We start from the raw sequence: 100,959 nt of genomic DNA on the forward strand, positions 1-100,959 counted from the left end.
ACCCACGTACGAAGGCAGAAAAATCAAAAACATTACTAATCGGAACCACCACCTCCCCCCCCCAGGGACTCAACCTACTTCTGTTGACCCTCCATTTCGTCATGCCGTAAAAAAACAGATTACTACTGGTGATTTAACTTTTTTTTTTTTTAACTGACCTTCAGTAAGAAATGCTTCAGCAAGTTCCGAGTTAAACTGTACCAAGAAGTCATGCAATTATTGCCCAGCAATCTTTTTATGGCCCTCCGTCGCTTTCCTGCTCAATTTCACAGAAATTGCACCTCTATAATCACCTTAGACTAAAACGTCTTGTCCTTAGTTAAAGAATAGTTTTCCTACTGAACACCAGCTTGACGGTGTTCTTTCAGGAGGAAGTGTCAGACCCCCAAGAAGACACATCATCCAGGAAGGATGCAAACAAATCCGCACACGCACACACACGCACACACACGCACACACACGCACTCACACACGCACACACACGCACACACACGCACACACCACTTAAGACGTTTTACCTTTCAACTTTCAGCTAACCGAAGAAAAACAATGTTTATATTTAGAGTGATGAGGTCACACGGCTTGGTGCCTGTAGAAATGAGTGCATTTGTTGTGCGGGCCCCTCAGGTTGTGTCTCCGTCTCTGTCCTTTTTGTCTCTCGGGAGCAGCTCGCTGATTCAGCTTGCCGTTCTCGGATTCCTGCCATATTTTTGGACGGCCACCAAACAAACAGAGGTGAACCCGATCTGTGCTGTGACTGTGGCTCTGGGGTAATGTTTCTCTCTCTCTCTCTCTCACGCTCTCACACACACAGAAACACACAACTTCCTCCTTGATGCCCCCAAAAAAGACACGAGAAGGCCGTGCGTGAGCCGTGCAGGAACTGATTCAACATGCCGGCGTGTATTCTGAACTGTGGCCCCTTATCTTGAGTGAGTGTCAGCGCTCCCGCTGACGTGCATCACATAGTTGTCTATACGTATAAATACACATTTTCAAAGAGAGAATTGAGTGGAACCTGTTGAGGACACGGCAGCCTGTTGCTTTATCAATCGTGGTGGTAAAAGGCCGCTCTACATGTTGAGAGTGGCATCCTGCTGTCTGCAAGAGATGGACGTATGCACGCGTGTTGGACTGTTCCTTTTAATATGTGGCCTACATTCCTGCACTGCGTGTTGGTAGAAGAGCACAATAGGAGGACGGCGCGTCTGAGTCGGCTGCTCCGGAATGGCGTCCGTTATAAAAGGGGAACTTTACTACCACTTGGTGACAACATCGATGACATCACCAGGTGCCACAGTGTCTCAGTTGTGTGTTTGACACTCCCACACACACCCGCACACACACACACACACACTCTCTCTATTTCAGGACAGACAGCACTGTCCTCCACCTGTCTCCAGCGTTACCTGCCCCAGTCATTACCGGGGTCCCAGATCCCCACTGTAAGTGCACATGTCAACAGTGAAATTACAGGGCACGCACACACACACACACACGTTTATTTTGCTTTCAAAAGGGTAATATCCGTCTGCACGCAAGCGATGCGTTCATTTTACCCTCCTCCTTTTCTTTTTTCTTTTTTTGTGACAAACCCAGAAAACAGAGCCGGTTTAGGTTCAAAGGCCCAACAGAGGGGACATAAAGAGAGACGATGGACACACGTATGCGGCGTTTGCGTAATGACAAGGGGGGAAACTCAGGTTGTTCCGCTTTGTTCTCCCACTAAGTTCGCTCTGGCCTAACTAATTAAGACCAGAAAGTCTCTTCGGATGTCTGAGGGGGGGACGGGCGGCAGATATGTGTCTGTGAGTCGCAGACACATTTTAGCGAGACGCGAGGTGCGATTGTTGTGGTGACGGGATGTTGTGCCCGTACGACAGGACCCGACACGGGCGCAAATCGCACCGAGAGATCTATTTTCAGACAACGATGTCAGCATTTTGTTTTCACAGTATACGCCCAGGCCCTGTCGCACGCACACATCAATCAAAGACACCACGCCGTGCACATGAACGCTTTTTGGAAGAAAAAAAAAAAACGGTCCTTTTATCCTCACTTCTTTCAGCGACTTGGCTTCGGGAAACCTGAGTGCTCTCTTTCCCTTTTCAACATGATCACTGCACACGATGACAACCGCCCCTTCTTCTGCTCCGGATCGGCCTTATTGTCGCTCCCGTCATGTGTTCTTTGCTGAAAGAACTCGTGACTGTACGTCTGAACAGAGGCTGACAGAACCGTATTAAATGTGACGTCCCGAAACAGGCAGAGATGACGTCCCCGCAGGACGACGTCGAAGTTCTTTGGAAAGTTCAAATCAAAAGTCACGCTTGTTTGTAACGCTTGTTAGTCAGTGCATCTGCCTTCATATCCGGGGCATCGGAGTCACTGGCGCGGCCCCTTGAACGTGAATCATCTTTACCTCGGTGGGGCCGACGTGCCCCGTGTGTGCGCGTCGGCCCCACCGTCCGGCACCTCCTTTCAACTTGCACTCCAATCACATCGGCCCGGGCTGTAATTTCCCCCGACGGGATCCTCGCAGCATCCTGTTGTCGTCTGACGACATCTGAGGGCCCGCGAGTTTGAGTGACCCTCCACCACATGACACACAGGACAGAGCAGAGACTGTTATCCCGGCCCCGGCTAATGACAGCCGAGAGGAGGCACGGGGGGGCAGGAAGCCGTCCCCTGTGATCTCTGTATTTAAAAGAGTCCCTGTTATTGTGCTCGTGTATTGTTCTGTCGCCTTGAGATCCCTTTGGACCACTGTTATTAAAATGACGGGCCGTAGATTTTAGCTGTTTTTTTTTTTTTTAATAAATAAACATGGACGTCCTTTCTGGCTGATTATGGCGTTTGTAATGAAAAATGAAAGCAATACGACCCACCGCGTTTTATTTCACATTTAACTATATTAGGCCGAATCAGTCCACATTATACGCAAATCAGTGTCGCTTTTGCTGTGAACAGCAGAACAATCCTTCAAACATTTCAGCAATAAAAAGACATTGGAAGGTGTAATAGATGCTCTTCGCTAGTCTGTGGAAGAAAGCCCACAAATACGTCTCTTTAACATTTCTAAAATATCTGTCCTTAGTAATTAGTAGCGGCTTTGCAGTAGGAAGGAAGTGGCAGTAATATACAAAAACATGGGTTTAAGTAAATATGCAGCTTAACAAGTTGAACTGCACTGTCTGTTGCATTTGAAGTGGACTCTTACAGACTTGATAATGAGGAAATAAGTAATAATCAAAAGTTGATCATTTATTCAACTTGAGAATCACCCGAAGGGTCCCGTGAGTGTTAAGAACACCTCACAAGAAGGTATTAAGAGCGTTGCCAAGAGTCTGATCTCTATCAGAAAACGTTTCCAACGTGTTTTTCCTCCAAATATGATCCTGCAAGGTGAGCGTGTGCTGGTTTACGAGAAGAGAATGTACCCGCGCACGCAGGAGCCGGTTAAACCGGCTCATCCAATCTCGCAATCTTGGAATCGTATCGCAACGTCAACTCGGCCTTTTTGATTGATTTGATTTATGATCGACGGTTTCCTTTCTTTTGAAACCTTTAACCGCAGGTTCATCAGGAGCCACTCCGAAGGTTTATGAACGGCTTGACCTTGTGTCGACCCCCCCCCCCCCCTGCGCGGTGCAAAGCACAACAGGTGGTCATCCTCCTTTGTCCGCAGCAACAGAGACAGGTGCTTCCGACTATGAGGGACGCATCGCTGTTGACTCGGGACTCGCCAATGGAGGAAGACAGTGGAGCAAGAAGGACTAATTCATGCATGGCCGCCTTCCAGCCCGGACCCGCTCTTTGTTGAACACACACACACATGCATAAACCCAACCCACTCTAAGAAAATAAGAAAGGCAATATTTCAATGGAAGCACAACCGCGCTCATTCAAACTGTCACTGTTATTCTCTCCCCAGTTTGTTGAGGGAAACAGAGGCGTCAGAGGACAATAGTTCCGTGACCCGTATCGGAGCCCGATGTAGGCAAACAGGAAGAGATGCTGAACTCCAGCTTAAGGAAAGGAAGAAGAAAAGAGTGTGTGTGTGTGTGTGTGTGTGTGTGTGTGTGTGTGTGTGTGTGTGTGTGTGTGTGTGTGTGTGTGTGTGTGTGTGTGTGTGTGTGTGTGTGTGTGTGTGTGTGTGGAGGGGGGAGGGGAGGGGGGTCAGAGAACATCCTCACGCCAAAAAAACTCCACGTTTCAGATACTCACGGGTCCCTCAGACGAGGCATCAGGTCTCATTATGACTCACATGCGACAAAAACCTAGAATTTCTTTGGAAAGAGAAGCAGTCTACCCGCATTCAACTCCCCCCCCCCCCCCCCCCCCCCTCTATCTCTCTATCTCTCTCTCTCTCTCTCTCTCTCTCTCTCTTCACTTTCGCTGTGCACTCAACCACGAGAGGATGGTTAAGATCCTCCCCATCTTCCTCCTAAATCCGCCGTGGTGGCGTGACAGTTTCGACACGCTTGGAGCTGAATACGAAAGAAACAACACTGTGGAATCTCCTGGAGACGTTTAACCGTATGATCGGCCGTGGTATCCGAACAATGTGTTTCCTTTTCAACTGTGTAATTAAATCTGTTTCAAGGCTCTTATCTGCCGAATGACTAAGAGTCACATTGTGGCAGGAGATGTCAAAGAGGATTAACACGACATATTCGAGACGTGAGTCTTTGTTTGTTACCACGGAAAGATGCAGACGGCAGTCAAAACACGCGCTTTAGCATATTTAAACACAAGATAAACTAAACGGAACTAAAAGGTGCCTGATATTTTTATTTTGGGGGGGAAAACCCACCCCATGAAATGAATTCTACCGTTGGATCCACACATTTCCTCCTGCTGCTGCCTCTGCGTGCCTTATCTCAACCCATCAGTCACTGCTGAGTATATACGGTGATAATGATGGTCGAATCGGGATTGATTGATCAAGGAGAGGAAGGAAGAGAGGGGAAGAGGACGAGCAGAAAGAAAGAAGAGTGAAGGGTTGACCCCCGTCCTTTTCTGCCGTGTAGATAAGGCCGCTGATGGAGATTGCCGGTGGACTTGTAAACTTTAACCAAAGTTCCAGCTTCACACTATCACATTGCTATTTAAATAGGGTCATAAGGGTCATTGCTGTTCTGTAAATACTTTTGCTTTGGTTTCTACTTTTCTATTTAACTCTTTAGCACTTTTAAACGGTTTAGTTTCACAACGTTGACAGTGAGGCGGAAAACAACTGATCTCTTGAGTGAATCTTTATTTTCTGGTCTGAGAGTGAGGGAAAAAACAGTGTCGAGAAGAAAGACAAAAGAAAGGTGTCATTCCGAGCTTGTGGGTTACTTATTCACAATTTGTTTAATAAAAACTAATCAACAATTGAAAAGTAACTTGCTAAAAATAAATCATTAAAATGTTTCAACAGAACTATTACGGCTAATCAGAGGTGAGGTTGATGTTGGCTCATTAATAAAATTAAATTTAAAAATGTGTCCACATTTTTAAAAAGTGCATTTTGTAATATTCAATTTTGAGTACCACATATGTATCGTATGAACAACACCATGTAAGACCGCGGGCTCAATTATCCAGAGACGCTTTCATTTGTTCATGAATGTACCAATGGTTAAATTACATTTCTGCCTTGATACAACGAGCATATTGTATACTAACAGAGAAACACTCAATACCTTGAATAGTTACTGCCATTGCTCCACTTATTTCACCTCCATCACAGACAACGCAGATACTCGATGTTGAGTCTTGACTTTTAGTGGAACTAGTTTAAACGCGCTGCGGTCGTCGTGGTCCGAGGTGCGTTCTCACTTCTCGCCGGCAGAGGGCGCTACAGCGTCCGGCCGCGACGCCGCAGCGACGGGCGGCGCCCTCTTTGGAGCCCTCGTTGGCTGTTTGTAAGCAGGCTTGACTGCCGAAAAAATAAAGGGGGGCTCCAGCGCTCTAAGTCGATGTTTAATAGTATCCAACGGGTCATTTCAAAAACGACATTACACTCGCTGAGGCAGCTCGTTTTGTGTCGCTACTCCCGAAAATTGTCCTCCAAAATGGCCTTTCCGTACCCGCAGGCGTACCGTGACGATGCAGTTGTGAGTGAACTCCGCTAGCTAGCTAGCTAGCCTAGCATGCTAATACGCCGGGATGCTTCGTCGTCACGCTCGGTTCATTCATTGGGAGTCGGCGTACGCTTTGTTAGTATGCTAGTTAGCTTAGCCCCCCGTAACATCCCACACTGACTTTGTTGACGACCCGGACAGCTGTTCCCCACCAGCCGTAGCAAGCTAACGCTCCGCTTGCATGTTACGATGGCTGATGTTTTATTCGGGTTGTCGTTGGTGGTCGTCCAGGACGCGCCAGCTTTATTCAGTCTTTTTATTAAAAATGTATTTCGCCACACGTTAACTTGTGCTAGCTAACGTTAGCTATGCCTTCTCGCTGTTTCAGGTGGATGGGTATCATGGCTGCAAAGTGCCAGATCCGTACAGCTGGCTGGAGGACCCGGACAGTGAAAAGACACAGGTAACCGTACTTTTAACCATCAGTACTTTAAAGACCAACTACACACGCGATTTACTGTAAGAATTTCTTTACTCATATTTTCTATTTTCTCTCGTGTGCGAATTAATTGATCGGAGTCCCTCTTACCATTCTGCTTACGAAAATAAACACTTGGTTATTAGGGGCTTATTACATATTCTAATATATAATAAGGCACTAATAATCCGCCGGTGTTCAGATGTGTTGATGTTTCCAAGTTGCCTCCGCAGAGAAGCCTGTCATCTGGATGAATTAGTTTGAATCAAACCTGTAACCTGCATGATGGACAATCACCTGTTCTGTGATCAGACGAATCCTCCCTTCTGCTTTTGCTGAACTGAGTGCAGACGTTGTGGTACCTTTTTGATCTCCATGTGTTCCTCCACCAGGCGTTTGTCACCGCTCAGAACCAGCTGACCTTGCCCTACCTGGAGCGCTGTGAGGTGCGAGACCTGTTCAAGGAGCGGATGACCGAGCTGTACGACTACCCCAAGTACAGCTGTCCCTTCAAAAGGGGCAACCGGTGAGGCGCGGCACAATCTGGTTTTGCGCTCTTCTGGCGGAGCGCATATCCGTGAAACTACTTTCTGACAAATGTGATTCCTTCCCTCGTTTCCAGGTACTTTCACTTCTACAACACAGGCCTCCAAAACCAGAGTGTGATGTACGTGCAGGAGAGCCTGGAGGCTGAGCCCAAAGTCTTCTTGGACCCAAACACGTTTTCTGACGATGGAACCGTTGCCCTGCGAGGTATCAAACAAAGCGATGTATTCTATTACAGCTCTCCTTTTATTACTAAGTTGCTTTATTCTTTTAACCGTTCTTCAAATTTCCAGAAATGTATGTTTAAAAAACGTTTGGGCTCCACGCCACATTATATATTACAGTTGCGTTAGATTGTAATTGCATTTTATTGTGAAGTCATTGCCCAGATTGGCAGAATAGTAACCGGAAATGCTAAAATGTAATTTCCAGAAATAGCCGTCTATTTATGGCATCCACATTGACGGCTAAATAAAGAATGTCAGCCTCAGCCTCCCGAGCACCAACAGATCTCCCTGCTAATGCACTGTGATTTTTGCTGCTGGAAGGATACGCGTTCTCCGAGGACGGCGAGTACCTGGCTTATGGCACCAGCGCCAGCGGTTCAGACTGGGTGGAGATCCGCTTCCTGCAGGTGGAAGACGCCAAGCCTCTGGAGGACCGGCTGGAGCAGGTCAAGTTTAGCTGCATGTCCTGGACTCACGATGGGAAGGGACTTTTCTACAACTCGTACCCAAAGCAGGAGGGCAAGAGCGACGGTGAGGCCAACGGTGCTGTAGCTGCTACAACCACCCAGCTGATTTAAAATGTGTGTGTACATTTGGAATCTGATGTATTTGTAGCATCTTTTTGTTATCACAACTCTGATGTAGTTGTGTTGTTTGTGAAATCCACACCCACTTCACAGCCCCCCTACCCCCCTTTCAGGTTTTTTTTGCTACCACTAGGAGGCGATGCTGAGAGTTTGATGTTTTGTCTCTTAGGCACTGAGACCTCCACCAACCTGCATCAGAAGCTGTACTTCCATGTTTTGGGGACTCCGCAGTCCGAGGACGTGCTTTGTGCAGAATTCCCTGACCATCCCAAATGGATGGCCGGAGCCGAGGTATTCCACGACTTTGCTTTCCCCGCAATGTCAGCCAACGGCAGACGGTGTGTTGCTTGGTATTCAGGTTCGGTACAGTGATGGTCTGTATGTTGCAGGTATCAGACGATGGACGGTACCTGCTGCTGTCTATCCGGGAAGGTTGTGATCCGGTTAACAGACTGTGGTATTGTGACCTTAAAACCACTCCGCAGGGTATTACAGGTGTGTTACTTTGTATTATCTTGTTGAGCTGTGTGCCCTCTGCATGGCCAATGCTCTCATCACGGGACTCCTCCCACGTTTAGGACTCTTGCCGTGGGTGAAGCTAATCGATAACTTTGACGCCGAGTACGAGTATGTGACCAATGAGGGCACGTTGTTCACGTTCAAGACCAACCTGGACGCCCCGCGTTACCGCCTCATCAACATTGACTTTGCCTCGCCGGCTCAGAGCAGCTGGAAGGAGCTCATCCCTCAACACGAGAAGGACGTTATCGGTGAGCCGCCGCAGCACTCGAGGACCTCTTGCTATGGACACATTAGGAATCTGTGTAGAAATGTGCCTTTAAACTTCTTCTGTGATGTCTTCCTTTGGCCACGTGTCGCCCGCAGTGTTCGCCACCTGTACGTACTCCAGCTACCTGTTTGTGTGTTTCCTCCACGACGTGAAGAACGTGTTGAAGATGTACCGTCTGAGCTCGGGGGAGGAGCTGAGGACCTTCCCTCTGGATGTCGGCTCCGTTGTGGGTTTCACAGGCAGGAAGAGGGACTCTGAGATCTTTTACTACTTCACCTCCTTCCTCTCCCCAGGTACGAGATCTCTAAATGCACGTTGTGCCTTAAATGGCTGTTTGTGCAGCATTTGCAGATGCTGTGTCGTTTTACAATTTTTTTTTTGTACAAAAATTACATGTAAACTTTTCACGGGATAAGAACGAAAGAAATGTGCAGCAATGGCAAAACATTTCCCACGTGTCATCAAATGAATTGTAAAGATTATAGAGTCCAATGAAAGTTTTTGTTCTCCGGCATCCAGCCATCATTTACCACTGCGACCTGACTCAGGAGCCGCTGCAGCCCCACATCTTCAGAGAGGTCACGGTCAAAGGCTTCAGCCCCTCGGACTACCAGACCACCCAGGTAAGTAACCCAAGTAATTCTGTGTAGCTGTATTACGTTTTCTTTACATTTATTTGTGCCTGAATGCCAGTTGGAGTAGTGACTCATTAAATAAGAGCTATCAATCAAGTTGCAAACAGTCTCGTGTGGTGTGTGCTGGAGCAGAACAAATTCCCCACTCTGTTAAATATTACATTTTTCAATATGATATTTAAGTAGTCTGTTTTTTAAAGGCAATTGATCTTTAGAAATTTCAGATTTATTGTTATATTTCTACCACCATTGTAAAGGTGAAAATGGGAAATGTACCCAATGCTCCCAATGCATGTGGCCCCTCCCCCCGCCCCCCTTAACGTCCCAGCTCTATTTCCAGTCCTATCTGGGATCCTGATGATCTCTGCGTTTGTGCCAGGTCTTCTATTCCTCCAAGGACGGCACTCAGATCCCCATGTTCATCGTTCACAAGAAGGGCATCAAACTGGACGGCTCCCACCCCGGTTTCCTGTACGGCTACGGCGGTTTTAACATCTCCATCACGCCGAGCTACAGCGTCTCCCGACTCATTTTCGTTCGACATCTAGGAGGAGTCCTGGCCGTCGCCAACATTCGAGGAGGAGGCGAGTACGGGGAGACCTGGCACAAAGGTGAGCGCAGTTGTGCGCATCCATCTCGCTGGTTGACACCACCTGAAACTCCCCCCTCTGACGTACTTTGTTATCCCCTCCTTTAAGCTGGCATGCTGGCCAACAAGCAGAACTGCTTCACAGACTTCCAGTGTGCGGCTGAATATCTCGTCAAAGAGGGCTACACGTCTCCTTCCAAGCTGACCATAAACGGCGGCTCTAACGGGGGCCTGCTCGTAGGTATGTAGACCTGCCACGACTCCCTGGCGTGCGTGCGTGTAATCCCCCTCTGACCGTGTGCTCCCTCTCCCAGCGGCCTGCGTCAACCAGCGGCCAGAGCTGTTCGGCTGCGCCGTCGCTCAGGTCGGCGTCATGGACATGCTGAAGTTCCACAAGTTCACCATCGGCCACGCCTGGACCACCGACTTCGGCTGCGCCGACGACCAAGATCAGTTCGAGTGTCTCATGAAGTAAGTTGCTCGCCGGCGTACGTTTGCTCAGTGACGTGTTTGTTTTTACTTGTGCGGATCATTAAATGCTCGATGTTGGCTTTCATTAAGCATCGAGTCGACTGTCCCTGTGGTCCGGATTCACCGGTAGTTTATATATCCCTGGACGTGTGCGAACGTCTGACCTCCGTGCCTCCTCCGCTGCTCTCCTTTGCCAGATACTCGCCGCTCCACAACATCCGCGTCCCAGAAGGCAACGGGGTCCAGTACCCGGCGGTGCTCCTGCTGACGGGGGACCACGACGACCGCGTGGTGCCCCTCCACTCGCTCAAGTACATCGCCACCCTGCAGCACGTCGTGGGCCGCGACCCCAAGCAGACGAACCCGCTGTTCATCCTCGTGGACACTAAGTCGGGCCACGGCGCCGGCAAGCCCACCAGCAAGGTCATCCAGGAGGTGGCGGACACCTACGCCTTCATCGCCCGCTGCCTCAACATCTCCTGGGTCAAATAACTTGTGCCGACTTCTGCTCTGTTCGAATCCGCTCGGGAATAACTGCTCGCACCAGCTGTTCACGCTTTCCCTTTAACGTCACACTAACGCGACACCGGATCTTTCAGCTCCCTTCAGAGAGGAGGAGGGGGGGGGGGGGGGGGGGTTACCTTCACCGTTGCAGTACATCAGCCAACCGGCAGTGAGCCGTCATGAGGTTATTTGTAGGTTGTTTCAACACAAATCACACGTATTATTTATTTTGCGTTTGTGTACAGAATGTTGAGTGACTTCAGCGTGTACAAGTATAGAGCGAGGCGATTACGCCGCAAAAGGGTATTGCTGTGGATGAGCAACTTGTAACAACAACAACAACAACAACAACAAAAAACATGCGTGAAAGAGTGTGTGTGTTTAAATGTCGGTCCCCGTATTTCTTTCAGACTGATGATTTCTACCTCTGGTCATTTGCCTTTTTAAAGGGAATAAAAAACAATGCTACATTACAATAAACAACTTTTCAAACGGATTTGTGGTGCCCATTTGTTATGTCATTAATACATTTATTGGGGCAAAGTGCCACGTGAATAAAATGACACTTTTTAAACATTCGTATTTACATTTGAATTTTGTATTGTTATCCATGCTATCTTGCTCTGGTGCTTATCTGTTGTGTTATTTCTCGGTGAGTTTGCATCGAAACACTTCTCTTGGAATCATCTTTTTAAATGTTCAACTGAGGACAAAAATCTGACGGTGAAAATGTGCAGCGCACGGAGCGCAGCCTTTTGTGTTCCAGTCTCTTTGTCCTCTGCTTCCATCTAAATTTGCACGGGTGGAAATGTAAGAATATATTCATTGCTAAATCCTCATCAGCAGCAGGACAATCTGATCGAAGTCCCTTCCATGTTAATGCCTTATTCACTGCTCCCGTACGTGTCTCACGTGTCCCCCGTAGCATCGTGTCCATCTCCAGTCCTCCCGCCAGGGGGCGCTCACTCTGAAGACTGCCGATACGTGCAGCAGGGGCAGATCGGTGGTCTGACAGAGGGCCCAATAGAGGGCCCCGTGTGGCTGGCTGGAAGAACCCTCCTGTGTCCCGTGCTCATGTTTGTGTGGTGCAGTTACTGTTGAAAGATTACACCAACGACACTTCCTCAACCTGAGATTTTTAAATTGAATCCAACAAAAAAGAAAAGGCCAATGTTTTTTTTTAATATATTTTTTATTTTTCTGATGTATAACCACCTGTTCAGCTTTTTGGAGCATTAAAGAAATATTACATTTAAAGTGAAGATTTAAAAATGATTTACAAAACAAAAAGTAATTGGAAGACGGTTTGAGATTATCATTTTATTGTTAAGTCAAATTTTTTTCAAATCTTTTTTGTTGTCTGGTTTAAATAATTGTTACAGTATTTGTTTTTCGTTAAGTGGAAACATCTTTATTTAATCAGGTCATAAGAGTGGGTTTTAAGAATTTGTTGAAAATAGAAAGATTTCTTAATTTCCACACAATTAAAAGAAAAACATTCCAGTAAATATAATCGCATCGCAATAAGCACACTTAAATCTTCAACTTAAACTAAAAATTGTTTACTTAAAATGCCTGAATACTCAAACAAGGATCAGGAAATTATATTACTTGCATGTTTTAACTTTTTAAAATCCATTTCGTACCCACTTAAATCTTATCTTTAACTTTTCAGCTCTAGAAATTGTACTATTACACTTGTACTATTATATGATGGAATAAAAGGTACGTTAACAAAATAATGTATAAAAATAGAATTCATACATTTTCAACATCAAGGCCAACAAAATTGTCACATGTTAGCGACGTGGAATTTGATATTAATACAATATTCCCAATGACAAAAAACTGAAATAATTCTAGCAAATAAGCAGAAGGCGGAGTTTGAGAAAAAGAATTATAAGAACATGTGACAAACTCAAAAGTAATCACTTTACTTGATCATTGACTGGATAAGTAAGCATAATTAAAAACAGCATAATAATAATGACCAATAAAAGCCCACTCCCCCTTTAATCATCGTACCACACATTAGCAATGCATACGTGCGGGATTGCAGGAGAGCACGATGACCCACCAGGGGGCGCTCGGCCACCCGGTAAAATCGGTATTAAATCCTTTAAAGCCTTATTTTTATTTTTATATGTGTGTGTGTGTGTGTGTGTGTGTGTGTGTGTGTGTGTGTGTGTGTGTGTGTAAGTTTATATAGACCTTGAGTCTGAAATAGTTGATAGACCTTTTCTGTCTAAAAAAGTATTTTGAAACAGGTGATTTGTTATTGGCTGACACGTTTGAAGACTTTCTCAAGCAACCAATGAGCGCGCGCGCGCGCACACACAAGCACACACACACACACACACACACACACACACACGCACACACCTGTGACCCCACGGAAATATCAATGCGCTAACCGGAAATGAAAGCTCGATGATTCCTGAGGAACTATATAGCTCAGCGGAAAAGTATTAATGAACTAACTCCCGCCCACTTGCCAATGTTATCGTTTCAACGTTTGTACATGTATAATTTTATACGTTTTCTGTAGTTGAAACTATTCGTTAAAACGTAAAACTTCCCGCGAGGTGTCAAATATTGAACAGCATCACACTTTTCGACTTTTTTCCAACATGGCGAACCCGTCAACCGGATGAGCGGATTCCCACCTCCCCATTATAGTTCAAACAAACTCATTGTGATTCGTAAATATAAGTTCGTATTACTTAAATACCTCGCTTTTCATTTCCTTTATGAACTCATAATAGTTATTAAATATGTATGAAATAATAAGCATCAGTTTTCAAACCGCGTTTGGTGAGCAGCACCGTGCAGGTGATTGTCCGCAGCGAGCCGACGGGTGTCGCTATTCACGGCAAGTCCCCCCAGTCACTGGTCTGGGAACAGTTTTACTTGTAGCCTACACGGCGCTGTTAGGACACACGGCCGATAGGCAGTGAATAACCGACGTCAGATCAGTTGGGTGGCTTTGAGGTTCCTCACTTACAGTATTACATTAGTGTGTGTTTTTTAAATGCTTGATGGTTTTTAATAGTTGGAACTTGTGACAAGAGCGAAAGAGGTGTGTGTGGGGGGGTCTGAGAGTATGATGGGGGTCTGGGCCAAGAATGCCACATGGTTTGAGGAGCCACGGTAATGGCTGCAGGACGTGCAGGGGGGGAGTTGGGTTCGGATCCACCAATGAGATCTCGACTATTGGACAACGTTATAACCAAAAAACGCTTTTCTGATTCGTGCGGCGAAAGCATCAAATTGACGCAGCATTTTGTGGAAGATGAAAATGAACAACGGTGCCTCAACTATTCGGACCCGCCTGTTGATGATTCTCCATGGCACATTTAAAAAAAAAAAACGCAGCCAGCCTGTCCTTCACGCTGCCGCTTCTTACGTTACCGTATATAAAATATTCATCCGCGGAAAAAACAACAACAAAACAAATCTCTTTGATTCATGCGGCCGGTTTAAAAGTCGGCCCAAACATGCATCCCAACCTGAAGCGTCGGCAGCCTCCACGTCCAGCCGACGGAATCTCTTCTTTCCCCCACGTTTGCTCCATGGGGGGGGACGTTCGGTCCGCCCTGTGCCATCTCATTCATTCACGTGACGGGGGGGGGGGGGAATGTCTTCACCCGCTCCTGCAGGTGAGTCACTTTCAAACCTGGACGGTGGCCAATATTTATTAATTTGTTTAACTAAAGTTCGTGCAGAAAGTCACTGGCTGCAGTGTTTGGATGCTGGGAGCTGCCCCCCCCCCCCCCCCTAGAAGCTGCTTCTCACTGACCTGAAATGACCGGATTTGAACAACTTGGCAGCGAGAGATGGATCGGCTCATTTAGCGAAACCATTCATCGAAGTTAAGGAGTTTCAGATGCCCAAACACACCCGGATTAGCGGGTTTAGTAACAAATGGCGCATTTGGTATCAAACTGAACTGTGAATTCCTTGTGAGAAAACATCTGAAAAATAAGAAGGGGTTTAAAAACTACCCATCTTAGGTTCATTCAAACAACATTACGGTCATATTGGAATGATCTTACGTTTAGGAAATAAACCAATGCGAAGATCATAAACATTTTCATGAAGATGATCAACAAATGCTGGCAAACTTTTGAAAAGCTCCAAGAACCCAAAAGAAGCGAAATAAAGTGAATCTTACCCCCTGAATCCAAGCAGAAACTTGAGATAATAAAAACAAAAGTGGCTATTTGTCTCATTGTGCGCAGTTTTCGGCTGCGGAGGCGCTTCTTTTGCAAACCTCCCCCCTCTATGACGTCACCGATATTTCATTCACACATTTCCACCCTGTTTACTCCTGTTGGAAGAGAGTTTCTCGAATTAAAAAATGACTAATAACACGTGATTTACCTCCCCCGCATGTTTCTTTTCATTTTTCTTTTCTCATTGTTTCCCACCTAAAGGATAATTCACCCTGCTGAATTCAGGAGCTGGTACATTCTTGGCTCCCTTTCATGAATGTGTCTTAAAACGTGTGATTTAAAGTCTTAATTTAGATTTATTGAGCCACTCAAATATGAAATCACATGTTTAATGAAGGTCTCGATATTCATTTTGTTAAAAGAAGGTGAGGGAATAATTCAAATGTCCCACAAGTTGTTGGTTAAGTGTTGAGCACGTGGTATATGTTCACCTTTTGTGGGACTTGTGCACATTTTTCGTTGATTCAAATTAATTGTAAACGAAATCTATAAAAATAGCAATTGAAGAACGCATTTCAATGCAATAAAAAACGTAATTGTTTCCTCTTCTTGTTACAGAGACAGGCAGAAATCTCAAAGAACGTGATCAAGCTAACTAAGCAAATCCGCCCGTTTTGAGACTTTTACATAGATGAAATAATTAAGAGAATATTACCTTTTTCATGAAAAACCTTTCGCATGTTCATACTCCCAAGTCCATGTAAAATTAGATGGCCTGCTTTGCCAACACTGTTTACACTTCCTTGCAAAGGATATAAAATGTGAAGGATTGGTGGCTGGAATGCATGAAGTAAATGGCAAAAAAAATAACCCCTTCACTAAAAATGAAAGGAGAAAAGGGAGAGAGGAGCTCAATGAACCCTTTGAACTGCATTGACGCCAGCAGAGTAAAGGCAAATTTCCTCTGGGAGCCTTCAGGGTGAGGAGTGGGGGTTGGGTGGGGTTAGCTGGGGTGATGAAGTCCAAAGTCTGCTCAGAAATTTGGTTTTCAAACCGCTCAGGAATCTGCTCCTGGTCATGAGATTGAATCCTTTATCATTTTCTGTTTTGAACAAAATAACTAACTTTCACGACTGATTTCAGTTGGCTTTTTTTGTTTAAGAAAGAAATTCTGGTTAGTTGAACGAAGGTAAAAAAAATCAATCTTTTGTAACTTCACATAAAAAATAAAGTTGAACATGATATATGGCCTTTAGTCAACTTTAGTTGGAGCAAACCACATTAGGTGGTGGCTTCCTGACTCTTTTCTAGTCTGTGTGGAAATGCAACACATTGCCGTGGAAATAGTAGGATAATGAAAATAGGCCTGAGACGTGATGTATTCTTTAAATATCTTCGATTGTTTTGTAAAACTAAACCATTAAATGCATGCTGTCTTGATGCCTAAACTAAATGGCGTGCAATTCTAACCAAATACCTTGGAAGTTCTTTGTTATGATACACAAAAAGTAATGCAAATTGATTTGCTAACATAATATTGTTCAATTATTTTACATTCAATTTAACATGAAAGGTACATTTTTTGTGAACTCTGCCAAAACTGCTTCTTCTTGACCAACTACGCAGGTGATTATTATTCGTGAACCCTTTCTTGATAACATTTTGATAACTGGATTGTAAAAACAGACCATTTTCATGGAATTCCTTAACTTTTTGCAGGAAAGGATTAATCCAAACTCAAACATGTTTTAAAACTATATGTAGCATGAAAGGTAAATAAATGGCAGCTAAAGTATTACTTTTCGTTTAGATTATAAGATAGAGCCGATAAATGAACTGAATTCCCTAACTTAACGTCGTTTTTCTCCATGAAACAAAGCAATGTTTGAGCACAATCTCATCCTGCAGCGTGAAGGCAAGTAATTAAAATAGGGGGACATGTTTAGGTTGGTTGGTTATCAGATGTAATGTTTGTATTTTCAGTTAAATGAAAAAGAAAAAAAAGCCAAATCATGTTAAGGTCCTTAACTTCTCACAAAACCTCACATGACAGTTTAAACCCAAATATACACAAAACAAGTGGTGTTCGCTCAAAACACATCATATTTTTCTTAAAGGATTTTGTTTTAATCCAGCATTAATTTGAAAAACATAGCAATGTTGATCCCGGACTTTTTTGTTTAACTTTAACTTTCTAAAATAAAGTTAATGTGCAGTAGTGCACAGATATCTTGCATTCTGAAGGGGGAAAAAAAGCAATGTCTACTGGTTGATTCAATTGAAAACAAAAGTAAACAGCAGTAAATAAAGTTTCAAGAAGTCTCCCCTTAAAACACTCTGAACGCATCCATCCGTCATCAGTTTGAAACATATAACAACAAAAGTAAATGTCCTCAGTCACGTAAAGGTATTTAAAATTAGTTAAATATTTTTTTTTCTTTTGGTGTTTCAGTTGCTTCCTCCGACCAACAGGCTCACCAAAGCCACCCATGCCTGAATCGTTCATGGCCATTAGCTTTGCACAAGTCATCGAGCGGCACTGCGGGGATTTCCACAGACTTGTCCGAATCAGAAAGGTCCTGTCAGGATATGAGTGAGTGGGTAACATCTGACGCTGGTTTCCAACCCTGTGACCCAGACAGTAATTCTGTGGCCACGGCAGAGGCCTCCTCTGCGAGCATCTTCAAAAACAGGCCTTTGCACTGGGGGGCTGGGATGGATGGATTGGGGGCAGGGAGAAAACTTGTGAATTCCAGAGGGTGGGCTCTTCGGCTGCGGTGGGTGGAGATGGGCCTGTTGTTGTTTCATTCCTCCGACGTGTTTTTCCCCTCTTTGCTCGTACCCGGGAATAACCCCAACCATCCCACCAGGGGAAGGTGTGAGATAGGAAGGAGAGTTTCTCAATGGACGTAGTATTTTTCAGGCTTGTTGTTATCAAGCTGCTGTGTGGCCTTGACTAACCACAGCACTTGGTTGAACATTTCTCTCTGGAGAGTGTTTGTCTCGTGCTGGTGGACATAAAGTGTAACTGGAATAAGCAGTGAGAGAAGAATAGAGGTTTAAACTCTTGATTTTATCCAATTAAAAAAATGTCTTTTGACAGTTTTTTCTTAAATTACTTGTATGGTTAAAATTATATAGATTAAATAAATACTTAATATATATGTTTATAAAGGGGTAAGAGGTCTTATGTTAAAATAAAAAGTTTGAACTTTAAAGAACTTAAGTCTTTTTTTTTGCTTCTTTAATGTCTAAAAGTTAATGTCTCCGTTCTCAAAGCTAAGCAAAATTTCCTTTTCAAACTTTTATTGTTTTTAACATTATTCTTTCGCCCTGCAAAAGAAAAGCCAGTGCCTTTCTCCATAACACGTATAGCCACTATTTCCATCACCTCTGTGCATAACTAAAAGTATCCAGAAGCTTCTGCTGTGTGCCGTCGGCCTCCGGGTCGACTTACTGACAACTGAACACATCAGTTTTCAGGTTTGTTTTTCTGGGTTTTCCAGTCACATTCCAAAGCTGTGAGTTCAGCTCTCCTCTGGTGCCCACTATGATGCTGGGAGGTAACTGGTTGTGAAGGAACATGAGCTCAAAAACATGTCCATGCATAGAAAGCATGGAAAATGAACATCACATGTCCATTCTGTATTGTGATTATGTTATTTTAGTATGTTCGCCTCTTCATCGCTTATGGAGTTAGAGTTTATTTAACTGAAATATGCTAGATCCCGTTTTATTAATCACAAATTGACACATTGTTCTATCCGTGCATGGTAATTGAAAAAATCATTTTTTATCATAACAAACTCGCTTTTGTTCTTTTCTTTCCAATATTGTTCACCCCCCCCCCGTGTTTTATTCACTCCCGCTGCTCTGACCACCCAATCACACCCAGAGGATTCATTCAAATTTAATTGAATCCCAGCTAATCTAATCTCCGAGCATAATAGCTTTAGGCTATGTAGCTACCCATCCCGAGCTGTTACCGCCGACCGAACACGGCGCGCGCACACAAACACACACGCGCGCGCCCCCCCCCCTTGTTTGTTCGAGGCTCTTGTTCGCTCGGGGCGGCTTTTCTATCCCTGGCAGAACTACTACTACTACTACAGGGCTGCAACTCCGCTCTCCCCCCTTTTCTCCCCCCTCTCCTCCCTGGAACCGCAGGGCAGGAAAAAAAAAACCAGCAGCAGGAAAAGCGTGTAATTGTCAAAGTCACGTGCTCTCACTACGGGAACGGGCACAGCCAGCTCGAGAGCGAATGAGAGCGAGGGAGGGAGAGAGAGAGGGAGAGAGGGAGGGAGAGAGAGAGAGAGAGAGCTGAGCAGAGGTGGTGGTGGTGGTGAGTGAGGAAGGGATCGCGAAGGGGGGAAGAAACAGAGACATGACACAAATATCAAAAGGCAGAGAGCGCGCAGTACCATGCGAGCTAAATTGGTGAGCGACGGGCTCGAGGATATCGGATTAATGGTGACTGCCGCGGCCCGTCTTCGCAGAGGAAGCTTCTCTATCGCAACTTGGGCGCAGAGGGTCCGCGGGGAAACATGGCCGAAGGTTATTCTGCAATTATTTTCTATTTTCTGCTCTTATAACCCGCCCACCCACCTACTGCTTGCGCGAGGGTGCGGTGTGTATGTGTGTATGTGTATGTGTGTGTGTGTGTGTGTGTGTGTGTGTGTGTGTCTGTGTGTGTGTGGGGGGGCTGCAACGTGGTAGTTTGTTCGAAAACCATCTCTCCGGGTCCCGGAGAATGAAGAATGAGCGCGTTTTGTGCCGCTCCGCGCGTGTGGTACACCTGCCCGTCGGAATCACGCACGCAGCCGAGAGGACGGTGCGCGGCGGCGCGGGGTCCGCGGCCGGGCGGGTCGGTCGGGCGGGTCCGCCGGGGAGTGACAGGCAACTTTTATTTATTGTTCTGCGGGGATGTTCGCGTTACCGCACACGTACAAGCGGTGCGGGACATTACTGCCGACCGTGAACTTCACAGAGCCGGCGGAGCCCCCCCCCCCCCCTCTCCCTCTCTCCCCCACACACACGCTTTTTAAACTTTTTTTATAATACGCAAAAAGTTCGCATTCAACGTAATGTCCCTATTTGTGTGTGTGTGTGTGTGCGTGTGTGTTTTCCCCGAGCCTCGCGCTAACTCTCGCCTCTCGCGTGTTTCAGGAGGGCCCCGTAAAGGTGGCGGAGAAGAACCCGCCAAGTGCACCGAGCCGGAGGACCGGACTCGACCTCACAACCTGTCGGGATCGGGCTTCTGCAAGTGGTTCAACGTCCGGATGGGCTTTGGATTCATCTCAATGACCAGCAGCGAGGGTCGCCCCGTCGACCCCCCTCTGGATGTTTTCGTCCACCAAGTAAGTTGACGCCAACAAACAAACAAACAAAAACAAACAAAAACAAGAGAATAAATCCTGCACAGATAAACGTGCGCACGGCGTTGTCACGTGACGGTCATTGGCCTCATCCGGATCCGCGGAGAGTGACTAGTGAATAGTTTTTATTTCCTTCCCCAGCCATTCCAATACAAATCCCACCGTGCCCCCCCTCCCCCTCCCTCCCCCCCCCGGTGTACTTCTCCCCGGGGCAGCGGGCTACATTGTATCACCCGGATGTCTTGCATTGCCACACGTGTTACTGTGTAATCACACGTTGTCCACCGGCTTGAACCCCCCCCCCCCCTGTGAAGGGGAAGGGAAGACGTGTCGTGGGGCTATGTGACACGGTTAGTTTCACACTTGGGACTAATGGTGAGCAGAGGCTTGAGAGGCCGTAAACATGTCGGAAAGGAAGGTATAAAAACAACAACAACTAGAAAGTCAAACTGCACTGTGATCTGCGAGGCGTTGGCCTCCCCTGATGTTGTTTCGCCGGCGCATTCTGAACGTGCCTTTTTTTTACGCGTGTCCAGTTTTCCACCACATGTGGCGTTGCTGTTGATTTATTGTGCACGCAGCTCATTTCTCCGGCTTGGTTTTCCACTTATTCTTGCAGGACACGGAGGGCCTCTCTTCACCCAGCTCCTATTCCCACACGGTTTAATCAGCAGGTTTTTTTTTTTTTTTTTTTGCGGTCCAATAAAGTGGCTTTAAAATTCTCAGGGAGGAAGGATAGAGGATGAGAAGAGGCATTTTCACATTTCATCTGACCTTCTCCCCCTGTAGAGTTGTGTTTTTTTATGGACTCAGGGGATGTTGTGCTGTACTTGTGGGTGGAGGAAGTATATTAGGGGTCAGATGTTTGCACTGAAAGGTCCACTGATCATTCTAAGGCGAACAAGGCGTATTGAGACATGTCAATGGTTTCATAATGGCTCCTGATGGGTTTATTTATCATCATACATACTGTACATAAGTTGTATCCGGTCTGAAAATGGGTGCACTTCTGGGTTTGACACTGATTGCTAAATATTTTCTGAACCTTTTTGCTGAGGATCATCGGGAGAGTTTGCGGTGATGAAATTAGTTCTTTAATGCATGTTTAATATTTCTCCGGAATTTAAAATATTTATTTTTTAGCTCAAGAACATCTTATTGGGATTAACTTGTCATCTGACAAATATAAATGTTCTAGTCATTTTTATAAAGTTAGGTGTTTTTAGTTTTAGCCTTCTGATATAATGTAATTTAAACTCCACAGGTCCAATGTTTTAATGCATATTTGAAAAGGATTGACTTCATATTGGTGCTACTTCCACTGAATGTGCATTCTTCGATATACACATGGCTCCAGATCTCCCTGCAGGTTTAAAAAGTGGATCAGAAACAGGGAGGTGCGCTCTGGGAATATGGTGAAATATCGTCTGTTCATCTTGTTCTATTGTGATAGAATGATTTACGTGTTTTTCCCCAATTATTTACAGGAACGTATTGTTACAATGATGCAGCTGTCATTCAACACAAAGAGCTGACAATATGCATTCATACGTGCGTTGTCCTTCTGTATGCAAAACACTCTGTTTGCATGTAAAAGCAAAAGTCTGTGGATTTCTCCGACTGTTCCTCCCTGTGTGCGTCTCCGCTGTCAATGCAATGCAGTTTTCAGGTGTTTTGGAAACAACGTCCATGTCAAATGCTGCTACAGTGTCTTGAGTTCTTAGCTTCTTTATAAGTACAGATAATATTGCTGCATTTCCGATGCAAATATTTGAAATGCCCATATTTGAAAAGTGACGCGCACGAAGAGCAGACGATTCTCATAAAAGCTGTTCATGTCGGGACTTGAAGGTCATGCACTGCTGCCTGTATTTATGGTAGAAGGTCACCTGTCTTTTACTATCAAAACAGCAGAAAGATCGCAAACATGCACGCAGGACAAGAAAGGTGGGGAGGCAAAGAGGGAGAGTGAGGACACAGACGAAGAGGGGGGATGGAGGAGGAGTTTTCCCATAGGGGAGGGATGTGGGGGAAAAAAAAAAAAGTGTTAGTGGTGGAGTGTGGGGAGGGGGGGTTGTAGTCGAGGAGGAAAACATGGAAAAACGAGTTGGTGAAAGAGCAGGAAGATAAGCGAGGGCGGGTGAGAGCGTGCACGTGAGTCACTGAGAGGGACCACGAGTTCTCTTCCTGGGAGGCCTCTTCATCAGGACTCCTATCTGATCACTTCCTCTTTGCACGGACGGGGGCTGAGCGAGAGAGAGGGAGAGAGGGAGAGAGAGAGAGAGAGTAATTAAGCTTCTTCACCCACTTTACCCCCCTGCTTAGCGAATCCGCACACAAAGCCATTTCATTATCTCTGTTTGTCAACCCCTTCTCTACCTGGACTCTCTCTCTCTCTCTGTATGTGTGTGTGTGTGTGTGTGTGTGTGTGTGTGTGTGTGAGTTCCTGCTGGGACTCGGGGGTTGCTCTCTCCTCTGGCATTCTTTTTAAAAAGAGGAATTTCTTTAAAGACAAAAAGGCAGGAGGGTTGGGTGGAGGGGGGGTGGCGGAGAGGTGGGGGCCTGCTTCCCCTTTGTCGGTAATCAGTTTGAAATGTTGAACAGTTTGCTGCTTCTGTTATTCGCCCCAAAAGCTCCAGAGTGTGTGTTCAATTTATGGAGTGTGTGTGTGTGTGTGTGTGGTTCTTACTTTCTGCTCTGTTGATGTACATGGGAACCGTTGTAAGTTTCAGGTTTTGAGTGTGTGTTTGCATGCGCATGGGTGATATTGTGTGTGTGTGTGTGTGTGTGTGTGTGTTTTGTGTAGCGAGGTTAAAGTGGGCCCCCAGTGAGATTAACCTCTGGTCCGTGTCACCGTTTGGCATGCAAGGCCCCACCCATCTCTGCCTCCAGATAGCCGGTATCGGGCTTTGTCTCTCCTGCAGCCCCCCTCCACCCATCCCCACCCTGTCCTCCACCTACTCACCCGTCTCCTCTGCACATCAAAAAAACGTATCGGAAGAAGGAGGCTGGTCATGTGACCGCGGACAGCGGAGATGATTGATAATTGGAAAAGGTGGCAATTTTCAATCTTTCTGCACTTTGATCTTATGTTTCATTTTCTTCAGCTGAATCAATTCTCAGACAAAGTAATATAGTTGCAATTAGTTTAGTAGTAATTAGTTTAAATTAAACTATTTCAATTACTTGTTAAAACTGACCAAAGGCAGAGATATTGAGTTTAATATTTTATTCGACAAAGTAAAGCATCAAATGCTCATATTTAAGAGACGTGGACTGGATAACATTTTGAATGTTTGCTTGAAAAATGGCAAAAACAATTGTTTATGAAAATGGTCGTTGTTTTCTGTGAATCAATAAATTGAATTGTTATTCATTTAAACAATCTAACAAAAAAAAGATCAGGAGCAATCAACATTATAAAAGAACATTTAGTTTTTTGAATGATTTAATTTGGTCCAAACAGTGTTTTAAAATTGAGATCACCTATGGACAAATTCTGTCAGAGATGAAGTAATTGTAACTCTGATGATTAGAAGGTGCTGTGTAATGAGGACGCTACACTTTGTAATGGATAGAACTACTTTGATCAAGCCTTTAATATCAATGTCATAAGCAATTATATCCAACATGCACAAAGCTCATGCATGTAGATTGAATTCAATTCCTAAATATACCGAAGAAAAAGCCGCTGCTTGTTTTTGTCTTCAGCAAATGAACTCGGCTGCAAAATCATTAAAATAATGCTTTCATTTGAAACAATGTTCAATGTTTATTTCTCCATTACAACTTAAAGTAAGACAAATACACTGTTTTTCTTTCAACTTTAAACTGCATGTTAATGCTGTACACTTTGGTGAAGGTTTAGTGCGCAACATTTTCAACTTTTTTTTTTTAATTTCTCAACCAGTTTTTATCCATACATTTTTTTTTATACATTCATGAATTCCTTTGAGTGTATTTTACTTCCTGAAATATTTAATATTGGATGTCTGAAAGAACGCAGCTTTGTTAGTGATCTTCTGCTCCGAATGACTCGGGTTATTAGCCGGCCGTGTGTTTTATCACCCGTCACCTCGGCGATGGTTCATTTCCCCTCTCGCGCTGATAAAAGCAGCAAGACGATCCTGTGCTTCCTCCCGCGGATCAAATATTGGCCCCGGTCATAATCAAGGGTGTTGGATGTTGTTAATTTGAGGCAGGGGAAACGTGGAGGCTCTTAAGTGTTTGATGGGGGGTTGGGCAGGGTTCAAGGGTCAGGGCCACTAATGACAACGTGTCGGGGAGTGCTGCGGTGTCAGCGGCACAAGCGCCGCTCTGTTGGTGGTTTCCATCCATTTGAGCGCAGGCTTTTTTTTTCTCCCCCTCCGCCTTCGTCCTGCTTTCTCACTCCTGCTTTTTTTTTCTTCTTCTGTCCCCTCTTTATTCTTTGGTTTATATGCGTCCTGTCGGGTTACGTCCATCTGCGCTGATCTGGCCCAGCTTTGTCCACTTAGCATTTCCTGTGTGTGTTAAAAAAGAAAAGAAAGAACAAGCTACTCAATGGCACCACGCCACATGGTGACCGCCATGCCTCCCTCGCGCTCGCCCTCCATCCTCCCTCACACCGGCGGCATCCCTGCGCGGGCCGCCTAGGATTTAAAGTGTCCTGGCCGGGCCGGTGGTCGCCGCGGGAAGGGGGGGGGCGGATGCTGAGGAGGGGAGGGGATCATCGAGCGCTTCCCCGTCCCCTCGCATTACAGCTTCCTGTATTGATTGCTGGGTCTGCGGATGACGAGGGCCTGTCTGATGAAAAGGAGGGTTATTTCTATCCAGGATGTTGGAGTCCGTATTGATCGCGGGCTCCTTCCTACACACACACACACACACACACACAGATCCATAGGAAGATATTTATTACATACGAGGAAGCCTGTAAGCACCATCAGGCCCTTTTCGGAGAGTGTCGGTATCCATTTTGTTGACTCGGTTCCGTCCGTTTTTTAGACTGTTTGCCGGCGGCTTTGAGATAGAAATCTGCCAGCCGGGTGCGGTCTGCCGGTCAAGCAGGGGGTGGTGCCAAGATGGTTATACCAATGACCCCCCCCCTCGGCCCCTGGTTTTCTGCTGCTGACCTGTGGGGCTCCTGATCAAATGAGGGTTTTGTTCCCCGGCCCCCCTCCCCAGGTCCAGCCACACTGATCAGGAGTTGCTCCTCCATTGGAGCTGAACAGAATGCGCTGGAGGCATTTCCATGAGCGCCCCCTTCTCCTCAACCACCCCCGCTCGAGGCCACTCCTCCATTTTGTGTGTCCCCCCCCCCCCCAGTCTTCTCTCTAACGTTCTCTCGTTCCCTCCCCCGGCCGTGCCCTTTCCCGACCTGCGTAAACTGAAACGGGTCAGGACACCCGCCAGGTCACTCGAGAGGAGGGAGACTCCGGTTACAGGTTCTGATTCGTGACGTCTCCTCCTACATCTTCACACGGACTCGCGAACACGCCAGCGTGGAGGCACGATGTGCACAATGTGCACGCATCCTCATGCTGCGCTCCTCGCGCAGGAGATCGAGATGCTGCAAAGTCGCGTGTCAAAAATAAAATCTGAGCCATGAGCGTGATGACGCGCCTTGTATGGAGGACACGTGTGTGTGTGTGCGTGTGTGCGCGCGTTTCCCGGCATTTCTGCAGAACAAAAGGGGTTGTGTGGTTTCCTCACTGGTGCATTGACCGGGTTGAAGAAGGGGGTGGGGGGGGATGCTGAGACAACCCACTCAACTTTGACCTGAAGAGACGAGCTGCTTGTGGACTGAAGACAGGAGAGGAAAAGGAAGGAGCTCCTGCGCCACTCGGTCTGGAGACGAGTCAATGATTAATCATCATTATTCAGAATCTGTTGGTTCTGTGGGGGGGGGGGCACGTTTTTATTTGCTTGTATTGATTTCTGCTGCAGGAGTGCCTTTCAGTCGTTTGGATTGTCTAATGATGGAAGTCATCAATCATTTTTCTTTCTTCTGACTGCTTGAGGTTACTTATTTCGTTTTTTTTGGGGGGGGGAATAGAAAGCCAGATTTTTTTTTTTTTACGTATAATTGTACGTTTTTGACTCCCCTCATCATCACCTTCTGTTTTCTGCACGTCTTACATTTGGTCTGTAAAATCGTTCCATTCCCTGATCCGCTTTTACGCAGATCTGAATCCAATACCTGGATCCCAAAAACGGATCAGTCGAGGAGAGAATCAGGACATCTGAGAGAGAAACAGCTTCCCTCCTTTCTCAGAAATGGTGGAAGTAAAAAAGTGTGTAAATAAGGACAATTTTCTTTGAAGTTTAATATTAAAGTATAAAGCAAAGTACATTTGTCTTATTTTAACCACTTATTATTATTCTCTCCTTCTTGCTTCATGCGTTTCAATTTACTCTGGTATTGTGTGGAGCGTTTGACACAATATTTAGCTGCTCCTTTTTTACTTAAGATTAATATTAAATGTGAGAAAAATAATCAATAATATGCACTTTCCTTTATCTGAATTAGATAGGGTGCATCACAGGAAGATGGATTCAAAAAGAAATCCTATTTGTGTATACTTCATATTGCACGGCCTATAATGAACATTTTTATTGGGGAAGTCTTTTTTCACATAGCAGTGAGAATACATTGTATTAAATTGTATTCATCTATTCTCTTTCTAATTTTAAAGTTTGTTGATCTAGTGTCAACAAAGAAAAACGGGAAAAAAAGATGGATTTGCAGGTATTAAAATAAACTTGTAAGATTGAATCCTTATCATGAGGAGAATCTTTTTGTGCGTGACGTGAAAGTCTCGTCCCTTTTTCACACTGGCACATTTTGCGAAGCGTTTAAAATAAACAAATGATGGTCATTGAGATTTATGTGCATTTTCTGCTGTACTTTACCTTCGCCACCTTTCACTCTCACGTATTCACACTTGTCATCTAATGGACCACCTGCAGCACCTTTACCTTCATGTCGCTGCAGTCGTCCATACAGCAACCAACTCTGCTGAGCATATCTTCTCTCCTCCCTCTTTCTCCTACACATCCTTGAATAGAAAGAAAGCCTGCGTGTTATTTATAGGCCAGCATGTATAGCAGCCGGCAGGTCTGCTCTGCACACCGTGTGGGTGTGCGCTAACCTCCCATTCACAAAGGTCACATCGAGTGCCCGTCATCATCATCTGCTCTGTGCGTCCGACGAGATTTGAATCGGTGTCCGGTGGCGTCGCCGTAACCAAATCCGCGCTGCCTGCAGACGCACGAGAGATCCCCCCCCCCCGGGGGAAAATGATCGCATGGGTGTGACGCAGTCGTCTTTTCTCCGTCTGCAGAAGGAAAAGGAAGTGGTGCCTCTGCGAAAAGTAGGGGGTGAAGCGAGGGCGCCGTGTGTGAGACGAGTGTCTCTTTGCAAAGACGGTCGTAGCAGTTGAAGTAACCACATACAGTCCATGTCTTTGTGTGCACAGCGTGTGCTACTGTGTGCAGCAGTGCGAACAACCTTCATTATTCAAGGATATATATATATATATAATATATATATATATATATATATATATATTATATATATATATATATATATATATATATATATCTATATAGCAATATGCAGACCTTTGTGTATAGCTGGCATTATCTTTCCTTTTCATTTCCTTCAAATAATTCAGCTTTAATTGAGCTTTAAGTGCCTGCCAGTTTCTAAATGGATAATTGCTTTTTTTAACTCCCCACAGAGCAAACTGGTGATGGAGGGCTTCCGCAGCTTAAAGGAGGGTGAGCAGGTGGAGTTCACCTATAAGAAATCCTCCAAGGGCCTGGAGTCCCTGCGGGTGACCGGACCCGGTGGGGGGTCGTGCGCAGGCAGCGAGAGGAGACCCAAAGGGAAGGTCCCGCTGCAGAAACGCAAACCAAAGGGAGACCGGTGAGTGTGGTGTAATTAGTAAAATAAATTAGAAAAGTGGCCTGTGTTTGCAGGAATGTAATGATTCATGTGCACCAGTCTCTGCTTTAAAGGCTGAAAATATGTGAGCGTTGGCAGCTGGCCTTTAAAAAAAAAAAAAGCAGAACTTTCTGTTGCAGAAGGAGACATATGTTGTCTGTACATCTTACTGCAGCGAGCTGTTGCTGAGTGGGCTGAGATTATAGATTAAATCTACTCAATCCGCCCGAGTACATGTCTGTTGCTATGGTTATCCTGCACAGTGGTGCACTTTGCCTGCCTATGCCACGATTTAAAATCAATTTGCCAGCTTGTACATTGGAGACGGCGTGAGCACAGCGATGGATCGGCTTTACATGCGTCTCAACGCGGCAGGAGCTCTATCAATGCTTTTTCACAGTCAATTCCCAAAGTGTTGCTTTGCTCGAGTCTGTCTTTGAAAACACCCGGTGGTCCAAGCAGGAGGTTTTGTTTGTCCTGCTGCCAACATGGATCCATCTTATAGGATGCATTATGGAATGGCATTATGGAGTCCAGCTCTGCCGCTTCCGTGTGACGCTGCAGCACAGCTGCCTCATTGGAACAACCGCGTGATGTCACGTCTTCCATTGTGTGAAAAGAAAAGCTTTTGTTAGAAAGGAGGAAACTCAATAAGGGATTAAAGGCTCCCTGATTGTTTGATGTGGTTGAAATATTCAGTATATTTGGGATTATTGAGCCAGTGTCTCTGCCTCCTACTAAGGTGGTGGAAAGACCGTGTTGGATTCAGAGATGGGAGGCAGGTTTCTGTGACATCATCGGGGTCTTTGTGAGCGCGCTCAGTGAAAGCGGCTCCTGTGGAAGCTACGAGGCTCCGGCTGCTGTTTAGTCCCTTCTTTACTTACACCGGTGCTCTGTGGTTCTCTTTAGCTGTTCGATGTAAGAATCGGATTGGATTATATTCAGCTTTTATTATTTTATTTTATTGAAATAATCAACACAAAATGCAATGTAAAAAAAGATTAAACGCACAACTTAAACTACTTAAACTACTTTTCTTCCAATTTCTTTCACCCATCATGTTTGTTAAGGTTGTATCAGAGGTGGTTTCCTCTCTCTGCATATGCAGTATTTTGATTAATGAATTAGGAACAATAAACTTATAAGTTCACTTTATATACATATTACTACTTGTGTCTCTATGAATGCAAGTTGTGAAATTCTTTAAAACTGATTCGTTTAAAATATATTCCCCAGATTTAACTACTATTAAGAGGCATCACAATAATGCAGGAAATAAGAAATCCACAGATGAATGTCTGAAAAACACTTCAAACCTCCTGTAAGCTTTTTGCAGACATGCTGTTTTATTGTCAAATGATTAATCAGAACAATTAAAACCTTGATGGCCATTATTTAATGATCACATGATTTAGTTTGACAACATCCTTGAACTAAGATCAGCAGCAATGCGTTTCACCGCTATGAAAGAAGGAAGCGACACAGCAAATATGTCTGCTGTTGTAGTTTCCAGAGAAGTACAAAACATTGCAAACCCCCCACCCCCAACACACACACCAAGCCCTATTCATTCAGCACCCAATTGCTTCTTGTCAAATTGAATAACATTGCAGTTTGTGTTGATCCGAGGTGATATCGTGTTGCACGCTGCCACCTAGTGCTCATTCCTAGTTGGAGCAGCTAATTCGCTCCACACTGTTGAGGTTTTCCCAATAGACGAATAATGGGATCATTTTTTTTTTCTTTCTTGTCCTCCCCCCCCCTCCCCCCTGCAGCTGTTATAACTGTGGAGGTCTGGACCACCACGCCAAGGAGTGTGGTCTGCCCCCCCAGCCAAAGAAATGCCACTACTGCCAGAGCATCACGCACATGGTGGCTCAGTGCCCCCACAAGGCGCCGGCGCCCGCCACGGGCTCTCAGGACCAACATGTGTCTACCTCGGCCTTGAGCCCCGGGGGGGGGCCTCTCCTCGGCCCGCCGGAGGAGGAGGGGGAGGAGCAGCGCTCCGGCTCGTCTCCCCTCGAGGGCTCCTCCTCCTCCCCCGAGGAGCCTCACACGCACCGCGGCCCCCGCACCCAGAGGTGGAGGAAATCGTGAATACGGGCCGGTGGAGGTGAAACCTTTCACCGCTACCCCTTCCTCCCCCCGACCGTTGTGTCTCCCCTCAATCAAGGATACCTGAACCCCCCCTCACACTTCATCTACCTCACACCTGCAAAAAACAACAACGGCACCTCTCGATTTCTTCACCTTTGCTTTCCTGACAGTGCAGCTCGGGCAGCGATCATCGGGGGGGACGTGACCGCGTGTGACCCACCTGCAGTCAGCTGGTGCGTCCATGGCAACCGCTGCTGGAATGGTGACCGCGGGGACGGACTGTTTTTCCTTCTTTCAATCAGTGCAGCTCAAGAGGGAAACAACGAGGTACAAATCCTCTTCTCCCCCTTTTTTTTGTTTTCTTTTCTTGGATCCACTTTTATTTTATTTCATTTTTTTAAAGCCTGTGGGTCCAATCATTCTGAGTGGCACACACGGTAGCTCGTCCTTAAAAAAAGGATTAGGAGAAGACTGCAAAGAGCTGGAGACACTCTCGGCCGTAGTGCAGACTCACAGGATTGTCTGCTCGGGCGTATGAAGATCATGAGGGAAACTTCATGGATTCCAGAGGGAATTGTTTTAAAAGACGAGTGAGCTGCTGCACATTCGCCACAAACCTCTTACACAACGCAGACCGGACCAGCTGATTGTCGCGGCGGGAGCATGTGTATTTGTGCACGCGCGTGCGAGACGCGGAGAGGAAACCGGAAGGTGTGTGTTTGCGTGCCCGCGTTGTGCGTCCCGATTGTCGTACCGGCCTCTTCTCTAGTTGTGACTCAACGCTGTTACCGTTTGGGTTTCCTATAATTAGACATAGATCAGCTTTGCTAACACGTCGTATAATCCCGCTAGATCAAAGTTCATCATTAGAATTTCCACTTTGGTTCTTGCCTAATTAAACGAAATTAACATTAGAGCTTATAAATCATAGTATAATTAATTAATATATGTATACCCCTGATATATAAAGAATTAGTTCTGACATAGCCTTGTATATTGCATTGCGTGGAAACTCGTAGCGCTCTCTCTATTTAACTGTTTTCATCTACCACGAATCAAATTGACCTTTTAAAAAAGAAGAAAAAACCCCTCTTACTCCACGCCTTCTTTAAATAGTCGGGTACCACGTGTGGCCCGGCACACCTTGTCTGGCGATGCGGTGCAGACCACCACGCTGTCGTCACAGCTGCCCTCTTCCTCACTCAACGCCTCACGAAAAATACTTTACTCTTGCAAACGAATGTCACGGGAAGGCTGAGCCGCCCGCCCCCCCCCGGCTGTGATGCAGTCGGATGCAAGCGCCCGTTCCTTCCCCCCCACCCGTGCCTACCAGATGTTAGTCAGCACCAGCCAGGCAACGCTCAGCCCCCCCTAACCCCCCCCCCAGCTTCTCTCCCCCAGGGAGAGATGCTTTTTAGAATAACTTGAATCACAAGCATGGCATGGCTTTGGTGGCACTTATTTGTGACCTAATAACTCTTCTCTGACCGTATTGAATGTGAAAAGCTCATCTGAAGCCGACCGCAGGCAAAGCTCACGCCGGGTCGCTTCAGAGTTATATCTTAATGTTCTGACAAATCACGTAACTTTGTATGATGAAATCAAACTATCTTGTGTGTTTTTTTTAAAAAGCTCAAAGTAGACAACCAACGTTTTTCGGTGTATTTCTATACCGAATAGTTTGGCTTTATTTTCTGAAGGTTTTTGAAGTTAAGAAGTGCTTGCTGTCGGAATAAGAGGTATTGCTGAAAGCGCTACACTGCGTTTCTTTTTTTGGGGGGGTTGATGTACAGCTTTTTGAATGTTTGCATGCGTTAAGAAAAGAAAAATTGAATTCCAGCAATGCAGCGGAAAACATTACAGTAAAAAGCAAACAGTGAATGACCAAACTACACAAAAAGCACAGCTCAAATACCTACGGAAACATCTTTTTCTACGGTGTATTTGTACATTTTTACACACAATTCCTCTCAGGATGATAAACTGTTCTCAGGGAATTTACCAAAAAAGTGTATTTTATTCTTTTGGGAATCATCCACTGACCGACTCCACAAACTCAACGGTGAAGAGACGTATTCATGTACTGATATTAGCAACTACCTCTGGTGTTATACATAGCTGTTCATTTCTCTTTGTTTTGTATATTTTTGATGGCGGGTGTCTCTATTGTACTGACGTGTTGTGTGAGAAGTTCCCTCGTGTCGCCACAGACTCACCGTTCTTCCTTCCCGTACTTTTAATTTTATTTTACTGCTAAGCCTTTTTTTTGTTTTTTGTTTACAGCAAAATCCTACCTCATAATGAGCCGTTCCTCCACAAACTCCTTACGCCGCCTCCTCCGTGCAGTCGTCTGGTCATTATATTGCCACCTGTGGCACAAGAGTCACACCGCATCTTAAACAGCCCTGAAATGGCTCCTCACTCCAAATATGTCTTACAGTCAAATCCGTTTTTTCGTTGTTTTCCTGAGCGCGCTCCTCTCAGACGTACAGGGTGACCTTTCCTGTTTGTGGCCTTCGACAGCCATTTTTACAGCCTTAGATAATCAGAGGTCGTGCGGTTTTGGAGCTGAACCCCCCCCTTTTTTTTTGCAAACTACTTTCGTAGTTTAGAGCGTCATTGGAGTCCACATGAAATCAGTAGATTTTGTACTAATGGGGACATAGACGTCATTCTAAAAAAAAAAAAAAAAATGTTTATGGAGTTGAATATTTCAAGTGCTTTTTTAAAAACTAAATCTCGTGAGATCAAACATTAATTTAGCACACGGCTGCAGTATTACGGTTCATGTTGCAGTGGCTTACATACGCTTCTATGCCAGTTATGAACTAAATACACGGCCGCGGTAAAATATAGTGATATCATTATTGTTAGTAGCTCTATATATATTTCTTCCAATCAATGTAACTACTGATTGAGCTCTTAATTGTCCTGTTCATTTCAAAGCCAAGACACCTTCTCATAAGGGAGAATATCCTCAACTGAAATGGTTATTGTAAAGTTTTGCCTAAAAATCAGATAAACATTTTCCAATTGCTCTTCATTTTTGAGTGATTGAAGAGCGTCTGATCCATGTGATCCTCAGAAGGGTTTTACTCTAAAAAGAGACTAAACGTGGACATTCCAGTCGTATCTCAGTGTGGTCACATCTTTTCTACTCAATTCAAATGGCTTCATCGTAGCCGCTTCACACTAATGCAGTTCTGCCCTTTGTTGTGTTACTGAAGAAAGATGAATATTAAGATTCATCAACAACTGTTTTGATATTTTTATTTCATTATTGGACAATTCAGGTAGTTTGGTCACGTGGTTTTTGGGGACTGAATCCCTGTCGGTCGTCGCTGTCCTGCAGGAGTTCGACATATGCGAGCTGGCTGTGACCCCTTGACTTACGCTTGACCTCCTTTTTGGGCTTAAATGACGACGACAATAATCATTTTTCCAAGAAACACCGTCCTTTTGTTAACAAATAAAGAGAGCCAGTCAATTTTGCCTGATATCGTTGCTCTACAATTATCTCTTTGTTTTAAATATGGGGGATCACTGTGTCGGGATTTACTGGGATTTATTTTCGGCAATTAAATACTGTCTTCAAAACCATTTCAGCGTTTTCAATCGTGTAAATGAACCCGAAACTTAAGAACCGTTGCGTTCATTAGTTTAGAATAAGCGGTTTATATCTACATTTGGAGCGAGTCCGCCATGTTCGTATCCCAGAGTGGATGTACCAATTCTCCGAACTAAAGCTTTCCCTGCGTACTAAATGGCGTGGCAGTGGGCTTTGGCGTGCACAGACGTGGCTTTGGAGATGTATTTCCCCTGAAGGAGTCGGTGGTTCTGTGACCTGCTTGTAAAGGAACCGTAACCTCCTTCACACGGCTCCTTTAATACCGAACAGGGAGGAAATGCTCCTACTTTCTATCAGAAAGATTTATATCAGTCTTACTTTGGTCCTTTTTGAAATACACGGCCAGCTTCAGCCTCAGCCCGTCTGACCGCAGAGGCAACATCTCACAAGCTTTTTAAAGGTTTTATTGTCTGTTTCTCACTCCCGACAGGAGCATATAAACACTCTGAACTTTGAGAATGTCAAACCTACTGGGTTTTTTAGCTTTTAAGGGAACATTCCGGGTCAAAAAAACAACCCAAAACCCCAAAAGAATTATAAGAAAATCATATTCAGGTCTTTTTTTTTTATGACAGAGAACAACTAAATAATCCTCCACGTTGTATCAGCAGCCGCTCACTGCTCCCTCATGTGGTTATTTAGGTGCACGGCCTTTGCTCTGCCTCCACGGTAGAAACGATGCATTCTATGGGAAGTTTTTTTTTTTACTGGACTGTGTCGTGTCAGGTTCAAGTTGTGTGCACGTACATGACATCGTGCTGACACATCAGGCTACAAAGGGCAGTTCAGAGTGCAGCTTGTGCGGAGGAATGACCTCACACCTTCGTGTTTGTTTATGTTTCTGCTCTCTGCGTTGCAGCCGGAGGGAGTCAAGCACTGATCGCTTTTGATTGGGGGGTGAAATGTTCTGTGTGCATATCACTCATTGTACATAAGCGTACTGCCTTTTTTTTTATTTCTGTGAATCTTGGATTGGATTTTAAAATGTCTTAAATGTTTTACTTGATTGGAAAATAAACCTCTTCTACTGGCATTAAAGTTCATACGAGCTTCATCTTTCTACACGTTTGGCTTTGGGAGTTTGTAATGGTATTTATGCAACAAGAAGTAATTATGTTACCACAGACGAACAAGTTTGTTACTTGTGCTACTTGAGCACAGTTAAGTAATTGATTTACCTGCATAAAGTGAGCATATTTTTCTACTGCCTGAAATCTTGCACTTATTCTTTGGTATTAATATTGTTATTAACCTTTTCACTCCCGTGGTGGATTCCTTTATGCTTTGTCTACACAAAAACAAACCGCAGGAAAGGCAAATTGAATAACTAATTTGGCTGTTTTACTGACATTATTGAATTAATAAGCCACATTGTTGATAACCCGCAAAAATCCCCTTAACTCAAGCGTTCCGCTGCTCGTTTTTCCCCTCGAGCTTTTAAAAAAAAAGCCAGTTCAATAACAGGAACCGTTAAACACATCAATCACAGCACCCGTCCCCGAAGCTGAGGGACGACGACGGCGAGTTTAAATGCAGTTCCCTCCCTCACCACCGGGGGGAGACCTGGAGCCACCGTGTCCTCGCTCCCCCTCAGGCCTGTGAAGGATGCAGCTCGTGCAGATTAGTCACTTCAACACATCTGACTCACCAAAGAAGCTGGTGTTTCTTCACGGGCCTTTCTCTTAAATGGCTTCTTATAACCAGCTAGCTTGTTCCACTAAGCACATCTTGAGGGAGTGTGAGGAGGGTAGGGGGGGAGATTAAATACACACCCTTGGTCTACAGTTTCCTTCTGTATACAGCTTCACTTTCTCATATGCAATCTCTGGGGATGCTCCCTTTCAAGGTCGGCTGTTTTTAATCGCATGTGATGGTGAAGGTGGCACGGGGAGGTGTTGACAGGGAGACGAGGGGGAGAAGATGGAGAGCCCTGTGGGTAATATCGCTCGGCCTTGGCTGCGAACGGTGCCCCCTGCGCTTACGTGATATCGGCGGCAACGCTCGGTCGGAAGAGAGCAGGAGAGTGCATTTCTTTTCTGTGCCTCTCTATCGTCCTATTCCTCATTCCTAAACTGCATGTTGACCTTTGTGGTACCGCCTCCAGGCTGTATGCTTTAACCTTTCCAGTGAGATAGAGAGAGGGGGGCGGGGGGGCTGCACTGGGAATACCACATAAATCACAACGGCTGTCTGTTAACACGACAGAGAGAAACACACACTGGCACGCGGGCATCCCGAAAAAAAAAACCTTTTGTACTTTCTCACAAAACCCTTCTTGTCCTCCAAAAACACGCACACGTTGCCCTGCGTCCATAAAGATGCACGTCATCAGTATCACTGGGCTGTGCACCATGAATTATTCATCCTTTATTAAAATGCACTATGAGTAATGATGGCCAGGAACATGTTTTGAGGTGCACTTTTTTCTGTAGCAACACACAGGGGTCTTTAGAAGTCATTTGTGGTCATTTTTGTATGATCAACCACACCGCAGAGTAAAATCCCATTTACTCTCTTTTTTTTTTTTTGCATTGGGAATTCCCGTTGCAAGAGATCAAAGGGGACGGACAAAGAAATGAGAGAATCGACATCTCCTCGTCTCCATTTGGCTCCCCGTGAGAAGAGGAAAATTACTCCAAAGCTGCTGCCTTGATGAAAAGAAAAGGGCGTTATGCCTGATGTATTCCTCCAGAGGGGGAATCAACAGTGTGAATGAGTCAAAGGCAGAGAGAGAGAGAGAGAGGGGGGGGGAGAGAGAGAGAACATAATGGGGGATCAGGGTGAGAAAAGAGAGTGCTTTTTGACAGCAGCGAACAACACAGTGACTCCCCCGTCAGGAGACGTGACTGGTTCAACGCTGTTATTTCCGGTGTGTGCATAAAAAGAACGCAGCAGATGTCATTAGAGCTCATTTGCGTTATCGGTCTGGGGATTTCTATCAGACCGAGCAGCATCCGAAGATGTCTCTCTCAAGAACACGATGCAGCGTCGTGTTCAGCCGCGACCTCGTATTTCACAGGACGAGTGCGGAAGATGTCATGGAAATGAAATAGCCCACAAACGTCCCATTGGTTCGCCTCCCCTAAGAAGAAAAAACAGCATTCTCATTCGTTTCTGACAGGGAGCCGTCGGAGCATCCAGCTTAGTTACACATAAAGCAAATAGCAATGAAAACATTGTCAGTGAAAAGGCTCAATGGGTAACGGAGACGCCGGGAGCAGGGTGAATCACTTAGCAAGCTGCGCTCCTCCATTTTGCAGCTGCCACCCACCACCACACATCTGCCACTGGGAAAAATACATCCAGATAGAAAGCCGCATCCAAACAAATTGCCGAGTGACAAAAAACGATGACTTTATCTAATTGATATTCATTTGCAGTGGAAACAGGGTTTCTCCCTCGTGGGCGCGGGTGTGGAAACAAACCCACACACAGGTGGCAGATGAGGGAGACTGTGCACACAAGAACACCTGCTCGCACCCAGATAATACACCTACGGTTATACGAGACTTTTAGAGTTTTTGATGTGGGGTCAATGGTACCTGTGATGCGCCCACCTGTGATATCTCTGGATAGGAACGAGTCCGGACTGTACCAAATCATCACCTTCTGGACCGACGACGCCTGGCCGGCTCGGGCAGATACTGCTGTTCCCCTTTTTATTGCATTTCCTCAGGAGTTCATGTTCTGCTGCAGGATGGACAGCAGGACAGAGCGCAGGACGCCGTTGGATTCTGTGTCCACATCTTGATGCAAAGTTAAAACACATTTTTTAATATTTTAAAATTGATTTATGTTTAATGTTTAAATATGTTTCACGCAAAGATGGCCGCAATATGTATGTTAATATGTTTCATGTATTTTTTTTTCTGCATCTCCATTCCATGGTCATTGCATTATTATTTTTTGCACACTATATAATATCTCTTTTCGGGACATTTAAAAATCCTAGTAATCCTAGTATTTTTTTTTTTATGTGATAAAAAGTAATTTTAATTAATTTCGACTTTTTTTAATCATTTTAATTTCGAATGAATTGTTTACTTTCTTTACATAATATTCCATGACGTTTTTAGTGGCAGTGTTGTGTGGATGTACGGTGCTGTGAATCAATATGAACATAAATGTTCAAAATAAGATAGCTATAAACTAAATGCCACTCAACCCTAAAACTACAGGAAGATTGTCATTCTGAATTTACCTCACTTCCCAGTAGTTAAAGCCACCGCAGGAAGCTTTGCTGCGACGCCTCGTTGAAATGCCTCTTTGCTGCAAGTCTTTCCTGCAAAGCGAAGCGAACCGCAGCTTGAGCTCCACGCACGCCATTGAGGTCTCTGCTCCATCCGCCAACGTTCCGACAACAACCCGAGACGCCGGCCTCGTCTGTAGGTAATGACGACAATAACTCATGTATGTCAAACACTCCCACGGAAAAAAGCCCACGATTCCGTGCGGCCGAACCACCCAGCTTTTGCTGCCCCTACCGATGCCGTCGACGCCGTTTTGAGTGGTTGGCCTCCCTCGAGTTAAAAGCAGCGCTCTCCGGTATGCTGCAATGGCGACGGTGATGGATGCACGGCCCTGGACCACGGCAACGGGCGGCTCCTCGGTCGCCCCCTCTTGCAAACAAAGCTGTTCTTGCAGAGTGTCGGGAGAAGTCGCCCGAGGGTGCGCGCATCCTCCCCACAGTGGGAAATGTCAATGTTGTACTGGGCTTCAGAAGAGGCTCCCGTTGGGCCTCTGGGCCGCTCCTCTCTCCGAAGGCACAGTCGTCCCACACGTCTTTTCTTCTTGCGCTGACAGTTTTAGTTCAGACACTTCAGTGTTTTCCACCCTATGTGGGGTGAGTTGATTAATTTCAAAGTTACTTAGTGGCCTAACATTAAAAACACGTTTTTAAATGTTGCAAGCAAGCATGACAGTAGCCTTTAATCAAATCCATATTCTGGGATGATATATATATATATATTTTTTGCAGCGCTACACTGTACTTTGAGCTTAATGCTAATATGAGCGTGTTAATGTTGAGGGTGACAGGAACGACATTCAGTCACAAAACAAAGTGTTGGATGCATTTAAAATCATATTGATTCGATTTTGACAATAAGAGTAAACTCATGGAATAAAAGTTTGTCTCAGGACAAGCGGAAAGTCACCAAAATTATTAGGATTTATTATCTGGGGACCATGAAAGTTATGACGTGAAGTTTTTTATCCCAATAATTGTGGAAAAATAAACCAGTCTGGAACCAACTGTGGACCGAACAAACTAACTGATTAACATCCTGCTAATGTGGCAAAAAAAGTATTTTTAATGCTAATTTAAGACATCTGTGACAGAAACATTAGTACAGAAACTGTATAAAAATGTAATTTGGACATAAGGCGGCCCTTCATTAATTTAGTTGATTACCATTAACTGTATGTGAATCTCTTACAATTGATGTCCTCGTTATACCTCCTAAATCTACACTGATGACTGCAGTGATGTTACTCCTTTTAAGGAAAAAGTGGATTTATTTTTTCCAAAATCGTTCTGGGTAGGTGCTACTGGGCTGTAGGATCCGTATGACGAACCAAAGTCGCATTTAAAAAAGCAATTTTCAGTCCACAATGCAATCTAGGCCATTAATTGTTGATGAAACAAGATGCTATTCGAGGATAACTTTCCAATGAGCACTTAGGAAACGAAGGAAGACGACCTAATATGATGGAAATAAGTGTGACAAGACTAAATGTTCCTTGCCGAACGCATCGACGCATGCTCTGACCTTCCCTGTCAATCTGGAGGGCAGACAGGGCGGCCGTTCATGTGGTGGGGACAGCGCTCGGGCCGCAGAAAGGCTTTTCATCATTATTCCAACACAAACCTTGTCAGAAACCTAGAACTGTCTGAGGCTTCCCTACGGGAGGGAAATAAAAGGAAAAAACGAGGCAAAGAACCTTCCCTGGACCTTCTCGTCAGTCTGCACCAGTCACTGGAGTATCAGCGGGTGTACTCCCCGTTATTCGGTGATCTCAAGGCGGTATTTTAAAAGCTCTTTGGTCGCAGCGCTGAATCGACGGACCCGTCAGGAAAAGACAAGTCGACAATCCTAATTTGATTAACAATTTAGCAATTACCCAGCGTACTTCCTCGATCGATTAGAAGAGGACGGCAGGACATTGCGAGTCATCTGCATGGTTGACGGCATTTGTAAAATAATTCACCAAAAAATATAACAGTGAGAGATGAATGAATAATATCAGGCAACACTACAATTATGACATTTTTAATGACATTTTTTGTAAAACCTTGCATCAATGTCAAACTCCATGACCTCGGACAGCCAATCACTTCGGCTCGCACCACGAGATCTAGCTGCATGGAAAATGACAAGCAACACTTGTAGAAGAGCGACGGGTTTAAATAAATATTTGATCAATTCCATCCATGCACAGCAGAGTTGTCGTCGCTTGCGTTTTGGCCGTGTGCTCTTTTGGTCTCTGAATTGTCTCAAATAACCGACCCAAAGACGAACTGGATGGCGTAAGAAGACGGGGGACAGTGAGGAAGCGGTCTACCAAGTATGCTTGTCATTTCACAACGTGGGACAGAATTAACAGACAACAAATGTCGGGCCGAATGCGATCATGTCACTTAAGAGACTCTCACCCTCCCCCCACCTGCCCCCCCCCCTCCCCTCATGCCTCCCTCAAGTCCCCTTCAGGGAACATGAGGGACGCACCAAGGTGAGACACACACACACACACTGATCATTTCCACATTACATTTACTGCAGTTGTACTGTTACATACATTCACAGGTCGCCCATCACTGAGGTTCAAAACTCATGCCCGCCCACGGAAAACAGCAGGTGCGGAAAAAAAACAACAAGCCCGTCACTTAGTAGCTGCTCGCCGTCGTTCGGTCACATCACATGCTCGGGTAAGCGTTTCCTAGTTGGAATGGTTAAAAAAAGGCCGACGAATACAATTAGAAGTTTACGTGGCAACTGAGAAAGTTTTAGTTGCTGATGAAGGTCATGTGATATGAGTGAATGTTAGAACAGCTACTAAACGGACCGCCTGTTTATTGTTATTTATAGCCAGTTATTATATAGTCTATATTTTTTTTTTCTAAAACAGAATCCGTCTGTTCTATATTATTTCAACCCTTTTCTTCTATCACATCGACTACTTTAAATTAATTTCTAAAACCATGTGACTTTTTTGAAGTTTGCCGTACGACTGAAACCTCTTTTAGAACTTGATACGGTCAAAGATCCCATGAAAAAACATGATTTTGTTTTCAGTCTACTAGAGCTAAAATGTAGCCTGGTAAGAAAATTGTAGAACTACTTTTAGGTTTTAACACAAGCAACATTTGCGTGTCTTTTCTGTGTGTTTCGTGGTGACTCTTCATAGCTACAGATAGTTTTACTTTGAGCACCACTGTAGTTCGGTTTCATTGTTCTTACCTACCAGAAAGCGCCACGTTGTCGCCTGACTGTCGATACTCCATCATACTGACGGACAAACGGCCGAATCTCCGATCGATGAGAAAAACGAAGCCTACGCGTCAGAGCCTGAAGCTCCACAAACACTGGTTGAGAAGAATTTGAGGGCTGAGTTGGTATCTGCTACATATTTTGTCGACAGGAGGGGCTACCATGATACAAAGTACTACAAAACTTCTTGTTCTTGTACAAAAACAAACACTTTTGTAGAAATCCCGCTTTTTTTTTTTTTTTAAAACAACAACTGATACAAAGTGAAAACTGCAGACCGCATGTGAGGAGAGACGTGAATAATGACTTTGACGGTATACGTTGCTTGCAGAGGCTTTGAACATAACATCAGGCATGGTAGAAAGTTCTTCACGAGGGCAGAACTTTGGCACAAGAAAGGCATCACAGAAGAAAACGATGAGTATTGGACAAGGTAAGCATTGATGACTCCAAAGCAAATATCACCTTTGTACAGCGGTTCACAGTAAACCATTTGGCACCACCGTCCCCTTCGTCGGACGGGAGATTAGTGTTTGTTCAAATCATTGATGAAAGGGACGGATCGATCAGGTCAAACACACATGGAGGTAAGACAAAAGGGCGTTGACATCAACAGAAAAACAAAATCTGGTTTTACAGTCACAATAGAGTGTATCAGATGAGAGCGTTGTGTGTGTGTGTGTGTGTGTGTGTGTGTGTGTGTGTGTGTGTGTGTGTGTGTGTGTTACGTGTACGTGTGTATGTTTAGGCTTACGTTTTAACCAAAAGCGGCTTGGATCCCTTTTCAATTGACATACTTTTAAGTTCCTTTCCAGCTCCCTTCAAGAAGTGAACGTCGCAGCGAGGTGACACCGCTCAGGCATCTATATTTCCACGGGAAACATCTGTCTACGTACGCTAGCGGGTTCAAAAAGGAATCCTGTTCTGACGGCCGACCTCGGTCTCCGGTTGGCGTTAATCTGACCCCGTAACCCCCCTCCTCCCACCCTCCCCCAACCGCCCTCCATGTTTTGTTTTTTTTAATCACGTGTGTGTTCCGGGTAAGCTCAACGTTCATGCCATGGTTTCCTTTCCCGGGAGTCTGCGGTCGTTAAATGTGTGCATGTTAATGACCTCCTCTGTCTTGACGATGACGGGCGGCTGAGGCTTCTGTTTGAGACGACGGCGGCACTTCAGAGACACGCGCAGCTCATCCATCATGGCGCTGCAGAACGATCGCTGCAGGGGGGGGGGGACAGGAAGGAGGGTAACGTTACAGCTGGCGTCACGCTGTTCAGCGCACTACTCAACGCAATGCAACTGTGCAAAAATATAACAATTCACCCAATGTCGGCTTTTTTTAAAAGCATATTGAATATTGCCGTGTGCTGTATGATGGAGACTCTAGCCGATAATTATAATGTTTTAAAGTATGTTATGAAGCCTTGTTTTTTTCTACCTATTTATAATGTTTCTGTGTTTATATCATGAAACAATCTTATGTTTTATCCACCTGAATTATTTAATAATAATGAATCTAAAGTGAAGGCTGGTCAGTATCGTAACCGAAGGAGCATTTCGCTCTGGTTGTTACCTGAACACATCGTTGTGTCTAGTATGGCTCTTAGCTAGTTGGTTAGATGCACATACATGTAGCAGCAATGCATGATTGATTTACATTTTTAGTCAACTTCAGGCTTAACACGGACTAGTGTAACAATCAATCCGACATTTTTATTTGTCTCCTAAATATGATCTTTAAAAAAAGCAAGAGTTCCGTTTCAAAGGCCCCTTTTCAGCTCTGCTGTTAAAAACAGCTGAAAGCAGTTGCAGAGCCTTTTGCGCTGCGCCGAGAACAAAGAGAAACATTCAACATTTAAAATAAAAATATTGAATGAAGGAGAAAAAAAATCCACTTCGACACATTAAATTCAAAGAAATATTGGTACCTTCTTTTAAAAACATCGCCTACCAGCGCCTCACAGAGTGACACACGGTAACATCAGTTAAACGGTCCTCTGTTGTCCCTGCGTTATGAATGCAGCGTGAAATCCTATAAATGTCAATATGCTTGTGTATCGTTTGCCAAGACAAATTTCAATGCATTCACTCTCTGATTATGCAAAACCTAATTATAATTCCCGGAGGGTGTTAGAAGAGAGAGCAGTGCAAGAGGAGGGACGGCGGAAAAGTATCAAGCTGTTATTTTTCCTTTGCGTGTGTGAGATGTATATCTGTATGTGGCCTACAGCCATTTCTTTGTTTTTGCTCATTATTTAAATACACCTGGGTGGTGAATAAATGACATATTTTGTATGTCATGAAGATAAGTGATTACAGAGGTCGTGAGAGGCAGATGGGTGAGAGACGAGGAAACGGTGAAAGAAACCGAGGCGGAATAAGGATTGGAGTGATTGATAAAAGCAGAACCAAGGGGGTAAAATAAGGTCGTGATTTAGAGGAAACAGAGGAGAGGCTGTTTGCATGTAAATTACTAGCACCTTAGTAGCCTAGAGATAGTGGCATTTGCAAACTATTTGAATATTGTGCCCTAGTCTTGCGGCTCATGATTAATGATGTACCCTGAAACATGCGCAGACCTTAAAGAAGCCATATATCTGCTACCGTTGCAATTTAATAACACGCCGTCTACGGTTCTGTAGATGTAAATAATTAAGGACTTTCATAATTATCTGGAACGATCATTGTACGAGCTTTAAAATACACACTCCGCGCCGTGATGAATCATGTGCACTGAGTACTAAAATAGAGCACAGATAGAACAGTCTGAAATATATGCAGTTCCTTGCTAGAAAGAAACATAACCAGAGGGCAGAGAACAAAAAGCTGCAAACATGCTGCGCTGAATGGTGAATGTTTTTGTTTTCAGAAAAATCTCCAGATTAAAGCGCCAGTTCACATCCTTGTGTTACAAGTCAGTCTAATAAACAACACTCGTTTCTAGCTTGTGGTCGATGTGATAATTCTCTTCTGTCCGTACGGTCAGAGATCCTGACGTGACTTTAAATTAAGACAATTAATTAGACAAAATCGGCATCCCTCCATGCAAACCAAATCGCATTGTAAGTTTCAGCATCGAATACGTTGCTGCTCAGCCAGAAAACCTAGTTAGCCTTAAACAGGCAGGTAGGAGAAGACAAAACTAAAAAACTCCCCAAATAAAAACCACAAATCTCCAAGACAAAGGACTTAATGCTAAAAACAAACATATTTACTTTGATGCTCAACACGCATCACAAAAGACTCCGGTACCTTTTCCAGCTGGGCGTTCTGCTTCGACTTGTAGAGCACCTCCCCGACCGCCACAAACACCGACAGCACCAGTCCCGCAGCCAGCACGATGAAGATCCCTCCGATGTTCTGCACCCCCAGAGCGCTGGCCTCTTTGCTCTCCTCCTCGGGGCAGCCGTTTCCCCGCCACCATTTCTCCTTCATCATGTGCAGCTTCCCCTCCTCCTGGAGCTGCAGGATGGCTATTGTGATCTTATCTCTGTACGGAGATCCTGCGAGGACACCAGATGAGATTAGTGGGCGCGGATAATGAAAACCTGATTATGCATTGCTTAGTTATTGTTGAGCAAATGTGTATAAATATAACTAACGGGGGCGGGTGTATGAAGCACACTCCGGCTTGCATGTGATCATATAACCCTTCATGTTATTGTTGGCTGCTTAGAGGGAGTTTTTTTGTAAGTCCTTCTTCAAATCCCACTAATCCCTATATTCACAGAGTGACTCCAAAATTCTCCCTCCTCTCTGCCGTGTGCGAATTATAATGCACAGGGAGTTGGCAACAAAGACTTGGCTTTGTGTGGCGGAGCTGCTGTTGATGCCGACGAATTAGCTGCTTTTTTTGCACCCGCTTCCACATGCAATGAATGCGAAAAAAAAGCAAACAAACAGAGGAGCCCAGTGGAGTCTTTACTTTATTTGGACGTCAATGTCGTGATGAGTAAATTAGCCCAAATCCGAAGATGGCGGGAAGGGGAGCAGAATTTGCAACGTGGCGTTGAGGCGCAGCGGGTTGCTGTGTTTGATCAAAGGAGGAGTAATCGTTACAGGGCGCCCAATCAGGGGTCGTGTTCCTCGCCCATCCACAGCGTGTGTCATACAGCACACGCCCCAAATGAGGCGCAGCGCCTCATTCTCTGCCCCAACCAGGCCCGGAAAGATTACTACTTACTGTGAGCATTCATGTTTCATTAATAAAACTGGGTCAAAAGCTTGTTAGTGTATTTATGTGATCACAGAATTCATACATAATAAAGCTCGGGTTTCAAACGTCCATTCCATCTGCTTATTTAGTGACTTAAAAGAGATGAAAGAGTGGTAAAAATGTTATAATGTGGGCTAATTTGAATCATTTTAGGAACACAGGAACATTTTGTGCTCAAACTCCCGGGGAAATTAACTGAATACGGCCGCGGGTAGCTGGTAGCATCACTTTGTCTGTTGCTCTCCTACAGTTTTACCTGTCAGTCCCTTTTACATGATTCCCTTCATCTCATCTATCATTTACCTATGGCCGTCCATCATCCTTTCATCTGCTCCTCTCTGCGTATTTAGACTGGCAAAGTGAAAACAGAAAACAGAAAATGCCTCAAAGTGCCCGAGATTCTTTCTGTGTTTGTTTCTTTGATCACGAATAGTCATATTGTTGGTGAGAGCACCAGGACATGTGCTCAAAATGTCCTTGTGAAGCGCACGCTCTAAGACAACGAAGAACATGCAGTCATTTGTTCCCGTGCGTACGGCGTTGGCAACGCAGCCGCGTGCGGGGCTCACGCGCACGTGCACGCGCGAAAAAAAGCATATGCTTGACTCATTCAGAGATGAGAAATCTATCAAGTATCCGAGTCCCCTGATTCAGGCTGCCCTCATATTTCAAATGATTAATGATGGCCTAACAAAGCAGGCCTTGGATAAATGCTAATAGGATGAGTCCTCGGAGAGGAGGATGTGGAGAGCGAGGCCCGGGCAAATGGAAAAAGCGCTCGACACACACTGTGCATACACAACTACCTGACAGATGTTCAACACTAGAGGACATCCATCACTCCCACGCTGTCTGGCCTCAAGTATTAATGTGATCACAGTTTAAGTTGATAGCCGCAGATAATGCACTTGCGTTTGGGATAAAGGACGTGCGAAAGCGAGGACTAAGAGGTTAAGACTCATTTTACAGCTTGCTGTGGTTTATTGGTTTAACAGCCCTGAAGGGAAATGCTCTGCAAAACCGTGTTAAGGACGGACAAAGTTAGAGGGCCAGAGTTTGACACAAAGACTGAGTGCTTCGTGTGTTTGGGACGAAGAAAGAAGGACAGTACCACTGTCTGAATGAAGAGCATTCAGTGTTCAAGCGGGAGTCACTTTGAATTAACAATACAAGTCAACTCTCTCAAAGCCTCTTCTATTACAGACGAAACGTTTTAGAAGCTGTGATCAAATGTATTTCTACATTATTAAGCAATGAATGTCAGCATTTGAGATTTAAGTGATTTTGAGGGAAGTAATAACTTTGAGAGCCGCCACCGTTAATCATTATCCTTCATGCATTAAAATATTAACCCTCCTGTGGCTGAATTCAATTCTATTTGGGATGTATTTTGTATTCATATACAGTATTTGATGCACTACTTTGTCACATCAATGGAAGTAGAGCTGATGCACGTCCTCGGCCCGTGTGTCCATCTCAAGGGCATCGGTGTTACTGTGTACTTCTGCACCTACAAGGGCCACAGTGGGACTATATTTCACGGCATCACCTCGGCCTCGTTACAACCACGGCAATCACGGCATCCCTGCAGATCCATAACTGCCCCATAATCATCAGCAGTAAGCTCGGTCCAGATGTGGATGGCCAGAATTAATCCTCCTTATTTTGATGGCCTTCGCATCCCTCATGATGTATATGGCTATTGCAGCTCGTTGGAGCGCTCTCCGTGGCCTCTTCATGACCACTCTAACCTCCGCGACACAAGGATTTGGAACCATCGACACCTTTACGGCCGCGTGAAGCCCCCCCCACCCCGAAGCGTCTGGCTCATAAGCCACGCATTTATAAAGCTCGGGAAAGACTATTTTAAATGCAACAGAATGGTTGTCATAACATATGGAGTGGAAAGTGGTTTTGGTTCGTCCGCCTCATCACAGGGAAATGGCAATCAAAATGTTGGAGTGCAGGAGCAGGGATAGATAAGGAGGTGTGAAAAGGTCTTGTGGGCTTGTTTTATACGCTCTGAAGGGCTTTGTTGTTCTGGCTTCAAGCTTAAAATTCAAACGGCGTCCGGTCAGTTACAGCGAATTGCACCGAACAGACTTTCTGGTTGGTTTCTGTGATTGTTTCAACAGTCTTTTCACTCACCGCCCGTAGTGACTGCAAAGTAGGCTGCAACACGCCATTAAAGAAAGTGTGATTGTTTAACTCAGATTTGATTCCCTTCCCTGTAAATAATCCTGTGAGCAAATCCTTGCGGCCAGAAATAAAACCCGACCTTGCTAAAGGAGAGCTCCAATGCCACCTTGAGCCCCGGGGCGTAATTCAACCGTAAACATAAATTCAACCTCTTCAGCCATTTGCTTTTCATTGAACCTTTTTACACCTGCCGCCATTGGACCATTATATCTGTGACCCCCATCAATAAAGGTCAACCGTTTCCGCTCTCAGGGCTTATGAATCATCCACGCTATTTGCAGCACATTTACCTGCCAGACAGCATCGGCAGCATGTCCACTCTTACCAAAAGCTTACAAAAAGCTTTTCAAAGCGGTTATTTGAACACATCATGCAGCCCAGCGGCTCACAGCGTAGAGGTCTGAGATGCCGGTTACCCATAGGTGTTCCCACTCCGTATGCCCTGGAGTCAATGAGGCCTCCGACCTGCGTGAGGTTGCAGTTGCGCTGGGTGACAAACTCAATGGTGGTGGACTCCATGAGGAAGGCGTAGTCCGAGGTCAAGGCCCGCTGGATCCCCTCGTCCACGTTCTTGACCATCACCGATTGCCTCCTGCTGTTCATGAACTCCCACATCTTGTCGTAGGTGGAGATCTTTGTTTTCTGAGAGATACCAACGGAATAGGAAGTGGAATGAGATCGGTGGCTCGTTAGGAGAAAATACAGCGCGCAACCCTGAATTCTGCAGATATAATAATTATATTTCAAAGTAAGAGAAAAAACTTGCTTAAGCTTAACACAGGATGCGATGCAGTAGCATTGCCATCTGCCAAAATCCCCCCCCCCTCCCCACACTATTATGATGCAGTATTTAAGAGTATTTAAGTATTTAATATGATGTTTAATCAAAGCAGAGTAGCTTTAATGAAGAAACCACCAATGCCAATAGTTCCTTTCAGAAATGGAGAAAAAATAAATGCAAAAGCCATCCTACCACTCTTCTCAAGTCCCTGAAGGTATTCTGTGTCTCCATAGTCCATAGATAGTCTCCTACTAAAATCCTATTGCCATTATTATTTTTGTGTTGAATTTAATTGAATGTTACAGCATTTATGTATTCAATTTGATTTCACTGTTTGCTGTTGGCTCTCGTAGCAGCCTGTAAGAGCTGAAGTAAGTCGCCGCTAATGCAAACTGAACGTTTTCTTTTTTTAAGGCAGTTTGCAGAAAGGCAATGAATTTGTTACAATGGTTAGTTCTAAATCCAATCCAATGAGAGAGGCTCAATTTTGGACAGCGGATTAGTTTTAAATATTCCAAGGAGCTGTGCAAAAAACGCAATAATTATTGATTGATATCATTACGAAAACGCCAGCTTGCGATGCTCCTTTGTTGGGTTCAACTGTTAAAAGTAGCTAAAAGCAACAAATACTACAGTATAAACACCCTGGCAGACTTAGCTACCTTGAAGAAAGTCATGGTGGCACCGTCCTCAACAACCCCGTACAGGATCTTGGTCTGTTTGGCCAGGTCATCGGCCGAGTCTATGGGCGACTCCATCCTCTCCACAGTGAGGAAGGCGGCCAAGTTGGCCGTGTACGAGGAAATGATGATGAGGGTGAAGAACCACCAGATTCCTCCCACTATTCGTGTTGACAAGGCCTTGGGCATGAGCTCAGATCCTGAGTTGAGGGAGGTGGCAGGAAGCATTGTTCATTTTTAACATGCACAAAAACATTATTTTTTTTAAACAGTCAAACTTGTTTCAAGAACTCCCTTCAAGTTTTCAACTCTTGATGCACAACGTGCTTCAAGATGAAACGACTTGAGAGAGAGCTCTTGTTGAATTTCAAGTGAAAGCATCTCGTCTCAGCTGCCGGCAAATTCTTTAAATAATGTCAGGAACACAAAAAGAGGACTATTGCCACGGGATGAGGCTTTTGCATAATTACATCCCATCAAATCAAAGACATTCAATATTGTTTGTTTGGAGGAGCGTGGCGAAGCGACAGGCTGTTTGGCCCAGAGAGTCATGTACCCAAGGTAACCTCACATCCTGACTCCAGACCCCAATGATCTCTAGGTGCTGATGGGCCGAGGGCAAGAGGAGAGGACTCTGGGTGTTACAGTACTCTCATTATCACGACTGTATCATAATTGAGTACATCTGTGGATATATACCTCAACGATGGCCATTTAATTCTACTCAATTCATAGTCGTATCTATACCTCTACCATACAAATATATTTAATGTGCTCTATACAAGAAAAAACATATTGAACCCCAGAGATCTCTCCTGGTTGCCGCCGGCTTGTACAAAACACCCAACCCTAGGAGACAGTGGGATGCAGAGAGCTCCATCTCCAGAGAGCAGCCACAGGCTGAGGCAACTACCTTGCTGCATGAGAGCCCCGACGCCAAACCAGAAACTATTGAGCAGCGTAAAATTGTTTTCCACTACATCCGAGTCCGGGTTGCACGGATGCGGGTTGTACCACTCGTAAGGGCTGAACCTATAAAAAGAAAGAGCACAGGGACAGATGCGTCAGCACAGAGGAAAACGACAGTGTGTTCAATGCTGCAGATTAAAGAGCACATCAAACGCACAACTTTGAACATTGTGAGCAGGAACAAAGGGGAGGTAAGAACAGGATCCTGTTTTGTGGCCTTAGGGTCAGAGCGACGGCAGAGGCCGAAGCGAATCATTCTGACTTACGCTGCGATCAACGTATTGGCATATTCAAATGCCATCAGTTTATTGTGTGAACAGATCAATAGGCCGGAATAACAGTGTCACCGGTGATACTCTCCTAGTGTTTGAGGATCTTCGGAGCTCATTTGGATTCACTGACTCAGGAATGTTTATGCGTTTCCTCGAGCGACTCTCTCCGATTTCCGCTGCTGTGCGGATGCCGCATCCTCTTTGCGATCATGGGACTCGTTGTTTTCCGTTGGGTTTCTCAAACCGCCCCCCCCCCTACATCTCTTCTTCCTCCTCAATCCTGCACCCTTGTACATCATCGTACACCTCACGTTCCCCCGATTGCCTCGCCTCCCCTCGCTTTGGCTGATTGTCAGCGTCTTCAGGTCAGTTGTGGACATTTCTCATTTATTATCCTAAGCAGAAGTGGCACGGTATTAGCGAAGGGTGATTGGGTTAGTGTTAAGCATCAGGAACTGATTGAGTATGTGCTGAAGCGGGTGTTAGCGGCAACGTTGCCGATGCTAAGTTGAGGAGCCCATCAGGTAATGCTGTTTATCACCCCCCCCACACACACACCATCATGCAGCATGCTAATAAGCCTGCGGGTCGAATCTCGGAGGTTCGGGCCGGCCAGAAATACGAGGTAATTTGTCAGCCGCACTTTTCCAGAGACGTGTGAGGACATATATGAGTATACCCGTGCAGGATCCAGAGCAGCATCTTCCCGTTGCCAAACTCAGAGTTATTTCTCGCCGGTTTTATGTCAGCGCACGTTTCCCACGGAGAGACATGTCATTGGATCTCTCTTTGTTTCTGCAGCAGCCAAATTACCAGGCATATTTTGCAAGCATCGTGGATACGGCAACATCCTTTTCATATTTTCCCTGCTTTGAAGATATGTTCTGTGCTGTCCCCTTAAAAATCATCTACTTCCACATGGCTGCAATGACACACTGTAATTCCTCCCGTCAACCCCATCAGGATGTAGGATTTATCGGCATGTCAATGATCTTGGTCTCCTTGGAACCAAAGACAACTGAAAGGACAAAATTCCCTTTTGGAGCTTTGCAGATGTGTTTGTATTTGTGTATTGTTTTATGCCACTAACGCTGCTGTGTAACGTTTGCGCATGTTGCCTTTAGCTGTGTGCATCTGTCCGCGGCAGCAACTGCGTATTTGCATTTGCTAAATTAAATCCATCTCAGTCAAATATTTTGAGAGAGGATTTATTCAGGCAGCCGCATACAGACATTGTATATAACGTTGAGCTGCAGCCTGAGGCTAATTGTTGCTAACATCCGATATGTGCCGCAGGTGAGTGTAAATCCCTGTAAATCTATCCAACATGCTCATGATTGGATTGCGCTCGTCCTTCTCAGTGCATTCTGTATGCAACCCCACCGACGGCTCCTCTGCGTGACCTTTGCCTGCGGCCGGCCCGTATTCCTGCAGGCTGTGTTCTGCACACCGATCGCCGGGAAGAATAGGACGTGGAACACGCGGACGTAAGGTCACCTTCTCACACCGGGCACGGGGGACGTGTCCTATTGCAAGCGGAATTCTAAAAAGATTCTCCCTCTCTCCCGTTTCTCTTCTCCTTTGTCCGTCCCCGCCCTCAATAACACAACGCGCTCCCTCCATTAACTCTCTGTTGGATTCAATTACTCTGACTGACGTTATGGTTATACTGCTTTTTTTCTTCTTCTCCCAGGCCAAGTAAAGGGGGAGTTTTCGAGAGGTTAAGTTTGTGGAAACTGTGCAAAAAAATGTGAGATCCTGTAATTACACATCCACATCATCCGTTCTTCTTGGCCGGTGGACAATTCTTACACTAGAAAAGGGATATGCAATATGATTATTATATATTCTTAATAAAGAGAAAAGTCAATTAAATTGCAAAAAAAGTATTTGTATGTATTTCTCTGGAGGTTGAATTGAAAAACGTTTTGTTTGTTTGTGTGTGCGGCACGCACCTTCACAGACGTGAATCCCTGGTGAGGTCGAGGTCTTTAGCGTTTTATTGTGCAAAACGTGTACTTCATAAGCTCAACTTAACTCACTCTATTAGCAGCCGATTCAAGAAAATAATATACTCTGCGTTTGGGGGATTGACCAATCAATCGGTGGCTGTGCAATCAATACTTCAATTATGAGAGAACCAGCCCGGCGTACTGGAGAAGAAAAGACTGTACTTCAGAATCAAACGGTGATGAATGTTTTTGTTCAGTTAAGGGGAAAACAAGCACTATCATTTGCCACCGCGTGCAACTTAAAGGGGGATAAGCATGCAAGCGCATTAAGATTGAATAGACCATTTCATCATCACCAGGAATATCAATACCGTTGCATGCCAATCACTTACCCCGACCAACCGTGTAAACAAAGGGCCACGACGCATGATTTGCATATTCTGAACTAACTTAGGTGACAGTTGCTGCTTACCTCTCGTGTGATCATTGTGCCGGTAACATCAGATGAAATGTGAGCTAAACCCAAACCTCTCAGAATGAAACGAGAAGAAGAGGAGCCCTGGGGTTAACACACATTCTACATGCGTCTGCAGTTTCAGGGAGGTGGCTTATCTAAACGTAACAAGATATCTAACGGTATCGTTCCGGTATATTTGCACCATAACAGGTGTATAATTGGTAGCCGGTTTTGCAGCTGATGATGCTTGTGCATAATTGCATGAGGAGTCAGATAACACTAATGACACACCGGTTTTACTTGTTTTAGCTCATTCAACAGGTTATGAAATCATTCAGGCATTGAAGTCTTTTAATTCACTTTTTGATTCTAGGCGTTAAGGATTTAAGTTTTAATTTTTAACATTTTGCAATGTTTGATAATGATGCTCAAACACTTTTCTGGGTGATGAGTTCAGGTGCTGCTGGGAAGTTCTGTAATCTACACTTTCAGTTATATTTTAAAAAAGTAACAATCTCACGCCCAAGGCACCGTATGCTTTAAAAATATGAACGAAAAACACAGGTATGATCCCTTATAGGACACGTTTGGTCTAATCTAAGAATAAAGAGGTCCGGACCGCCTCTTGCTGGAGGGCTTTTGCCACGAGTAACAGGTCGGTGCAACTCTCAACAATCGTGTGGAAGGAAGGAAGGAAGGAAGAAGAGAGGGAAAGGTGGGATGGCGGGAGAGGTGGGGGGGTGGTGGGGCGTGACATGTTACCTGGCTATGACAAACAGCACACAACTGACACCCAAGCAAGCCAGCAGAATATACATCCAGATATCGGGGGAGAGGGGGTTGAGGAAGGAGAAGACGCCCGGGTTGGTGCCGTTGGGCTTTCGGTACAGGATACTTATCCCCAGCGTCATGAAGGGCTTTGAGAAATCGATGACCTTCTCCCTGACGTAGGTTATTGCCAGAGGAGCCACCGCCAGGTCCGCTTTCTGTAAGGAGATAACAGCGGTTGAGTTTGTGTGTGATAGGCGTGTGAAGGCGGGGTAGCTGTGGTCATTGGGTCAGATGGTAGGTGGGTTGAGTTTACCTGCAAATCACAGGTACTATGCTTGATCCTTCTTAAGTGAAAGCGAGTCACAAATTGCCCACCAATTTTGGGATTAGATTGTTATTATTATTATAAAGTGTCACCAAGAATAACGATCATTGGGTGATACTTTTCCACGACCCTCACAAGGTAAATGTTTTTCATCATACGGTGTCAATTTATTTTTACTGTTTCTGTTTTTTTTGGGAGATTGTGTAGGTCGGGCTCTTTATTTTTCTGCCGTTCAAGTCAACCTTCGAACTATTGCTCAATTGTTGGAGTAGCAAATGGAAGACATCACTGGAGCGATCCGTTCGTTTGGGACGTCAGATACTTGTCAGTTGCAAGTAAATAAACCCACATCTTCCGACGGCTGTCGACTCACGTGGTCCATCAGCTCCCGCACCATGCCGTTCCATTGGCCCGTGGTCTCCTCCAGCGCTCCGTACTTCCCGTCCTCCACCAGCCGCACCTCGTAGTGGAAGCCCAGGATGCCGGAGAGCTCCCTCAGCAGGTCGATGCAGTAGCCTTCGAAGCGGTCGTTTCCATACAGAGGCTTGTCCGACTTCTTGAACATCACATACGGCTCCTCCTGTGCGGGAAAAGAAATTCAAGCTGTTTTTATTTTTCTGTGCGTATTTCGTTGACTGAGTGTTTTCATGCGTCCGTGTCTACCAGTATGGTGGATACACGCAGGGACTTGTTGGCCAGAGAGTCTGTAATGTTAGACGTCTTGCTTTTGTGAGACTCCGTCATATTCAGGCCGCTGGGAGGATCCCATGTTCCAATCTGTTGAAACAATTCAGTGTCAACTTTCTATCACCTTGTGCAACGACAGGAAAAAAAAACAATGCCTCAAAGCATCAAGCCTGACATTTCCTATTTTTAACCCCCCCGAACGCTCAGAAGCCACACAGCAACAACTCCACCGAGGTCCGACACACCTTTTCCAGCCCTTCCTCCTTCAGACTGATGACATCCAGGTCGAAATCTGTCCTCAGTCCATTGGTCTTGTTGAAGAGAACGCGTCCTGTCAAACCGTCCCAGTGGGCCTGCGGACAGAAGCACGTGCGATAATAAATCAAAAGTCCTCCGCGCAGTCGTTCCATTAACCTTAAGTTATCGTCTCCCTCGACAGCATCAATCCAACCCGCCACCCCTGAAACTTTTCCCGTCCCAATTAGGAATTTTGCCTCGCTTTCCCCTCGCTGTCTGTCCCGACAACATAACAGGAGACAATAAAGCAGCGGGAATAAAAGCAGTTTTGACAGGTAAGTGCTCATTATGTATGCGGCTCATTGTGCTTGAAGTTTCACTTCAAAGCCGTTGGAGAAACAGACGGGCATGGAGAGCGATAGCAGACACAGGAGTGGGAGCGAGCGCCAGCTACTACAATAGCTCAATCTGAAAATTACCTGCAATGATACCATCCACCGAATGAAAGAGCTTTGTAGAACAAAGCAAATGGCTGACCCGGACTACGGTGGAGGAGACACGCGGAGGCTTTGATATAAACACGGGTGGAGATATGCATGGAGAGAAAGTGGCCGACGGCGAGCGAAAACATCACAAAAGAAAATGTAGTTGCTGTGAATAATGTGTTTAAAAGACATGCTGAGGATTATTTTGCGGGCTAAAAATAAGCATCAGACTTTGGAGAGTGTGTAAGATTTGCTGCCGTCTCAAGCGTAGTTTATGCTCGCCGCAGTGAAGCAGAGGTCGGAACATTACATAATTACCTCTGAATTTAATCACATGTTTAGGGATTATACAAAACTCTACGCAATTTCATATGCTTTAGAAACTCGAGATGTTAAACATTTTCACTGGAGTATATATTTATCCAGCCAAATCAAATTGTTTACAGGGTTTTCCACCTTCCGTTTTTTCTAAGAACACTTTAATAAGTCGCTCCATGAATATGAGATGAATTAACAGATAATCATTACGGTGGAGGTTTGTTTATGCCTCCTTGCCTGTGACACCTCGAGGCAAATCTATGGTTTGCACTGGTCGTCTCTTGGACTCTGTTCATTTAGGTTTTATTAAAGAGAAGAACGCAGTGCGTAAACTAAAAAGCGCCTCAGTCCACGCCGGGAGCTTCGCTGTCTGATCCGCTCGCTCCTCAAGACTGTGGTAATGGGAGCCGCGACCGCTGGCAGCCGCGGTTCGCCACGCTCCGAGGCCGTAAAAAACGCCGCTCTGGCCCGAAGCCAGTGTTTTCTTTGTTGTTAACTGCAAATAGATATAGTGGTGCAACACATGTGAAGGGCCCATTCAAGCTACTGTAGCGAAAGCCAAGGAATCCTATGGAGATATAGTTATATTCCCTTTCTGTAAATAGATCCCCCCCAAATGCACCGTGCACTCTGCATTCACGCCATTCCGCCGTGTCGTGTGACAGCGTCCGAGCCACAACGTTCAGCGGATTCCACAGGTCGGAGGTCTGAGCAGGCGGCCTTGTACCTCTTTGATGAGGTTGATGAAGCCTCCCCCGAAGCGCCACGGCTTGTGGCGGTTGCACTGCAGCGAGCTGACCGTGATCTGCTGAGATTGCTGCACCGCCACCGCCACCACGTGCACGGCGTCGTACATCAGCGCCGCATCCGTCTGCGGACAGGAAGGTAATACAATTAGACATTTTTCATGGCACCTGCCAATGCGTCGGTCCACATGACCTTCATTCTGTCTGTTTGAGGAGCACAAGAAGCCGCGGGTGACGAGCGGTACTCTTTCGTCGGGACCAGAGGACGTGAGTTAAAAGTATTCCCAGTAGTAAATGCCGTACACACAAATGACACCGTGTCTCAGGCTGTTAGGGAAAACACCCGGCCACTGTCTGAAGGCAGTGAGAACGCTCTGCCACGGAGAGTCTCTCAGTGGAAGGCCGGCCTGTCCCTGTGAGGACTAATGGTTCCTGATGGGTGTGATGTTTTTTTTTTTTTAAGGGAGAGGGAATAAAGAACCAGGCAACCAGTGCCAACGGGAAAAACCAGACTGGTAGAGTCGGTACAACACGCTGGATTCAAAAGCACCGTAGATAGCCATCCACCCAACCCCTGGTATAAGTCATCAAAGGGAGTGAATGCGAAAGCTGAAGCGTTTTGCTGCGTGACCGTCAGAGGCTGAGGTTTATCTTCACTCTCCGCCTGCCGCTCGTGGAATGAGATACCTTTCATATCGTCTGTCCTCACAGTTTCAGACACTACATTTCTCCAAGTGGAAGCATCGCAGCTTAGCCTAGATCCTCTTTCCATGGTCCCACACAGTCTGAAACACTCCGCGCTTGATCTTATTTGACAAGTCCTGGGTGACCCGACCTGTGAGCGGAGCATGAAAAATGGTTTTTGAGGCCAATGAGTATCTGCAGCTATAGGGTCTTTGTGAATGTGCCGGCTGTCAGGGAGAACGAGAGGGGCCTCGGCGCAGCGAGTCGCACCGCAGGAGACCAGCGGGCTGCTGTTCCGCTCATATCACTTCCCTATGTTGTCTCTATAGGCGCAGCGGAGCGTCCATGCCCTCCATGCACAGGGGGGAAGGAGACATTTTTCTCCATGTACAACATACCAACCTATATTTATAGTGGCAGCTCAAATAAAGTAATACATCTTACTTCCAATAGCGGTGCGGCGGTTGCATCGGTGGGCACACGTCAGTTTTTAGCATGTCACCCCCCCCCTCCCCCGCCCCCCTCCCTCTCCCCCCTCCAACCCGCCTCTCCGGTTCGTTTGGAGTTGGTGGCAGCTGATGTCAAAGGCAGCAGCGGATGAGAGGAAGGGGGACCCATCCCTGCACTCTTTCATCCCCGCTGCTTCCCTGGGAAAAGGGAACAGCTCTAAAGCCATATCTGCTCTCGCAGTGCAGGCAGCGCGCGCGTGTGTGTGTGTGTGTGTGTGTGTGTCCGCGCGACTGCGGCGGTGTTCAAGGCAAATTCTGATTAGGAAATGAGTGTCATTCTGCTCATATATTTTGTTGAATAGTGAGGAGAAGTTCTGCGCAGAAGTTCTCAGCATCGACACACTTTTTTTTATCCGCTGAAGTTTGTCATGTCCAAAGACGTACAGGCTCTTTTGAACTATTTTTACCAAAAACAGCTCGGTTTGATTTCAGAAAAGTTGTAATCACTAAAAAAAAGTTTCAGTCAAGTTCTCTCTATCTCTATTTTCAGTAAATTCTTTTCAACAAATCAACCTTAGAAATTATTTTAGTTTGACCAAGACAGGGTTGAACTGATTCAACTCAAAATGTATATGAGCTTCCTTTAACTGCTTCTTCTTGTAAATGAAAATAAAGTCTTTCAGTTTTTTCATTTGACCATAAAATGTTCCTGCCCCAAATCAATCAATATCACATTTTTATACTTTTATCTCAAGTCTTTCCATTTATCAGTGAATACTGAAAAAACGATACATATATTATATATGTGGGACTTATTGGAAAAGAAATCCAACAGAAAATAGTGTGAAAGAGTCCTGCTTGAATATTAAATCCAGCAGGGATTTTTTCTTGCATCACATTGATCTGTGACTGAAGGCTGATAACGAAAATTATGATTAATCAGACACTGCATACTGTTTTTTCAAAACAAGACTAAGACTCAAAGCATGATTAAATTAGCATATTATTGAGTTCTCAAAATAGAAATGCTTCATCAGCAGCAGCGCAAAGAGTTTTATTTAAATCTGGCTGAACACAGTTGCCGTGTTTCCACACTGAAGCTGAAATACTGAAAATGCCCTCAAAGTGCCTCTTATTTTAAATAAATGTCATGTTTGTTACTCTACAACTTCTCCTCCTCCGTCATTTCTGAACACTGCAATTCCATCTTTAACTGTGGACTGATTTTTGTGTTGAGTTTTTCTCTTTGGAGCCGAACATTCCTGAAAACCCCTTTGTGATGAAAACAAAGAGCGGCCGGCGTCAAGCGGAAGGAGAGGACAAGATGGGGGGGATGATGGCTCACACCTCTGGCAGATTGCATTCAATTCAAAACCAATCAAAGAGGGATGTTGATATTTATTCCAGAGCAAGCATGGTGCCCCCTCTCTCTCCCCCTCTCTCCCCCCCCCCCCCTCTCTCTCTCTCTCTCTCTCTCTCTCTCTCTCTCTCTCTCTCTCTGCCTCAGACACCCACATAACCATCCGCTACCACGCGGCCTCCCTCTTCAATAAAAGCACCCGGCCAGATGCCCTTTTCCTCCGTTTAATGACCCACACAGCGTTTTTCTTCTCCGCCTTACATCTCCCTTTGCCGCCCTTTGCCGTCCGTGTCTTAGTTCATCTCTGCACGTTGCCTCTCTCGTAGCTACACGACACGTGAGACACATGCAGATATTAACACACATATGCAGAAACGTATTAGCAAAATGGGTGCGCCCCACACACACACACACACACACACACACACGCACGCACATGCACGCGCGTGCTATCCGGAATAGTGCCGGACCTAAATCCTCCCCAAAGGCACGCCTCGTTTCTCATGCTTACGTGCGGTTTCCTCAATTAGAAACGGTGGACTGCAAACTGCACTCAACTAGATGTTGTGTACGTGTGTGTGCGTGTGTTTACGCAAACGTGTTCTTTTTCTCGCTGCATCAGCATTCACGCCAGCTCTCCCACCTGCATGTGCATATTTCCATAATTCCACCGATAAAAAGTCATCTCCCTTTCTCCTCTCATCTCGTCCCAATCCGCCGGCCTCTCACCCAGCACTCTTCTAAACGCACGCACGCACACACACACACACACACACACACACACACACACACACACACACCATCACTTCCTGCATGAGATGGACGGGTATCGCCGCTGCTCGTGTACAGAAGAACTCCACTATTTATACATATCATATACATCTGATTAGCCCTAATGAGATTAGCAGTGACCTGTTATTCACCATGAATCACTGGCTTGCAGCTGCCAGGCACAGACCGACAACACAAACGCACACACACACACACACACACACACACACACACACACACACACACACACACACACACACACTCACGCCGGCAGCACTGCCATCAGCATCAGAGAGACAGTGTCAGCGGGGGAGAGAGAGAGAGAGAAGCTCATTGTTTTCTTGGAGCCGAAGTCACTTTGCCCTCAGATCATAGACGGACCCACGGGGTTCCATGATTTGATGGAAGAAGGAGGTAATTATTCATTTCATTCCATAGTTTGAATGTATTCGCGCTGCTTCACCGCACAGTCGGTGCCAGCACTCGAGTGCCAATTTCTGCTGTCAGATACATTACTGACTTTTCTAAACTTGATTATGTTTAGGGATTAAATTTGTCATTTGTCAAGTAGACGATTTCCTGTAAGAAACTACGGCGAACGCTAACCTCAACTACGCCTCAGTAAGTGACTCGCTGCCTTCCTTTTATCTGCAAATTATGGTGGACACCGGTGGTATAATTGCATGCACATATTTAGTATTAAATTCATAGCATTCACTGCTGCTTTTTATTAAGTCCAAGAAGCACACCGTTTACAGAGGTTTCAAAATTGCCTTGATATTGTTATGATTTCTGATCTTTTTAGTATTACTGCGTAATTCAATTCTAATGTGAGACGTAACGTATTCCTGGTACTGGTGCTCAAGACCTTGGGCAATGACAAGGAAATGAATAAAAGATAGAGCCAGTTCACTGAGAACTCTGAAGTCTTTCACTTCGAGGACAAAAAAACGTTAAGACAAGAAGCTGAAAAACACTGAAATGTGACATGTGTGATTTATGGGCTGTATTACGGCCGTTTCAGGCCTCGCAGCGGGAAAGCGCGCAGTCAGATCATCTCGGTGGGGGGTAAAAGTCGCCGGGTGAATCTCTTTTTCTGTCCATAACTTTTACACTCAGGCCTTCGTCGTCTTCGGCGTTCTGTCTGCCCACCAATGTTCTGCCCCCGTCCCTCCTCAGTTCCAACCTTTCACAATCCATTTCCGTCTCCCTCTGCCGACCTCCCCGGTTCCACTGAGCTGTGCATGAGTGCTGCTCAGTGTGGATTCACGCAGAGCTTCGCCAGTGTAGTAACTGTAATTCTTTCTTTTTTGTGTGTGTGTGTGTGTGTCGGAGGCTTAATCCCCTTTCTCACATTGCATTTCCACATGCTGAGGCAACGGAGGAGCTTCGTTGCATTTTCTTTTTTTACAAGTTTTTTTTTTTTTCCAGTTGAAGATCCCCTGGCAGCACATCCATTGATGGAGCGGGATTTATGTGAAAGCACATTCATGGTTTTATTGTAGCACTTTAAAGGGGGGGGTGGTGGGGGGTATGAAGAACGACACAACAGTATTTGTCATTTAAAAGAGTGACAAACACCAGTTCCTGTGGGAGTGGTGAAAGAGTGAGCTGAACTCTATATACATTTATTACATAATATATTATGATAATGGTGGTTAATGGACGCTGATCTTATCAAATACTGAGATAATCTGAATATTTACAAAACCTTCTTTGAAAAATGAACATTGAAAAATGAACCAGTTCAAAGGTGCACAGACGGCTCGTGCTGCCTCCTCTGTTTGCTGCTTTACTAAACACTTTTTTGCAAACCAAATGTATCCCTATAAGAATTGGTGTAATTCTGAGAGAAAGCCAGAGGTTTTTTATTATTTCAATTCCTCATTTAACTTTGTACCTGCTGCAAGATGATATTGTTATTAAATTTCATTCCCAGAGAGGCATAAATGTCCAAATTAAATTTATTCATTATCCAATCAGTATCCTCAAAACCCACAAATCTTGTGGTGACTCAGAGTATCACACAAGCCACTGTACCTTCCGGTGACCATGACTGTGTGTGTGTGTGTAGATTTTCATGGCAAACTCTCCATCACTTCCATGATGTTTAACCGATTATCCTGTTCAGGGTCGGGGGTCGGGGGTCGGGGGAAGGCAGCCTGGACAGGACTTCAGACTGTGTGCATGCACAGAAAGACAACCATTCACATCCACACCGACGGGAGAAGAGGGTTCATCAATTAACCCTTTGTTTTCAGTCTAGACCAAAGTGGTGGACCGATGGACCTACATCCCCGTCAATAGAGCCCTTTTAGCGCGGCGAAAAATGTCCTGGCAATTACAGCTTTTGCACTGACGTCCACTGTGGCAGGTAAGTGTTTTGTTTTTTTGCCTGCCACTTAAAATTGTATTTTATTCTTTTAGTGGTGGGGGGGGGGTGGGGGTATGTGTGTGTGTGTGTGTGTGTGTGGGTCTGTGTGTGCGTGTGTGTGGGTGGGTGGCTTTGCTGTACATATGCACACGTGAGTGTACCTGCACTACATGAAAAACATACTGTACTATTCAGTCCAAACGGAGATTATTTAGCTGGGTGAACGGAAAATGATTCAAACGCTGTGTTGTTTTCTCCTTTTGTTTTCGCCCTCTTTGGTTTGGGAATGGCAGGATCTCTCCGCCTCCCCCCGTCACTCCCCCTGCTCGACTCACTTGCACTGAGCTCCTCCTTCCAGAAGACATTTATGGGTGAGGTAGATAGTTGGCGCATTAACGAGTGGCCGCGTACATCCTTCCCATCACGCACTAACCACGCTGTCTTTGTGTGGCACGTTTTCTCTGTTACCATTTTCTCATTACCGCTAACAATTTAAGCACATTTGGCACAACGTGATTGCCAAGTCCAGATGGTAAACATCCAATGTGATACACGCCTAACTGTTTTATTAAGTGTGGCCAAAGGGGTTGAGAATGCTCTGGGCGGAGGTGTCCCACCGGACCCTTAATGAGACGGTAGACTTCCGGCCTAATTAGGACCACTCTGCCTGACCTAAATCAGATTAAGTAGATGTTTAAAATGATCCTCTTTGCTCATATTAAATCAACCTCCAGTCACATTCAGCTAGAGAAGAGCCACGCATTTCTCCTCCCCTCACTTCATCAGCTACACACACTTCATTATAATTCCCAGAGTAGCAAAGCTTCTACAATTCAAAGGACGCTGTCAGGTATCTGTTTGGTCATGTGTCTGCTTGTGTAATTGTCTTGTACTGATTTAATCCCCCCCCCTCATCTTTCGCTGTAGTTTTTTTAATCTTTTCTTTTAAGACGACGAACAAACAAGACGTTGAAGTAAAGTGTGTTTGATCAAGTTCCGTGTCTCCATCTCTCCGCCGGTTTTTCCGCTCGCATAAGGCTTCCACGGAGCAAACGGTGTAAATAATGTTGATTCTGTGCCGAGCCCAGCTGGTGGTGCCCGGCACAGGGCATCGAGTGTCTGCTCTTAACAGTGGAGGTCTCTAAAAGGCCCTCTCTTCTGCCAACTGGGATCAGAGGGAGGGAGATCACATCGCGTTAATGGATGCAGCCGACCTGTGAACCTGTGTGATGTGCAGTCTGTTCACTTTTTTGTAATACGTGCAACGTCCGAGCATCATGCCGTTCCACGTAGCTCCAAGAAATAACAGCTCCATCAAAGCGGTGGAGAAGCAGGGCGCGATAACACCCAACTAAAGCGTGGAATACCAATACATTTATCTAAGAACAAATGAACTATTCTCCCGACGAAGTGCTTTAATAGTAATACATCAGCTAAAGGGCGCTGATGTATTGATGGACCAGCTTGAGTGAGAAGAATCTGCCGCAGTATGCCACCACGTGAAAGCCAATTCTGACTTCCATTTGCCAAGTCTCCAAACCAAACGTGGAGGAACTGAATCCTTCTACAGTATGTGCTTCACACTTACACGCAGCGCAAAAAACAAACACACGCTTGTATGTAAACACGCACGGCAGAACACCTTCTAACCCGACCGTAGCCGCCGTCGAGCAGATTCCTCTGTTCCGTGCACCGCGTGGGAGGCTCCCACTCCACTCCCAGCAGAGCCTGTTAATTCAGCGACGTATCTGCTCCCTCCCTTCGTCTCGCCGCGTCCGCCCGTGCATCCCCTCTGCAGGCCGCTCCCCGCTTCTCTTACAGCGAGCGCAGCATCACTTATTCAAGATGTATGAACGTCGGGTAGAAAACGTACTGGCGTTCACAGTGAGAGTACTTTTTTTTTGTAATACTAGGAGAAAAAGCCACCCTGATATTTTTCAATCATTGTCATAATAACCTGTGGCGATGTAGGTTATTATGAACTGACCTGTACACAATGAAGATTGTGTACAGTGTGTGCGTTTACAGGTCAACCACACACACTGTTGATGATGATGATGAGGAGGAAAACCAACCGAATCATTGATCCGATGTCGCCTTTATGTAAATGCACACACACACACACACACACACACCCACACACACACACACACACACATTTTGTGCCACATGAAGGGATCCGTTTGGCAAAAGTAATTTTCCAGCACTGCTTGGATTGCAGATTCACAAATCATCGCTCACACGTCACAGGTGGAGAGTTTGCTTTGATACGTGAAATGTGTCACAGTTAACAGAAGAGAAAATGATCTTATATTGCAAGTGTATAGTGAAATGGAAGCCAGCATGTGTCATTTCGTGTCAAACGATTGTTTGTGGGTATTCACTTTGTATCCCATGTAGGAAAGGCTGGCTGACGGTAGAGAAAGATCGGGAGCAAAAACATTAGAGAAGTCATTCTTCATCATTCTCAATCATATTTGATCAAAAACAAAAATAACACAATGATTTTCTGCAAAGAACATATATCAGACCACATTTTCATCGACCGCACACCGTAACCCCCCCACGTCCCCCCACAGAGTTGTCCTGGACGTGTCTCAGGGACTCAGTGGACGCTGATGTCTCATCACAGGAGCTCCTAAAGAGGAAGCTGACCATGTCGGGAACAACGAGGAAAAACAGGGCTGAGCTCCTCAATATTAACCATATTTGCTGTTTACCTTGCTTCTAATTGGGATGAAGTACACATCTGATGAGTACTTTCACATATGATTGTTTGGTTGTGTTGAATTAAAATCCCCCAAAATACACAAAACACCGGCTGAGTAGCAAAAGATGAACACCATACAAGGTTTAAGGATGTCTCAGCAATAACCGAAAGAAAATGTCACATTTGAAGATTCCCTTTTGTTTTGTCAGTACCTTTAGTATCCGTGAGTCTGTTTTGTTGACAATTACTTTGTGCTAGCATGCTTTTAAAAGTGTCCCATTGCAACTAAAGCGGTAACCCTATCATGTTGAACATATTACCCAAATAACAGCTCTCCACTAAAAAGAGAGTCATTATTACGAGCTATTACACCAGAATTGCAAAGTAGAACACTCCGCCCTTTGTTGTGGTAATTATGGCTTAATAAAATGTAGACATAAATGAAATGATGCAGATGTAAAAAATATCCGTCCCTAAAGCATTTTCGAGGCGTACGACTGGGAAACTATTTTTTTTTTCCTCCCTTTTGCTCAATTAAATCCTAGTGAATTTAAAAGAATGGAAAATGCAGAAATACACATTTAAACCAAATAGCTCATTAGCTGCAGGGAATAATTATCCACAGATGGGATGAAAATCATCAGATTATCTATCCAGCCATCTATCTATTTATCTATCTATCATTAAACAGGTTGTGGAGCTATAACTGCTGTTAATTCAAGTAGAGATCAACACGGGTATTATTAAAAAAGTTGTCATAAACCCAACAAGATCCCACACACGCGTTCACACGCACACGTGTGAGCGCGAGGAGGGGCTTCTCGTTAAGCATCCCGCCCCCGAGAGGCGACGCTCGGCCTCGACCAGGCTCCCGAGTGTCACGGTGATTATACACTACCAGGCATTAACGCGAGCCAAGTGGCGTGATAAAACATCGCATGCACCTCTCGAAGCTTGTAACGCCGCCGCCCCCGTTTCTCCTGCTCGTTCCCCCTCGTCCTCATCCAATCGCCTCCTGTTGCTGCCATCTCACCCCCCCCCCCCCATCCCTCCCCCACTCCCCCTCCTCCTCCTCCCATCTCAGTCAATCAATCCTTCATGAAATCACAAGGTGACATGGATGGTGTTGTCCTGGTAACCACTGCTACAAAACTGTTGCCTGGTCACCGAGCACAAACAAGCCCGGTGCCCAGCAAGGCTTCTGTGTGGGAGAGAATGAGGAAAAAGGTGAGAGAGAGAGAGAGAGAGAGAGAGACGGGAAATGAAAGGCTGGAAGGAAGGTCGCGAGGGGAAGGTCAGTGACTGGCTGCTGCAGGCCGCTTTGATTATATGGTACCCTTCAAGGTGGCTTTTCGGCCACGACCACGGTAGCATTCATATCGGGCAGATCTCTTAATTAATTAAATGCATTTGACTTGCAGAGAAGTCAATATTATCTGAATCCGTACCTTTATAATGTAGGTGTGTGCTATTGGTCAAATTCACCAGCAGAGCGGATACTATTAATACATTAATTTACCAATAAAGTGACAATGTTTTAATATCGGTTCTGGTGTTTCTCCATTGACGCGTTCTAAGAAATCCTCTTATGGCAAAATACGCTCAAGAATAAAATACATCACAGCTGGGATTCATAAAAATAGCACTCTAATGAAGTGCTTCATCAGGCTTGCAGTAGCCTTTGGACGCATTATTCATTATTTAACGTCGGTTCTAGTCCAGAGAGATATGTCAATACATAGTAAAGGATCTGACAAAAATGATTAATGCAATGCTAATAAATCAATTCAACATTCCCCACTAATACAATTTCCTGTGGAGGAAAACATGTATCAAGTTATTTAACCGCTTTGTGCATTGCATTAATCTTAGTGCATGTATACAGCAACTGCTTTGCTTGGGTTTGACACACGAGAACAATAATACACATACTGTTGTTTAAGGGAGATGAATATGATATTTTTATATCTACAGCTGTATTCGCTCTGCACGTTTATATAATGTGGGTTAAGGCTGTGACTTTTCAATAAAAAGCCTTAAGCATCCTTAAAGTATAAGATGAAAAGAGAATTATTTAATTACGGACATTACTGATGCACCGTCTTAGCCGGCCAGAAGAAACAAAAGCTGGTTGAAAGAAGGAAAGAAATCCCGCTTGTTTTTCAAGGGAAAGGCGATACGAGGCAGGTGCAGTAAATTCACCGTTTACAACAACACCCAGAGAGGGACCTTGAATGTCCGTGAAGAACCCCATTCCCTTTTCCACTTTCAATTCACCTTATCACACAATTCTTTGGATGCCATCCTAAAAATCCAAGGCCATAATTTCCCATCCAATTTGTTCCCTCTCTCTCTCTGCATGAACACTGACAGATTGTCATATTTTGGCCACGCTCCCAGAGGAGAGTTGTGAGAGGCAGGAGGGTAGATAAACGGCTATTACCATTCACACTGCCTCATTACGGGGCATTTAGACCCATGAGCGGCGGCCCACGAGCAACACGGAGAGAGGACGTACATGCTGCTCCTGTGGCCCCCCACCCCCTCCCCCATCAAACCTCCAGGTGCACTGACGCGTGGAGGTTTTTGATTGACAACTCGTGCTCATTCATTTACATTTTCTTGTTACATTCACAGTCACATTTGCTCCGTGAAGATCCCTCCGTGCGCGCGAGTGCTCGTACATCAAACCACCACAGGTTGCTGCGCCCGCTCGTACGCTTTCAGATTGACTCGGCCATTTTCCACGTAGCAGAATGAATTGCGGCTATAAAAATGTTTTTTTTTTGCTGGCACAGCATAACATTTGCATTACGTAAGCAGCATAAAACAGTTTCCGCCTACCGTCATGAATCCATCCAGCAGGCCTGAGTCCGGTTTAGGCGGAGCTTGCAGCCGCTCCATTGACCACTTCTCAATGATTGACGACACCTGAGAGTTTTCTGTGTTCAGTATGCGAAACCCAGTCATGTTGACTCCGCTGTAACGATACGGCTCCATGTCGAGGGCAAAAAGGTCCTGAATGCATAAAGACGAAAGCGTTTGAGCTGCAAAAATAATGAATTCGTCCTCTTTGCGCGTTCACCTTTTCCTCTCTCACCTGTCCTCAATGATCCACATCAGACATTTGAGTGGCAGCCTTACCGGGTAATTGCAGAGGGTATTCGCTATTTTATCTCGTGCTGAGGCAGCAGCCCTGATGAGGTCAATGTTTTCAAGGTTATGGGCCGGCTTTTGGTGGACTGCCATCTATCATGTGGGAGTGAAAGGACAACCCGATCGTCCTGCATATACAGCATGTCTGGCGTCTCACCAGGCAGATGTCTTTGGGATGCAACAACACAGTTGACAGAACAACAGCAGGTGATGGACGCAGGATGAGCTCGCCACGGTCAATGTTCTTTTGCCGTCCTACTCCTAAAGCCGAATGGATGGCTCGGCACCAGCATACGGGCGCTTTGGCCGGCACGGCGGCCTCCGACCGGGCCAAACACTGGCGGATGTTACCGTCGGCATGTTTCCACCCCGACAAGCGGCGGCATGGTACCGACAGAGGGCCCGAAATCGCCATTCTCTTTCTTTGCCAATGACACACCTGCTGTCACTCGCTTCCTTTTCATCTAGTCAGGTTCTTGTGAGGACGCACAGCGGGGGGGCGGGGTTCTTACGTGTCCTGTGCACCGGTCCACTCAGACCTTCCAAATGTGCTCCAAACAACACAGCATGCCATTTATTTTGTTAGCTATAATGGACCGAATGGGAGACGGTCTCATCTGCTCGGGGCTATTATCTGAGCATTCAGTCTTCTCTGGGCTCAGTAAAGATGCGCGGCTGTTGATCTGCAACCGAGCAAGCAATCTCTGCAGTGGTAAGATCAAAGAACTTTGGAGAACTTAATTTGCTGGCTGAGTCAGAATAAAACGTATCCAACTGTGTTTGTTTACTACACTCGGGGTTGTGGAAAGCCACATGGGGTGAGAAGGTTACTGAGGAATTGAGAAAACAAATTCAATTTAAACTTTCAGAACTGATCAAAATATATATATTTTATATATATATATATATATATATATATATATATATATATATATATATATATATATATATATATATATATGTGTAATCAACTACATGACAATGAGTCATATTTTCATGGTTATTTATATTCTTTCTAGCACATATTTCAAGTTGTAGTTAAGGTTCATAATGCTTCAGACAAAAGAAAAGATAATAGCATGATTGTCTGAGTCATAATAAATTGTATTGTCACTTGACTGACAGCAAAAAGCAACGCAAAAAGTGCTGCAAAAATACTGAAAAAAACAAACAAGCCCAGATATTGCTGTAAAAAAAGTATAGTATTTAAAAAAAGAAGAGCCAGTTTACTCACCAGGGTAGTAAAAATATAATGGTAGTACTCTGTCATCATACCCATGGCCAGGGCCTGGAGGGACACAAGAACATCAAGCAGCAAGTGAATATAATAGATTTAGCGTTTAATGAATATGTGAAGATTCATTGAATTTTAATTCTTCATTTTGCCTGCAGTCTGTCTAGTCGGACCCTAATAAATATCTGAGAGTCCAGCGCTCTTTCAGTTGGTGATTTATTAAGAGAAACAATAAATTATCATGACACTTGTGGATAACAAACACAAGACATAATTGGAGTTATTGGTTAAAAAGGGACACCGTATTAACTTAAAACCAATAGTAAGAAGTGTGTCGAAAACCGTTTATTATTTGTTGTGCCTCCAAAGTATTCTCCATCAATCGCAGTCATTATTGCTGCAAACCAATAGACACACAGCTGAATTGATAAGCAGAATGCTTCTGAGAAGACTTCAGTCTAATAAGAACCCCCACTATTCTCATAAATAATGTCCCTTTGTAAAATGAATTTAACACGCCTCGGAGCGAAATTAGACTTTCTAATTAAAAACCTTTATTGTGCAATGGAGAGGTTCAATTATGACAGGTCAGCACTGGAGATCTAATATTGTAGAAAAAGACGAAGAAAGCAGAGAGCAGAAGGTAGGAATCTGAATCATTTGCATCAGTGGTTAAAGAGAGAAGGAATACTAGAGGGAAAACTATAACGTATGAGCTTATTGTTTCAGAGCATAGACATAATGAGTAAACTGAGTATTGAGTCTATGTTTCTATTAAGGGAAAATACGTACAATTTGGGGCTGAAGGTAACCAAGTTTTATTTTTTCATTCAGGATGCGCTCTGCTCTCCACTATTTACAATATGAATAGAATGGATCCCCAAACTGTTAAATATTAAACAAATAAATTACACATCATTATGAAGTGATACGTTTCATATTCAAATATTGTGTAAAATAGATGAATGAAATAATATATAAATTACAGGTGTCAACATAGTTGTTATATGTTATATGATTAAGAAATTAAAAGTGACATTGTAAAAAAATACTTTTAACTCCTCTCAAACTCTCAAAAAAGTAATTATCAGAATAGGAACAATTGATTGCATTCTAAAATCATACAGATTACCCTGCAGGCCTATATCAATTTAATAATAATGAATTAACTAATGAATTTTCACAACAACATTCTTTGGGGAACCCTAAACAATCCCAGGGTTTGTTTCTGCTGCGATGCATTTAGTTAGCTCTCCTGGCTCATTCAGCTGGCTTCATACCTGTTTGAGGATCCAGGCAGCCATCTCATGGCCACAATCGAAGATGACATGGAACTCCTTTGCCTTCTTCATCTCCTTCAGAAGTGGCTTGGCATCCTTGGTCTCCGTGGGCAGCTGTCGGATCTTCAAACGAATGTTGTATCGTGACGGCGCCTTGATCAGCTCCTGCAGTCGAATGAGACCTGCAGACAAAGAGGACACACAGCGTGAAAAAAGTCATTTTAAAGACGCAGCTATATGGCGTGTTTGATCTGCTGCCATTTTGAAGTATCCACGATGCTGAGGAGGCCGCAGAAAAACAACTGGATTCGGGTTTTCGCCGCAGAAAACGGCTCATATGCACGCCTTCCTAATCCACAGTCTATTGATCCTCCCACTCGTGCTTGGCAAGCAAACAGACTGCTACAGACCTATCAAGAGAATTAACACCAACCCAGCACATTGCACGCTTTTTATACCAAAAGCGCAAAATCCAAAGAACCGTGATCTGCACCCTCCTACAGCAACTCCCAATCCCATTGAAGACTCCAAAATGGAAATCTGCTCTTGTCTTCCACGCTACCAAACTGCATGGAATAGGTTCAATGTCACCCTGATGGAAAGCTGCGTTCAATGCCGCCTCACCGCTCTCTCTCTCTCTCCCTCTCGCTCTCTCTCTCTCGCACACTTCAGATGTGCTCTGATGAGAGAAAGCTCTGTTTGCCCAGCGTGAACTCGCCCCCCCCGGGGGGGGGAGCCGGACGCCACCGTCACATATTGAGCTACAATCTTCACCTTTCATTTCTCGGCCCGAACACTCGGGGAGAAAGCTCTCCGGGAGATACTGCGATGAGATTACAATGAGTTTCTCCCTCGGTAAAGAACTTTAGAGTGTGGGATGAAAGAGGCCGGATTGATGGGAGAGATGATTACTTGTCATGGGTATAAAAATGGATGGAGAGGTAGAGAGATAGGATTTTTTTTTTTTTTTTGTGGAACCACTTTAGGGGAGCTCAGCCCTTTTTTATGTTGAAATGAAGTGCTGTGTGAGCAGTTTAATGGTCTTACTGTGAGTGGGGCTGTGTCTCCCTGAGGCCTACAGAGGGATTGGTGTGAAATAGGAACAAGCAGGTCTTGTTGTAAACGGTACTATGGTAGGGAGGAATAGTAAGGCACCTGCAGCTTTCCTCAGGTAATCCCAATAGATTTTCACTCTATGTCCAAATATCCCTGTTTATGTCGGTACCGACACTTGGGGAGGTGTTAAGCAAGAAAAAAAAACAAAAAAACTGTCGAGGCGGCTCAGCGTTCAGGAAACACTGTCCTTGTCGATGTTTGTGGGCTCCGGCTAATGCCTTCAGACCCCCCCCCCCCCCCCCTGGATCTTCTAACGGCCGCGTGTGAATATTTTATCCCCCTTCCGATAGATTTTCCTGCCAGCCGTCAGATAGGCTCCAATCAGCGGCGCCGGGCCCTGGAGCATGAAGCTGTGTGATTACCGCCCGGGACCAGGTGGGAGCGGTGGGGGAAAACAACGCGGCTATGCAGCTGTCACACTTTTCGGTGGGGGGTGGAGGGGGGGGGGGGGGGGGGGGGGCGTCAGGTGTGCTGCAGCCCAAACCGCTCCCATCTGACAGCGGGAGAGAGAGAGAGAGAGAGAGAGAGAGGGAGAGAGACGCGAGGAGGTCACCTTTTTTGGCATCGCGCTGGGGCGATTTGCTGTAGAATGAGGGTGTTAACATACCGAGCTCGGAGGCAGGAAGTGACGAGAGGTCAAGGAGACGAGTGAGAATAATGTGACGAGTGGGACGAGTCGTCGGGGTGTGCAGTCCGAGGTTACTGTACAGGCGCTGGCCGGCTGCATTGCCCGTTATAGAGATGATGGAGGAGGCGACACAGCAGTAAAACTATCACGCTGCTTGTTAAAAGCCACACAAAAAGTTGTAAATTTCTATTTAGAGACCTCATTGAGGATGTCAACCCCAAGACAATATTCATTTGCAAGGGGGGGAATCCATCATGGGACCTGTCTAAAATGTAAACCTGCTCTCAACTCAGTCTAATTTGTCCACATGAAGCTGTCAAGCACATCATGCCAAATAGCCCGTAAATTGTGTTTGAGTGAATGAGCATTTGAATATTGTAATCTTCTCTGGAGCGATTACCCTCAAAAAGTATATCACTGCACTCAAGGTAAATCACGACTCGTTGTCTAAAATGCATATTATGAGCCTCTCGGCGGAGTCACACGAGACAGAGGACGGACCAAATGCCTCACAGACACGTTTGATAGCCGCCCTTAAGAAATCAAGTGTCTCTGTGTGTTATTAACGTCCGTTGTCAGCCCCCACATACCGCAGTCGTACGTTGCATTAATCTGAAGAGACACTGGGTCATTCTGGGTAATGCCGTTCTATTTATTTATTTTTTTTCTCCAGGCCTGCTGCTCACTCTCCTGGAAGACCGACATGGGCAGCACCTGCAGGACTGAGGCAGAACAGTAAGCTATTGATTTCTGAATTAACTCGACAGGTTACAAAACACTCCCTGAACTCTGTGCCGCGGAGCCTCTTTTGTAGTTCACCAAGTACCTCTGGTCTTTTTTTCTGGACATTATAAAGGTGTAAAGGCCCGAAGGTTTTAAAACAGCGTCACACTGAGCAGGAAAAAGAAAAAGACAGGAGCGCCGCTGGAAGGTGAAGACAGACGGCCGACTGTACCTGTACCTGTGCTGTCGTCGTACACCACGGTGACCGTTCTCCACTTGAAGAAGTGCACCAGGTCCAGGATGGCTCTACTGAGGGAGGAGAAATCTGGGTACAGGCTGACGTAGTACGAGTCCCGGTTGTCCGACACTTGATGCTTCCATTTGGTCTGCACGTGGGGGACCCCCAAAGCATTACAGATGGATTGGACCGCGTTGGCCGATGAGCTGTGCGAGGGTCCAAAGATGGCCGCCACGCCGAGAGACAGCTGGTCGCACGCTAGTGGGGAGCGACAAGAGGAAGAAGTGACCAGTCAGCTTCATGCTCTGAGTTTTTACAAAATGTGTCTCAACAATCAAACTTAATTTAAATTATTTTCATAGTTTTCAAAAAGTGTCAGATTCTATTCCGGTTTTGCGCTCAAAACATATGGCGACCTCAAAATAATGGCACATACAGGCCGACAAAGAGTTTGATCGGACACAGGTTTTCTGTTTTTGTCTCCACTCTTTGGTTTTTTAATGGTCGATGTACGTAATCTGTGAGCTGTTACAAACATTCAAAAGCAAAACATTTTGGTTTTGCAGAAAAATATAACCTTGTTTTGAATGTTTTGCACTCAAGTGCAGTCAGCCGGATGATGCGTTTCCCAAAAGCATGCGAGCCATATGACTACATTTATTTCCTCATTTCGGAAACGAGCTGTTCCAACTAAAAACATCTGAAAAACAATTTTATATCTTTTATACTATATATTGATCCCAACTCACCTTTCCTGGAGGCTTCAAAGCTGTCGAAGATGTTAATTCTCTGGATGTCATAGGTCAGCGTGGTGTTGGGGAGCAAGGTGCGGTTCCTGTTGATTGTGTTCAATGCAAATTTAAAGGCTAATTCTTCTGCTCCGGAAGGGCCACTCTCAATGGATTCAAATATTCCCCCTGGGGAGCAAATAGAAAAAGTAGCATCTGAGAAAAAGCCCTCACGACAAACAATTCCGTCCCCTGTAATAACAGACGTTTCCTTAACATAATCGCCATGAAGGTCCATTGAGCAATCACAGCTGTAGCCGTGCTATCGTTTCTAAAAAACGGTGCTATTGTGTTCGCGGCTTCACGCAGCTCAGTCTCATGCTGACATAGAACTGATTTACAGTGCCGATAAGGTGTCTGGATCTCAGCTGATTAGCATTCTGTGGCAGTTGTCAGTGTAATTATAGGCATTAGTTACATCGGAAGGTTAGTTCAGGGGTGAGTGCCCTTTTTTAACTCCCTCACTCAGCCTCTGCAGAAAGGTTCACTCCTCCACTTTGCTCCATTGATTTCAGTGAGTCTTAAATAAGGGGAAAGCAAAGAAAGACAAGAGTGCAGGGAGCAGAGAAATGAGGGCAAAAAGAGCAGAGATGTGGAGGAAAGGCGAATCAGAGCCATGGCAGGAAACAATAAGATATGCGACGAGGAGTAGAAAGACAGACAAAGCGCAGGAGAAGGCCAATCAAATCAAGAAACATCGGGGCGCTTTTAATTATACTCATTAAAAACAAATCGTCTCAGAGGTGGAAATAATTATTAATGCGTCATATTTAACTGTTGATTTTTAATGGGAGAGCATCCTGAAGGGAGGCTCATGCTGTGCCTGCCTGAGAAATCTTGTTAACTTTTAGATATATGTGATTCACACCTCGGGATGCTCATTAGTTGTCAACGTAAAAGCCTCTCCAATACAAAAATAAACAATACACACTGTTTCGCCGCACCGCATGATCCAGACGACACAATTACCACCGCGAAGTAAGGTGTCGCCAACTTAAAACAGCTCCTTTCAAAGTTGTCAATTATTTGAACAAAAAACAATAAAGCACCAGATGGTTCAGAATGCTGAACAAAGGCAGGCAACGTTTGTACAGAATACAAATGTGTTACATCTAAAGATTGGGATTGGGTATCATTTACTCATATTAAATTGATTCTCAATCCAAATCAGAAAAAGTTTATGAGGATTCAAGAGCAAGTTTATGTATATATCAATCCATCCGATATACAACTGAGGGAACACTATTTAAGTATTATCATTACGATGATATCATTATAATGAGGTAAATCCGTGGTAGGGATTATTAAAGAGAACATTTCTATGTTAAACAACTGAAAATACTTTTAAACTTTCAAAATAAACACTCGAAAACAAACAAAAATCTGAACAACCTTTGAGGATGGAGAAGATCCTGAGAAAGATTTACAGAAATCTGACTTAAAAGAGAATGAATTACGTGAAAAAAAAAGAAAAAAAAGATGAAAAGCGCTTTGAGAAAACTCTGGGAGTCAACAGCTGAGTTCAGCAGTCCGTCCGACACGCAGCCGGTCTGATGAAACCCCGAAACCGAAAAAAAGAGAAGAAGTTTAAAACCTGTTTATTGATTCGATTACAGAGAGGGAGGCGAGAGAGAAGAAGACTGAGGGATCGAGGCGCTTTTTAAAAGAGCGGAGAAAGAGTGCGAGCCGTGCAGTGATGGACCCAGCAGCTATAAATAGCAGCCGGCCACGGCAGGAAGGAACAGAAGGGGAATGCAGGAGGGAAAAGAAGATGTCATTAACTTGCGTTTTATCACTGTCGCGAGGTAAACCCATGTACTGTGATTCCTTATTTTATGTTATAGCATTTCCTTTCATATCCATTCCCCAGCAGAGAATTGAAGAGGGCGACGAGGAGAAGAAAAGAGGGACGGATGTCGCAGGTGGAAGATGAGGATTCACGGTAAACCTGTTAAGACACTTGAGAAAATGTTTTGTGCTCCACTGTCATTTAGTGATAATAATGAGGTACTCACGCATTGGTCCTTCGCCTATGTAGCAATGGCATGGGAACGGGCCGCCATTCATGGCATTTAATTTCACTGAAATTGTACATTAATCTGGAAAAGAGCGAATACCCCGAGAATCACCATTAAAGATGATTGGAATCGTGTCAGTTTGACCTAATAGATAATTATTGCAGTATTGCCCCGAGGGAGCAGACAGAGCTACACTGGCCTGTTCATTGAGTTTAAAAATGAGCATAAGGACATTAACTTGTCATCATTGGATTTCTTTTCTGTGAGTCTTGGACATGCTGGATTGAATCTAACAGTGAACCTTTGAGAACACACAAGAGCAGGAACACAGTATTCAGCTCACAATATTGTAATCATATTTTGAAGGAGATTTTAAACCACTGCGTTACAGCAAATGTAATGTTTTGTCACTTTTTAGTGAGTTATTTTTGAGGATATATGTTTAAACTGAATCATGAATCTAACATGAACATACAATGTCATAAATATTTATAAATATACTATTATACAGAAATCTATTCATATCAACCTTCTACCAATCCTCCTCCCAGTTGGTGTTGTGCTCCATCTGATTGCAGGTGTGTGAGTTACGGCTGAGAACATCAGTGTGTGTGTGTGTGTGTGTGTGTGTGTGTGTGTGTGTGTGTGTGTGAATCATGGTGCCATCATTGGGACTGGTGTGAGTTATAGTGCAAATGAAAGCTCACAGTGACTTATGAGCTGGATAATCACCATGACGGGAAAACAGGCCCGTTGATCTGTGTGTGTGAGACCCGGAGCAGAACGTGGAAAGAAAAGGAAGAGGACGGGCTGCATGTAAATCTGACTTCCTTTCCATTTTTCTTCGCAGTTTTTCATGCAAATATGAATTCAGTTTAAACTGACTGTAACTGAGATTATTCACTGATGGTAAAATGTATTCTAGTACTCACATGCTGCTCTGAACAAGAATTCAAACTCACACTATGTTTCCGTGAATTCAGTTCTTTGCAATAACTAGCAGAAAAAGTAAATTCAGCACTAAAAGAAAATACTTACCGAGTAAACCATGAATGAAAATAGAATTAGCCCTCTCCACTCAAGGATGCGCTTGTTCACTGGGAGAGGGGAGTCAAATATGTTGCCATGGCAACTCGTGCATATATGCTATGGCTGAGAAGAATCTGCAGTTTTGTAATCTGGGCAACTGATTGGTGGAGGAAGGACGTTGGGATGGCGCGGACGGCCTGTCTCCGTGACTAATGACCAGCAGTGCAGCTGCAGGATAGTGCTGGGCTGTAAGGCTGGGTGCCATGGCAACCAGCGAGCGACGCCGTCTTAAGGGCAGGTGGCCCAGGTATGAATGGGAAGTAGCTCAGTCGTGCAGGACCTTCACCCACCACCCAAAATCCCTGCAATGTTTCTGCCTCCTTCCGATTTACAGCAAATAAGCGTGGAGCCAAAAGGCAAGAGGCAAAAGTGATGGAAAAGCTCCATAAATATCCCGGATATTCCCTGAAGGGAGCTGTCGCTGACATGTTCGGCAGTGAATGGGACATGATGCATGGAGGCCTGCGGGGAGTCACCGCCCCCGGTCATTAATCTGAAGATCCCCTTGCGGTAGACTGACCTTCCTGTGCTTCACAAGGGGCAAATCTCTGTCATGATGAAAATCCCCAGAAATCTGACTACGGCATGCTATACATCAAGTATGCAGGGTACTTTGTAGTGCGATATCCCACCATCAAACCATTATTCAAAGAAAATCATTAATTATCATTAGTTATTATTAAAAAGGATTTAACATATATTTCAATTTTTTGCTGAGGATTGAAATTTTATTGTACTCTATATTGCACATGTACATGCTTCTTTAATACTGTTAGTGGCAGAGGTGAAACATGTGTATTAGCCTTACACACATATATATAAGGAAAGCATTAAACTTGGTTCATAGAAATATATTTTATAAACTAACACTTGATAGTGATCTCGCTTAAAGTTTAAACGTCAGTTTAAATTAAATACAGAGTAAAATCAAAGGGTGTTATTTACCATGAAATACCGAGGTATAACAACTTCAACAAACCAACAGAGAACAGTTGAAAAGACCAATAAGCGCCACAAAAAAGTGAATAAGTGAGTCATCAATCACTCACATATGTAATCATTCACTCACGTATGGAAGCTGAACATGAAACCATTAGAAAGCAGCTTACGTTCAGCTGTCGTTATCCGACTTGTTTGGCTTTGTTGTGCGTTTTTTTTTTTTTTCTTTCTTCACCAGGATGCAATCACTCTTGTCCCCCTTAAAGCCTCTTGACGCTGGACTGTCACCTGCCACTGCCGGCGCGTTAAGCCTCAGGCCGAATCACACACCGCGGGCGCACTCGCGGGAACACGCGCAATCGCGCGCTCTTTCGAGATTGAGCGTGAGCAAACCTGCCACGCGAGGAACAGCTGAGTCTTGGGAGAAAAGATGAGTGACGTGAGGATTGAATGCCATCGTCCCGCAGCCTCCGGAGGCCCCCGACTTCATTAGCGCTCGCAAAAGTCTGCTCTGCCATCGCCAAAAGGTGCATTACATCTCCTTCGATTGTGTGCGTGTGTGGCGCCAGCCGCCCTCGACGCTGACCCCCGCTCTGACCAGCCATCATGTAACACGTATTAATCTCGGAGTGCTGGCAACAGATGTGCAAATTTGCCCGGGCTCTCTCGTTCATAATAATGTGCCAGCTCCCCGCTCAAAAATACGTGCTAATTTGCTAGCGCTCATTGTTGATGTGCGAAACTACCGGCTGACATTTTGTGTGCTAATTTGTCAAGCAGGGACCCCTTTTGGTACTAATTGTGCCAAACTGTGAGTACACTTTCACAGGCCTTGAATTGCGGAAGTCCCAAATGACTTCTCTCTGCTCTCGCAGTTACCAACCTCTTCACAGCTCTCAAATTGCGAATGCAACACTAAAGAAATACTTACCCAAGTGAAAATAAGATGTTGGAGCACTAAGATGCACACGCTCGTTTTCAAACACACTTGAATAGAGACGCCAACACACACACACACACACACACAGACACACACACACACACACACACACAGCACTACGCGCCCGCTCTTGAGATTAGATGAGCTCCTTAAAAAGAAAATTCGCAGTGCAGCTTGAGTCAAAGCATAGAAATAGAACAGCAGTAGAACGGACGTCCCCTTCCGAATGCCCGCGTGTCTTGAGGGTCAGAGCTGCGGACGTTTTTAGCGTTGCTAACGAGACGGTTGTAGCCGAACCGCTTTCCGTATAGAATACGTGAACATATGGCAGCTCGCTGACTCACAGAGGGGAGGCTTCACAGTAGAAAAGAAAAGCACAGATCCGGTGCATATGACTAAAAATCGTCAAAAAACCACACGGGACTAAGTGCGTGTCCCAAAAAAATCTAAAAAGGGGATTTACAGAAACGCTATACTATTCAAACAACGATGACGTGTGGCATAAAAAAGGAACTATTTCCCTTAAAAAATTCAATATCAATATCATCTCTGTTCATGATTTCTAGTGCAGCTAGACAGAGAATAATGTTGTTACAGTCCGTCCTTTGTGGACTGCCATTGTTATCGTGCTTGTCACAATACCAAAGCATATGTCTATGTACTCAATGAGCGTAGTAATAAAGTGTGTTATCAACACAACAAATATAAACCATGTAGTCATAACATCCCGTCTATAGCGGCTGCGTTTTAGTGAGGATCAAACACAAGCATTTTGGATAAAAATACAGTGACTTCTACCCTTTGTGGCTTTTATGAGCCTTTGAGTTCCGAGTGTGAACATGAATGCTCCCAAAACTGCCATCACAAGGTTATGAAGTTGAAGCAAATAACATAAATCCCAAAACTGCCGTCAGGGGGCTTTTTTTTTTCTGCCAACAAGGAAAACGTGTGATTTGTCTCTAATAAACCGTCCACGGGGGGTGAGTGGGACCAGTTATCGCACCGAGGGCTTTCTGGCCCTTAACGCCTCACCCTCCTCTGCTACGTTCCCCTCGCTGACCCATTTTTATCCCTCTCCTTTTAGAAGAAAAAGACCACACGAACGCATCCCCCCCCCCTCCCCTCCTCCTCCTCGCTCCCGCCGACTAGAGTGCGTCTCATGGCGGCCTTGGCAGGTGACAGATGGCAACGTCACAGCACAGCTCACTGTAAACTGAGTTTTAATCAAGCCTAAGCGTGTGTGTGAGGGATGCTAATTACCCATTGCAGGCCCGGAGAGGCACGAGTCCGGGCCTCCAGAACATTCCTACAATGCTTGATATCACTTTCCCCGCTGGGATGCGAAGCACTGTCGCTCATTCGAGGCGCCTGGAGCCGAGACGCACAAAGGAAAATGGACCCGGATTCTGCTGCCCCGGAGCTGTACCGCTCGCCACAAAATAAATACAGGTGAGAACTTGACCACCGGTTATCCCGGGGTCTTAAAACAAACTCTGCAACGTAAGTGAGGCAGTGGGATTTCAGGATTTGAAAACCCTTTCAAACTATTGTGCCAATTCCGGCAAGAAGCCGCCGCCGTACGTGTGCGACCTTGGAACGGAGCTAAAAAGAAGTTCAATTCATAATGTTGCAATTAGGTCACAGCAAATTAGACAAGACTAAATCTTCTTCCTCGCTCCCTCTGCCGCTCTCATTCTAATTCTCACTGTTCCCCTGCTCATCAAAATGGCCCTGCATTACACTGTATCAATTGTAATTCTGAGCAAAATGGCTGTAAAATAAGACTCTTTCTTGTAGAAGGGCAGATGGTATCTCCATCAGAGCCAAAGGTCAAAAATTAAGTCAGGAGTCGGCTCTTATTAAAGCTCACAGTAGAATTTTAGTAATCTGATTATAATAATTTGGATTCTTCATCTTTTCGAGATAGTTGTGCAGAGGTTGGTTATTATTTTCAGTGACACAGAAGCTGATTAAAAATTTGCCATTAATACTGAATGTGGTAAAATGTAATTAGGTACAGATTGGGAAATGATGTTCTTATACGCATATTAAATAACTCTACCGTCATTTTTAGTTTGTGAATTTAAGGTGTAATATGTCTTAGGAAATGGGTTTTAGGGAATGAAAATAATATAATAACAAGAAAAGACCACATACAGGTTGGTTTTAAGCTAGAGCCCGATGAGTATTGTATATGTAAAGTAAGAAATAGTCATAAAAGCTGCAGCACGGTGATGTATTCCAGGATCAGAAAATGTTCAATGAGACTGCGAATGTATTCATTGCTTTGAAATTCACAAGTTACAAGGAGGCACAATGAAAAACAGAAAAGGTTTGGAATGTGTATTTCACATTTCACATTGTGTGCAAGGACGCTGAGGCCATGGGAGGAGAGGAAGCGAGGCTTGATGATAGTGAGAGAGAACAAAGTAGAGGGACCAAGGGACAAGCTGAGAGCCAAAGGGAGACAAAGACAACACAGAGAGAAGGACAGCGGCGGACAAAGGGGAGGAAGAAAATTGCCCCTTTTTTTCCCCGACTTTATATTGATTTGACGCTGAATGTGCACCTCCTCCCGGCCCGTCACACGTGTTTCGAAAATCAAAGGCGACGGCCGTGACGTCTAAAGTCAGAGGAGGCTGTGGGACATAAACAGTCAAATGTCCAAAAAACGAGGAGCGGTTGGGGACAGCGAGCCGGAGAAAGGACGGAGGGGGGGGGCAAGAAAACAACAGATGAGCGAAGGGAACGAAGAGGGAGGAAGGGAGAATAAAAGAGGTCACAGGAGGCCGATAAAAGACACTCAATTAAACGGCTGAATGGACGCCCCATTAGACCTGAGCGGACACCTGCATCCTTCCCCTCCTCCACTTCAGCCACGGGGCAGGAGAAGAAAAAAAAGTCAGCTCCTGGTTTTGGGGGTTCATCAGCCTCCCATCAGCCACTGCAGCACACGAGCTGCTAATCAGAGATACAGGTACAAGTCAATGCGCAACTCGGCGCTGTGTCGATTTTTCCTGCTTGTTCCACAAACTCACTCAATTGCACAGTGGGAGAAAGAGAGAAGAGAAAAAGGGAGAAAGAGAGCTACACACTGACTAAGGTAAGAGAAATAGCCAGAGGCAAACCGAAGCTCCTCAAATATGCTCACACGTTTATTTTATTATTTTTTTTTTGTAAAAAGAACAAAAGATCTATTATCTGTTATCCGTGTTAAAAGATAATAGAGGTGAAATTGGCGGGAAATCAAGTCCAAGTGTTACTTGTGATCTGCTGTCTGCTGTTTATTTCACAATTTCTCACAACATATTCACACCTTGCAGAGTAGAAAATTCCGTTTTTTCTCAGGTTCTGTAAAAGCAACGACGAGGTGCGAGTTTACCTCATCGGCAGCTAAATGACGAATCGATACGTCTGCTCAAAAATCTCAAAAAGACTGAGAAATCAATCTGAGTTTGTTTCGATCCCCTGCCAAAGTGGTGTGTGTGGAAAAGGGATTGGAGGTTCCAATTGTAGGGCAACAAACATCAGAAGAACGCAACTACAGAAAATGCAACTTCTTCCCCTGAAATTGGATTAGTTATAATTCATCAACCAACGACACTGACTTTTGTGCTAATGTCTGTTTCCTATGCGCTAAGCTGACACAAATGTTCTCTTTCCAGTGCATATATTCCTCTCACCTTTCCAAGCACAAACACCTTCAAAGCGAAGGCAGTGGAAAGCTGAGTTAGAGAAAGCTGCGCAAACACCCCTCCGAGTGAAAAGGGGGGAGAAAGAAGGAGAGAATAAAAATGAGATCCAGCGTAGCAGGAGGAGGCATTTTGCATACAGCCCTGGTGGATTGTGGACAATAGAGTGTCACGCTGTTTCAAAGAACACTATTTTAGGGAGGCCCGCCTCGATGCGTCCTCCCACAGAGCCCATTTCCCACCGCGTCCGGCGGATCACGGCGAGAAACCATCACGCGTCGGCCGACGGCTGTGCTGTCGATGGAGGCCCGCGTGCCGCTTCCTCTCCTTCAGTCGATCGCTCCCCCCTCCTCCTCCTCCTCCTCCTCCTCCTCCTCTTACGCCGCTGTTCAGCTGGCAGGAGATGAAGGTGGATCACCACACCCTCACCTGACTGAGGGGCCTCACACTATGGCGGAGGGGGGTGTACATATTTACCACTGAGCGCCATGGTGCCAAACACATCCATCTGACTTGCTGCGTGTATTAAGAATCAGACCAAATACACAGTAAACATTTAGTTCTTCTTCCAATTAGCACTATCAGCGGCTTCTATAATGAACCATTGACAAGACTCCTTTGTTTGCCACACGCACGCAAACAATTAATGGTTAATTACAACAGGTAGGATCCCATGTGAAGATAAAAGTCTCCTTCCATACGACACAAAGTATGCCACGGCTCTTTTAAAGCGCAGCCACTTCCGAACGTATATATCACCCAGAGAGTAAAATGCAAAATTCCTACTGAGTTTAGAACGCGTCAGATCTGTGACGAAAATGTGAGATTGTTACATCAAAACCCAAATGCCTCCCAAAAGTCCCTGCTGCTTGTGCCTTTTTAAAATGGTCATTAATTCACAGCAAAATGCATTATTAATCCAATCCTGTGCACTGTTTTTGAAACAAGAAATATAGTTTACGTTTTGGTATCCAACCTGGGATGTAGACACAGGAGGAAGGCATCAGCACTAGAACTGATCTAATGCCAGTTGCTGCCATTTATTCATAATTCCTTTTAGCAATACCAACTGATGTTGTTTGTATTGCTAAAAGGAATTTTGAAAACTGTTATTGATTCGCACTATTTCACAGTCCACTGGAAGCAGGGAGCGTCTACTACGTAATGTGACAATAAAGATTAATCCATGACATCCTAATAAAAATACATTTTGGGTTTAGTGCCCTAAGAAACGACCTACGGGGATATTTGTGTTACCAATGTTTTGTTGTTTTGTTGTTTCTGTCCTATGAAAGCTATTTCATGCTCACAGTCCCAGCTTGCTAATGTTGCAGATATTTATTCAGAGCTGCAGTGCATGACTCCTGGCCTCCCACTATATTTCCACAACACACTCCTTGCTGTCTCCTCGCAGAAGCCATCAGAAAACAGTAATAAAAGCGAGAGAGGGCTGAGAGCAGACTGCTCAGAGGCAAACTAATCTATCTTTACTTTGGTATCTGCTGGCCTCAACACTCACTGTTTTTTTTCTTACTCACACTCACTTTACACACACTCCCGCTCTCACTGTTCTTGCGTCTCTAAAAAACATTGTTTTTCTTACACCTCTCATTGACTTCAGATTTTTTTTTTTCCCCCGTTTCCCTTGTTGGCATTGTGAGAAGGACAGTCAGCTCCCCATGTGTTAAAAAGTTGTTGTTTTTTACAGATTAAAAAAGCAAACCCAAAATCAAGACTCCTTGTGAGTGTTTTTTTTTCCAGCTTTGACCTTGAGTCAGCTTTGAGCCTGACAACCAGCCAGCCAGAGACCTGCTGCAGGGCTCTCTCAGAGGACGGTTTCATGAAACAATTGCAGATATAACCCCCAACCCTTCTGATACGCGGGGAAACGTCTCAGTGGCAATGACAGTGGCTGTGAATAATAAAAAGCCAATGCGCTAGTCAAGCCTTCCACAAAGAATCCAGGACTCAGATCTGCTTGATTTTTTATTTTTTTTTGATAGACAATATGTCAGTTACGCAAAACTGGTTACCCTGCAAACGCGTTCAGTCATCTAAAGCCTCCCCTCTAAAGCAAATAATATTTTCCAATGAAGCTGATAAATAAATAAAAAAAAGCGAGTCAACAGTGAGCAAAGGAAGAAAACTAATTTCATACCTCACGGATACTTTCCATTTCAAAATGCCAAGAAATCTGTACCGAGAACTAATCGGCATCAAGCTTTTTGTATCTGATGCATGACAGCAAGACCTTCAAAGGCTCAGGAATGTAAACATGTTTAAGAATCCATCTCGATAGTTCTCTGCTTCAAGCCCATGTGTGGTGCTGCATGCTAATGTGAGATAGATCTCCTTTTTGTTCTTGAAACCCACCGTGCGTATTTTTAAACCGTGGAAATCATTTGCCAGTGCAGAGGAGAAGGTTTCAGATTTCTATAAGCTACAGCGTGGCCAAGTGACACATGAATATTTTAAGCAGCTTTTGTGCCTATTTAAATAGGTTTGCTGTGAACGGGATGGCAGTGAGCCAGGGCACAGGGTGTTATCCTTAATTTGTGAAATCCCCAACTAAACTCAATGCTGATAATTCTTGCTGGCGGAGGGCAAAAGCAAATAAAGTCAATTAACTACAAACTCCCCTTGAATTTGTGCCCTCTGCCCTTGACAACCTTGCATTTTCAACTGCATAAACACAGCGGATGGAATGAAAAGAGCGTTTTAAAAATGGAATAAACGGCCTTTATCCCGGCAGCGCATTGTGGAAGTAGTCAGATAAAGCTTTCACCAGAGGCAGTTGTGTTATTTGCCAGAGGACCCGAAAAAGAATGTCTTGATTTCCTTTCCAAAACGAAAAAATAAATGTCGTGTTTTAGTCATAAATATTCCCAGGCGCGTCTGTATTTGGGAAAACATAAACATAACTAGGATATAAACAAACAAAAGTCTCTCAGAGGCCACGTTGCTCTCCGGAGGACGTGCGTCTGCCGAAGCGGTTTAAAGATGGCGGCAATAACGTTATCACTCAACCTCACAGCTGGAGACCAGCTACATGGTCATCTACACCAAAACGCCGTCTATCTGAAACGGTTGCTTTTACCTCTGCCGAGGTTCTCCGCGGGCGTTTTTATGAGTTTGACACATTTTAGTAAAACTCAATTACCGTGGATGGAACGGCGGATGTGATGACTCATCGCTTCAGCGGGTATTTGAATTGTATTTGTGTTCGGGACAGCTGAACAAGATCTACGGCGTCATTCCAATGGAAGATTGCAATATTTGCCCCCCTCTACCCGTTAGCTGAGGCATAAAGGCATAGAATGTAATGCAACCCTGCATCCCTGTCTCAGTAAACTCCAACAGGTTATCTATGACAACTGAGGGGCATAAATGATGTTAGCCAGCCACAGCTCCGGCGTGTAAATTAAGATCTGCAATCGGTTGTTCTTTCCACTCAAATGAGCTGTTCTGACATTTTTTTTACAATGGGTTTTGTGGCTGCACCAGGCCCGTTTCCAAATTAAATGAAAAGTAAATGAGATGTATAAATGACGAACATTTCACACAATATTTAATTTCTACGTGTAAAATGATAGCTCAGGACTTTTGCATGCAGCTAGAACACAGCTTGTTTCCCTCCGAAACGCTCACGCTGTGAAGACAAAGGGCTGAGTTGCTACACTGTGTGTGTGTGTGTGTGTGTGTGTGTGTGTACATGCATTTGTGTAGGTATCAGCCTGACAGGAGAACAGTGGCTGTACAATTTAAGCCGCCTGTCGGGGCAGAAGGGAACTTGGGGCAGGAACAGCCAGACCCAAGGGAGCTGACCCCCTTGTTTAGTCAGCGGGGATTCTGTGCTGAGCAAGCACACCCTGCAGGGCAAGTAAACCCCCGAGACGAGGACCAAGAGGCTCCTCTGTCCCATACTTTATTAATTCTATCTTTCTCAGATAGATCACATTTAGCATAATAATTGTGCTTTTTGGTTAGCAGAATGCATCACGCTGCGCTGCCGGGGCTGCTGTCCGTGGTCCTGCAGGTTGCTGTAGCGGGACCATGGACAGAGAATCCACCTTTTTTCAAGCCTCGTTTTAGCCGCTCCTGCCGCCAGGATGGGCACGAGTTTTTCCCCTTTGGATCTTACGGTGTAATTGATCAAATCGAACAGCATGAGGTTATATTTTTTCATCACTGACGCCTGGCAAGGTTTTATTATAAGCAACAAATTGTGGCGTGGCGACGTAAAGAACTCACTCCGGATCTAATCTGATAATGTTTGACATTATCACATTTCCGTGAAATCAATTAGCCAAATTTCCCCCGAGGTGTAACAAAGACTCTCGTAGTTCTCCCACACATCGCCTTGCAAAAGAATCTATACTTCTCATTTGTCGGCATGGAAACTTTCGTGTCAAATGCTACCATGCAGGTACCCCCCCCCCCCCTCCCTCCCCAGGAGGAAGACAAGCACATCTCGTTGCCATAGTGGCGGCTTTTGCGGACGAAGCCTGACTCTTAAACAGGACCCTCGGGGGGAATTGGGGATTGTAAGGATGTGTTGTCAACACTTGATGACATCCGTTGTCAGGGAGGGGAAGCAATGGGGGGGACAAGGGAGGGGGGGAGGGGGGGTGGGGGGGGGACTCCCCTGTCACTCCAAGATGCTCTCCACAGAAAAGCAAAAACGCAGGCATCCTGAGAGGGGATCTTATAAAGCAACGGGCCAAACCTCGGGAGGTAGTGATTATTGATTAGCGGCAGACGTTGAGTTTATCAATCAGCAACAATGTACCGTGCTGCTAACTGTTGAATAACTTCTCATTATTATACTGACACCGGTAACATCGATGCCCAAAACGGTACAAATAAGCAAAATCACGGGGACTCCCGTTGGATACGATGTGGGATTAAGGATGACAAGGAGCCTCCTGCCCGGCGTATCGATCGACCCCTTGTGACAGATCAGAGCGATTGATCTGCACTCCGGGTGTCATGTTTACATGTATACATTTACTGCAGAGGACGTGTCGGGGTGACCGCAGTTTAAAAGGCCGTGGACACATGAGCCTGCACGCGTCTGGTGCCCTTCTTCTGTCCGCGAACTGTTGCATCTGTTCTCCTCCTTTGACGGCTTCGCTGTGCACATTCGTTCCAAGTTACTGTAAGATTGTGTCCACGTTTAGGGGAAAACACAATGCGCCCACCAAGGTGTAAAAAGCCTTTTAACACACCGTGACTGCACGTTGTGAAATTATAGTTATAGATTGTAAACTATATTTATCAACGAATGTGCCGGTCAATTTGTTTTGGCAACTAAAACAAGGCAAGAGTGTGACAAAATGCAGCGATGCGATTGATTTTTTTTTCTTGTTGCGTCCAGTGAATTCACGCGTTCACTGTCGACAATCACGCATGCAGCGTGTGGTTCAGATATCGTTACAGATGCTATCGTATTAGAAACAGAGTCTTACCAAATCTTAAAACGTGTGTCATCCCGCGAGAGTGACCAAGTAACAGCAGCAGAAGCGGGATCAGCCTGAGGTTGGACCTGAAAACGAGACTGCTTATCATCAGATGATGGGAGGTAATCTTCATGTTGTTTTTAAAGAAATGCACAGCGGTTTAATCCCCCCGGTGCGTGGGTTTGATTCCCCCCGTAATTATTCTACGCTCGTTGTGCAAGGCAGGGTGACGGCGGCCCTGGATGCGCAAGATCACGGCATGGTCACTCGCGCTTTCCCAATATCCATTAGCAGTCCCGGCATGATTCCTTCCTCGTCCCCTTCTCCTTCTCCTCCTTCACTGCGCCAAGAAGCAACGATCCTCCCGGTCGAGGGACGGCGGGGCATCCATGTCGAGGGGTACGGATCCAGTAGGGGAGGGGGGAGCCTGAGCATGGGCTGTAGGTGAGGTGCTGGAGAGGGTTGGAGAGGGACTACAGAGCGCCAGGCACAGGATACAGCAGCGACATACAGCCCCCCCTATGAGGCGCTCGGGATGGCTTGCGCTCCCATTATACTGCACTGCTGCACAGGCTCTGACGTCGAGCCAAGGTTAGCGTTGTGAACGCGCACCGAGAGAGAGAGAGAGAGAGAGAGGGGGAGAGAGAGGGAGAGAGAGGGGGAGAGCGCGCGAGGGGGCGAGGTAGCGAATGGGGATAGAAGGGAGATAAATATACAGATAGAAAGAAATGTAAAAGAGGGGGGCGGGGGATGGGGGGGAAGGAGACGGAGAGAAAGAACGGTGTGGGAGGTGTGGCAAACTTTACCCCAGGCTGTAGTTTCTCTCTTCTCTGCTCCAAAAGTTTCGTCAAGCTGCCATGGATTTGGAGATCGATTTGTAAAAATGCATCTTTCAGATGCACATAGCAGTAACTTCAGCACGAAGCCATAGCTTACACTTGCAATCGTGCACATACGGTCACAAAATCAAAGCATCTTTGATGGGGCAATAATCAAATAAAGTGTGGTTAAGGGGCATGTGCCAAGTGGCGACATCAACCTCTATTAACTATACATTTACATTTGATGTGGTTGGCTTTCAGCACCATGGTCAGAGACACAGCAGATCTTGCATATCCACCGAAAAAAAAGCAATAAGAGTCTAACAATAGGAATAGTTGATGTTCCCACTTGATAATCTTTCTCTTTTGACTAATTCTAAAGGAACTTTCTTGGCATTAGACCCGTTCAACCTCTGCACACTAGCGATATAATCTCATGTCATGCCTGCAGGACATCACTGCACTGTTTTTTTTCCTCACCCATACATCTTAGGAGGCCCATGTGTTGTGTCGTTCACAACTTCACTTTCTAAACCTCTTCTACGGGATTCGTGCAACAACCTTGTAACAATTTCCAAACCCTTACAGAAATGTGGGAGGAGTGGGATGAGCGGGATTAAAATTGGCAGAACAGCAAACCAGTAATATTGACAAAAGCTGCAGAAAAGCGCAAATATTTAACCTATGCAAATAGCTCCATTTTAGGTTTGAAAGCTTTCCAGCAACAGACAATTCTCGAGTGTGAGCCCAGCTCCGACGTGAGGGTTCATGTGGCATTTACAGAACGTCTTGGCTAAATTTCAAGGAGACAGACGAGACGAGACGGTAAGTTGGCGTGTCTCGTCTCCATGTCATTAGCTAGTTGGTACGAGGCACTGGGAGGGAATGCGTCTTGAGGATGGAAATCTGCAGCTCCTGTGGGGTCTACGTCTTATTGATTTAAGAATCTACACCTTATTGCTCATCAGCTGGAGCTAGATATACAGCGGGGTGCCCTGCCACAAGAGGATGGAGAGCTATTTAATCCCGAAAGAGATGTGAAAGGAGCTCTTTGATGGGCTCAACGAGAGTCCATGCCTGGATGAACACAGTCCCTCACATACAGACACACTCCCTGAAGTGTGAATGGCTGGCCTGTGAATGAATGTATGGGTGTGTATGGGGTAGACCGTACTTGTAACATGTAAATTCTTTGGACGTGAAGGTCCGTCCTTACTACCGGAAAATGTTGACTTGACTTGATGGGCGAGAGAATGGCGTCTTTCTCGATGCAATGAAGACCGTTCCAAGGAAGACACGCACACACCCTCAGGGAGGTTAAACGTTTTAATCGATTTTACGCATTGGGTTTATTGTAGTTGTTGAAAGCCGGGCCTATAGATACAAAGACATTATTAGTTTGTCGCTCTTTGTATATGCTGTAAATATATATGCAGGATATTGTGTCTATTGTGATGTATAACCCCAACAGAGATAATATGTATCATCTACATTAGTATATTAGGAATTTAACATATTAGTTGTGGTTGCGGTCATTGTTTTTGCAGGTAAGCGGCGAATTACCTGAATTTTTTGTAATAATTGTTGGTGAAATAAACACCGTATTGGTGTGCTCACAAACTTTGTGTCAGTTGGCCATCGCAGCTCTGCCAGTCTGCAGGTTGCAGATTTTTGGAGTGTCTATTGTTCGACCACCGAATCCTGGACTGTTCTGATGTTAAAAAAAATGAGTTTGTTTCTGTCTCTCCTATCGACAACCAGGTGTCGGATGGAAAAAGGAGAAGTGGAGGTGTGTTTGATTAATAATCTCTGTGAGGCCAGGGAGACTTCCCGGGTGTCTCTGGCCCTCGCCCAAGGACACCACAATGCTGAATTTCACCAAATATTTACAGCAGGCGAGGGTTTTGGCGGCCGTTGGAGTTTTTGTCTGTCAGAAAACCACATGCCACATATCTCAGCACCACACCATGTGTTGTATTTATTTCTGAGTGCAGACTAGTTTTATTAAAACTAAATGTGTGCTTAAGCGAAGGATACTTACAGCTATAATGCAGTGCAGTGCTACTCGATTATACGCCACCCGATCTGTCAAATCTCAATTCACAAATGAAAGCGAATGCATTTGATAGTGAAGAGGGTGCTTGTGTGAGCTAAAAGAAACACAAAGTGTAGTGTGACATCGGATCGAGTAGGTGGTGTAAACACTGACTTTGAACGTGTGTCAGTTTGCGTGGGTCTGCACACCAGCAATCTGCAGTGCGAGAATATCAAAGAGGATGCCACTCATCATGCCACCATCTGGACCATTAGCATGATTATGGAAAAAAGAAAACCGTGTTTCCGTATAAGTCAGCAGAGCTTCACACAGCATGAAAGGAATGCTCATTGAGCTCACGGAGAAGACAACAGACAGGCAAAACATTGCTTTTGTCTTAAAGTCACAGCGCCCTCTGGCCAAAAAAAAACCCTAGTTTCCCTTACGGTCAACGCACCCAAAATTGTATTTGCACTATAATATTTTTCCAAATAGTAGTCTCTCTTACAGCATCGTATAATGCCCCCCATTAAATCTTAGTAGTTTAGTTTAACACGTTTTCAATCATTTTTAGTACATGTGGGGACGAATAGGAAAATACCATTTGGGAGATGTACTCTTCTTTTTCATCTAGGATCAAACCGTCACGTTTTTTAAGTCCATTCCAGTCCAGTCCATTAGATTACTTTATACACACACCCTTGTAACCCAGGGAGGCTTCCACACGAGCTGGCTGGTGTGTTTATTTAGACGCCATTCATGCAACGGGTAAAGCAAAAGGGATTTTATGCAAAGGAGCGATAACCACTGCTAAAAGCCTTGTCATTCTCTCACTCTCTCTCTCCCTCTCCCTCTTTCTCTCTCTCACCCAGACAAACCGGTGGTAAGATAGCATTGGCACAGGGAGGGAAACCATGGAAACGAGAAGCTGATGCACTTTGAATGGTAAGACCCTGAGAGAAGACATTCATTCAATTCTGTGGCCCTGTTCTAAAGGCTCATCACCACTGCATTATTCTAAATGCTACAAGTTTATTCTAACACCGTTGGCTCCGGAAAGCCAACAATGGTCTCACTTCATCAGCCCATTGTGTCGGGATAACTGTAGTTGAGGATTTCTTTACATTTTGGGCAGGTGAGGAAGAGCCGTACAAAATGACAGATGCATATAGACGACTCATTTTGCATACAGAACCCTTTGAACCTGCTCCTTTTCTTCCGACTATATAAAAAGCCTTCATGCTTGCGAATGCTTCACAACATGCGCGGCCCACTTGTGGCTTTGCCTTAGCGAATGCCTTTGAACAAACCAGCGTGTCAAATACACCCCAGGCATTTTGTAGATGTCTTAAAAAGTGCTATCAATGAGATCCCAGGGAACTCAGTGGCAACACATTCTTCACAGGCGACAATTAGTCGAGTGAGGCAGTAATTAGGACCTCGCTGCAAACTGTCACTTTCAGCTTTGCTGCGGAATTCTCGCAAATCCTTTAAATCAGGCGGAGTGGCACATTGTTGACAGTCATTTTTAACTTCAGTCCACCGTATCGTTATTGCAATATGACCTCAATCATATATATATATCAGTGTGTTTCCCGTTTCATCTCATCACTCCGGGTTTTGCCCCCATGACGACCCGCACATAAATACTCCCCTGCTTTTTTACTGGCTGACGGATTGTCCGTGCGTGTCCGACCTTGCGTACTCATCCCTCGCCAGTATTTCTTTTAAGTGTTTTCTGGGGATTTTTGGACTTTACCTCTTGAAATATTTGCTTCCGTTGACGGACCTGCTCTAAATGACCACCGCGCGCTTAATTAAAGACCCTTCTTATAGATCCTCACCTCGTCTCCTGTGTTTTCATCTGCTCCCGTAGTCTCTGCTTTGACCCTGCATGGTTAGATACAGTTATACTAGTAGCATTGAAATACATTAAGGATGGTGGCTTGATAGTACATTTCCATGATGGAAGGCTAGTTCATGATTATACCACCATGATTGTGACCAGCAGAATTACTACTCTGCAGTACTACAGCATTTTGTGCCTCTCACTTTTGATTGATTTAGGGACGTCCAGAATAAGGGCTTATGTTCCTATAAAATCCCAATTGGACCGTTCGTCACAGTGAACCATAACATGCTTACCAAGATCACCGTGTTGACATTAGCTCCAGAGTTTGGTTTCTGCCAATTGACTGTTTTTTTGCACATTCAATGTGGTTTCTTGTAGGCAAGCTAACTGTGGGAAAGGTTTTACATTTACAACATTTGTTTACAGTAAGAACAGAGATTTCTGACAAATAAGAGGTATTTTTAGTCATTTGGAGTGAAAGTGCTATAAAGTCAGTTCGCCTTTACAGCTGTTCCCACTGGATTGCAAAGCTTTTCGGTTTAGGATGTGAAGAAACATCATCTTCCGCTTCTGTCAGTTCTGTCATGTTACATGACTAATTATTATAAATGGGAACATTTTTTTGACCATTTCATCCATGGTTTCCAGAATAGGCATGACACTCAGCAGCATTATTCATAAAAAAGAAATACAAGACGCTGAGATTTTCCCAAAAATAACCCCTGAATACAATAACAACATAAATCATTCCTAATGCATGAATATCTTTTTTTATGACTCTTAAACAATGACTCTGACTCTCTTGTCAGAATAATTAATGTCTCTGTTCTTTTGGGTTTCAGATCTAGGAAATAAATCATATATATATATTCACAGACACAGACCCACAACACACACAACGCGCACACTCGGCTGATTGGATGGTGGGAGACTGGAGTTGTTATTACAGAGGATCTAGCAGAGTCTGGCTTGTTGGATAAGGACGTCCTTACAAGGCATTTCTCAGTGTGAACGATGAGTAAAGGCTCGCTGTGTGTGTGTGTGTGTGTGTGTGTGTGTGTGTGTGTGTGTGTGTGTGTGTGTGTGTAAGAGAGAGACTGATAGAGACCCCAGAGAGAATATTCAGAAAAGAGGAATAAACAGAGTGTGGACGGATGCATCTGTCTGCCTACAGATTTTGGCCATCAAATAGAAATCTTGGCAATGTTTGCAAAAAAGTGACTTTTCCCATCGGACCTTCAGCTGCCAAGTGATTGCCCGCAGAGACAGAATGGAGAATAAGAGAGGATCACGAGGCTTAACATTCTGATACAGGAAAACCTCCAATACATTTTTCTTTCGGCAGAGACATCTCCATCTGTGGGGTTGATGAAAAAAGAGGAAAGCGCCTGGTCACAGTTGGTAGACCATAAATACCTGGCATCTGCGTGTGGTTTCTGCTAGTTGACTGTTTTTAATTGATTTAACCGGATCGCAAACATTTGAACATGTCCAATCTGGTTTTGAATATTGTCAGCAAGGGTATTATAGTAACAACAGAGGTTTATTAACATTTTTCAAGAAGGTATTTTCAAGAACTTTGTGACATTTCTTCCTTGAGGTACGAATTGTTTGTTGTGTCGTAGTCCAGCACATCTGCAGTGTAGTGTATCCCCATGACAAAAATCCATACGGGTGGTTGTCTTAACAATTTTGACAGCACGGTAAAGGGCGGACAAAAAAAACGATCAAAATGCCATACAAAACTGTGTTGACACATGTGCATCGATGCATGAAAGCACCTGAACAAGTTTTGTCGTGGATGGGTAACAGCAGGGACACACATCCTCGAGCTCCATCTCAGTAATGCAATCCACTCTGTTTCCACAAAGATCCGGGGATAAACTGCGGCGGGAGGGGTACGACGGGGCACAGCAGTCGCCTCAAAACCTCCAGGATCAGAAACTGCGACGGGGATAACACGCTCTCAGCATTCATTGTTTTCAATCAAGGGATCAGCTACTGCGACTGGAAAAAAGAAAAGAAAAAAAATGTTCCAGACAGTGATCACGCAGGAGATGCCGGCGCAAGCTGGCACGACTAATATTGCCTGTCAGAGTGAAAATAGCCTGGTGTTGTTGTCACCTTCCGGAAAAGGTACAGGCGTAATGCTTTTGTCTTGTTCATCTTTCAGGAGTGATGCTTTAATTTCCCTTCAGGGTCATATTTGTTTAGCAAGAAGGATTCAAAGTTGCTGTTCCAAGACCCAGACAGGGTAGCGATGGAGGTCATAGAGGTATTAATATACAAATAAATCAAATAAATACATCTTACATATTCCTTCATGTAAAGATACATTTCCACCTTTGTATTAAATGACTTTGCCTTTTACAAATCAAGTGGCTAAGAGGCTCGTGAACAGTCAGGAGCGTGTTTCATGAAAACAAATCAATTCGCAATTCACATTAGTAAAATTGTAATGTCAATAAGATTATTCCCAAATAATAATGAAATGCTTTTGTTTTGTTTGCAAAAGTGGTTTTCGTGGTTATAAAAAAGCTTTTCAAGAGCTTAACTGCATTGCATAGGAGATAGATGGCTTCAAGAACTCTCAATGGAAGATTGCAAACATCCCACTTACAGACACCTGCTTTCCCTGGCTGACAAAATGGTAATTTTAATGTATTCAAGTCCCAAGTCTCCTGAATTACTTCCAGTCGTTTCTGCGGGAATCCTTGGAGTGGTTTTAACAGACAAATACTTGTAACAAAGGTGTTCAGCGGTTGGAGTAAGCCCTGTACAACCCCCCCCTGCGGTAAAACGTTGACACCTAAGCCTGTAAAAACCCAGGTCAAAATCTTGATGGAGAATTGCATAAGTGCAGAGCCGTAAAGTCGTGTTTGATCTCATTTATGCCCCGACCGTTCCGCAGGTGATGAAATGAGGCCCGGGCCTGGAGCTCTGCGACGTCCGTCCTCCCGTCTCCTCCCCTCTCCTGTCATGTCTTCGCCCATTAATCACGACGGCGCACATGACGATGAGCTTAACCCGTCGTCCCATTCGGGGCTCCACTTCAGCTCAAGGACAATTTGCAATTGCAAACATGAGCAGGATCTGTTTTCGTGTGTATTGTCCTCTTGCATTTCCAATGGATACCTTTCAGTCTTCATCCAGCTTGAGACAGCAAGGAAAAATACGCTGGATTGGGCTTTACCCTCTCTTGTTACGGCTGTCACTCCTCCTTTGTTGCCTCATAACAATTAAAGCTTCCATAAACCCTTTTGTCAAATGCTTAACCGGAGAAAATGGAATTGAAGGATTTATATCCGTCGCCCCTTGAGTCCAACTTAATTTCACCGTGTGGCAACTAAACTACTCGAGAGGAGGTTGTGTACAATGCACTGTATATGCTCATTAAAAACAGGAGGATGGATGGGAGCGAGGAGTGAGAAAGAAGATAAAGTCGCTTAGGGAGGGGAAAAAAAGACAAGTAGTTATAGAATGAGTATGAGAGAACGGGAGGAGAAAATGAGCTCGGTTCCCCGTGTGGCAGAGTACTTCACCACTTAATCATCCCGTGGTCTATAAATAGGTTTTCACAGCAATGGAATATAGGGAGATTAATGGTAGAGAATGGAACACCATAATGTGCTGAACTTTAACACTTTGGTTTTACTTCTGTTCAATTTAGATTTCATTTTACTTCTCCACTTAAAACAAAACAAAGGGAAAAGGGAAAATCCCTGCGGATTTAGTTTACTCCTTTCCTCCTCCGGGGTCTTTTCTTTTGCCCAAGGAAAAATGGTCTTAATTGAGGACAAACAAGCCTACTTTACTTACTTACTTTTCTACTAATGGGCCAAAATATCAATGCAGTAAAAGCATGCGAGCAGATGGGTTTTAACACAGCAGATGGTGGAAATGTTTCTTCCCCTGATTTAATGTTGTTTACAGCACTTACAGTTTCAACTGTGCTTGTTGGTGCATGTGTGAGATGAAATAGAGAACTTCTGGCGTACTATATGTTATTCTTACATCCAACATTGGCGTCAAACTGCTACCCAGCACCTCCTACTGTCGTTATTTCACAACTGCTCCCACTATGTCCAAAAAACACCAAATCACAGCTTTCTAATACATTTCGAATGGTCACAGTGTGTTGAGTAAAACATAACAACAAAATGCGTTTGCTGTATATTTTGGCAGTTTTTTTGTTTTTTTTTACTGAAGGACTTCTGACAACACAAGATAATGATTTAATAATCATTATCTGGTGAAACCCTTAATGGTAAAAGCATAAGCTTGGATAATAGAGTTAGCGATGGCTAAGCTACATTTAGCTTCATAGAATTCAGGTTCGGGTCCATCATCGATTCATCTTTGTTTTTCGTCAAAACGCCTGCTGCAAAAAATACCTGTTATACTTCCTCCAACCCGACACAACCAGAAAGAAAAAATAACATGAAAGGAAAATGGGACCAAAATTCACATGATTAAAGTTTGAACGTTGTCTCTTGTCATCCATCGCAGTGTTTGCTGTGGAATCAGGTTGCTCTTCCCTTGCTTGGGCAACAAAACCGAACTTGGTAGTCGAGGCACGGCCCAGATTTCTGCTGCTTATTGATGCAAACAAATCCCGAAAATGAATTGGAGCTGAAAAAGTATTCCCAAGCTTTAGGGGAATCCATATCATTTTTAAAGAGAGATAAACCTCAAAGTAATAAAACAAAAATAAATGTAATATTTTCCCATTTTCTTTTCTTTCTTGATTCCAGGTTGAGGTTCTCAGAGCGCCAATAAAATGAGAAGAAAGTAATCATGAGGAAGGAAGATCAAACCATTGGACACATTCTGTAATCTGAAACATTGCTGCAAGCACGAGAACTAAATGGCTCAGCTAAAACTTTAGATATTATGTGCCTATTAGCCACCTTCCTAATGGGGTTCATTATGGGATCTAATGTCAATGTGCATCAGCAAAGTTTCCATTTACAGTTCAAGCCGGAGCTCCAGGCATAGAAACAAGGCTTTAATGTTGAGAAGTATTGTTTCATTAGTTAGTATTTGGTCCGTCTGTCAGTCATCCTCATGCTCATTTGTCATCTCACACTTGATTCATACTTTCTGTTTTAGAGAAAACAATTGAATCGGTTTGAGTTTAGCAGCCTGGTGAATGTTATTGCTGTGTGAGAATGATCCAATAATCTATTAGTGAATATTTATCCACAGACATCTAATTTGCGATGCAGCAAATATATCAATATTTCATTTTTTTCGATCATTGTCAAAAGGGGTGAGAAGCTAAATAGGACACAGAATGTCCACCACATCATATCCCCAAACTGTTAAAACAAATGGTTTAGTCTCACATTCTCGTAACGAATAGTTGTACAGTTTGTGAGTTTGTGCGTTAGTGAGGGAGGGAGAATTGTAAATCGTGAAATGATTGGATACAAGGCAGAACAAGCCACAGCCAAAAGGACAGTAAATGATCTAGAAACGCATTTTAATGTAGAGGTTGAGCTCAATAGGACCCAGAATACATGTTGGGTGGTGAACCAGATGAGATGTGGGAGAGAGAAAGAGAGTGTGAGCTCCTGAAATGTAAAACATCTAATGGAATAATGAGCATTCATTTAAATTAATTAAACTCTGTAATCACACATTTAAAGGAATTTAGCGCACTCTCACAGTGGTGTTGTTTTACTGCTCTGTAAATTATCATAACTTTTACTTTCATCAGTGGCCCAAATGCTCGCCAATCACAGTGGTGCAACCTCCATCCGTGATTGAATTGAACTGAACTGAATCTAATTCAGTTGAACTGGATGGAATTAAGAGGGAGAGAAAAGGAAATACATGATGGATGGACAGATAGATGGGCGGATAGAAAGAAAGAACAGCAGCTTGAGTCCGCTTTTATGAGGTTACGAACATTCACGACCGGAGCAGCTTCCCTCCTATGCTTTCCAGAGCGGTGGGTGACAGCTCGAATTGCAAAGCGAATGTCATAATTTGGCTGCCACTTGCAGTTAAAGGCAGCTGTCACGCCGTCTCTGCGATTATAAAAGGGCGATTCAGGTGCAAGTGGCTGATAGGAACGTGTAGCAACATTACGGTTATTTTAGAAATAGTGGTAGGTGGTGTGGTTATGTAAAGTAGGTCTTTAAGGCCCCGGCATGTCAAAAGTTATTCTTTTTCAGAGGTTATAATACCAAGGGTAGATAATATAAAACAAAAAAAACTCATACGCATATTTAGTGACAATGTTGGAGTTCATTTGATGAAAGTTGATGGACCAAAAAGTTTTGATTAAATGTCTGCGAATGCAAGTTAAGAAGACAATGTATTGAGTTTTTAGTTCTCTATTCAATTTTAAAAAGAGACGTACATGAAATATAAAAGCAATCACATTCAGCACAAATTGAATTAATCAAAAACTGAAATAATCTGTGGAACTTTTTTTCTGGAAGCAAATTAAAAAAGGACAATGAAAGTAGCGAGCGAGAAACACTGTCAAATAATTGTGTAGCACCTACATTGTTCACAAGATTTGAATTAAAAATGTACATTTCATAAATATATGACGGGAATATAAATTGCTAGCGATTTAGATTCCCAGTTTCTTTCAGGTGGTTGCAGTGAGGCCACAGATCCCTTTGTGACTTGTCTGCACTTCCTTGTTACTCGCACAAGACGTTCTTGCCCTGCTTCATTATCCGCCCTCTGCAGTGCTTTGGTAAAAACTAATGAATTGCCCTTTGAGAAGAATAGCTACCTGCCTCTGTTCAATATCAGCTCGGGATGGTCTCCGTCTATTCATTCATCAGCATTATATTTTGTCATCTGAAGGGGACGGTGTAATATTTTACACTAAATTGTGCTTTGGACTGGATGCCAAAGTACAAATGACAACATGGTGTAGACTCATTTATCATTCCCACTGTCCGCAAACATACACAGTCCCTCCCTCTCCCTCCCTCTCCCTCTCTCTCTCTCTGTCTCTCTCTCTCCCCGTCTCCATGGAGAACCTTGGCGTCTCCATCCTCCCGAGGTGAAAGATGTGACTGCAGACTCAGTTTACACGGATGGAGCTCCATGACGACACAACATTATTTAGGAGCATCTCAAATACACTCACGCTTTGTGGTCCGTCTGTCTTTGTGTGCGTCCGTCTCATAACACCAAGAGGACCGTTCGCCGTGTTCATATGGAACCAATTAGTACAGGAAGTGGTGTGATGTGTCATTAAGTGAAGTAATCAGTTGCAGAGAAGTGATGAAGATGAAATGGTGGATGAATGTGTTGTAGTCAACACGGATTTGTGTATCGATCTTTATATTGATTGTGATGACTGGAATAACTGATGAATGTGTTACTTTACACTCACAGTTGCTGTGAAAATACAAAGTCTGTATCGGGGGATTATCTATTTACACTCAAACTATTGTCAGGCAGAAGGGCAACTTTTAATTAAGTGTTTTACTTGAGAAGAAAAACAAGTAAATGTTATGTTTAGGTTGAACTGATGATCCACAGGCAAGCAGGCTACAGTATTAAATAAATATATTTTCAATAAATCAGTACCCTACAATTATGTGGATTAGATGATTGAGCCCTTATTTCTAAGGAAAAAAAATGAGTTTGGAATAAAAGCAAAACTAATTTCTTTCAATCAAATCTGAAGGCAGCTAACAAAAATGATACACTAAAGGTTGCTATGAAGGTACATTGAGCTCTTAACAACTGCAGAGGTTCCTTTGACTTCATGTACCAAAAATGTACCAGAAAACCAAAGCTGTCTGCACAAACAGAATAGTTCTATTTAGAAAATGGGTGAAATAACCTCAGATTAAGTGTATGTGAAATGAGCGATAGGTGATTTAATCCCATTTAATCCCATGCATGCATGTTTCATCAACAAAAGTATACATCT

General features: G+C 44.6%; 3 protein-coding genes and 2 long non-coding RNA genes across 7 annotated transcripts; 2 read left to right on the forward strand and 3 right to left on the reverse strand.

Moving 5' to 3' along the window:
- Positions 1-5,837: 5,837 nt before the first annotated feature.
- prep (prolyl endopeptidase) lies at positions 5,838-11,394 on the forward strand. 2 transcript variants are annotated; one of them, XM_040160846.2, is made up of 14 exons: positions 5,838-6,104; positions 6,460-6,534; positions 6,942-7,075; positions 7,172-7,302; positions 7,644-7,853; positions 8,079-8,200; positions 8,299-8,404; positions 8,488-8,679; positions 8,795-8,992; positions 9,219-9,322; positions 9,714-9,945; positions 10,033-10,164; positions 10,238-10,394; positions 10,592-11,394. In XM_040160846.2, the coding sequence occupies exons 1-14, from the start codon at positions 5,967-5,969 to the stop codon at positions 10,884-10,886; spliced, it is 2,226 nt and encodes a 741-aa protein (XP_040016780.1). In that variant the 5' UTR covers positions 5,838-5,966; the 3' UTR covers positions 10,887-11,394. The 2 variants fall into 2 exon arrangements, with proteins under 2 accessions (XP_040016780.1, XP_077949273.1); XM_078093147.1 differs by having other exon boundaries at positions 5,848-6,206.
- A 2,471-nt stretch (positions 11,395-13,865) lies between these two features.
- Positions 13,866-16,029, reverse strand: LOC120808175 (uncharacterized). The gene is made up of 4 exons (XR_013453354.1): positions 15,789-16,029; positions 15,073-15,228; positions 14,698-14,872; positions 13,866-14,574 (listed from the first exon to the last, which is right to left on the reverse strand). It is a non-coding gene; the product is annotated as an uncharacterized LOC120808175 (long non-coding RNA).
- Positions 16,030-19,159: 3,130 nt separating this feature from the next.
- Positions 19,160-32,304, forward strand: lin28b (lin-28 homolog B (C. elegans)). Its single transcript, XM_040160055.2, has 4 exons — positions 19,160-19,627; positions 20,240-20,430; positions 28,173-28,360; positions 30,154-32,304. The coding sequence occupies exons 1-4, from the start codon at positions 19,618-19,620 to the stop codon at positions 30,473-30,475; spliced, it is 711 nt and encodes a 236-aa protein (XP_040015989.1). The 5' UTR covers positions 19,160-19,617; the 3' UTR covers positions 30,476-32,304.
- Positions 24,845-27,716, reverse strand: LOC120807740 (uncharacterized). Its single transcript, XR_005709874.2, has 3 exons — positions 27,582-27,716; positions 27,409-27,488; positions 24,845-24,950 (listed from the first exon to the last, which is right to left on the reverse strand). It is a non-coding gene; the product is annotated as an uncharacterized LOC120807740 (long non-coding RNA).
- Positions 32,305-40,359: 8,055 nt separating the features above from the next.
- Positions 40,360-88,913, reverse strand: LOC120807737 (glutamate receptor ionotropic, kainate 2). Of its 2 annotated transcripts, none has more exons than XM_040160054.2 (16): positions 88,346-88,913; positions 74,161-74,328; positions 73,412-73,669; positions 70,707-70,888; positions 69,427-69,480; positions 67,881-68,054; positions 56,670-56,813; positions 55,148-55,255; positions 54,879-54,992; positions 54,589-54,795; positions 53,882-54,105; positions 50,383-50,501; positions 49,452-49,669; positions 48,425-48,650; positions 44,846-45,096; positions 40,360-42,811 (listed from the first exon to the last, which is right to left on the reverse strand). In XM_040160054.2, exons 1-16 carry the CDS (start codon positions 88,467-88,469, stop codon positions 42,647-42,649), a joined length of 2,736 nt encoding a protein of 911 aa, XP_040015988.1. In that variant the 5' UTR covers positions 88,470-88,913; the 3' UTR covers positions 40,360-42,646. The 2 variants fall into 2 exon arrangements, with proteins under 2 accessions (XP_040015988.1, XP_040015987.1); XM_040160053.2 differs by having other exon boundaries at positions 73,406-73,669.
- Between the last annotated feature and the right edge of the window lie 12,046 nt (positions 88,914-100,959).

The sequence above is a fragment of the Gasterosteus aculeatus genome, chromosome 18, assembly GCF_964276395.1.
Source record: "Gasterosteus aculeatus chromosome 18, fGasAcu3.hap1.1, whole genome shotgun sequence".
NCBI classification, from domain to species: domain Eukaryota; kingdom Metazoa; phylum Chordata; class Actinopteri; order Perciformes; family Gasterosteidae; genus Gasterosteus; species Gasterosteus aculeatus.

What these genes read in the sequence shown, in the direction of transcription:
- LOC120807737 (XM_040160053.2), bottom strand. Translation starts at nt 88,469, where the DNA reads ATGAAGATTACCTCCCATCATCTGATGATAAGCAGTCTCGTTTTCAGG. An exon ending in TGCGGGAGCTGATGGACCAC is followed by an intron (nt 54,106 to 54,588) that starts GTGAGTCGACAG and finishes ATCTCCTTACAG; the next exon opens with AAAGCGGACCTGGCGGTGGC. An exon ending in GTGCTGTTTGTCATAGCCAG is followed by an intron (nt 50,502 to 53,881) that starts GTAACATGTCAC and finishes TTCTTTTTATAG; the next exon opens with GTTCAGCCCTTACGAGTGGT.
- prep (XM_040160846.2), top strand. Translation starts at nt 5,967, where the DNA reads ATGTTTAATAGTATCCAACGGGTCATTTCAAAAACGACATTACACTCG. An exon ending in CACTCCGCAGGGTATTACAG is followed by an intron (nt 8,405 to 8,487) that starts GTGTGTTACTTT and finishes TCCCACGTTTAG; the next exon opens with GACTCTTGCCGTGGGTGAAG. An exon ending in CACCTCCTTCCTCTCCCCAG is followed by an intron (nt 8,993 to 9,218) that starts GTACGAGATCTC and finishes TCCGGCATCCAG; the next exon opens with CCATCATTTACCACTGCGAC.
- lin28b (XM_040160055.2), top strand. An exon ending in TGGATGTTTTCGTCCACCAA is followed by an intron (nt 20,431 to 28,172) that starts GTAAGTTGACGC and finishes AACTCCCCACAG; the next exon opens with AGCAAACTGGTGATGGAGGG. An exon ending in CGCAAACCAAAGGGAGACCG is followed by an intron (nt 28,361 to 30,153) that starts GTGAGTGTGGTG and finishes TCCCCCCTGCAG; the next exon opens with CTGTTATAACTGTGGAGGTC.